Source organism: Eumetopias jubatus, unplaced genomic scaffold (assembly GCF_037043125.1).
Source record: "Eumetopias jubatus isolate StellerSeaLion01/CBP00866 unplaced genomic scaffold, mEumJub1_p1.0 scaffold_3, whole genome shotgun sequence".
Classification (NCBI taxonomy): Eukaryota; Metazoa; Chordata; class Mammalia; order Carnivora; family Otariidae; genus Eumetopias; species Eumetopias jubatus.
In genome coordinates this window covers 100140481-100284659 of record NW_028274809.1, presented here as the reverse complement: position 1 = coordinate 100284659, position 144179 = coordinate 100140481, and the positions used below count along the sequence as shown (strand labels likewise).

The window sequence follows — 144179 nt, the reverse complement described above, 5'->3', positions numbered from 1 at the left end:
CTGTTTACTTTAGGCCCAGCTTACGTTCAGAGTGGTGTCATTACAGACTGGCAAATACATTTAGAAAGTCAGGCTAACTATTTCATCTTCACTGACACCGATTCCTTTGCTGAGAGCTTGCAAATCATCTCTTTAATGCTTTGTTCTAGAAAATTCCCCAGATGTCAAGCCCATCTCCCAGAACTCACAAGATTCACCTCTGCTTTGAGAATAAGACACTTGTCCATTTTCAGTTTTCCCTAATTCTTAAGGTTCTTCAAAAATTATTGACAGGAGTTCCTCGGTTTTGTCCCCAAATTCTTGTAGTCTCTAGGAAATGTGCCTCATCCAAGCCGTGAGACTTATATGCATTTATTTATTTATTTATTTTAAAGATTTTATTTATTTATTTGACAGAGAGAGACACAGCGAGAGAGGGAACACAAGCGGGGGAGCGGGAGAGGGAGAAGCAGGGTTCCCGCAGAGCAGGGAGCCTGATGCGGGGCTTGATCCCAGGACTCTGGGATCATGACCAGAGCAGAAGGCAGATGCTTAACGACTGAGCCACCCAGGCGACCTGAGACTTATATGCATTTTGAACAACCAGTGCTTTCTTACAGCTTTCTTCCCTACCTTACTTTTACAAACTAGTATTAGGGTTGCTTTTCCTTCTCTGGCAATCTTTCAGCTGGAGAAAACGTAGGAATTAAAGCAGTGAGGTGGTTCTACCCTCCTCCTCTACTCTTTTAACACTGCAAGTAGCAGGCTCCTTAAACTTTGGGCACACTTCTGTGCCATCTATGAAAACATGCCTTGAGTGACTTATCACATCCGGCCTGAACCATTTACATTTGGATTGTTCACAACTCCAGTCCTAAATGCTGGCACTCCAGTCTGATCTGTTTCCAGTCTGACCCTCGGACTTATTTTCATCTTTCACTTCTGCTTCTCTCCTGAGACCTACTACTTCCCCACACTCTGATTTTCTCTTTGCCCTTAACTCTCCGGCTCCTGCTTTGGTCCCCCAAGGGTAAATGCCCCTCCTCGGCAAATGGGTTCTTGCCTTTGGCCGATCTTCTTGGGTCTGACATTCCCACCAGGTGTTCCAGCCATCCACTGCTGTGGATCAAACCAGGGAGCAGCTTCCTTGCCTTTAAGTCACATGGCATCACTTCTGCCATCCTCTGTGGGTCAACCGATTGCTAAGGTTGGTCCAGATTCTAAGATGGGAGACATGGACTCCAGCTCTCAATGAGAGGAATATCAGAAAATTTGCACACAGGCATTTAAAATGCTACCAGGTTAACAGAGCCCAGCAAACAGAGCCCTGGCACCACACGGCAAAGCCATCTGTTACTTGTTCTTCCTTCTCTCTACATAAGCGTACACATCCTTGGACGCTTAGCATGTTTCATACACCTCCCTCTATCCTGGCCATTAGGGTCTAATATTCTTACAGGCTTACATTGCTGTCTTACCTTTGAACACGATTGCTTGTCTGTTTTCTGTTTGAATTCATCAGAGAGGACCCTGTGGAGTTGTATCAGTTTATTAGGGGCTTTTCCATTGCTTCCATTCCACTGTATCACAAAAAATTAACCTTGGAAATATTTCATTCCTTTTCTTAGAGTCCCTATAAATGGAATGCTAGCAATCCCTTTCCTCTGCATAACCCCGCTTACCATTTACACGCTAGATACTGACCTCTTGTTAATGCTTCTCATCCCCTTCTTAGGGTGGGGAAGGTATAACCACATGATGAAGAGTCAGACAGACCTGAGAGTTCATTCCTGCTCTCCCTCACTAGCTACCTGGCTAATCTGGGGAACATGATTTTACCTCTTTAGAAGAGTAAATTTTATGTGATAATGGGGATGACAGTAAGATTAACTGACAGTGGGATTAATTTTTTTTTAAGATTGTTTATTTATTTGAGAGAGAGAGAGAGCACAGCAGTGGGAGGGGCAGAGGGAGAGGGAGAAGCAGGCTCCCCACTGAGCAGCGAGCCTGATGCGGGGCTCGATTCCAGGACCCTGAGATCATGACCTGAGTCAAAGTCAGACGCTTAACTGACTGAGCCACCCAGGTGCCCCTGACAGTGAGATTAAATGAAAGAATATAGACAGAGGATTTAGCACATTAGTAGGCACTCACTAAACAGTAGCTGTTAATCTTATTCATCTCTTACCCATATTTTTTTAAGATTTTATTTATTTCTTTGAGCAGAGGGAGGTGCAAAGGGAGAGGGAGAAGCAGACTCCTCGCTGAGCAAGGAGCCCGAAATGAGGCTCAATCCCAGGACCCCGAGATCATGACCTGAGCCGAAGCAGACGCTGAACTGACTGAACCACCCAGGCACCCCCATCTCTTACCCTTATTATCTTTTAACTGAAAATGGCAACAATCTCTCCATTCTGAACTCCAGGTGTGCAAAAAACAGAAGTTGTATTATCTGTGCCGGCCAGGGTGTTTGGTACAGAAGAACACCCTGTGTTCTTCACAAGTAGTTGCTTATGTTTTTGCCTGGTTTTGTCAGCAACTTCAGCAAGATCTGCTAGGGTCATGGTGACCCATTCCTTCCCTTCTTTTGTAACCCTTGCAGCACCTACCTCGGGCCTGAGCTACCAGGTCCAGATGTGCATCCCAGATCACATAAGCTGTCCCTACGTTGAACAACTGAATGTCAGAGCCAAGACTGTTGCCCCAACTTTCTCTCGGCAAATAACTCTAGGACACCTTCCTACAGAGAACTTAATGTAGGGGAATGCTGCTTGTCCAGAGTAAATACTGGTGGGTGTATAATTAGTCATGAGTCAGCGTGTAAATAAATTGCTTTATTTGTTAATGTGAAAAGCTCTGCAGAAATACAAGGTATTATAGGAACCAGGGCTGAACACAGGAGATAAGGTACTGTGGGGAGAGAACCAGTGAGTGAAGCATCAGCGTGTGTCACGTATCCCTCCGAGGGGACAAAGCCCCTAGGTTCTCTTCCCTCACTTTCTAAGAACACTGACTCCCCTGGGTGAATAATTTAAAGGACAAATTACCACTCTTCTGGGTACCAAAGCCAGCCATAAGCTGAAATTAAATTAAATCATAAAGCCCTACAAGAAACTGAAGGAAGAGTCAGAAGTATAAAACCAAGGGAATTCAGAGCTAAGCATGAAATATTAGAGGTAGTGCAATGTCCTTGCCTTCCTGTGCTGATGAAGGGAAAAAGTGAAAACCACCCCAGCACAGACTGAAAGGACCACCATCAAATATCCATTGTTAAGTACTTGGTAGTCACTATTGCAATGATTTCAATTCCTGTGGGGTATTGGAGGGAGGTAAGAGAGACACCACTAGATCAACTTCGAGTCCTTGCACCTCGGCTAACTAGCTGGGTGACCTTGAGCTACTCACTATCTAACCTGGCCTCTGGTTCCTTTACCTCTGAGTTGAAAACGATGAAATCAGAGTTTGTGTTTCTAAAGTGTTTTGTTTGTTTGTTTGTTTGTTTTCCGTATCAGCTCAACGATCATAGTGAGCTAATAAAAGCATGTACAAAATTTGCCTATGGAAATACAAAAAGCTAATTTTTTCACAGCACCAGACCTAGCACCACCATCAAAATTTCCTTCTACTCCTTGGTATACTCCTTAATATGAGGTCAGGAGATGGGGGGGCGGGGGTGGGAAGGTGCAACTTTGGAAACAGAAAACTATGAAGTGTTGTAATAAAGCACTGTGTCCCCACACTTGTTTCCTCCAGATGGAAATGAGTTGTTTACATGTGGCGTAGAGGGAAGGTCCCACCCTGAATGCAAGAGCGAAGGAGCATGTTAAATACCCCAGGTTGGCTTCTTCGAGAGGAACTCAGCATGCCTGGACTAAAGTAAAAATCCAACCATCTAGCAATCTACAACCATGGAATAAGGAAGAATCGTGAACAAGTTCCTTTATTTAATCAATACAAAGCAGGGACATTGGTAAGCAGCCTGGCAGATCTCCTGCTGCCAATGTGGCATGAAGCTTTAAAAGAAATTAAAGGCTACAAAGCAGATGGTGTTTTCCAGGGTGCTACATAGTGAAAGACCTGGGACATGTCCTACGTTCAGCATATTAAGCTTAACTCTAGCAACATCATGGTTAAGCCTGATCAGCGTCTACTGCCATGACATACCACAGGAACAGGTAAATAAAATCCTAAAACACACTGGTCCTTTTCCTTGCTAGAAAGCTGTACTCGACCTCTTAGCCTCCATGAGTGAGAGCGGCAGTAAAGGCCACATATCAGGAATGCTCACTTAACTGGTGGTGCCCAGATCTCTGGATTTCAGTAGCCAGTAAAATTTCAAAGGGAAAGAGAGAGACCATCATATGGAGGCCCAATTCGAAGCCATTATTTCCCCAAGTAAAAACATCTACTATCCAAATGACATTGTTTCATAAAAGGAGGTTTTAACACTAAAACAAAGGAAGGACACTGTCTCAAATAAAGGATGGTCCTTTAAATAGCTTATATTTAGTTTTTGGACACATTTAACTGTATTGCTCTTTACTTTTCTGAGCAGCCATGGATCAGTGAAAATTTCATTCTGAGCCAGAATGATTCTTAAACTGGCATTTGGGAAGTCCTGCTCTTGTTAAGATACTCTGAGAACTAGAAAGCCGCTTTCTCCAACAATTCCAGTCTCACCTTTCCTCAAGGCCGAACTTTAAGCCCCATTTCTACTTTGAAGCTTTTTCTGAATACCTATGACCATTTATGATCTTGCTAGTTCCTGAATTCTTACAGCAATTAGAATTTTAATTTAATCTCTATTTTAATAGAGATTTAATAAATAATTTAATTTATTTAATCTATATTTTAATATAATCTAGTACTCTTTTTTAAAAAAGTTTTTATTTATTTATTTGAGAGAGAGAGCACACAAGCGGGAGCATGAGCAGGGGGAGGGGCAGAGGGAGAAGCAGACTCCCTGCTGAGCAGAGAGCCCCATGCTGGGGATCATCCAGGTATCCTGGGATCATGACCTGAGTCGAAGGCAGACGCTTAACCAACTGAGCCACCCAGGCACCCCATAATCTAGCACTCCTGTTTTGTGGGAAAAGGCTTTGAAATTTAGAATGTTTTGTAGATAACAGTTCCGTTTTTAATGAAACACTAAAAGTTTTCTTACCAACTCAAGAGAACCACAAGTTAGACATCTCTGAACAAGAGCTTAGGAAAGAAAAAAATGCAGAGTAATCTACCATAGAGATGAAACGTCCATTATTCAAAATGCATCTGAACTTGGCTGAGGTCTTTTTTTTAAATTTTTTTAAATGTTTTATTTATTTATTCATGAGAGTCAGAGAGAGAGAGAGAGAGAGAGAGAGAGAGAGGCAGAGGCAGCGGGAGAAGCAGGCTCCCCGCAGAGCAGGGAGCCCGATGCGGGACTCAACCCCAGGGCTCTGGGATCATGACCTGAGCCGAAGGCAGACGCTTAACCCATCTGAGCCACCCAGGCACCCACTGGCTGAGGTCTTTTAAGGTTGAAAGTATAGAATTCAATACAGTTTGATCAGTAGGCTGTTGTATTGAAAATGCTCTGGTAGTACATCAAGAAAGGGTTACAAGACCTTAGATTTTAATATTGTCCCTACTTTTTACCAAGTTAAGTAAGCATCAGGACAATCACTGCCCTACTTGTTCCAAATGGCCCATATTCCCATTTAAATAGAATAGAAAATTGTCTTAGAGATCATCTAGTCTACCCTGTTGTTTAACAGATAAGATATCTAAGGTAAGTGAAGTGACTCACCCCACATCCCAAGAGATCAGTATTAGCATTGGAATTTCTACCATGATGTATGATCTTGTAGGTATTTTAAATATAATAGTCTTATATCCCCAAATCTCCAGGTATATAATGTACTACACATCAGTGCAGTCCCTACAGGGCTTATAAAGAAGACAAGCTTTTCCTAACCCTGTAGGTTCTCCTTTTTGCTTTCTTTTTACCCTGGACTATTACTTCTTCCGTTCTCTCATCCCCTATTACTTCTTCCCTTCTTTCATCCACTATCCCTACCCTCTCCCCTCTCCATCCTACCCCCTGTCCAAACTCCTTAAAACCTAAGTTCTCAAGAAAGGCTCAGATAAATTATCCAGCCAATGTAACATCCTCATAATCCTTATGGACTGAAGGTCCATATGCCCAAACATCATATTGGGCATCGCTAAATGTGTTCCTTGTACCAGGGGTCCTTACGATTTTACAAGGTAGAGAGATAAACCACCAAATTAAATCTTTATTCAAGAGGTAAGTGCAGTTTTCTCTTTCTTTGAAACCACCACATGTAGGCAATAGTTTACTTTCCAAGTCAGCCACACTCTTCTTTGGTGCCCTCATCACAATTACCACAGTCCTAGGTACTTTAGCAATCCGTATAAATCTATATTAACAAATAAAGGACGCTTCTTCATGTTTCTTCTTTAGGAACTAAAGCTTAACTAAAGGTTAACTAAAAGCTTTCCACTTAAATACAACTTCGAAATATTGAAACATTTTAAGATGTTGGTATCAAAATCAATCACTCATACCCAAACACAGAAACAAACCTAGACTCCCATTTCTGGAACAAATATAGCACAGGACCCGTGCCAATTCTCTAAACTTCTCTGGCCACAAGTTTTCACTTTTGTGAAACAGAATGATCGTTCTTAAAAAAAGACTGAGGTATTGGAGGGTAGGGACCACACCTTTTAATCTTCCATATGTTACCATATAGAGCCTCGTCTGGGGCTCTGCCCATGCAGATGCTCAGGGAATGCTTGCTAACTGAAGATTTTTATGATCACTGATAGAAAGACAGCATAAATGCAAAACACGATTTTTCCCTTGCCCCGAGTTACCCAGGAGCATCATTCTCATTCAGAGACGACCACATTTCAGAAAGTGGGTCTCATAAAACATACAATTTAATGAAGCCATCTGGGAAGATGATCGTCATATAAATGCAAGATATTGATATTATCTGGCTACTTGGGGAAATACCATGTAAATGAAGGTACAACCCAGCTCCATAATTCAAATCAAGTATTGATGTACAAGGTCTTTGGATAATGGACTTTGAAGATTGATATTTCTCGCAAATCTGAGACTACTTTTCTCTCCTCCTTTGCAATTTTGCTATTTTTGCAATAAGATTTTATTTTCCTTTTTGGAAAACATCTTTTTTTTTTTTTTTCAGCAGGAATCTATCAGTGTCAGCTGGGAGTCCTGAAACAGAAAATTTACATCTGTCTTTATCGGGGTTTTTAACTTCTCTTTTTTGAAGCAAGAAATGATGCAAACAACACAGGCATTTCTTTCTTGCTCCAGTAATTATGCAGAATGTTGTTCAGTTATTCAGCCTCCCAACTGACTCAGCTGCTTTCTTTTCTGTTTTATTCTTCTAGAGGGAAGATGTGTTCTATTCCTGATACTATCCTAAAGACTGTTCTGGATGAAGCCACCCAATGATCTGTACTCTCTTTTCACCATGTTACCTCCTTTCTCGGAGAGACAATTGCTAAAACAATACCAAGTTCAGTCATGCCAGTAATCACAAAATGAACATTCAGCTAGCTCTGTCACTCTCCATCTTTTACTTGGTCAGGGAAAGGGATGGAGCATTGCCTCCACACTTAGGATTCTGCCTTACTACCTCTGCTGAGGGAATTACCTCTTGCATGGAGGCAGCACCTGCCCCCACAGTGTAAACCGAAGCTCCTCTGGGCTCTTACTGTCTCTGCTGGAAAAATGCCATCCAGTGTTTGTGCCCACTTTCTAAAAACCCTGAGTCCGTGTGGCCCTGGCTATCTCCAGACTCCTCTGCCATCACACACTCACCAAAAAATATATAAATACAGTCAATATCAACACTCTTCCTCAAAGTTGTGGGGGGGGAGGTGTTCATGGACATTGTCTGTGGTGGGTTTGCTGGTCCTAGGCACCACACAGAGTGTTCATGTAGAGAATGTGCATGACACGGGTTGGGGATACGGAAGCAGAGAGGCTGTTCCAAATGTTTTGCCTGGCTGACAGCTGGGGTAGAATACAGGGGGGTAGCTGACAACATATCCTTGATCCTTAATCCTTTTCATTAAGAAATGTTCACTGGAGAAACTCCTCCTCCCATTGCTCACCGTCTTGCATCCCTAAATCACAGCTTCGAAGCAAGTGTGCCCAGAGCTGAGGATCAAGACACTCATATGCCCTGTATCCTAGAGACAAGTTTGTACACTGAGAAGCAAGGTCAGAAGAATCTGCTGGCCCTCTTTCTCCTCGGGCTGCCAGGCCCTGTCACTACCCATCCATGATGGGAAAATAATAGTCTGAGTTTCAGCTGAATAAGCTGATGGGAGGTCTAGTGTCTTGAAACCCATATAAGCAAGCCCATTTAGTGAATGCTAGGCCAGATAGGGTAGTGGACATGGGGGTACAGAAGGGAGAAACCCAGTTTGTGCTCCCAGAGAGTTCTCAGCCTGACAGGAACATCATAGTATATTTGACTATATGGATCTGTTAATGTTCAGCCTGACAGGAATATCATAGTATATTTGACTATATGTATCTGTCAATGTTCTCAACATTATTTTCCACGTTTAGAACCCCCAAATGTATTTTTCATGAAAATAAACTGCAAACGTGATGACAAAAATAGCGTGAACATCCCAAGGGACTGGAACTCGGACTGCAGAGATAGCAAGTACAGAAATTCCACCCAAAGAACTGACGGTAACAGATCAACAGTGAGCACACCAAGAGAAACAGCAGATTTGCCTCAAAGAAAAAACATCGGTACCGGGGAAAGCCTTTCAGCTTCTCATAAAACTTCAGACCATTATGGGAACTCAACACTTATTTTAATAAAAAGGTATCTTTGTGTAGAAAAACTAGTCTCTCAGATAACCACGTTTTCTCATCATTCTGAGATAGGTTATCACAATAGGTGAAAACAAGTGGGATGCGCTCTTCATCTTGAGTCACAATATTGGTGGGAAGGTGAGGTTTTGCACACGGAAAAATTAAAGCAATATTGAGTCACACTGTAAAATACTTTTAAAACCCTTTGTCTAATATCTGAAGAGTCTATGGAGAAAAAAAAAAAGATGTATGACCATAACCAAGAGGTAAAAAATTGAGTTTAGAGGGTTTTTCTAGTTAATGGGGGTGTTGGGGGGAGATGGGCAGTGACAAAGGGCTTGAGGTTTGGAACCTGGGAAGAGCTGATAAAATGTTTTTCTGTGCAAACAAAAAGCCAAATGCTTTCTAACCGTTCCCTGAAGTGATTTTCTGTAAGCATCAAAAGTCTAAGACCAATAGGATTTTGTACTCTGTCATTAACGTGTTTGGAAAATTTTGAGTCAAATATAGATTTGTTTAAAAAAAAAACCCAGAAATTGTTTTTCTGATGATTTCTTTTCGTAGCAAAAAGACTCTATGGGAAATGATGAAGAGAAAAGCAAAAATTACCCATAATACTGTGGCAGAGAGATAATCAGTATTAACATTCTGGTGTGTACTCTTCTCAACATTTTTCTATGCATGTGCACACACATGTTAGCATATACTTTTTTACAAAAATGAAATCATACCAGGCATATTGCTTTTTTGTGGATTTTTTCCTTAATAACATTTCATTTTGCATCTCAATAAATACAGGTCTAAGTGAGTATAGTGAGTTATGTTCCCCCAAATTTCATGTCCATCCAGAACCTGAGAGTGTGACCTAATCGGGAAATAGTGTCTTTGAAATTTTAATTATTTAAGGGTCTTGAGATGAAATCATTCTTTTTTTTTTAAGATTTTATTTATTCATTTGACAGAGGGAGAGATAGCGAGAGCAGGAACACAAGTGAGGGACTGGGAGAGAGAGAAGCAGGCTTCCCACGGAGCAGGGAGCCCGATGCGGGGCCCGATCCCAGGACCCTGGGATCATGACCTGAGCCGAAGGCAGATACTTAATGACTGAGCCACCCAGGCGCCCAAGAGATGAAATCATTCTGTACATAGGGTCCTTAAATCCATTGACTGGTGTCCTTATAAGGAAAAAGTGGGGGATTTGGACATAGAGAGGCCCATGTGAAGACAAGACAGAGCTTGGAGGATGCTGCCACAAGCCAAGGAACAGCTGAAGGCACCAGAAGCTGAACGAAGCAAAAACTTTCCCCCTCTACACTGCCCCACTGCCAGAGCCTTCAGAGGCAGTGTGGCCCTGCTAATACTTTGATTTGGGACCTCTGGCTTCCAGAACAGTGATAGAAGAAATTCCTCTGGTCTTAAGCCACCCAGTTTGTGGAAACTCCTTAGGGCTATCCTAAGAAACCCATACAATTAGCATTTTTCTTGGCTGCATAGCATTTATTGTGTTCCATTCCTTGTGGAGGTACCACAAGGAATGTAATATAGTGATGGATGTTGTTGATGGGCATTTAGGTGGCTTCCAAGTTTTCATTATTGCAAATAACACCGCAATGAACATTTTTGTTCAGGCAACTCTGCCCTTTTATGAGGAGGGAACATAACTTAATGGTTAACAGCATAGCATGGGTCCCAAAGCCAGAGTCACACTGCCTGGATTAGAATTTGGGCTGCATTACTTATTAGCTCTTACCTGAGGAGTAACTTAGCTGGAGATATGCTGTTATATGAAAAGATTTTTTTTACAATGTCTGACATATAGTAAGTACTAAAGATATGTTTCCTATTTATATTATCGGAGATGGATAATTCTTTCTAGTTCAAAGGAGAAGTACATTTTCAAAAGTCAAATGCAATCAGAAAAGGCTCAGGAATAAATCTAGTAAGCACCAGAGTTCACTTTTGTTCACCGGCATACACAATTTCATAGAAAAATTAGAGCAGAAAGACTATGAATACTTAATTTCTAACACCTTCAACAAAACAAAGAAAGCACATTAGGAATTTATTGCCATTGACTTTGAAAAGGTAATTGTTAATTGTTCAACACATTGTCACTTAAATCAAACTACCTAATTTCAACCCTGGTTCTGCCACCTTTTAATCTGGAGGACATTACTAAACTTCCAAGCTCCTGAATTTTTCAATCACATACTGGGATAGTTATTTCAATCTCATTAGGACTATTGGAAAAGTAAACTGAGGTACTTTATGAAAGTGCCTAGTATAAAACCTGCAACATAATAGAGGCACAAAATAGTATACTACTATCACTAAAAAAAATTAATGTCTAAGGAAACTCTGAGGAATAGTCTATTGAGTAAAGAAGACAAATCTAAGATTCTTGCAATCACATCACAGATGAATAATGAATAACGGTAGTCTACAAAGTTTTTTGACCATATGCCCAGTAAGTGAAAAAAAGTTTGCACCATGCTCCTCCAACATATGGATATTTAATTATAAATTTTAAATATGTATGATGGTTTCCATATGCACATCATAAAACTCAAAACTAGAAATGTAAAGGGACAAGATGAAATTTTTAAAGTTCCGGCATTTTCTTTCCATACTCCAGTGGATCATCCTGAACACCCACCACCTTGGGTTCATGCATTTCAATTTAAAGATTCCCGATCAGGGGCGCCTGGTGGCTCAGTCTTTAAGCATCTGCCTTCGGCTCAGGTCATGATCCCAGGATCCTGGGATCGAGCCCCGCATTGGGCTCCCTGCTCAGCGGGAAGCCTGTTTCTCCCTCTCCCATTCCCCCTGCTTGTGTTCCCTCTCTCGTTGTCTCTATATCTGTCAAATAAATAAGTAAAATCTTTAAAGAAAAATACAGATTCCCGACGATAAAATATTCTCAACTACAAGATGGTATAGAGATGGAATGGGCACAAGGATTTTCAGATCACCAAATGCACATGGAACTAACCAGCAAAACATTTTTGGATCATGTGAATACCTATCTGTCTGGTAGATGGCCTGTTGCTCATTTTTCAAGATTTGGTTCTAAGTCCAGCCCCTGCATGAGATTTCTGGCACTTCCAGGTAGAACTGATAACTGCTTCCCTTGAACTGCCCCCTACCTATACAGAGATCTAGCATGCATCCAGAACACCTGATTGCATTTACTAGCTTCTGTGTCTCTCTCCCCATCTTGAACATCTGCTTCGCAAAGGCAGGGATCCTGTCATATACTTCACTGATGTTCAAGTATTTGATATACAGTATGACCTGAATAAATACTTACTAAATGAATGAGCTAACAAAACTAGATAGCTGTACGGTTCATAAAAAGTAGTATGTCCTGGAAACACATAGAAGGAAAAAAAGAAAATGCTATGAAATGTTAAGTACAGCCTCTTCAACATAAGAGCATGTTTAATTAGATTGTAATGTCTGACTTTGTTAGCAGCAAATTTCACAGAATTTCCCAGTGAATTCCCCAGATACTGCAATGGAATTCTTGGTTGCTTCGCTCCTCTGCACAGCTCTCCTCTGCTCTATAGAGGAGGGGAGTTAGGCCTGGATGGGGATGTTTATGTACTTGCTAATCATACGTTTGTTTTCCCTCCAAGCTCAGTTCTGCCTGCCAAGAATAGCTCAGGATGACAATCATTTTCATGCTTTCAGTCAAACAAAGGCTCCAGAAGGACATGAAAGAAGGGGAAAAAACCCAGAAGTTGAACATCAACAACAATGAGGAAAAAGAAGAAAATAAGTTTAAATATTCTGCTCCCATATTTTGCTATCCCATCTTGGCGTTTTAGTACTCCTGTTCACCTGAAATTGGAACATTGTGGGGCTGTTGGGACCAGTAGATTTTGAATAGCTACAAGAATTAAGAAGACTCCATTCCACCCTACACTTACACCCTTCAAGAGTCAACTTGAGTTTTTAAATCTCTCTCACCAACTCCCTTTGTCTTTCACATGAACTTGAAGCCATGACTAGCAAATGTTCACAGTATTTATTCTTATGTCTGTTTCTTTAAAGCATTGTTTTCCAAAATGGGTCCCATGGCATATTCATAGATGCTTCATGGAAAAAGATTCTGTGGTGAAATGTTTGGGATATTCATGGTTATGCAAGTTAAACAGATTTCTTTGCAACAGGCCTTCTCGTGCCCTTTAATTTTCTGACTTACCTGGTCAATCTCTAGGAGGAAGCATAGTTCACACCAAAGAACCCTCTTTTTCCGGAATCATCTGGCCAAACTCGTGTTCTGATTAATGCACTTTTAGAAATATCACCCTTTTGGGAACCTCTTACACTGTTGGTGGGAATGCAAGCTGGTGCAACCATTCTGGAAACCAGTATGGAGTTTCCTCAAGAAGTTAAAAATAGAGCTACTGTATGACCCAGCAATTGCACTACTAGGTATTTATCCAAAAGATACCAACACAGTGATTCGAAGGGGCACTTGCACCCCTGTGTTTATAGCAGCAATGCCCACAATAGCCAGACTATGGAAAGAGCCCAGAAGTCTATCGACAGATGAATCGATAAAGAAGATGTGGTATATATATTCAATGGGATATGATTCAGCCTTCAGAAAGAATGAAATCTTGCCATTTGTAACAACATGGATGGAACTAGAAGGTATTATGCTAAGCAAAATAAGTCAGTCAGAGAAAGACAAATACCATATGATTTCACTCAGGTGGAATTTAAGAAACAAAATGGATGAACAGGGGGAAGGGAAGGAAAAATAAAATAAGATGAAAATAGAGAGGGAAGCAAACCATAAGATACTCTTAACTATAGAGAACAGACTGAAGGTTGCTGGAGGAGAGGTGGCTGGGGGGTGGGGTAACTGGGTGATGGGCATTAAGGGGGGCACTTGAAGTAATGAGGACTGGGTGTTGTATGCAACTGATGAATCACTGAACTCTACCTCTGAAACTAATAATACAGTATATAGTAATTAAATTGAATTTAAATAAAAAATTAAATTAAAAAAAAGAAATGGCACCCTTTTGGTTTAGCATTTGGCTTGAATTGGGAGCTCCTGTCATCAGAGACACAGACATTTAGAACTACCTTAGTCATACGGATTGGTGTGCAGCTCTTGACAACAGAGAGAAAACACTGCAAATGAACTTTCCCAGATGGTCATACAATGAATTTCATTCTTCTGTGGGCTGACACCTCTGTACCCTGGAGCCTGAAATGCCAATCCTGCAAAAAGAGATAGGCTAGAAACTCAGGCTGGTAGAAGAGCCAAAGGACCTAAAATGGGGCACTGTGGTTTTAGGAATAAGCATCTCAGGACCTATTTGTGCATTTAATCTCTCACCAATCACTTATCAGAAGAGGAAATGCCCTTCCTTCTTGGGCTGCTGTCATGGAGAAGCTCATTTTTTTTCTATTTTTACTCCCACCCACCCCAACACAGAAACTTCCTACTATACATAGCCTTTGTTTCCTGTTCCCACCAAGAATATCACCTCTCTGCCTAATTCCTAGAGTCTTCAATCTCCTGCTACTGCATGAAGACTTTCCTTCCCACCCACGTTAACACTCCTTCCTCCTTTCTCTAAATACACTACTTAATGGCTACGCCAGAGGTGAGTAAAGCTTGGTCCTCCACGCAAATGCAGCCTGCCATCCATTTTTGCAAATAACAATTTCACTGGGACACAGCCACACCATTCATTGAAGTATTGTCTATAGCTCCTTTCTCTCTACAAGGGCAGAACTGAGTCGTTGAGCCAGAAACCACATAATGTGTAAACCTAATATAATTATTATCCGTCCTTTACAGAAAAATTTGCCAAACTCTATACTGTCTCTTTAGTACTTCTCAGATACAGCCTCACTTTGTGCTGGGACTCATACTTTTGATGTTTCTGAATGTCTTCTCAGTGAGTCTTAAGCCCACTAAGGGCAGGGTCTATGATGTGTACTTTTTTTAAGTCCTTTGTAACACCTAGCCCAGAATAGGTTATCAATAAACATTAGTTCATCAATGGATTTTTTATGGATTTTTTTGAATGAGTACAATTTTCCCAAATTCTCCCGTAAAATATTCCTGGAACTGAAAAAGAGAGAGTAAATAATATAATATTATTTTCATGCCATTTCAGTCTAGTGGTTTGCAGTGGTAAGTGGGCATGGGCTATTTACATCAGTTCACTTCAAGTTTTCTCTGAAAATAAAAATAAAACCTCAGGGGAACATTTCTTCCTAGTAGTCTGGAAAATATTATACTCTCTATACACAAATTGCACAACTTTACTACTTTCCCCCATTCTACTATATACTGATTCCAGCTACCTCCAAACAGCTACAACACACACACACACACACACACACACACACACACACACACACACACACACACACTACTGAAGGGTCTGTGAGCACTAGCAGATAGAATGTGGACAGGCAGAAATTGATCAATATAGTCTTCTGATGGCCACCATAGTGATCTTGCTAATGGCCACTTGGTGAAATGAGTGGCCGGGCTGAGACCTGGGTTCCCAGCAAGGACTGGTCTCCAATGGCCTCTCATTTGAATACTGCAGGTTGCCTATGTATATGAGCCTCAGATAGATCCAACTGGAGGAGACAAGAAGCTCTTTTGCACGGCCATATTTTCTAGTCTGAAGACTTCTCCAGCTGGCATTTGTCAAGGCAAATGAAAATCCCAAGTTAAAAGTCATAAAAGCCAACAAGGAAAACCTCCTCATGATTAGCAGCTTGTCTACTCTCAGATGGGGTTCAATCAGCCACTCAAAGTGCTTATTTAGTTTGTTCGGTGCCAAGAAGTGGGTCCTAAAGTTGTGTGCCTGGTTGACACACACACATCTGCATTCTTATGGCTCCAAGTGGTTGTATGTGCTGGGCTGAATTATGACTTTGTGTAAATCCACCTGCAATTTGTTCTCTACCCGTGAATACAATTGGCTGGGGGAGAAGGGAAGGCAACATTCTCAGAGCTCTCCTGCAGGAAGCCTCCAGCTCCACAACTTCCAGCCAGGCTGACCCATCTTGGTTTCTGAATAAGTGTGAGGACCGACTTGGAGTTAGGTGTGATGCGATCTTCCCCTAGTCTGGCCTGGGGCTGGTGGCCCAAGCAGAAAGAGTTCGATCTTTTGATTGTGAAATTGCAGCAGCTGATATGTTCGAATCTGCAGAAAGTAGCCTTTTTATAAAATTAACGGTTTTCCGTAGTTACAATTTTCATGGTGTCTACTGGTGGAGACATAATAGGACTTATTCATAGAATTTACATTCTAGTGTTTTGATAAATATATAAGATGTTGAAAAGGAGTTTTGTGAAAAAGTAAACGTTATTTATCAGGGCTTTGCTTTCTTTTACATTTTGCTTTCAGCCGAGCAATACTGTAAGTTGTGTGATGATTTTTATTTGTTTCTCATTTATTTGGCTTTCTTTCTAGATCCTATACCTAATTGAATCCAAATAAGAACAGCGCCGAAACAACCCTAAACATGGCATAGGGGGAAATGTGTATATCCTTTTCTTTATATTATCTTTTGTTCACATCCTGAGGGCTATGGGAGGCAGAATGTGGTGAGGTGCTATTTTATAGCATGGTTAATGCTTATCAGTAATTTTTTGCCCTGACCTTCTGCCTCAGACAATTAATTTTCTTGAACTGCTCACACACCAGAAGAACATTAGGGGGGAAAAATAATGTTAGTACTAGTGAATAGAATCTTGGAAGAAAAGCTGTGCAATTATTCAAAGACCTAATCTTATCTCTTGTTTCATTTTTATATCACAAGTCTACACTTAAAAGTATTAGATACACTGCCCTGCTGTCCCATACCTTCAAACCCCAGTAAATAAATGCTGCTAAGTGCCACCAGGAGTGAAAGAGCTTGTAATGAGAAGTGTGAGAAGATATGTGCTCCATTCATCATTCTGTTCAGTCCAATATTGAGGCTCTTGTTATCAGCAGGATTCGTGGCGGTGTCATTGTGGCCGGAATAAATCTTCTGTCAGTGTGGGTTGGACTGATGCCCTATTAAAACTCTGCTTTCACCTAATCACAGAATGACCTTTCGATGTCTTTAATTAACCTCTGACCTGAACCATGCCAATGTCTTGTTGGTAGGTAAATCTATGGCATGACATTTGCTTATGACACTACATTTGTCTTGGTTTAATCATCATACCTTTTGGATTATGGCTTGAATGAAATACAGTTGGGCTCCCTGCTAATAGTTGGATTAATTTTTAAAAGGTTAGAACATAATATTTTCCTCTGAGCTCCCAGTGATATCTTTGCCGACATTTCCCCCTCAGGAGTTGGGGTCCCCCATTAAAGTAAACTCAGGTGAGCCTTCAATTTCACCAACAATGTCATTTTTTCTACACAAAGTTATGCCTTTTGAATGGCCTGGGGAGCCAGAAGCATTCTAGATCCTACAGATGACTTTAAAGCTTTAAAATATGAGCTATCCTCACTTGTCCAAGACAATAGAATGCAGCAGTAGCATGGAGTTAAAAGAAAGAAAGAAGGAGCGGGGGAAGGAGGGAAGAAGCAGGGAAGGAAGCCTTTCATCTCACTCTGGGAATGTGTTTTTCAACTCCGTAATATATGTGTGCCTCAGATCTTGAGATTTCTTTGAAAAATAAAATCTCATTCATATCTCATTCCTCCACTCAGAGGAACCCTGTTGGTGACCTCCTATCTGAATTAGTCACTATTACAAATGTAAAATATTTATAAAGAAATACACTTTTCTTACACATAATCGTAGTTATAAACTGATTGAAGTTATAAATTGATTCATTTAAACTGAGTAAGTCTTTTAAAATGGCAAGTTGGGATTGGCTTATAAATCATGACATTACATGAATAAAATAAAAGTTTTGAGCTACCTAAGATTTATCTAATTTTATACTCAATCAGAAGCCCCATGAAGGGTTTAGACTCGATGATCTCTCAGGTCTGTTTCAGTTGTAAAAGTCTATGATTCAGTGTCTCAATATTATAAATTCTAGGTTTATTGAGTCTGAATTCAAAAGGTTTTCCTGCCTTTAAAATACAATTTAAAAGTTATATTGTAAAGACTTTTGGAGCTGGAAGTTTTCAAGTGTCCCACCTGCCTTTGCTCTCCTCCCTGCCCCTTCCTCCTATCTGAGCCTTGTAAGGTGTGGAGAGTAATTCCTACCAGTAGAATCTTTTGGAGATTAGAGAAAAGGTATATATGGCACCCAAAACAGTGACTGGCATGCAGTGATTCCCAATTCATTCTGGATGCTGGTGGATTTGTTAGCATCTGCAGAGTTTGCCAAGAGATATTACCTCCTCAGATTGCTGCACTAGCCCTCCCCTAATCTCTTTTCTTTAAAAATTATACGATTTAATGGTTAACAACTTTGGAGTCACCTCAGGGTTCAAATACCTGCTCTGTCAGCAACTTACTCGCTGTATGATCATGACTTATTAACCTTCCACAATTTCTCGTCCATAAAGTGGGAAAATAATCGTACCTAATTAATAGACCTACTGAATGAGATAATACATGGGAGTCACTGTGTCTGCTCCACATTTTATCTCCATTACCTAATATACCACCTGGCACCCAGTGAGTGAGCACTCAATAAATACTAAGATTTAACTATTAGGTAAAATTGTTCTATTAATTTAATTATATGTTAATATTATCTATGTATTATCCATCACCATCATCATCAATGAACTCGTTCTGATTCTAGTTCACATCTCTTTTAGTTTAGAAGTGGTAGTTACATATTTTAACAAAAGTGGGCTTTGGTTAGGTCCAAGGCTGAAGTCGAGAAATGGTAACTACTAATGATATAATCTCTTCTGCTTAAGTATTCATCATTTAAGAAGTATTTACTGAGCAGCTATTATGTGTCAGGCTCTGGGGATATAATAGGAGGGTAGAAGACACACAGTCCCTGCTGTGTTAGAGCAAAGAGTTTATAAGAGAGACATTGATGTTAATCATAGAAGTACACTAATAAAGGAACAATTGTATCACTTGGCCAAGGACCATGGCAGAGAGCTATACAACTCTATGAGTGGGCTTTGCCATAGTCAGGAAAGTGCATGAAGGAGGAGTAGCAGAGGATAAAGAAGCCTAAACAATGGGGATTTATATGCCATGTTATAAAATTTTTGTTTTATCCCAATATAATAGGAAGTAGGGGATAGTGCATTATGAGCTTTGGGTTTCCAAAAGCTTACCTTGATGACCATGTGGAGAGTAAGTCTGAAGGAGACAGGGGAATATATGTTAAATGTTACTGATTTACACTGCACAAAACCCCAAAGAAGTAGCCTCCATTGTGATTCTTTCTTTGAATCTCAGAAAAATTAGGTTAGGTTGATACCTTCTTATTAGACACAAAAAGGTAGAGGAAAAGAGACCCCCAAATATGTAAAGCTTTCCTTTTACAGTTAGTATCAATACTAAGGACCAAGAGGTACCACATAGGCCTCTGAAATCTTCCTCTCCTACTTTTGCTATAACTACAAGAGAACAAGGCTGTCCATGTTTAGTACCTCATATTATGGGCAGTCACCTGCTCTCTAACTGGAGGGTTACATGCCAAGCCAATGACCTGGCCTCATAAAGCCTCACTGGTTATTATGCTGATGGGGCTGGGCTATATAATGCAATTAGAGTTATGAAACTCGCCTCTAAACAAGGTCCAACAAGGGCAGAGGAAAAAAAACACCTCTAGATAGAAAGCTCTCAGGGCAAGCAACCTCTTAAAGAGGTAGAGTGGCTTTATTCATATTTCCTTCTGCAAATATTTATTCAATTCTTATTGTGTAGCAGGTACCTTGCAGGTATTACATGGTAAACTAAGCCCAGCCTTGAGGGGGACATCTGCTATGTGATTTAAAGGGAAAAGTTAGCATTTATGAATCCACTCTGTATTTGATATTGATTTGGTCATCAAGACAACTCCACAAAGTAGAAATAATGATCTCTGCTATGGGAGAGTTAGGATTTGAACCTGGATCCATTGACCACAAAGCCTTTGCCTTTCCATTACACCACACTATTTGCCAAGAAGGTGCCCCTTTTCAGAGATAGCTCCCCAAGGAGGGGAAGCTACCAAGATTCGCCCTCTCTCCAGTGCCCCCTTTTTAAAGCCACAAGACGGTTTCTGGATCTCAGCACCACTGACATTTAGGAACGGATAATTCTTTGTTGTGTGGGCCTGTCCTGTGCACTGTAGGATGGTTAGCAACTTGGTTAGCAACTTGGTTAGCAAGTTAGCAACATGGTTAGCAACTCTAGCTACTTGGTTCCAGTAGCGCTCCATTTGTGATGACCAAAAAGCTGTCTCTGGACATTGCCAAATGTCTCTGGGGAGCACAACTGTCCCTGGTAGAGAACCAGTGGTAGAGAATAAAGACAAGAGGACAAAAGACTGGACTCTGAGGTCAACCAGGATTTAAAAGGAAGGCCGAGGAAGAGAAACTAGTGTGAACGATCAAGAGAGGAGACTTTCAAGAAAGAAATTATTGGGAAAGTCAGCTGCTCTAGAAAAGTTACATAAGAGATGAACAGAAAAAAAATCTTTTAATTTGGTGATGAGGAGGTTTCTTGGTGAGTACACGAAGGTGAGTCTCAGAGGACTAGGGGAGGAGGAGGCTGGAGGCGGGCAACAAATGGAATACATGGGATGGAGTTAGTGAGAATGAACTCTCCTTTCAATGAGCTTAAGAACACTGTAGAAGTGATGTGCAAATGCTGAGCCCAGGGCTTAAGAGCCCAGAGGTATCTACTTTCTGTATCTTGGTATACTCTCTGGAAGCCCCAAGCAGCTATATAAGAAGTCCCAGCACCCTGAGGCCACCACACTGTGATCACAGTCTCAGCCGAACCCCACCTTCCACCTTCCCTGCCAAGTGGCAGACATGCAACTGAAGTCATTTGGAGCCTCTAGACCAGCCCGCCCACCAGCTGAAAGCTACTTGGGGCAGGATTGCCCAGCCGAGTGAGCCCTGCCTAAATTCCTGAGCTACAAAATCATGAGATACTATAAGATAGGAAGTTTTAGGATGATGGTTTTTTTACCCAGAAGTATGCACCTGGACCACACCGCCGTGCTCATCCCAGCTGTCTTCTCCCTTCCATGAGATTTAAGGAAGAAGAATGTTAGACTGAATGCCATCCTGTCCCCACTGCTCTGACAGTAACTGCTAAGCCTGAGTTTTATGCTATTAGCATGTGATGCTCAAGCACTCAGACTCTAGAGTCATACAGACCCAAGTTTAATTCTTGGCTTCTCTACTTTCTAGCTGTGCGAAATAGGGGTGATTAAAGGTCCTATTCATAGAAGCACCAAGCTTGAGTGTGTTGTGTTTCTATAAAGTGCTGACACAGTGCCTGACACAATAAATGTTTGCTAAATGTTAGCTCTTACTTAAGTAATGGATTTTTCCATCAAAGGATAGCAAAACATCACATACTTTATAAGATGATCTGACTTGGACTTCATAAAAGTTTTCACTAACTTCATCCCTCCCAACTAGCAGAACTAATGGGAACTTCTACCCATACCTTATGCTTCTTTATAACCACAACCACAGCCAAGTCTGATCCTATTGGTCTTCTTGTGGCTTCCAACCTCCAGTTTTCATTGTTTGACCTACAATGCCCCCCCCACCCCCCGCCAACACACACACACCAAGAAAATGCCTCTAAACCACAAGTTCTCCTGTGGGAAATGTTAAGTATTAAGGGATTGACTTCTGAATGTCTTTTTAGCAACCACAAAAATTCCAGTTCCAATTTGTGTGACATGTGAATCACTCCTTTGGAAATAACTAGAAAAAAAGGAGAAAACTAACTAGGTGTTGGGGATAGAAAAGAAAGAATAAAGTAGAAGTCACTGGATGAATAGAGATTTTTGTAATGAAACATTGGGAACTCTGAAAGGACATGGAAAAAAAAGGAGAAAATACCTATTTCTGCCAGGAGGCAAAGGACGGAGCTGTGTATGAACAGGGCCAAGGGCAGAGCTGAAGCTGTAATCCTGGCAATTGGACAGATATTCCAAATACACCAAATTAGCCATGAAGATAGCGCAAGGCTGTTTCCATCTTGGCCACCCAAACTACTCTGCACTTCTGAACCCGCAGGGGACCCAGGATCTTGGAAGTGAGAGTTAATGATTCTGAGTCATAACATTAACAAACACTGAACATTTAAGTAGAGAGGCACAGAGAGAAAATGCCTTGTAGCATGCATATTATCTGAAAAACCAATTTATAAACATCTCATTGATCTTCTCCAGGAGGGAACTCCTGCAAAGTTGCTAATAAGCAGTGGGGGTTAAGAAAACATTAATTATACAACAACCATCATAACTAATTTAAATGGGTGAATTGTCACCAGAAATTTATTTAGTGTGCTTTTTACCTTCCCAAACACAAAAACAGAAGGTAAATGACAACCTCGGACTTTTAACCCCAATTTTCACATTGTCAGAAGTTCCTTATCTTCCATGGGCTTTTCAAGAAGAGGACCCAGAATTGACATTAACACTAATGTATGGAGAGTGGGGGGGGCGGGGCCATACTAGGAATACGTGGATTTAACAGAGTGTTGGTAGCCCCTCACTAGGTATTCCATCAGATTCTTCCAATGGGAACAGGCCGACTTTGTAGAAACAAATTGATCTGATGCCTTTTGAGTCAAAGTACTTCAGATGTGTCTCTTTCGCTGGGAACTATTCCTTGTGACCACAGGGCAGAGAGCCATGGACCAACTACTTCATATTTGCAGAGGTTCTTCTGAGCATTACACTGACTCCACTCAGCCCCATCTAGACCTCCCTCCCTCCAACCAGGGCTCTACCTGGTGGGGTTCTCGTGTGAGCAAGGAACAGAAGGAGGAGCAGTCAGATCTCATATTCATAAAGAGCCTGAAATTTAGACTTTTGACATTTTCTCCAAGCAAATTTATATAAACACTATACTTTTTGGAGTGTTTAAACATTAATTTTTTTAATGTAAACATTCAAAATCTACTGCATATGTACCCCCCGTTTAGGCATCTCTTCATTTTTGGTATATCTGACCCTCAAAAATGGAGTGGTCTGGTTCTTTCCATCTGTGGGAACCCCCAACCAACCCAATAATCACCTACAGCTCTTTCCCCAAAATATTGAAACTTCTCAAATGAAGGGAGCTAGATAGATGTTAAGCTGAAAATGGGAGTGATAAATGAATATGCAGTGGGCATATGCAGGTCAAAAGGAAGATACTAAATTCTATTCCATTAAGTCCCACTGGAAGGTATATCCCTCAAGAGCTGGGGCTCAATCTTTCATCTCTATATCCTTAATTCATAGTACAGTGCCTAGAACACAGTAGGAGCTCAATGCATGTGTGTCAAACGGGTGAATGAATGAATGAATGAACAACACTAGCCCGGACAGACTATTCTTTATGCAATATATGATACTGTCAAATTCAACTGCCTGCAAGGGAATCATTTGTCTATGGAGTAGGCAAATTTTCAATCTGAGGCTGACTTCAAGCCATTGCTCAGACCACATGCCCAGCTAAAGGAACATAAATGATTCTTAATATCCTACCAAGGAAAGCATAAGTGGGAGAAGGAGAGCTTCGGCTGGAAAAATCAGAGCATATTCCCAAACCAAAGAGAAATTCCTTTTGGATTGTCAATTATTTGGGATTACCTGGGCCTGGGTCACAGACCATTGGTGTGGATAATCAAGAATTGACTTCTCATGTAGATGTTAAGCCTGCTTGGACTCGGGCATCCCCCAGTGGCCTGATCACAGCCTCCACTACTCCCCACCACACAGAGCTCAGGGTAGGAGGTGTAAATGCTGGCAAAGTTGGGGGGCAGGGACCTTTGACTAATGCCCCCAAAGATCAGAGTCTCCCCCAGAGCTGTAGGAATAAAGTGGGCTTTGTCATGCACTTGACAAGCAGAGCAAAGGGTGAGAGAAGTGAGGGCATCATAGAAGAGAAAATCGGGAATCGTCTATGCCAGTTGCATTTTCTTAGTTGCTACAATCTCAGAATAGACTATCCTAATCCAACACCTGTATTCAAAGCAGGGACAAATATGAGCAAAGCTGAAGAGTCGAGAATCCTGCTTTGGGCACTGCCACCCATTGTCCTCACTGCTTTTTCCCTGCCACTTGGCCTCCACTGGTGTGCATTAGTTGCTCACAGCCTTTCCCCAACAGCTTCCTCTAGGGATGATCTACAGTCCCAGCCTCTCCTACTGCCTGATAGCCAATTTCCTGCTCCACATTCTGTTCTGCCAGAGGCCTGCCCTCACCTCTCAAAGGTTAAAGCTAAGACAATTTGATAAATTAACCTGGGCTTTTAGATTCATGTGTTAATTGGCACTCTTTCTAATAAGAGTTTTCAGAAGACCTTTGCCCATTTGTATTGACCATCTAATGGCGTGGCCCCGAGGGAAGGCAGCATTGTGAGGGGGTGGGTGGTGTCAACCAGAAGGAGGATATTTTGGGAATCTGTGAACTGAGGCTTGCAAGACACTTCTGGCTTCCTCTAGATGGATCAGTCTATAGAAGCAGGTGACGATCAGGATTTCCAGGACTGAGGGACGGGTCTAGGATGTCACTTGCTATTTTTCTACCCTAGGGGGCTCTCCTGAAAGCATTTTAGATGGTTTTCACTTTATCCTTCTAGTTTCCTGAGAGTACTTAAGCAAACACAAAGAGGGACCATTTGAGAGATTATACGTAACATCAAAATCAATACTGAGGAAGGGGCCCACCATGAACTGAAAATTCAGTGGCCCATTCTATGAAAGGAAAGCACTGAGAACCCAGAAACAGAGGGTCTGCCCCCACAGTTGAGCTGTCTAAAGGAGTCCTTAGCCTCACCAGAAAGAGTGGGATAATTTATACGTTAACATTTTCTTTTAATGTGGATAGCATTTTCCTCATTTATAGTTAATTAGGTTAAGCATGCATGGGGAGCGAGGGAGAAAGGCTTTTAGTGATGCTCTAAATGATTAGTAATTTGAATAAAGTAAAGAACCTCTCTAAAAGATGGCGCACTGGCACATATTAAGTGGGTCCACTCTGATGTGGAAAATACTGTGGTAATTAAAGCACCAAGATGAAAAGATATAGAATGTGCTAAATATTTTAAACAGGTTTTAAGCCATATGTACATGTGATATAAATGGCATCAGAACAAATGGCTAAAGACTGAACATATTGGATATTTGGTATCCTGGGAGCCATCTTTGGCCCCGGAGTCACACCAACATGCCTGGGCCCAGGGACAAAGTGGCAGTGACAAGCTTCAGGTTTCTCATTTGTAAGACCAGAATAATAGTAGTGCCCTCCCTCACCTTGGTGGTGTCATTACGATGAGAGATAATGTATGTGTTTCACTTTAGCCAATAGTGGGCTCCCGTAAGTTAATAACAAATATTGTTATAAGATCAATACCATCCCTCCTTTGCTTGACTGAGTCAAATACTTTAGGCGTGCTTTTCCTGTCTTCTTCCTTTTAAAAAAAAATTGTTTGTTTATTTGAGAGAGAGCAAGCAGGGAGAGGAGCAGAGGAAGAGGGACAAGCAGACTCCAGGGCTCAGCACAGAGCCAGATGTGGGGCTTGATCCCGTGACCATGAGATCATGACCTGAGCAGAAATCAAGAGTTGAGACGCTTAACTGACTGAGCCACCTAGGTGCCCCTCCTGTCTTCTTCTTTTTAAAGAATCAAGACTCTTAAATTTATGGCAGCTAATCTCATGCAAACAAGGTGGAACTCCTTACATATATGGTTTTCCCCCTAACAATAACCTAGTTGGAAGAGTTGCAAGTACTGCTTCCTTACCAATAATTTTCAACAAATAGAAATATAAGCAACAGGGCACCTGGGTGGCTCAGTTGGTTAAGCATCTGCCTTTGGCTCAGGTCATGATCCCATGGTCCTGGGATCAAGTTCTCCATCGGGCTCCCTGCTCAGCGGGGAGCCTGCTTCTCCCTCTGCCTCTGCCTCTCTGCTTGTGTTCTCTTACTCACTCTCTCTTTCAAATAAATAAAATCTTAAAAAAACATATATAAGCAACAGAAAGTTTTTACCACAGTTTGCAGGACATCATTTATTCCTTTCACACCGCATTAGCTTTAGGCAGTCCTAGCATGTCCACCAATCTTTGTGTTCTACGCCCAGAGAGGCCAGTGAGTGTGGTATCAAATGTCCCAGGGAACTTGGCCTGGTCCTGGCTTCATCACCCCCTATCTGCGTGATCTGTGGCTGGTTTCCAGATTCTCTGGACCTCTGTTTCACTCTCCATAACATGGGGACTGCCTTCGTGAAGTAAATACAATTATTTAAGTGAAAGAATTCTAAGTCCCCATCCACAGGTCAAAGAATTATTTTTCTAGACACAAAATTTTAATGGCTTAAAAAGACCATGTGCTCCCCACATTTCTCTGGTTGGCTTCTCTCTCAAGCTCCTTCTCCTTTACAGCCTTCTTGTGAGGGGACCTGTAAGATTCTTCTAAGTGGAAAGAGTGTGGGCTGTGAGGCCCGGTAGGCCGAAATTTGAATCTCAGTGCTTCTATTACTGGCCATGGGAGCTTCGGCAAATGGCTTTGTGGTGGTCTGGGGGCCTCAGTTTGTTCCCTTGGCTGAAACAGCACAGGGCCCACTCACTCACGAGGTCAGCATGAGGATAAAATAAGGATAAAGAGGGCCTCGCGCAGAGTCGGTATGGACCAAGTTTTAGTTCCTTTCCTTCCAACAAGCGAACAGGAAAACTGGTGGATTTTCAACCCCCCATCCCCGTGGACTCTCAACAGAGGCCCCTGAACTCGTCAGTAAAAAGATTATTTTTAACGATCTCTCTCTCTCTCTCTCTCTCTCTCTCTCTCTCACACACACACACACACACACCCCACCACCACCACTACCACCACCACCCCTAGACTATACCTACCCTCTCCCGCCTTGCCCACTCTCCCCAGAAATGAAGCCTGCTTAAGACCATTTAAAAGCAGTGTTCAGACCTTGCTGGGGAGGGGGTCACTGCCTACCAGGTTCCTCGCCACACAACTGCCTTCAGGCAGCTGGCTGGATGAGGAAAAGGTGGTTTTTTTTTCCATTGTTTTAATTTAATTCTAATTGAATGTATGGTTGGAGATGCCTTAAATGGACTCTTTTTTTTTTCCTGGTTAAATTTCCTCGGGGAGTGTACCCCAAGACCTCTCTCTTTGTGATAACTTATTCTGGCCAGCAGAGCCAGGGTCTATTTATTACATCTCCCGGGCACCCCCCTCCAAAGCTCTGGCAGGAGGGGCCCCTCCGCAGTTGCTGATGACTAGGGAATTACTCAAGTGTGAACTGTTTCACTGTCTGTCACTTTGCTCATTAGGCAAGTGAGAAAATGTATCTATGGCTCTGTCTCACGGTCCTCATTAGCTTAGCGGCACATTTTTACTTCCCTTATTTGTTTTAAAGATGAATGCATAAGAAACAGTAGTCAGCCGGTGTGCCTCCGTATAATTTTAAGAAGCAAAAGCCTGGATAATCTTATTATCTTCCCAATAATTGTGTTGTTCAGACGATAGGGATAGGGTAATTGCCTCTATTGCTTTGCCAGCCAGGGTATAGGGGTGTAACTGTTTTCAGTTGTAGTAAAAACTGAAGAAGTCCTCAGCACTGGGGTAAGATTGTGGTGTTTTGGAAAGACAGTAAACAGAGAGTCCAATCAAGACAGGTAAATAAAATAATGAGCCCGTACTCTAAGAATGCTGGGTTTGTTTGTTTGTTTTCCCTCCCAATACTCTAGTTCCTGTAGGTAGGAAATGTATTATTACTCTCACTACGTTTGTGTTAAATGTAGTTCTATCCCCACCTGGAGATTTAGCAAAAGGTTCATTGGGAGAGGGGGCAACGAGATGGGAGGGATATAGGAGGGGGGTGTACGTTTAAGATTTGATTTTTATGGAGGATTCTTTACAGGTATTTATGGTTGTTTATCATCTCCAGATTTATTTAGTGAGATGATAAAACAGAGCTGAGATCGCCCAATATCACTCAAGAGTTTGACATTCTGTTTGCCTTCCTGATAGAAATGTGTCAGCCTATTTCTTGTTTGCTGCGCTTGACTTGGGGTGTTTAGGATCCATTTTTGTTCAGCCACATAAATGTTGTTCCAAATTCATTAGCATCCGAGTGGAGTCCCAGCCACAGCTACCCTGTGGCTGAAGATTTAAGCGGGGACTGTGTGCCCCACGGGGCTAAAGGGCAAGATTGTTACGCTCTTTTCTTTACCTAAACTTAAAACTCTAACACACATGTAGCATGTCGGAGCTGGAGTTAGCTGCTAGCATCAGTTCAAATCTAGGTCCGCATAACAGACGATATAGATGAGCTAGACTGGCAAATATGCCGAGTATGTTTCTGTTTATTTGCATTTACAGATCTATAGTCAAAATTTAAGAAGTGTGGAGAAAGAAGCATGCTCTCCTATTTTTTTTTTTTTAAAAACCTGGATTCTTTTAGTCACAATGCCAGCTAAAATGCCTGATTTTCATCTCCCTCAACGATTTTCTTCATTCAGAGAAATGAGAATGCACGTAACCCATTCAAGGGAAATATAATGCATTATTATAATAGGACTTGGCCTAAGTAGCTAATCACTTTTTATTAACACTTTTTGGCCCAGGGAGTTGGGATTTCTCCAAGCTGACTGTCAGGGCAGGGATTCTGGGAGTCTATATTAGTAATTAGCATTACAAGATCTCGACTCCTGGGGTGATTCAAATTAATACAAAATAAAAGTGCAAATTTCCAAATAGCTTTGAAGGTCTTATCTATTATTAAATTTCTGTTATTAAAGCTTTTTCCAGCCAGTGTGACAGAGGAGTCCAAAGCAGAAGGTTTCCTTAAATATCTGCCCAACTCGTCTTGGACTCTTTAAAATTAAATAAAAGAGCATACAGTGAAAGATCAAAAGAATTTTCTGTACAATTGAGTTACGCCTTGGCAGTAAAGTTTTCCACCAAACCAAATCCCTACAAAGCAATATGAGTTTCATGGTTGCAGTTGCTTTTGGACTTTCCTTGATACACTTGGCAGCTATCTTGAGAGCATCCAAAGAACTGCTGGCAACATCAATCACTCATTTCATAAGCAGGCGCTAAGAGGCGACAGGAGGGCGCTTGGCACATTACCATCTCTCCACCATGGAACCCCCCACCCCGCCCCCAGGCAGGAAAAAAAGAGGAACAGTGCAGCATAGAGACATTATGGAGTACTCGTCTTCGAATAAGGTTCTACTAATGTGTAAATAACCTGCTTTCTCTAACCATGTCTTTAGCAGACTAAGTGGTTAATTGTTATTGATCAGCTCTGCCCACTGTTCCAATATCAGTCATTATTGAAAATAATCTCAGTATCCTTCATTAAGCATGCATCTGTTTCCATGGGAATGAGTTTTCAACCCAGAGAGCTACTTGAGTGTTATTGGTTTCACTGGTTGTGCCTGCACCAAGGGCTGTGGTTGCCCAATCTGTCATAGTTAATCAACTCTCATCTCTTAACACTGGCTGCAGTTATCAATGAGGTAAGGATTAATATTCTGGGCGAAGCAGATGATAAATCATTTGTATATAATTAGTGTACAGCAAGGTTAGAGCTGACATGAATTTTTATCTTAATTATGAGAGAAATTTGTTCCATTAATTTAATTTAGTTTGCATGAGTGGCTAGACACCTAACAAAGTTAATCTTACACCTGTCATTACAACATTAAGGAGAGAGCCTCATGTTGAGGCGCTGGTCTCGGGTCCTCCCGCGATGAAGATAATATTGTTCATCCTGATGTGAAAACAGATAGTCGTAGACAGAAGATGTAAAGTCGACTCTCTTTAAAGATGTCCGGGGGATTTATGGGAAGATATCGAAGCAACTCGACTGGCGTTGCCACACTTTGGATCCCACGGTCCCCTTTCAAAATTACCTCTCCCCTGCCTTGTAAATCAGGTGGGAGACACGAGACACAAGAAGAGATTTTTGTTGTTCATGTATAGATGTGAGCTTCAGAACTGAGAGAGAGCTTTGCTTTGTGACAAGCTCTTGCATTTGTATCAAATGAAATGAATTAAGAAATGTGTGGTGTTCGGGCTGTCTATTCTAAGTGCTTCGTGTTTATGTTATAATTGAACAGAATAAATCACATAACTCAGTCTACTGTACAAGTGGTAATTATGCAGGCATCCCGAAGGCTTCAGAGTACTGCACAAACCTAAACCCGGTCCTAATTATCCACGTAATTACTAAGTCTGATCAATCATATTTGATTGATAGATGAGGTGGGGCTGTTTATGCAGCAGAATGTGATGTTCTTTATTTTCCTAATGGTTGGCTACCCACTTAAGATTTTAAAAAAGAACAACAACAACAAAAAAAACCTCACTAACCTGGATTATTTAAAATGGTTTCCTTACAGGCTTAGCTCTGTGCTAATTGTTTTGCCAGGGATGGCCGACCTGGTGCAGGGGCAATCTTTAAAGGAAAAGGGACAGAAAGTCACAGGGTCACAATACGACATCTTTGCATGCACTCTGACTGAGGAACGATCCCAGCGATGTCGAAACAGACCGGAACAGGGAATCGTGGAAGAGACCATTTCCGAAACTGCCAATTTGTGATATAAGTTCGAATGTCCAAAGGAAAGGGCCCTTACATTTTAGGAAACCCCGAATCAGCCTGCAACTGAAATGCGAATTGCACAGTAACTCAGATTAATGTATTGTAATATTAGTCCACAATTATCACTTGGAGATAGGGTCAAGAAGTGTATAGTTGGTTATTCACAAGAAATGACTGATTTAAAAACAAAGAGCTCTAATGGAATTCAATAGTGCTTTTCAGTCATTCTGCTTGGCATCTCTATTACCTGAGGTGATTCACAGTCCATTATGGGAGCTTCCGTGCTAATAGAATGTCTATCTTCTGTAATACAGACACATCAGAGCACTAACTGGGAATCTGTCACAATGAATTTCATCTAGATTTCACTTCATCTCTTCATGGACTGTAAAATTTGCTCTTGTACAATGCCTAAATTTACTGTGGGTAATTGAGAGAGATCTATAGATGCAGCAGCACTTGGTAAAAAGCAGTTTTCCAAAGATCTATTGTAAATTGTGCAGCTTTGCCTCAGCTGGGGAAAGATGATGGTGAACTGAATCTTGCCTTTACTAATGAGATGTTTTGGTGAGTTCAAAAGGGAGAGGGGGGCAGATGTTTTAGGGGATTCTGCCACGTGGAAAAAGGAAAACAAGGGAGGCACCTATCTTTCATTCTCAGCAAAGCTTTGCAAAAGGGACGAAAAGAAGTTTGGACACAGGCCTCATTACCTTCCATAGGAAGGATAAATCAGGGTTACAAGAGACATAATATTTTCCAAATCTGCCTGCATTTACTTGGCAGAAAAAGAATGTCTCCTGCACGACCCAGCTTTCCGGGAGCTTACATTTGCCTCCGCTTGCGGCTGCAGGTAGAACAAATTCCATCTCTCATTTGCTAAACCTTCTGTTTCACAGATTGTTAATCCTAACTAAAATATTTGGTATTAAGCTATCTGCATGAATTGTTGATAAAGAATTAAGATAACATTTGAGCTATTAAATATAATGTGTGCTCATATTTTTTCAATGGATACTTGGGTTACTGCTCATAAAGTATACACACTAACCTCTTTTTTTTTCTTCTTCTTCTTCAAACCATTTCCCTTTCTTTATTTTACTTATCCCCATCAAAAGCTAAACAGAATCACTGGGTGCCCTTAACAATCGTAGGGTTTAATATTTGTTAGCCAATTAGAATTGTGATATATTCTATAGCTTTTTTCCTAAGCCAGGAACTGAATAATAGCATCATGCTTCACTGGCAGTGAAGTGAGCTGAGGCTTTACATTAGGAGAAAATCAGAATGGTATGACTGCAGTTCATTACTGAAATAGGTAACTGATGAACTGAAAAGACAAAGGGCATTGTTAAATGAAATGTCATTATTAGAGGTGCTCATGTTTAACAAATGTACTGTAAGTTAATTCAGTAGTGTTTTCTATAAAGTTCCTCACTGAATGTTCGCTGCTCATTTTTACTGTCTCTGCACACCTAATATCTCCTTAAAAACGTATTAAAGGAAACAATGTCAACCCCCAATCATGGGGAGTAATTAAACCCACGTCAGAACCCTCTTCTGAGTTCAGGTACTTGGCGTCCCTTTGATCGAAGACCCTGACCAGACGCAATTGTGTTTTTGTTCCCAAATCTACATGCAATATGCCAGGATGTGCTAAAAAAACAAACAAACAAAAACAAACAAACAAAAAAAATCATTTTGCAGAAGACTTCAGAAAAATGTTTTCAGCTTAAAGAGAAAAAAAAAGCCATGAAACCCCTTTGGCGTCTGTGCAAAACTGTTTGCTTGGCTCTGGAGGTGATAAAAATAATTTATGAAGCTCTACATTTTTAGCGAGAGGAAATGACCTCAGCTTTTGGCAATCTGATGCAGTTAGTGAAGCCTCTCTGTACTACTTTTATGGATTTCCTTGAGCTGCATATTATGTGACCTGTATTTCAGATTTATTGGCAGATACATAAGGCACATTAAGTAATATAAAATGCAGTGAATGCATCAAACAACTCAGCAGGGACCGACAGACCGCAGGCAAGAGGCTGCCTCTTCGAAGAAGTTACTCACAATCGGATACCTGTTTATGCATTTGTCTAACCAGGTTCTGAATTTTTGTTTTAAATAAAGACATTGTTTCAAAGCAAGAGTATCTAGCTGAACACATTATATAGTGGGTGGCAGGAAGAGGGTGTATGGCCAACTCTAAAATCTAATCAAACCCTCAGGATTTTGCGTGTGAACACTCTTGCTTCCAGTTTGGGGGTGGAGCCTGACTTCTCAGTTGGAGAAAAGGGGGCCCTCGGCATATTGTGTTTGGTTCTAAGCAAGATCATAAAATGGCATTTTGATGAGGGGGATGCAGACTGACCAATAATGTCTTTGGGTAAATACCTACCATCCTGATTAAGAGAAGAAAAGTATCTTGGAGGATGTGTGTATTCAATAGGGCCATACACTCAGCACTTGAAACAGAGCCAGCAGAAGTTTTGTAAAACCTGCATCCCCACCCCTGTTGCCAAAAGTAGTCGGGGGCCCACCCACTTGTCAAAGTGGAAGGAGGACCAGTATGGTGGTGAGGAGGCCTGAGTTCTAGCTGGGCCAGCTGTATCATCTTGGGCAACTCAGACCCTCTCTCTGGAGTTCACAATGGGACTCTTGGCATCCCTTCCAGCACCAAAATCCCTTGATTTTTAAACAATGAAGTCCTAAAGATTGATGTAAGAGAAATGAGATCACAGGATGCAGGGGGACACCTCGACCAGGAGTGAATCACTTGGGAAGTTTCAGGCCCTGGCATAAACTCAAAGGGAAAAATAATGGACACGTGGTTTCATAGGGGTAACTTCCCATTCACCTTCTTGTGCCTGTTACATTTTACCGTTAACTATTACCTTTAAAAATTGCCCTGTGAGACTCAGATAAAGGTACCCCTTTCCAAAAAAATCTCCTGGGTGCCTTCCATCCCATGATGGTCTCTCCGTTCTCTGAAAGTAGACTGCTTTTTGTCTGTACCACTTAATATTGCCCATAGGAACAAGTAAGTAGAGAGGTTAAAGGCTCAGGTTCTGGAATCAGATGGCCTGAGTTTAAGTCCTGGTTCTACCACCCTTAGCTGTGTGACCTTGACCTTGGCCAAGTCTCCTAACCTCTCTGAGCCCATTTTCCTCTCCAGGAAAGCAGGGGTGACAATAAGAGTGTTCCCGTAATCGGTTACTGTGAAGATGAAATGAGATCCAATTTGTAAAGCATTTAGCACAAAGCATGATACAGAGTAAAATTCTCAATCTGTATTAGGTCTGATGATTATTGACACTATTATTATTACTCTGTTCATGCCTTTTCTTAACAAGAGAGCAAGTCATTAAAGGCAGAGCCACCCAAGCACGTGGTCATCTGTGTTCCCTACAGTGTTGGGCTCCCATTATGTTTCCAGAACGTAAGTACTGATGGATAAAGCCCTGGTAAGGTGGAGAGATAAGAATGAAGCATTAACAGTAATCGATAAAAATACCTGTGCTCCTGCGGCACAAAGAGCAACTCTAAGAATGGCTACCATTATTAAACATTCACCTTATGCCAGACACCTCAAAGAAGTTATTTCCAATCACTACTCTGCAAGATCTGTGTTCTTATCCTCGTTTCACAGAAACAAAAATTGAAGTTCAGGGGAAGTGAGATATACTCACAAACGATACAACAATGAAGTGAAGGAACGAGAGTCAAACACAGGTCCGTCAGCCGCCAGTGTCCATGTTTATCCTATAGCCCCTCCTCCCACAAAATTACTGACCAATCAGAAAGAAGCTCAACCTCTGCACATGCGCCGCAGCCATCTCCTACTGGTGAGAGGGGGGGAGAAATTGAGAGATGAGACAGCCGTAGGAGCCCACAGTGCTGAGTCACAGCGCAAACAAACGGGTGGCCCGCAGATGAGAATCAGTTTTCCAAAATGCACAATGTGAAAAGAAATGCAGAATCAGGATCATATGGGCCTCCATCCTGGGTCACCGTGGCATTAACCATCACCAGGATTCTCTTTGAACTCTGAGGATATTGGCTTAAAGACAAAAGGCGCCAAATAATTAAGACATTGAATATGGATATTAAGTAACAATAATATGATGCCATGTTACTTAGAAATACAGTCATGCCTTACACTTACCTCTTCCCTAGCACTTCCTAGAACACTCATCAGCATTGAGGTACGGGTAATGAGATGGGGGGATTCACATTGGCAAAGTTGGGACTCAGCCTGAGAAGACGGGATTAGGAGAGGCAGCCAAGACCAGCCATAAAATCCCAGTTGGAAGTGCCAGTACTGGTTGTGGCTTGGACTGGGGCCAAGGGAGAAACACGTGGTCCGTGCATGACATGTTGGGGGCCATATTGTCAGGAAGGACATGGTACTATGAATGTGTTTGTCTGATGGAAAATATCTGGTCTCTCTATGCAACCATTTGCAGACCTGAATGTTGCCCAACCTCCAGGAATATCTCATCCTAGACCTGAGCTGGTCCCTTTGTTTATCCAAGGGCCAGGTAGAAATGCTTGGGATGATAAAACAGTGAGTACTGGAATACATTTGCCCGGGGTACACGTTCTTAAAGTGCTTCCCAGCAAAGAAGGCCCAAGCTCTGCTAGCTAATTTAATCAGAGAGTTAAGGCAAGAACCACCTCTCATAATTCCAAACTAAAATTAGACATTCACCTGAAAAATTCAGGTAACCAAAACAATAACGAGAGGGACTTTGTTTATTTAAATTATGAGGATAATTGCCTCAATTCTCCAATTCCCCTCACTCGGGTAGACTTGGCTTGAGTATATCAGTATCCATGGTGACTCATCTAATAAGTAAACTGCATTAGCTCTGCTACTAGCAGAGAGGAAAGGAAAAGGTCTTGAAATCTATCTTTCGTGGCTTCCTTCCAGAGCAAGGGATTTCATTATATCCTGAAGACATGAGGCAGTTCAAAGAGATCTGAAATATGGAATGAGAAGGAGGAGGAGGAAAAGTTTGGGCTTATACACTTGCTTTTTAGTTTTGTTTTTATATATGAGAATCAGACACTAGAAACAGAGACTCTAGGGGGAGGCTTTATTCTTCTGGTCCAGGATTTTGTTTTGGTTTGTTCTATGGTTGATATCTTTCCAAAGAGTTCCCCCACACGAGGAAGCTTTCACATTTCCCCTCATGTACATAATTTTAAATAAGTATGACAGGGGATCCTTTAAAAAAATACACATACATGATTTTCTATTCCATGGCTGGAATGAGACTTGATGGAACGAATGCATAATGGTACCTGTTTAATAAATCCAGACAGTGTGGAATGATAATAGAAATCATCCCAGAAGAGGCGCCACAATTTTCCTGCAACAGCAGAACAATACTTGCTTTGCATCCATCTACTTTTGAAAACCGTTTTATGATTACAAGCATGTAAGCTATTCTAATTATTACTGTAAATAATTAATCATTTCCTTTACAATCACTTATTAATTAGCTGTCATAACAGTGTTGTGAGTTAGGTGGAAGACAAGGATTCAATATTCAGTTATTAACACCTAATTAAAATATTCATTGTTTCCCATATGTTGTTTATAGCTTTGCTTCCTTCCTCACACTTGATCACAGAATTTCTCTAACAAGGAACAATGTCCTCCATTTGCTTAGCGACATCGCCATCTGTTGTCGGGAAGTGGAAAACATCCGTTTTGGGTTCCGCCTAAACAATAGCTTAATCTTCACCTCAGCTTTTATTTGGAATCGAAAAAGTTTGGTGCACACTGTTCTCTTCCAAAATGTTTTCCTTGACTTTAAGGTATTCTGCTGACTAATCTCAATAGCATCATCTAAGTGGTAAATTAAGTGATCCCATTAACAAATTGTGGTCAAATATTCAAACTGCGGCGACATCAAGAAAGAGAGGAAATTAGCTAACTGACGTGGTTTACATAAAGTCATAAGGAGGGGGGAATTTAAAATTGATCACCAAATGACCTACTAATTCACTTTCCGCTAACTCATCTGTGTAATGGAAGTTCACGTTTGTCGAGGGATCGCTGAATGCCAAGCACTGTTCATCCTGTAACAGTCCAGGTGTGATGACATTGTTATTGTGCCCAGTTTACAAATAAGGAAACAGAGGCACTGAGAGTAAAATAATTTGCTGATGTAGATTCCGCTACATAATTTGTGAGGCCCAGTGCAAAATGAAAATGTGGGGTCTCTCATTTCAATACCGAGAGAAAAATGCCATTAAAAGTACTGGGATGCATACAAAGCTTTTGCCTGTCTTCCCAGTCTTCCCCCCCCCAACCGCTATGATTTCTTATTTGCTATTTTATAGCAGTCTAAGCAAAGAAAATTTTATTTTTAAGTTATAAGTATGGATTATATCATTTATTTTTATATTGTGCAATATCAGTTTTAAAGGCAAACATAAGAACATTTAACTCATATGCAAAATCAGTGAAATTACACAATGTGTTCTTTTGTAGTTTCTATATGTCTTGCTTTTTTTCTTCTCAGAACCATGGAAACGCTGCACAAAACTAACTCAGCTGTTTTTATTTCACTTGATAAGCGCACATTCTACCAACACGCTCTACCTTTGGCTTGTTGATGAGTAAGGAAGGACTGAAAGGAAAAGGAATTAGAATTCTTTTCCCTCCCGTGTCATCATGGGCAGCATAAACGGGTGGCTAATACAGAGAAATAATACATAGTGGGATGCAGCAGTGTTCCCTGCCATTCATGTATCTTAGAATGCCCCTGCCTCCTCTCTGCCTTCAGAGCAAGTCCAAGTGCAAACAGAAAGTCAATCAAGACATAACAGGTTTTACCTGGCATGCACTTTGGGTCTCACCGAGCTCCTGCATATTGTGGGCCCACCAGAACTCTGTGCTCCTGGGACCACTGCGGACTGTAGAAGGGCAGGAGCCGGCAATGAGCAGTTGGCACTCACACTGAACTCATCTTCTCTACTCACATGCATGCTCTGACAATGTCTGGGCAGACTTCACTTCTAAAACACAAGCTCAAAGATAAAACGATCAAGCATTTCAAAGAGGCACGTATTGAATGGAGCACTGGGTGTTATACTCAAACAATGAATCAGGGAACACTACATCCAAAACTAATGATGTAATGTATGGTGATTAACATAACATAATAAAATAAAATTAAAAAAAAAAGAATTTCAAGACAGAGACTGCAGAGCATGAAACCCAGTGGGAGGCTCTCTGCACATGAAGTCCCGCAAGACTGCGTAGACCACACACCCACAAAGCTGACCCCCGAGGTGATGGCTATATGCAGAACCCAGGCAGTCTGAATCCAGATCTCCTTCTCTTACCCACCAAGCCCTCCTGCCCTCAGACTGTGCCTAGAGGCACCTTTACAAGGTTCTACTTTACGTAACCATTATTCATAGAATTAAAATAAAGATTATACCAACTTGTCACCACGTAGAGAGGGACTGTGTGAGAACAAGGACCATGTGGAGGAAAGCAGAGTGGAGAGATGCAGAGAGAAACAGGTTCCTGAGCAAGCATCGCTTTGGAGCATCTTGGTTGAGCCCTCAATTACATACATGAGCTAATAGAGTCCCCTTTCAGCCCTAAGCAAATTTGAATCAGGTTTCTATTTCCTGCAACAAGGAGTCTTGCCCTAACACAAATGATGATAGAGAGTTGAGAATCACCCGTGTAAACATGGTCATTGAAACTCTAGTAAGGCTGTAGTGAAAAGAGGAGCAAAGATAAAATTCTAAAGAATCTCAAGGAGGGAGAGAGGAAAGAAAGAGAAGCCAGCAAAGAAGACTGAGGTGGCAATCCGGGAGTTTTCAGGAGGCAGAACAGAACAGAATGTCCATCAGGCAGCAGTAGGCAATGGCTATGGCCAGCGCTGGGTACTACAGAATATTTAAGCAAGATGAGTACTGAAAAGAGTCTCCTGACCTGGAGAATTAGGAGGTCAGTTGAGACTCATGCCAAGAGTTCCCTGGGTGGTGGGAAACAAGGCTGGGGCCTGCGTATGAAGAGTAAATGGAAAAATCTTGTGTTTAAAATGATAGGTTGAGTACACATATTGATCACTACTTCTTCCCGAGACTCAGCTCACATGATAAGAAAATAATAAAGTTTAACCAACAAGGATAATGAGAACGAGAGACCACAGTGCATGAAAATTGGCACCTGCAAACGTAAAAGGCCCACAAAACTTTGGAAGTGGGAAAACTAATGGAGGACTGGTATCTGGTTTTACAAAACGGAGAGAGAGAGAGACACCTCAGAGCCCCCTTGGGTAGCAGTGGGAGTGATTTACCACCGAGAACCCCAAAAACCCCAGGGCTGAGGGGCCAGTAGCTGGGAGAACAGGAGCAAGGGTCCAGGCTGACAATAGGAAAACTGTCTGGAGCCTCTGTTATTTTTTTTTTTATTAACATATAATGTGTTATTTGTTTCAGGGGTACAGGTCTGTGATTCATCAGTCTTACACAATTCACAGCACTCACAATAGCAAATACCCTCCCCATTGTCCATCACCGAGGCTCTGTTAGAGCAATTGAACACATCCCTAATCTCCCACCCCATCTGTTACAGTTGGGTCACTATCCCTCTGATTGCCACAAGAAACCAGAGACTCATTCTCTGGAAACCCTGAAAGGACCAGAATCTTGACTCTAGAACCCTAAGCCGAGTGGAGTCATGGATGAGGTTCTGTGCCCCAAGCTGAGAGATTAGGGAATGGCTCTCGGATCATGGCTATGGGCTACAGCCCCTCCTGTCTCTTGCATTTTACCAGAACACCAGTAGTCAGGTGTATATGCCCAAGCAAGACATTGAACTATCTTCTCTGCAGAAACAACACAGAGTACAAACAATGGTGGTTTGCATTGTGGCACTTTCGCTAAGTGGGAGATACATTTAGCAGAATCCCCTTCCCTGTGTGGTTCTGGGTTAGGGTGACAAGAGAAATCTGTGTGAAGTTTGGAAAGAAGAAAGGAGGGAAGCAGACTCCATTATATTCTGAACATCAACGTAGGGCGCTAGGTGCCACTGCAGCCCCACCCCCACCCACTTCCCCAGTTCACAGAGGAAATTAGGGAGATGACGGAAGACTTGCTCACATCAAAGTTGCCCAGAAGAGTCTGAAGTATCCCTCCAGTGCTCAGCCACTGCAGCGTGGACAGCGTGGCTGATACAAACACAACAATGGATCAGAGCACAGCATCTGAGCCACTGGTCAACTGCACTCATTGTAGGAAATCTGAAAGGCACATTCTCAAGGGTGCCACAAAGGTGTCATCAGCCAATAGGGTAATAGGGAGGCTTGTGTTTTTCCTTCTTCCTACTCTCTGTGTTAGTTTCCTGGGGCTGTCATAATGTACAACAAGTTAGGTGACTTAAAACAAGAAAAATTCGTTACCTCACAGTTCTGGAGGCTGGAAGTCCAAGATTAAGGTGTCAACAAGGACATGTTCCCTTTGAAACCTGCAGGGGAATCCCTCCTGCTTCTTCCTAGCTTCTGGTTTGCTGGCAATCTGTGGCATTTCCTGACAGGCATCTGCATAATTGTAGGTGGTTGAATTTGTGGGTTTTCTTTAACATTAGCTTCTCTTCCTTATGTTTCAGATCCTGATTCTTATCCGTAAAATGAGAGCCATTGTCTTAGCTTATAAAAAGGATTAACACCAATACCAATAACATTTTTTTAAAAAGTCCATTTTTTTTCCACAAAAATTCTGGGTTCCTTCTCTTTGCCAGGCATTGTGTAACGCCCATGGACATTCCAGTCAACAACACGGGCACATCCTCTGCAGTTTCATGAAGTTCACAGAGAAGAGGAGAGTTACATATATTGGGATTAAAGAAGTTGTGGTATGTTCATACAATGGAATACTACCGCAGTAAAAGTAAAATGCTGCTAAACACAACAAGCTGGGTCCACCTCACAGCGACAATGGTGAGCATCTGGAGGAAGTTCAAGAACAGAAAAACTAGCCTATGGTGATAAAGGTTAGAAAAGAGAATCATCTACAGGGAGGGAGGGAAGGCACAGCCTTCTGGGATGTTGGCAATGTTTTATAGCTCAATCTATGAGGCAGTTCCTTGGATTTACACACCTGTAAACATTCTTCAAGATTTGGCACTTTACTGGGTGTATGTTATACCCCAATACCATGTTAACAAATATCCCCACATAGAATTAATCTTTGCTAAAAAGGCTAGCTAGAAAAACTAGTGTTCCACAGAGGACCTGATCTGACCTGGGGGAAGTCTAGGATGGCTTCTTCAGGGAAGTCAGAGGAAGCTTCAAAGAGGGGTCAACAGAGATGAGCCTGTGGTAGGTGCTGAGAATAGCTGGGCCTCTGGGAGATCTACGACCAGAAGGCCTGGGGCACAGGGCGCAGGAAGAGGGAGTGGTGTGAGGCAAGTGTGCGGAGGTGGGCTTGGGCCTGAGCCAGCAGCCACTTGGAGCCTATGTTAAGGTCATGGCACTGAGACCTATGGAGAGGCTTTCAAGGAGGAAACATACCACAGATGACTTAGAAGACAGTGGATGTTCCATTCAGGTACTTTTCCTACTGACTGGGTTGACAACTGAGGGTCTCTGGGTAGTAATACTTAACTTTCCAATTTGCATTTAGGGGAACCACTTATTTAATAGGCCATAACTTGCCTCCTTACTTTTTCTGTCCATCCTGCACAATAGAGCAGTGCCAACTAAGTCGGTCTCTGACATACATACAGAATCAAGAATGGACACTCCTCTCCCAGATATAACCTCTGGAGGATGGACTACATCTAAATATACAGACCAAGACCTTTATGCATAACCAGCCAGCATGGTCAGCTAGTGTGCCATTGCTCAAACAGGCTTCCATGGGAACACCAGTGCTCCATGGAGCACCAACTGATACCTATAGTTAAACACGATTAAGAAACAAGACGTGTTGGTGTGGAGGAAAAAGATTCCTCATGCACTGTTGGCAGGAATACAAATGGGTGCAGCCACTGTGGAAAACAGTATGGTGATTCCTCAAAAAATTAAAAATAGAACTACCATATGAGCCAGTAGTTCTGCTACTGGGTATTTACCCAAAGAAAACAAAAACACAAATTCGAAAAGGTGTATGCACCCATCTGTTTATTGCAGCATTATTTACAATAGCCAGTTATAGAAGCAGCCCAATATAACACTGTATGTTAACTATATTAGAATTTAAAAAATCAAGAGATGTTGGGCACCTGGGTGGCTCAGTCGATTAAGTGTCTGCCTTCAGTTCAGGTCATGATCCCAGAGTCCTGGGATCGAGTTCCTCGCAGGGAGCCTGCTTCTCTGTCTCTCTCTCTGTCTCTCATGAATAAATAAAATCTTTTAAAAAAAGAAATTTATTAAAAAAAATCGAGGGATGTAATAAAGATGTTCATTTGTACATATGAAAAAAATAAATACATTCAACCGGATACATTTTAAAAAATACTTGGTCAAAGTTGTACAGTTTTTCTATGGCGGGACTTCTCAAGGGGTTTCTTATGTTAACGTTATGATCCTCTAACAGGGGAAAACAACGTGCAACATTTCCAAACTTGTTTGAGTCGTGCAGCCCTCTCGGGGTGAACTATATGAGCAATTCAAGTTATTATTCAGTGGAACACACTGTGGAAAGTGGTGATCTGAAGTCTGACAGCACAGTGTTCAGGTATTTTTTACTAGTTAGGGATTTATGGCATGATGGCAAGCAACAATCTCCTTCATCTTAATTAATTTTTAGAATAAATGACAGAAAGCTGAAGTTGTAAGTTTATTCTTGTCTTCCACCAAGTTTTATTTCTTCCATCACCGCTATCTGCTCATCTTCTTTATTTGTTCTTGGGAAGCTCATTCGTCTCCGTTGGCTGTGGATTATTCTCTTCTCTGGTAATCTTAAGTACCTAAAAGAATTCCCTAACTCCTTATATCATTTGCAAGAAGCCTTATTGCTTTTTAACCCCTTTCAGAAATTACCAGAAAGTGACCCGGGCTCAGATCCCCATCCTAACGATCACTATTGATACGTGAAATAATGCTTTTCATATCTCAAGTCCAAAATCATGTTACCTGTTGTAGACAATTTTAGCGGAACAGACTGCAAGAACCCTAGAAATGTTAATTCTGCTGCATCTGACATATTGAGAATTTTTGGTATTCAACCCAGGCTTTGCATTTTCTTTGCAATTTTCAAAATGCACAGCCTCACACTCTCTTTCAAAGGCTCTGGTATTATCCAGAAGCAATTACGAAGAAAAACGAAATTACCTTTCATCATTCTATCTATTCAGGGCCTTGGAAATGCAGACTGACAATGAGCTGACAATTATTTGCAATCCACTTTCAGTTAATTTCACCATAAATTGAGTCTGAGGACTGCTGACAAATAAAATATATTATTCATCTGAAAACATTCTCTTTGGGGCTCCAGATCTCCAATCTATTTCATTAGTGATCACGATCAAACTAAGTTGAGGATTGATTTATGCAATAGTTATCCCACTGCGATAATTAATTAGGAAAATAATAGTTTGCTGGAGCTTTGAAAAGGAGCAGTTTCTAAGGCTCTTTGATAAAATAGAAAAATTTTAAAATAATTATGAGGCAGTGTCCCTAAGGGAGTAGATACGTCTTGCCCTTCCCTATTTCCACAAGTCACTAGACTTAAATCACTGTCAGGGATAAGCTCCTTGAATCTCAATTCGGTTCATCTAACAATTTTTTAGTGTGTGCTACATGCCAGGCACTGTATGCTAAGTCTGTGAGTATTACAGAAATGGAGCATCCTCAATGAGTGCACATGGGCAGGTAACCATATACAGTATTAACGGTCCTAAAAAATGCTTATAATAGACATAATAGCAAAGGGCTTTTGCAGCCATACAGGCTCCAGGGATTAATTCTGCCTGAATCATTGGGGAATGCTTCATGGGAGAAAGTGGCATTGGAACTGGTCCTATGACAATGGGGAAACTTTCAACTGGGGCGTGGGTGAGGGGATGTGGGCTAGAGGGAATGCAAGAGGGATACCAGGCAGAGAGAAGAGTATGAACAATTGCAAAGCACTAGGACAGTTCCAGGTGGGTTTGAGAAGAGGTAAGAAATCCAGGATGGCTTTGAGAGGTTAAGAGGGGAAGACATGATGAGATCAAATCGTGAAAGGGGAGCCAAGTGCACAGACTATTTGTACTAAGTTGGTTTTTAAATTGGGGTCTGCTGGTCAAATGATACATCTGGTGGCAGTGTCATGAGATGAAGGAGTGCTGGAAGGTATGCTAATTGTTCTGATGAGAGCCAATAAAGAACTGTGGGAGAGGAAAATAAGGATGCAAGAAGGAAGTTGGGAATCATTCATTCATCTCCTTAGAAGTCAAGGCACGTTGACGTCAGAGTTTGGAAGGATCTCATAGGTGCTAAGGTCATGGAGGTTGTGAGCAAGAGATGGTGAGGAAAATAAATTATGAATTTAGTGTTAAAGTCTCAAGGAGGATGGGAGTGTCTTGGAAGGTGATAACAAGGAGGATGGGAGTGCCTTGGAAGGTGACAGAGGAGGAAGATGTTTCTTTTCTCTTTGATTCATGTATTCATTCGAAAACCTGTCTTTGAAAACCTACTCCTCTGGGCACTGGGAGTACAGACACCAATAAGACACATTAACTCACCAACTTCAATCAAAAGGGGACATACCATCTTTAGGCAGGAGAAGAACTCAAGGCTAGTTAACAGAACCATAAAGTGGAAAGCCACAGGATTCAGAACAATGTGTGTGTACAGATCAACAAGACCGTGTAAGGAAATGGGGGGAAATGCTGCAACTCTAACTTTGTGTCACTTTTCCAAGCAGAAGACAAGACTGGAAAAGGGTAAACAGTATGTATGCTATGACTTAATCCCTCTGAAGAACTTTTTCTAGGATATATCCATTTACATTTTATTTCTCAGAAGTAGGTCATGTGTCTACTAATCTCCACGAAAAGCTGGGAACTGTAGAAATTAACTGAGCACATTTTTACACCCAATAGATTCTAGAAAGGGTGCAAGTGAGAATGAACATTACATAGACAACTAGCAAGTCCATTTTGCATGTTTAAATATATTTTTATTCTGTCATCCCAGTTGATGAAATCTTACCAGAGTATAGAATTCTAAGTTAACAGTAATTTTTCTTCAGAATTTTGAATGCATTGCTCCACTGTGTTCTGACTTCCTGTGCTACTCTTGAGAAATTATGCCATTCTGATCCTCATTTCTTTGTTAAGTGACCTGGTCTTTCTCTCTGTAAGTTCTCAGCATCTTGTCCTTATCTCTAGTGTCCTGAAATGTCACTATAATGTGTGTGGGTATGAATCATTTGTCCACCCATTATACATGGCCCTTGGAGAACCTTTTCAATCTGGACACTCCTTTATTGTTGCTTTGGAAATTCCTTCTCCTGTTGTCTTCTGTTACAATGTCTGACCTCCTGGATATTTCCATGGCTTTGTCTTCCAGCTCTTCTATAGGATTTTTAATTTCAGCTATCATTTTTCTCAAATTTCTAAGAGCTCTTTTTAAATATTCTCATGATTACTAATTATAATCTGTAATTATCTATAATTTTAATTATGTAATTAAGGTATGCCAGGCTGTTAAATGAGATTTATAAAAATAAATTTGGAGTTTTGGCAAAGGCTCAAAGCCCAGAATGTAATGCACCCCCATATTCCAAAGGAAGATGCCAGATCATTCATATAGGACTTATTATGAGACAATAAAATCCTGTTCTTCTGCCCTTAGCCCACCTCCTATCTCTACCCCATATATGAAAATAATACATAAATACATACATAAGCAAACAAACAAATAAGGCTAGAGACTCTTTAGAGTGGGCATTTTTTTTGAAGAGTTACATGTAGGGGAGTGAACATTTAAAATAGGTATTTCTTTTCATCTCTTTGGCCAAGCAAGGGTCATGAACATACTCAAAACCCTGGGATGACCTGTCACGGATGGAGACCAATGTCTCAGCCACCAGCCAGCTTCTCCTGAGCTACTGAAGCCTGAAGGCCTGCTCTCTGTTGCAGCCTGGGAAAAGGGTGGGGGGAAAAGGGTGTCATTGGGAGAACTATACCCATGTCCTCTGAATTTAGGGGGATCAGATGGGTGGGGGACAGGAAGATTAGTGCCTTCTACTCACCTGAGGCTGCCTGGAGATGTCTGAGTAGAACAAAGGAGGGACCAGAATGGAATGGCCTAAACTTCCATAGTTAGAGACAGAGATTCATAAGTTTCCCCCAGAACTAAGGAGGAACCAGCAAAGGAAGAGTGAGCTTGCAAGGACCCCACCCAAGAGTTCTGCATCTACAGAGTGAGCTTGCAGCAGGAGTACGTGGAAGGAGAATTAAGGGAACATCATGAGATGTCAGGTGCATGGTGCTTCACCTAGTAAAGTGAGGAGAACAGGGTAAAGTCAAAAGACACAAGGCAGTGGGAAAAAAAATCCTACAACCCCCCCCCCCCCACCTCCGGAAAAGGGTCAGCTTTGGGGCACTTGCCACACAGAGGCATCAATGCCAAGTACAACAACCCATTCAAATACAATTTTCCTTTTCTCTCCTAATGCGAGGGGCAGAGGGATAAGTTAGTAAATGGGGCAAGAACAGGAGTGAGAGAGAGATAAAAGCATAGACCATGAACCCCTACCTCCATTTTGCGGAATTCAAGGTTAGATCCAAGCTAGGAAAGGGGAGAAGATATGAATTGGATGAAAGATTGAAGATTAGATTTGATGGGACTCTTTAATATCCGAAAAGGAGACTATTTTCATCTGCAAAAGTACCCAGAAGAGCCTTAGAATCTGCGCAAGATATCATCCAAGTGTGGGGGAAAGGACACCTAGCAGAAAAACTTTAAAGAAGATGGATGGGAAGAAAACCTGGTTGTTTCCTGATTATGCCTTATCAAGTGTAACCCGTTTAAATCAGCTGTTTATAATAGCATTTTCATTTCCCTTTCCAGTCTCTTGGTCTTTGTAGAATCATACTTTTGCCATCCTTTTATTTGGATTTCAAAAGAAAGAGAAGACTGAACATGTGTCCAGTCCCTTTTATAACCACAAGTCAATACAACTATACTTTTCTTTGCCCCAAGAGCTTCTTTTCTAGGAAAGACTAAGTTGGCCTACTGATACTCAAAATGAGAGGTCAACAGATAGCAGGCTGATTCCACATTTCCACTTAAATGTTGAGCATATTCCACTTACATAAGCTTATGTAAGAAAAGAATTATAACTTGTAGCTACTGTTTGAACTCCTCTCTCTGAAAGGATAATCCTTGCCTGTCACATCTGCCATCTGGTGGCCACTCTGATAAACACATTATGCTAATATCCCCACACTACATCTTTTCATCCATTCACCCATCAGGCCATCATCCAACCACCCATCCTTTATCCATCCATCCATCCATCCATCCAACCATCCATCCACTCATCCATTCCTGGTGCACTTGTTTGAGGCAGGCTCTAGGCATGCAGATAAATAGAGCATACATAGTCTTGTCTTTCTTTGAGGAGCTAACAATCTATGAAGAAAAAATTGTTTTTGAGAGATTTCTAAGAGCTCAGGCTCTAAGGTTCAAGTCTATATCTTCAACCTCTTTTTTTCAATTGGATTCTTCCTTGTAATTTAATAAAAGATACTTAAGTCTTTGCCAAAGAAAGCCAAAGAAACAAACCCTCCATCAATCATGCTACCCCAACCATCTTCCTATCATAGTCAAGCCTTTCCAGAGAGGAGTCAACACCCTCTCTGTCCCCTCTTTCTTGCCTCTAATTCACTTTAGTGTTTGTTTCTCTTTATTTTATTTTTAGTATATTTTGATTATAAAATAATTTATATATGCAGAAGATAAGAATAATGTACTAACTCCCATCTACTTATCATATGCTCTATCAAATATTGACATTATACCGCATTTGCCTCAGATCTTATTTCCCCTAAAAATAAAACATAGATAGAGTTGATGCCCTCCTTTCTGTTCCTCCTTCATCCTCTCCAGAGAAAACCATAATCATGAGTGTAATTCTCATGCACGTTTTCACACCTTTACCACACGTTTCTGTAACATAAGCATTGAATAATATTGAGCGTTTATAAGTTTAAAAATCATTATGAATGCTGTCTTCTTAAAAGTTCACCTTTATATTTTTCATAGTTATCATGTTATATTCAAACATGTAACTCTAGATCATTTTCACTAGTGTATATTAACCCACAGAGATATCACAAATCATACATCCATTCTTCTGATGACTATTTGGTCATGTTAAGTACTTTTCTATCTCAAACCATGCTTGCCATGGACAGTGTCATGCACATTTCTTTATTCGCATGTGCAGTTCTTGAGAAGAGGGCCCTCTATCCTTCCCCCCATTCTAAAAAGCGAGGAAGTAACTCCCTAGGAATTCTCTCCACTGAGGGTCTTCACTGGCCCATCACATCCTCTGGCAACAAGAAAGTTGCTATGCCAAGCACTGGACTCAGTCATCTGTCCACACAACCCGAAAACAGAAGTGAGTCACCTTCCAAGTTGATCCCACTTGTAATGAGTCCACTTCTGAAGATCAAGAACACCAACAGATTTTTTTCTCTATTAATGTAATTCAGATTTCTTTTCCTCTTACTTTTATTGCTATTAAGGGATGATACAACGGTTCAAATAAATGCTTGTTATGATTATAATTTTTAGAGTGATGTTTTACAATTTTAGATTACTTAAAAGCAATCTTATAAACTCATGATTTTTGTGTTATTCTATTTGTGGATAGAGTAATTTTGTTGTTAACAAGTCCAAAAAATAATCCAGAAACATGGCAGCAGTTTTTGTCTCTATTGAGATACGTGAAGGGTCTTAAGATAACATTTTAGAAATCTACAATACATGTGTGAATCTTAAGAGTAAATTATTTCCGTCTTATTTGATTTCAAGATAATGAAAGCATAATGTATCTTTATTGCTAGTTAAGAAGTCCATTGATCCAGAAAAAGTATTCTTTGTCATCTCTTCTAAAGTAATTTTGGGTTTTCTCTTATTTACTTTCCTATGGAAGCTTGATGGAACTATAATTCCTAGGACAATGTTAATTTCCTGAGTGCATTGTTTCCTTTTTTTCCATTTCCAGACAGTGTCAGGGTTGGATTTTTGGTTGCGGCTGTTTACCAAGTCCCCATAACTTGAAGAGTAGTAGGAATTTTACATGAGCAGTCTTGCCACTGCGGACATTTGAAACTCAAAGTCCATTTCTGTAGACCAAGGGCTGAATTGATTCCAGTGATAGGACTAAATGTTTACCAAACAATTTTTCTTAAGCCATCTGATTGGTGCTTCAGTGAGATCCAAATTCCTTCTTTTATTTTTAAGATTTTATTTATTTATTTGAGAGAGAGAGAGAACAAGCACGAGAGGGAGGAAAGGGCAGAAGAAGGGAGAAGCAGACTCCCCACCGAGCAGGGAGCCCCATGTGGGGCTCAATCGCAGCACCCTGGGATCATGACCTGAGTCAAAGGCAGACGCTTAACTGACTGAGCCAGCCAGGCATCCCTATCCAAACCCCTTCTGATGGTCCAACAGGTCCTGCCTGATCTGGGCCCCACAGCCTCATCAACCACCTTGAGCCCTCTGTGCTCCAGCCCCTCAGGCACCCAGAGCTCCTCTGCTTGGCCATGCAGGTCCCTCAGCCTGAAATGCTTTTCCCTACTCTGTGTCTAACTCTTACTCAACTCCAGGTCTCCAATGTCATGTCCTTGGAGAAACTTTCACTGACTTCTCACTCAAAATCATACCTCCTGTTTCTCTTTTTCATCCCACCTTTTAACTTGCCATTAAGAGCACTGACTTCACCATGCAAACATATAGTTGTTGATGTGATTATTTGTTGACTGCACGTTCATCCCACAACTCCACTGTTCATTTTCTGTATCCAGTGTTTGCCAGGCAGGGGATGGTATTTGGAGGGACAATTCTTCCTTGTACGTACGGTGTATCAGTCAGGTGATGCCATGATGACCATGCTTAGCAAACAACTCCAAATCTCAGTGCTCAGACCAAACATTGATATCCTGCTCACAGGGCTGGCTGGATTGAGCTGGGCTGGGGTTTCAGGTTCCCTCCCTTCTCTCATGTCTGTTTCTCAGTCAGAGGCTCAGGCCGGGGGAGCAACGGCTGCCTGGGTAGGTTCTCATGATGGATGGAATGACCATAAAAGAGTGATGGAAACACAGAAGAGTTCTTAGCACCGCAGCCCAAACTGGCACAATCCCATAGCTTCCCACATTCCTTTGGCCAAAGCAATTCTTATGACTCAAAATCAATGCAGGAGCCTTGACATCCATAACAGCTGGGTGCTAAACGTTGATAATACCTCCCAGTCACTGTGAAAACTCCAAATGCCCCCTGGATGCTGAATCACTGCTGCCACCCTCATTGAAATTGCTTCTCAGTGCCTGGCACACAGTAGGCACTGGATGCATACGTGGCGAAAAATTGACTTTGCCAAATCACCCCCTAGAACCTTCGTTAAAACTTACTTATTGACTAGGGAGTGCAATGGCGGTTTAACGTCCTTTAAACAGTAATTATTACTTTCATGCAAAGGTACCTCATTTTAATTTTTTAATTATTTAATGAGAATTTTTTTCATATGTTTAGTGACCATTTCTTTTAGAAATTCTCTCAAGTCTTTTGTCCAATTTTTTTTCTTTCGCTCACTTTTGTATTAAATTTTTCTTCCTCATTTGTAAGAACTCTTGTCACAGGTAATGAACATTTTTCCAGTTTGCCTTTCAAATGTTTTACTGATTTTCTGACAGGACAGGCAGACATTGTTCCTACTTACCTAGCTTCATCTCACCCTTTTCTTGCATGGCCTGCTGCAGTAAACATTTTTACTGGCACACAAAATGGACACATTAAAATGTATTTAACCACTCCTTTCATGGGCTATTGACATGGTTTCCAGGTTTTTCTCTCACAAATAGCATTGTGATGAAGATCTTTGTACATAAGCCCTAAAAGTGGCAGCATCACATCCAAGGATATTTTTTAAGTTCTTGGTACATTTTGCCAAATGACTCCCGAGACTCTACCCTCCAGGACCCACACCCCAGCTCCTCACACCACAGGTGCTGACGTGCCAGGCCCTGCTGATAAAGCCTTTACCAGCCAGCCTTGTCTGGTGGCAAGCAAGGTGAGAGAAGAAACAGTGGGTCTGGAGGGGGGATAGAGGCTGTCCAGAACATCCCAGATGCTCCTTCTGCCTGGAATGCTTTCCTCTGAGCTCTTTTCATGGCGCCTTCTTGAGACTTAGATCTCCCCTCGGAAAGTGCCTGAGTCCTACCCTCACTCCTCCATCTGGAAGAGCCTTGGGCTCCAGCTACTCCCCATCATATTTTACACTGGGATTTTTTTCTTTCCTGAAGAGCATTAATCTAGCCAATATTATCTTATTAAGTGGCATGTTTCATTTCTGGCAGTAACTATCTTGTCTGGCTTGCTGACTAGTTTCTCCAGCACCAGGAACAATTCCCTGGCACAGAGGAGAGTGGGGCTCAAATTGGCTGCTTATTGGAATCACCTGTGAAATTTTAAACATTTCAGATTTTAAAAATCTTGCCTACCCAAAATAAGAAATTTTTAATTATTAAATCACTTTACCAAGAAAATGTGAGATCTCATTTTCTTCAGGAGATACAGAATGCGTGTGTGTGTGTGTGTGTGTGTGTGTGTGTGTGTGTGCGTGCGTGCTGGGTTGTGTCCAGAAGCAGAGGAGGTTTAGGTTTGCTTGCACCACCCGGGCCTTCATTTTTTACTATAGAAATGTGATATGCTAAATATCGGATGGTGTGTTGTAAAACTTTACTGCTTGAGAATAGATTAGTATATGATTAAAAATTTTCAGGAAGAACTCATTTAACTTAAAGACTCTTAGCTCATTTATGGATCTTAAATTCTGTGTGCCACCGTGATCTATAAAGAAACTTATGAAGTCACTGTTCACTACTGTGCTGCATGTAAAACAATATACTCCAAGGGAAAAAAAATTCCCATATTTATGTCTTTCCCCAGACCAATTAAAGCAGAATCTCTGGGAGTAGAATCCAGACTTTGGTAGCTTTTAAAACTCCCCACATGATTCCAATGTGCAGCAAGTTTGAGAGCCATTGACATAGAAGTAATATTTGTTGGATGAATAAATGTTTGATAGATGAATAAAAGGACATCATGAATCAGAAATTTGGGGCTCTGGTCTCAGCACAGCCACTAACATGCTATTAGTCACTCTACTTCCCTAAACACACACAGGATGCCTTTAAGAGCCCTTCCTTCTTTAAGACTTCATAGTCTCCTTCTTGGTCACAGCAAGAACCAAGTTGGAAGGGCTGGGAGAAATGAGAACAAAATGACTGAGGCTTTCTAGAAAACTTCATTCAGGATAAAGGTAATCCTAACAGGAAGCTCTTTACTATGGCACCCCCCTTTTTTTTTACCTAAAAAGGGAAACTATTTGTGAGGTTCCTGAGAATCTTACACTTAGAAAAACATCACACAGCTCTACACTGAATGTGCAAAGGAGAGAGAGAATGATCCCTAATCCCCAAAGATCCCGCTAGGGTTGCAAAATGTGTGTATGGGTACCCTGAGTGGAGAGGGACAGAGAGGCATTTATTCCAAAGTCCTCACAAACCTCCTTCTCTGACATTGTCTGTTCAAGGTCTTCTCCAAAGCTGCACTGGGGCTCTGCTCTCAAACACAGGAAGCCCAAGCTTTCTTGACTGCTGCCATGGCCATTTTGCTGGGATCTTTCAGGGAAAAAAAAAAAAAAAAAAGGCATGCTCCCAACCCAAACTCTGCTACTGTCACCTCACACAGACAGTAAAACTGGGAAAGTTAGCTGCTCGTGTTTATTTAAACATTGCAAAGGTATTTACAACAGGGAACTTGTGTGTGGCCTACCTGAGTTCTATTATTCTCCAGACCCTATTCTCTGAACTACTTTATATACAGCTATTTAGGCTTGCCTGCTATGTGAGATTTTGCTATCTGTTCCCAGGTATCAATACTTTCTAGTCATTCAAGAGCGGCCACAAATTATCCTCCATTCCCTCTCATCCTATACCACCTCAGGGAAGGGCGATTTTAAAATTACAAAAATAAATACATTTGGGAAGTTGAGAATGGGTGCCTTAAAAATTGAGATTCATTGGCTTCCCAATGGGTGAGTGCAAGATGTCACATAACTCTGCTAAGAGAGTTCCCATTTCAACACCTTAATTTCCTTATTCAATTTTCTCAAATTTGGGCTGCCTGGCACACAGTTTTGTTAGCAGTATTAGCAAACTGCATTTAAGAAGGAAATGGTAGTTCTTAGGGCCTTTGAGACCACATGGGTATTGCGTCAGGACAAACTCCAGGAAGAGTACCAAAAAGCCCAAAGAATTCCTTCAAGGACAAACATTTACTGAGTATCTACTTATTAAGATGCTAGGTATGCAGAGAGGAAACACACACACACACACACACACACACCTCTTGACCTCTAGGAGCTCAGAACTTCACATCCCCCACTCCCCCCATCCCCCCCCAGGGGGAACGATTTCTTATACAGCAAATTTTCATGTCACCTCTTTCTTCATCGCTAAAACGAAATAAATAAATTCATAAAGCTGGAGAAGCCCCTTTGAAGCAAGTGAGTGTTTGGAGGGGGTCTTGTGGCCCGGGAGACAACCCTTTTAAAATATAACTGCCATCCATCTTCTGGGACAGACAAGGGGTGCATCTTGTAAGCGACGTGGCAGCTAAAATGACGTCAAAACCGAGTTGCACTCTCAGAGATGACCTTTTCCTAAGAAACACTCAGAGCTAGGGATGTTGGGAGAAGGGGGATATTATCCCAAACCGGGTTTCCTGGGAAACAAGACGCACTGGCTGGAACACTGTGGAAGCAGCGGGCGTGCCGCCTTTCTCGGGGGCTCCGTTCGCTGGGCCGGATTTACAGCGAGAAGTTTGCCCAAGTGCGCGTGAAGCAGGGGACACCCCGATTCAGCTAGAACCGGGCCGGGGTCTGGAATTCCCAAACGCATTCATGCCGGAATTCGAACACCAGAGCGAGGGGGCTTCCGAAGTCCGGCTCACGGAGCGGACAGCACCCCCACTTGGGGCATCCGATGCCTGTGAAACGCAGAGAGGGAGCCAAAATGCAAAATTTCCCCGAGATGAAGGAATCGCCTCTTTTGTAAAGCACCTCGGAGAAAACTGCGGAGCTCCGGAGCTAGGGTCCCGCGAACACCGGCCCGAGAGCCCAACGCGACAGTAGCTCGAGCTTTCCCCGCCGACCCGCCTTGCCCCGGGCTGCTCTCACGCAGGCGCAGTTGCGCCGCGCTCGCGTCCTAGCGCGCATGCTCCGCCGGGCCGCCGAGCTCCCGGCCGGCGGCGGCGGCAGCGGCTGCGGAGGAAGTTCCCGCTTTGCCTCCACCCCGGTAGCAGCTTCGCCGCTGGGGACAGCTTCCTCCGGACGCTCCGCGATCTTTGCCGCCGCCGCACGTCTGTCACAGGACCATGGGGTTGACCAAGGGGCCGGAGGGCCAGGGTCTCCCGGAGGTAAGGACCTCCCTCTCCCTGACACGTCCGGGTTCTTAGGAGAGGGCCGAGCCCGCGGGGCTGCTGGCAGAGCGGGTCCCGGGCAACGTTTGGGGCGCCCCGCCCCCTTCTCAGGTGTGTCCCCCGCGGGGAGAGCTGGCCCTGTGCGCCGGGGACCGAGCAGATCCCCCTGCCTGGGCGGGGGCGGAGACAAACTTCAGCCGCTCTCGGGTCCCCCGGGACGGAGGTGGTCTTTGAGCCCAATACCTAGCCCCACGCAGCCCCAGGCGCCGCGGGGCCCGGGGTCCCACTTCCCCCAGGCAGTGTTCCCCGACCCCTAGCGCCGCAGGGCTCCCCCGGAGCCCGGCGCTGCTGCGCCCTGGGAGTCACGAGACGCGTGCTGGGACGGTCCGGGCTCGGGTTGTGCAAAGGGTGGTGACCTTGTGGCGCCTGCTGCCGCCTCGAGGGGCCGCGGGGTCCCGACGGCCCGCCCCACTCGCCTCGGTGTGTGCAGGGAATGCACGCCAGACCCTTGTAGCAGCAGGAAGTTTGGGAACCGTGCGCGCCCTGGGTTGTGTGCTGGAGGCGACGCGCTGTGTGGCCCGGCAGAGCGCCTGGCGGAAGCGTGGCTGCTTCCCCAGAACGTAGCGGGTGCCTTTCCTTCAGGGGTGTTTATTATTAAATACTCACCGGATCCTGAGGGATAGGATAATCAGTGGTTTGCGGATTTCCACATTGGCTAGGAATAAAGGGAACGTGCATTTCCTTTTGGCTGCAAGTGTCATATAGCTAGGTGGTTTGCACGTGTCTTCCAGTCGCTTTACTCCAAAGCTAAGTCTAAAGTACTAGATTCTGGAAAGAAATGGAACCCACACTGCACCTCTACCCCCCCTCCTAAAGTTCTGAAGCAGGCATTTGGCAGGACTGATACCTTGACATGTTGAGTGGTTCCTTCGCTTTCAACTGCCTGTCATCCCACCCACCCCACCCCCTGCCAATCCTCAATTCTTTCATCCCACAAGTAGCCAGTAATTGAGGGATCACTGTTCTGTGCTTAAAGGCTGGGGATATAGTGATGGAAGGACAGACTTATCTGTCAGTGTATGTTCCCAGCATGTAAGTCTATTTTGTTGTAATCTTAGGAAAACCTAAGAAATGGCATGTTGTCAGAACCCTTGTATTAGGTAAAACCTTACATGCAAATTACATCGATGGAATGGGGGATTGTGAAGACTGAGAACTGTATCCTGGTATTTGATGTTTCTTTTTTTTTGGTCACTTGTTTATTTTATGTTCTCATCAAGTTTTTGCCTGGCCTTTTGCTACTGACTCCTGTCTGGCCTCTCGGGTTTCACCTTAAATCCCTCCAGTTGAGTATCCCACAGTACTATAAATGGGGGGTCTTTTTTTTTTAAGATTTTATTTATTTATTTGACAGAGAGACAGAGACAGCGAGAGAGGGAGCACAAGCAGGGGGAGGGGGAGAGGAAGAAGCAGGCTTCCCGCTGAGCAGGGAGCCCTGATGGATCCCAGGAGTCTGGGATCATGACCTGAGCGGAAGGCAGAGGCTTAATGACTGAGCCTCCCAGGCACCCCAATGGGGGGGGGGGGTCTTTCTAAAGTAAAAAGCAACATGATCCTCTGAGTCCTTCGTTTAACCCTTCTCTGACTGCCAGGAGGCTGGGTCTGATGTGTCACTTTTCTAGGAACCTAAGACAGTTCTTGGCAATTAGGAGGCGTACAGGATAGATATAGTTAAATTACTATCATTTAGTTCAAAGACCAGTACATATGACTATGGATAGTCTGTGTCATTAAGCTGTCACTCATCCAGTTAATTCCTTAAATGCAATTTTTTAAACCCTTTACTGTATGTCTGTGAAGGACAGGAAGATAGCTAGACTTGGCCCTGCCTTCCAGCTTCCGTGAACTACAGTACAGAGCAAATGAACATTTAGCGTGCCTGGTTTAAGAGCTCACAGTCTTTCATCTTTATCGGAGTTTTAGTTTTTTAACAATGGATGTATTAACCAATCTGCTGGCTTTTTATACCCTCAAGAGAGGGTATTCTTTCAGTCACTATGTGTTAGCCAGTGGCCCTTTCTCATTTTCAGTATTAATCTGTGAAGTGAATGTGGAGTCTTATTAACATTCTCCATTCAGTGTCTTGCACCAAGACGTTATTTCACAGGTTATATTGCAAAAGTGTACATATTTCTCCATTCTGGGTGTGAGTGGATAAAAAAACATGGGCCATGCATCTGCCTTGGGGTTGGCCAGTGGGTGTTCATTAGGTACAAGGCAAAGCAGGAATGATCCTCCTGGGATGAAATGTCCTCTTCTTGGAAGTGTTTTCATGATAAGTGATGATTGAACAAATGAAGGGTTCCTCTTTTACATCCTGGGAGTTTTAAGAAAATACTTATTATCACCCCATTTTTCTCTTCTACTCCATCTTTGTGAACCATATTGCTCTTTACCTTCTCATTTCTTTGAGTCTCCCCACTTAGAGATGTTGCTTAACTATCCCACATCTTTTGCAAAGGAAGAGAATGTGTGAATAATTAATATTACTTTGTTTTTCATGTCCCCTAAGAACCAGGGAATACTTTGATAGGCTGGACCAAGGTGATTTGAGAGAGGAATAAAACAAGCTGTCACCTGTACCACCTCCTATTGCAAGAGACTGTCAATCACTTTAATAATTCTTCGTTCAACTATTTGTTAATCTGTAAGCTCCCTCTCCTGGCATTTGTACTTCAAAATAAACTTGAATTTCCATTATCAGTGTCATGACTATGAAAACATTTTGTTAATCCATGACTGGCATAGGTCATGCACTTTATGTGATGATTGAACGTGTCATTCCATATTTAATTGTCCTTTGAGCCTAATGCTACTTCAGAAGAGGTGTTAAACATGACTGAATGATATATGGGTCCTTTCCTGATCCAGCTAATAGCCCATTTCAAAAGACAGGCATATATATTAACACCAGACATTTTACTGAGAAGAGGTTGAAACTTAGTTGTATGAATGGCAAGAACTATAAATAAAATAGAAATGCAGAGGAGTGACCATTTCAGGCTGCATTCATCAGGGTTGGCATCAAATAGGAGCTAGAATTTGAAGCTGGTTTCTGGGTGGTTAGAGAATATCAGAAGGGAAGGGGTGTGAACAGTGAAGAAAGGGGAATGAGCCATGCTTGAGACTCGCCATAACCATAACTGGGTTGTTTTAGAGGGAGGTAAAGGATGAAGCTGAAAAGATAGGTTGCAGCCAAAGATCTGAATGCCAAACCAAGAACTTTGGAGTTTATCTTACAGACAGTGTATGATGTGTTAATGATAAGGACTGGGGGATGAGCTAAAGAGGGAAGATGCAAAAGCTGTGATTTAGGAAGGAGTAAGGGAAACAGATTAACAGAAGAAAGATTGAGAGGCTATTGCAATAGTCCTGGCATGAAGTGTAACTAAAAGGGAAGAAGGTAAATGTGACATGTATAGTAAAGGAAGAGTTTACAGGCATTGTTGGGTGAGGGGTAGTCAGAGGTGGGTACAAGAATTTGAGCCAGCTATACATTGGCCGTGTTTTATATAGAGTACTGGTTTTTTATGTTCTGCAGTAATGGAAGAGAGGAAAGGTACCATTCATGAAAGCAGAGAGCCAGCTATACATTGGCCGTGTTTTATATAGAGTACTGGTTTTTTATGTTCTGCAGTAATGGAAGAGAGGAAAGGTACCATTCATGAAAGCAGATGGAGGCAAAAGTACTAGAATATTTCAGTTGTTTTTAAGTTGTAGATCAACACCTGGGAGTGAAGGTAAGATACAACTTAACTTTTTAAAATCAGATCCCTATTCATACATTAGATGAATTTATTATTTTTAAGGCAATCCCATTATGTGGCAGTAATCATCCTTCAGTGTATCTAGGTTGAAAGCCCTCCTTGTATTTGCTTTAGAGATCCAAAAGAGAAGTGCAGAGAAAGATACATATCTGAAATCCCTTCTTTGTTCTTGCCCTGTTTGTCAGTAGCTTCTGGGACCAAGATGTGCATGAAGTTTAAAAACAAAAAACAAAAAACCTTCTTTTTGTCTGTAAGGAGTTTATAATTTAGTCGGGAACCTGTCAAGTAAACAGTGTGTTAGAGAACAGGGAGGTAATGTGCTGTAATCTTCCCGTATCTGCTCCCACCACGTCGGACGATTAACACAGCTCATTGACGCCTGAGGACACTGTTCCTTATGGCAACCCTGTGTCCCCACGCTCCTGCATGAACAGTGGGACAGCCAATGTCACCTGCTCCTTAGCTATTAAATTGTGGCATCAGGGGATACACCCAGTGTTCCTTTATTTAAGTTAGCTTTTACCAGCCTAACTTTTAACTTTTGTTTTAGGTAGAAACAAGAGAAGATGAAGAACAAAATGTCAAGCTGACTGAAATTCTGGAGCTTTTGGTTGCAGCTGGGTATTTCAGGGCAAGAATTAAAGGCTTATCACCTTTTGACAAGGTAAGGGGAAACCTTTCTAATCATTAGGCTGTGTTTTGTTGGGACGGAATGGTTTACCAGGGCAGAGAAAAGAGGGAGAGATTGTGTTTTTACTTTCTCCAGTGTCCATGTTTCTCTCTGATTCAGGTTCGTTATTAGAAGTGTTCCAGTTTCCTATTACAAGAAAATAAAAATGTATCAGTAGATATGCCTTGAATTCCTTTTCTGTGTACAGAACTTTGGGAAGTGCAAAAAAACATTAGAAATGGTTCTTCCTTTTAAGGAACTTACAGTTTGAGTGGAGAGATAAAAGTTATGTAAGATAAAATCTGAGTTAATAAGGAGCTGTCCCAAGTCAGTGTGCTCACAATTGCCACATATTCTAATGATGGTAAATTCTGAATTTGGAGGAAAGAGAAGTCACTGTGGGGTAAAGTCTTAATTCAGCAGAACCTTCAAGAATCGTGCACGAGGCATAGTAATAAATGTTGAGGGCACAGAGATCAGACCAAGGCCCTGTACTCAAAGAGCCCAGCTTCTATAGAATAGGGAAGGAAGACAAGTAAAGCAACATACATAGAATCAGTGTCACGATGCAGTAAGTGCAGCAGAAATGAAGCTTCCAGATCAGACAGAGCAGGCCAGGAAATCTCCCCGGTGGAAGAAAGTGTTGAGTGCTCCAGTGGGCCATGGCCTGGCTTTGCATAACAATCACTGTGGACTCTTTTATAATACAGATGTTGAGGCCTCACCCTTTGATAGTTTGGTTAGATCTGGACTGGGGCCTGGAATCTGTATTTTATCGGCATCTCACATGTGTCTAAACACAGCCAGAGATCAGAGTCCCCATCAAGCTATATCTGAAAAGGATTTTGTTTCAGGGTGGTTTTTTAACCTCAGTCTCGTTTGCATCTCTGAGAAGTCCTCTGAGAAAAGTAGAGCAGGGATTCTCCTCTTCTTTAGATACAGGAAAAAAACAAGATGTATGGAAATTCAGTAATGAGCCACAACTTGAGCCTTGCAAGTGTCTGTCAGCCTGTCTGATCTGCAAAACACATAATTCCTCTGGAATCTGGCACTTACCTGAAACTGGATTAAGACTTCTCCTGGCTGAGAATTAATGTCCATCCCCCTCAGTATAAAGAGGATCTGTGAATGATATGTCCATTTCATTAATATAAGTCAGCTCCTCGGTCACACTAGCCACATTTCAAGCATTCAGTAGCTGTATGTGTATTGGACAGTATGGACACAGAACATTTCCATTGCTGCAGAAGTTTTATTCAGTGGTGCTATTTTAGATGAATTGTAGTTGATGGAGTCAGAAGGACACATATAGTCTCTCTCTAAAGATACATACTTTGTATGGTCATTGATTCTGTAAAAACTTGTATTTTTTTCTCCCTTCCATTTCTTTCCCTCTCCCCAAACTAGAATGAGAAAACAGATATTTTCTTTGTGTCTTGCAGGTAGTAGGAGGAATGACTTGGTGCATTACCACTTGCAGCTTTGACATAGACGTTGATTTGCTCTTTCAGGAAAACTCTACAATAGGACAAAAAATGTAAGTTATCAGAGTTTGCCACAGAAGAGCCTTAAGGGGAGAAGGGAGCTAACTTCTGAGAGTCTACTATGTGCCAAAAGTTGTGCTAGATGCTTTACATATTTCATTTTAATTTTCATTGCAATAGGTATTATCACAGTTTTATAGATTATGAAATGGAGGTTGATAGAAGCCACGGTCACATAGCTAGCCTATAAGTCCTTTAATGCTCAGACTATTTCTGACACTTTCTGTCTCTCTCTCTCTCTCTTTTTTCCTAGTTTCATTGAGAGATTATCGTCACATAACATTGTATTAATTTAAGGTGTACAACATAATGATTTGGTATATATATTGCAAAATGATCACCACAGTAAGTTTAGTTAGCATCCATCACCTCATATGGTTATAAATGTTTTTTCTTGTGATGTGAACTTTTTCTTATCACAACTTTATATGAACTTTCTTATCACAACTTTTTCTTGTGATATGAACATCTACTGTCTTGGCCACTTTGGAATATACAGCACGGTATTGTTAACTCGAGTCTCCTTGCTGTACATCACATCCCTAGGACGTATCTGTCTTATAACTCCAACTACCTTTTGTACCTTTTGTCTCCCCTCACCCGTTTCCCTCACCCCCCACCCTTCACCTCTGGCAACCACCAGTCTGTTCTCTGTTTCTATGAATTCAGTTATTTTAGACTCCATATACATGTGAAATCATACAGTATTTGTTTTTCTTTGACTTCTTTCACTTCATATGTTGCCCTCAAGGTCCATCCATGTTGCTGCATATGGCAGGATTTCCTTTTTTCTTTTCTGGCTGAATAATGTTCCGGTGTGTGTGTGTGTGTGTGTGTGTGTGTGTGTGTGTGTGTGTTTGTGTTTACACACACACCACATCTTCTTTATCCATTCGTCCATGGATGGACACTTAGGTTGTTTCCATGGTTGGCTATTGTAAATAATGCTGCAATCAATGTGGGGTGCAGATATCTTTTGAGATACTGATTTCATTTCCTCCTGTTAAATACTCAGAAGTGAAATTGCTGGTCATACGGTAGTTCTATGATTTTTAAAATTTTTAATTTTTTAATTTTTTAAAGATTTTATTTATTTATTTGAAAGACACAGTGAGAGAGGGAACACAAGCAGAAGGAGTGGGAGAGGGAGAAGCAGGCTTCCCACCGAGCAGGGAGCCCGATGCGGGGCTCGATCCCAGGACCCTGGGACCATGACCTGAGCCAAAGGCAGACACTTAATGACTGAGCCACCCAGGCACCCCTATTTTTTGATTTTTTTGAGGAACATCCATACTGTTTTCCATAGTGGCTGCAGCAATTTACAATCTCACCAGCTGGACAAAGGTTCCCTTTTTTCTGTAGCCTTGCCAGTGTTATCTTTTTAGTTAGTCTTTTTGAGTTTAGCCATTCTAACAGGTGTGAGGTAATATCTCATTGGTTTTGATTTGCATTTCCCCAATGATGAGTGATGTTCAGCAGCTCTCATACTTTTTCAAATGCTCTCTAAGAATTTCCAGTGACTGCTTAGTTTATCTCTTTCCAAAGGCAGCTGGAAGGAATGTATTGGATGGAAGTTGAATAGTGAGGAGAGAATCTTTCCTTCCCCATTGCCTCTGTGTAAGGCAGAGCCTCACTTTGCCTGCCGTCGAGAGAAGGCAGCATGGACTCCTTGCTAGAGGTTTCACCTGAGTGTAGCCTGCCCAGTCTTCCATAGCTCACCAGGGGCTTGGGGATTTCTTTAGACCACTAGGGGTCCCCAGTTCTGCCCAGCCCTGCCATTGGGCAGCTGTGTGACCTTGGACAAGCCTCAGTTCCCTTATCTGTCAGGAGAGGGATTTGTGATTTCAGATCTGTGTGCATCTGTGACTTATTTAATCATTTTTCTGAAGCTTTATTCTCCCCCAGGAAAAAAACTCTTCTAAATGGATTAAAGGTGGCTTACAAATATGTATATGAAGCAGTGATAGAGAAAAGGCGAAGCAAAGCAAAAGGAAAACAAATCAAGTTGGGGATAAGGCTACAGCATTTGTCATAGGCCACAACATGCCTTGTTTTCCTAAGGGTGGGCCACAGATTCGGCTCTAAGCTTTCTGGCAGCCAATAACAAGAGAAAAACATGATAAATTACCCAAGTCACAGTTTCCATGCAGAATCACCAAAATTCTTATAATAAGACCAAAGGACATCTCTGGGCTGCTCATTAAAGAGGACATATTGTTCTCTGTGACACTGTGCTTGTGAGTGCCCCGCCATGAATAGCAGAGCTCTACATCTGTAGCATCTGTCATTCTGGGACCAGGGCATCACAGCCAGTGACCTGTCGTGAAGAGTCCTTTACTGGGAATCTCCAGGATAGAGTCTAGGCATGTGGCTCTGCTCTCTGCCGGCTGGGCTAAATCCAGACATAGATTTTTATTCTTGTGTGTTTATTTTGTTTTTATTGTGTAGGTGCTACATCCATGAAGTAAAAAAAAAAAAAAAATTCAAATACTGCCAAAGGGAACAAAATACACAGCTAATGTCTCTCCCAGTACCCTGGTTTTATTCCCTGGAAGAATCATCTTTGCCTGTTTAGGTTTTATATTTTTCAGAGAGCTCACTTCCACATCTCTAACTTTGTATGTTTCATTCAGATCTGATAAGAGGAGGAATTTAGCTCACCTGTGCTACTCACTACATCCTCTTTGTCTCCCATCCTCCAGTCTTGTAATTATTATCTGTTTTTCTAGGATCACTTGAATAGCTTTAACCTATATAAGCTTCTGTTTCTTGACTCACTTTCATAAGATGGTTTTTCCTGGTTCCTAGCTATGTATGGTAAATGTTTTGCTATATGTTTTTCCTTCTTACTTTCAGCCTCCATTTACCATCATATCATTATTCTTACAATGTTCAGGGCATAATATTTAGAGTCTATTTTCTATAATAGCTATTAAATTGTCCATGCTTTATCTACAGATAGATTCTAAAAGTAAATCTATAAACAGTGTTTAATAAGAACTAAGAATTGTGGTGGTGCCAGAGAAAAAGAAATGTAATCTTCTGGACCATAATGGTGCTGTTTGATAGAGAATATTCAAAATATTGCAGTCAAACGGAATCCTTATTTATTCATTGACTCACCAAATATTTATTGAGTCCCTGCTGTGGGTCAGGCATTGTTCTGGGTACTTTGGATATGTTAATGAAAAATGTCCTGCCCTCACAGAGCTTAGAGTCTTTGCAGGGGGGAGACAGATCATAAACAACTAATTTAATAAATAATTGAATTATATATAGAAGTAATACGTGCTATGGAAAAAAATTACAGCTGGGAGGGTATATGAAAAGGGACATGGTTTGGAGGCAGTTGTATAACTTTAAGTCAGCATGGCCTTATTGAGAAGGTGATATGGGAGCTAAGACTTGAGAAAAGAGGGTTCCAAGCAAGGGAGACTGTGAGTGTGAAGGCTCCAAGCAGAAGCTTGCCTGGAGTATAGTGAGGTGGGGGGGGGGAGGGGAGGGCGGGCAATGGAAAAGGTGCAAACAGGTTGTGGGGGCCAGATCAGGTAGAGCTTTGTAGGTCAGAGTAAAGACTTTGAGTAGTCCAAGTGAGATGGTAAATTCTTGAAGGGTTTTGAGCAGAGGAAGAACATAATCTGTTCATAATCCGTTTTAGAAGGAACCATCTGATTACTGACTAAGGGGGTGAAGTTGGCAGCAGGGAGATTCTTTAGCATACTGTAGCCAGGCTCACGGGAGGAGATAGCGGCCAGGACAGTGGGCTGGCAGTGGAGGGATTCTGGATCTGCTTTGAAGGTAGAAACAACCGGATATCATGACAGATTGGATTTGGGTGTGAATAAGAGGGAGTCAAGAATGGTTCTGAGGTGTTTGGCCTGAGCAAGTGGAGGTGGTCTCTACGAAAAGCCACTGAAAATCAGGCACACTATAATTTGTCCCGTAATTATACAGCTTGTTTTCCTTGAGTTTCTGATTGCCTTTTTTTTTTTTCTTTTTGACAAGGAAGCACATAGCCTTACCTGTAGCTAAGATCAGCCAGATTCGTAGTCTGTTTATTAACATAAATTCAACACCTTCTCGAGGACACTCTTGATTGAAGCCTCTTTCTGTTTCAGCCTAAGGGATTGCTTTTGATACCTGCGGCACCCCCGATATGCTGGGGTTTCTTTCAGTTGCATTCTTTCTGCACCAGTCTTACCACTTCCTAGATTCTCTCTATCCCTTCTTCCTAAATTCCCTTGGTGTTTTACAGTGGTTCTTAGCCTCTTTTTCACCTTGGTGTCCTTGGGGATTATGATACTTTCCCATCAGTGTGACAGTACTCTTAATAGATACTAGAGTACAGTGTTTTTATACAGATTCTTAATCTGAAATCTAAAAAACAATGAAAACAGGTTTTTTCTTTCTCAGTGTGGATACAAAACTCATTTGGGAACAAAACATGACCTGAACTTTTTTAAGGCTATTTATAGTCTATATTGATCCCACTTAGGTGAACACTCATAAGTTTTGCTGCAGAAATAGTAATTTCTTCAAGTATAGATTTCACTTGGGCTCTACATAATATACAGTATATATGATTTACTCTAGCTTTCACTTGGGTTCTACATAATATATAGTATATGCCTCTTAGGTATAGGAATGTGCAAACATCTAAAAAGTTCTGAATTCTGAAACACATGTGGCCCCAAAGGGTTTGGATTAGGGGTTGAGGATATACAGTATTATGTTCTCTTGTAAGTACTTGATGTGCTTTTAAGTGCAGAGCCATGAGCTATAATTGTGGGCAGAGCTGGAGACAGCGGTTTGCAGGACTGAAGATCCACCAAGACTCCTAGCAATGTACTGAATTATTCAAAAATCTTTTCTGTTTGGTTTTGTAGTATGTTCTGGTTAGGTGCAATTTAGACTATTAGCCTTACGTTTGCAGTGCCTCAGTATGTCCCAGCTGATATGATGGGGGGGCAGGTAGCACTGTCTGAGGAGTGCACTTGCCTCTTGAGGGCTTCATTATCTTTCAGGTTGTTTTCTGTGTGCCCAATTGAGGCCTTTCTGTTCTTGTTGATCCTTTTTTCTTGAGGGTTTCATGAGCTTCTGCCTTCTGTCTATATCCTCCTTCTACCCTCCCAGCCTGTCCTAAAGCCCCATGACTGCAGAGTCCTATGCCCAGAGGTCATGAGATTTTAGGCTTCTAATTGAGTTCAGTAACACACAAGTAGGAGGCACCTCGGTGCAGAGCACTTGTGCATGCATTTTACTATTTCATCCTCACAGTAAATTTGAATAAAGTAGGACAGGCATCATTCCTTGTTATATGATGGGAGTATTGGACCAGTGGGATCAGGTGACTTGCCAGAAGTTCCAGAGCCAGCAGTGGAGCTGTAATTTAGACCGTGGTTTAATTCACTCTCTTTCAAACTGCAGTGGAGGAGGAAACAGTGTACTGAACACTCTTAAAAACTGAAGGAATCCGACCAATCACCTGTAGTAACAAGTGGGCATTGTTCATATCTTAGGCTAGGAAACCTGACTGGGGACCTCTGCATTTGTCACTTTCCCAGATTTTCAGAAAGTCAGAGGGTCTACCCTGAGCTCCAGGGAGAAACGGGCTGGTGGGCTTCTACAAGAAGTCCTCCTGACTTTTGCCTCCTATCCCCAGGCTGCCTGTGTCTCCCTCACGTCCCTCCCTCGGGCCAGCAATGTTTGTGCTTCCAGCTGCTTCCATATGCTGCCAAGTAAGACCTCAGTCTTGGCAGTGGTTTCTGGGAGGCAGGTTTAAGAGGCTTATAAACCCGGAGGTGACCCAGGGCATCCTTCCCTCAGGGCCCTTATGACCTGGGAAGTTAGTCAGTGTCTGATGAGTGGCCAGAGACAACCCGGTCTGAAGGTGGAGAGGGTTGGGCTAGATAGTGTTGGGGGTCCGAGCCTCTTATTTTTAAGCTACTTTAGTTGCCCATGCAACCAGTAACCCTGTGCAGACTCAGATCTGTAGCCACTAGGGGGACCTTTTCTCCCACTGAACCCAAATATAACTGAGCAAAAATGCCCCATGTCTATCAATAGTTAATACCTGCCCTGAGCAAGGATGCCAAGTCTGGGTCATCTTCATTTGCTAAGCTTGGAGTTTAGGGAACAGGGCCAACTAAGCACCAATCTCTTCCCCTCACAAGTTTCAGAGAAATTAAACAAGGCATGAGAGTCTGATGGAGATTAAAATAAAAAATAAAGTGTGTTATAGAGAGGACCTTAAATATGCTGCCAATTGGTTTCGTTAATACTTGCCCACCAAGCTATCCCATTTGAGCCCCAGCAACAGTGGGACAGCCATAGGCTTCCCTACTGGGCCAGCCACACATTTCATGACAAAAAAGATGCATGTGTCCTAAAGACAGGCTGCTCAGAAAGGAGAGACTGCAGTAGTGGCTGAGAGGTATATGACAATTTCCTTCCATGTCTCGGACCTTTTGGATAATTCACATATGCACTCCCTCTGCTGGGGCTGAAAATGTTCTCCCATAGGCTTCCCTCCTGGGAATGTATGCAGTGGGGTGTCCGTTTTCCCCTGTCCCTATTTTTTTCTCTTAACATATTGGACTTGACGTTGATATTATGATCCGTGGAGCTACAGGTGTGACTACTTCTCTCAGCAGTTTTAACCCTGGTGCCACCATGTAAAACTACTTTCCAGGAATAAACATAATTTTCTTGTGTATTCTCCAGGGACCATTCCTTGGGGAGCCGCTTAGCTTTTCTCCCTAAATTTTACTTAGTTCCCACCAAGACCAAGGGGATGGAACATACTAAGGGCAGCATAGGTAGGACAATAATTGCTGTCATCCAGGCCTTTGTTAGATGTTGGTCTTAAGGGTGTCTGTCTTTTGGGAAGGATTATGGAGCTGCAGAAAAATAAAAGTTTCTTTGAACAAGGAACACTTTGGGTAGACCCAGACTTGCTGAATTTGAAGCTTCTGGTAAGACCTGGGGAAATAGTCCTCACTTGCAGAGAAAGCCACAGTAGCTGCTGTAACCAGCTAAGATTTTTTTTTAAAGGGTTTTAGGTGGGACTCTAACCTAAACTATCCATGTAAGCTGAGCCAGAGGCCCCCATTTCTCCATATGGCCCCATAAGGACATGCCTTGCGACTGTTTCTCAAGGCAGACCCACTAAATAACCTCTGCTCTCTCCTCTTGAGTCTGATCCAATTAAGATGTAAGAAACAGGAACCCGACATCTAGAGATTAAACATCAGCTGAGTAGAGAAGGGAACTGAAGTCTGCCGTGGGGTGGACTTGCACACAGATCGCTCTATCACTCCAGCCGTGTAAGTGCCCCACCCAGGTACAGGCAGGAGCAGGGGGAGGATGCTGGCCTCCTGACTGAGCTAGAAGGATGCTCTGGGGTCTCAGGGAGCCCCATTCTTGCCCCCCCCAACTTCCCGATGTTTCCTAGGACTGAAGCAAGGTGTTGGAGAGACATCAAGAGTGCCCCTCATGAGAAGCAAAAAAGTTCTGCTCTCTGGAAAAAAAAGAACAAGCACGTGGTTTCCCCAAGTCTAGGATTAAGTTTAAAGTATTAAAAAAAATGAAAGGCCATTTTTTATTTTAAAAATACTTTTATACGACAGTGAAGAACTCACAATTTTTTTTTTTTTTTTTTTTAAGTATAAGGCCCCATGTTCTGTCTTAATATTCTGGGCACCTGGCACAGGGCCTGGTAATTATTTGTTGCCTGAATGATATTTAGAACAATTTTTTTAATGCGTAACCTAGTGGTTCCCAGATCTTTGGAAAAAGTAGGTCAGTAAAACAAAATGTAAAAGAACATGGGGCACCGAAAACGTTCTATTTTGCCATGTAAGGTTGTTCAATAATAAGTACTACCTCAAACATCAACACAATTTCATAACGAAACAGTGTGGTTTAACATAAAAAAGATAGGGAGAAAAAAATTCTGGAATAAAGCATGAAAGCAGTATTGTGGCCTCAGTCGCACGCATGCATACATACCACCTAAATTGGGCTTATTTTTCTCATTTTGCAGGCAGCCAGGGGAAGCTTGGTCATGGTCTGGCACTGAAAAGCCCCAGTCTTCTGGAATGCTGCCCAGACTTGAGAGATGTCTTAAGGGCCACTTAGTGGTGTTCTCACTCTTTGCTGCTTGTTTTTTCCAAACAGAGCACTATCAGAAAAAATCGTCTCAGTCCTGCCAAGGATGAAGTGTCCACACCAGCTGGAGCCCCACCAGATCCAGGGCATGGATTTTATTCACATATTTCCTGTTGTCCAGGTGAGAGCCTCTCTGTGGTTTCTTGTCCCCTGCACATCAGGATTCCTGCAGCGGGTCTGGCTAGCAGGCCATCTGGCCTAGATCCTGGGTCTGACGGGTGTGGCGTGGAGTTAGGGGAGCAGGGCAGGGTGATACTTCTGATGTCATTCTCAGAAGGTAGCCAGTATTCCATCCCTTGTACCCTGGTTCCACCGCCACCTGTTGTGATCTTTGAATATTCCCATTAATTGGTTTTCATTGCCCTTTTGGTAAAGATAGAACTCCATAGCCCCCCATACTCTGGTCCTGTCCCAGCCTGACTTTACTCCTCGCTCTTCTTTATTCTTTCTGTTCTGGCCCCCCTCTGACTTTCTTTCCAATTTTCTCATACACATTATGCTTCCTCCTGTCACAGGGCCTTTCCCTCAGGCTGGAAAGCTCTGCTCTTTCTCTCATTTCCTACTTAATCCATATTCATCTTTCAGATTTCAGTTCTACCAAATCTTCTCAGGAAAGCTTCTGTTGACCACCCCTCCCCCCCCCATCTAGAACAGGCTCCTTTGCTTTATCCATTCATACTGACCATGTTCCTTTCCTTTGTAGGAATCTTCCTTGCTATAGTTTGTCACCCTGTATATCTCTCTGGTCATTTCTGCCCCTCCTGTCAGACCATGAACTTCTTGGGGGCAGGCACCATAGCTGCCTTGCTCACTCTAGTGTCTCCAGTACCTCGTGGAAAGTCTGGTACCATGTAGGCAGTTAGTCTTTACTTGATGACTGGATGTCTGGTGGGAGGTTATTTCCACACTGGCTGTTTTCCAACACTTTGTGATTAAGTGGCTCATGCTGTTCAGCCCCGTACATCCTTGCAGTCTGGTGTCTCAGCCTCCTCTGGGCACTTTGAAAAGAGGAGGAGCAAAGGCCCTGCTGTGTGAACAGCGCTTTGCAAATGATCCTAATAGAGTTCTTTGAAGCATCTATTAGAATCCCAGTCCTTACATCTGAGGCAAGCGAGATGCAGAGAGTAACTGCTTTGCTCAGGGGCAGAGAACTCGTGTGCAAGACAAGCAAGATTGCAGTCTAAACCCCTTGTCACTGAACCTTATACTGTTCCCACTCTGCCATTCATGCAGCCCCTGCTTCAAGAGTCTCCCAGTCCTGCGTTAAGATTGTATAGCGCAGGGGTTGAGAGTGTGGACTCTGGAGACTTCCTGCGTTCAGATCTTGGCTCTGTCACTTAGCTGCGTGACCTTGGGCAAATGACTTAACTTTTCGTCTGTTAAATAGAAACAATAATAGTACCTACCTGACAGGATGAGACTTAAGTACGTTAATATGTAGAAAGCACTTAGCTGAAGGACCGGCACGTTTTAGTAAGTGCTTTATAAGTGTTATATAGTCGTTTCTGGTTTTGTTACTGTTATTGGGGATTTCCCCCTGCATTAGACTTTCAATCAAATCCTATGAAATTTTTAAATTGGAAGCCAAGACTTTAACTCAGAATTTTTTTTTTAAGATTTTATTTATTTCTTTGACAGAGAGAGACACAGCGAAAGGGGGAACACAAGCAGGGGGAGTGGGAGAGGGAGAAGCAGGCTTCCCACGGAGCAGGGAGCCCGATGCGGGGCTCGATCCCAGGACCCTGGGATCATGACCTGAGCCGAAGGCTGACGCCTAACGACTGAGCCACTCAGGCACCCCTTAACTCAGAGTTTGATTCATTAGGTTCATTGGATTTTCTCTCTCTGATGCAGCAAGGTTGGTACCTGATCCTTTTTGTGAAAACAGGTAATAGGGACCCTGTGTTGCTTATAACTGAAACTTCCACCACCACCATGCTGTGAAGTTGTTGGCTTTTCCCCCAAAGCCTGAATCTCTAGGGATTAGACCTTACTCAGCCCTAGGCTAGAACTTTGAGAGCAAAAAATCTGGTCTCAGTAGGAGGTGATGAAAGGGAAGTGATTGTCTGTCGCTAGTTTGGGTATTTCAAACGTCTGAATGTTCCGTGTTGTACATGGAATGCTGGGGGGGGGGGGGCTCCTGTCTGGATGTGAGAACCAAGGTTAGTAGTTCCCAGATTTCTTAATTACATGGATGTGTAAAATTTTAAAGCAAAAATGGAGGCTGAGCCATGGTTGCCACCTGTATTTTGCCAGGTAAGAATATCTTTGAAAGTAACAACTGTCAAAACAAACAGAATCTTAAATACAGAGAACAAATTGCTGGTTGCCAGAGGAGAGGTGGATGGGGGATGGGCAAAACAGGTGAAGGGAATAGTAAAGAGATACAAACTTACAGTTTTAAAACAGGTAACTCACAGACATGAAAAGTACAGCATAGGGAATATAGTCAATACTATTGTAGTAACATTGTGTGGTGACAGATGGTGACTGCATTTATGGTGATGAGTACTGAGTAATGTATAGAACTGTCAAATCACTATGTTGTACACCTGAAACTAATATAACATTGTATATCAATTCTACTTCAATAAAGAAATTGTTTTAAGTAACAACTATCTCTGTCGTTTCCCAAAAGAAAGGCCTTTTAACCCCCAATCTCAGAATAAAGGACAGTCCTTTCAATGGAATACTATGAAAGTATTATGAGAAACTCACCACATGCTTGTAGTTTTTGTCTGTTTTGCTGGAGACCAGTGAAAGAGCAGTCATTGAGCTAGCTGTCTTGTGTGCCTCTAGAGGCTCACCACCTGTGTTCACACTGTTTAGCACAGCTTAAGAACACTCTGGATGCCAGCCCAGAGAAGAATGGGTCTAACTTCCGGCCCCGGTAGTTCTAGATCACATCTTTTTCTCCCATGCCTGACAGGTGAACCCCGTGAGGGTAGGTACTTTCCTCGAATGCTAAGGACCCGCGGCAGAGCTCGGCTATCCAAGAGCTTCCCTCCATAGCCCTTCACTCTAGGAACTCCAAAACAGCGACCAGTTCTCTGAATCCTAAGACTCCTTACCTTCCTCATCTCATCACACTCACCAGGATCCAGCCAAGTAACAATTCAGTGTAGATCTAATTCATGGAGGAACATCTGAAAAAGAAACTTTGAAAGTCCAGAAACTGGATCTCCCCATCCAAAGGAAAGTAGAGAGAAATTGAGTTGAGCAAGGAGTCAGCCTCCTTAGTTGTCCTGGGCCATGGTGCTGGGTCGGGGTGCGAGAGAGGGGCTACAGAAGCTCTGAATACTGTCTGATCTTCTGTCCCGACTTCTGGGTCATTGTTTGGAGGTGGGGTGGAGTGGACTGATGGAAATGAATGGAAGATACTAACAACAAAAGAATATTCCTCATAGAGTTATTTGCACCCACCCCCATCTTGGGCAGCTATGCCCTAAACATGTCCTTTACTTGAGCTGGCTGCCCTCTGCGAGTAAGCATTCTGTCTGTCTCTGCAGGAGCACCATGCCGTGTGCCACGTGTCTGCTTTCCTAGGTAGCTAAGCCTTGCCAAGTGCGCGGTGCTCATGGGGAAATACAACTACTGTCCACAAACTGCTTTCGAGATGTAGTAGCTCTCTCTGGACAGAGCATGGTGACTCTGACAGACGGCATCCCCCTCCCTAATGCTCTTCAGTTATAAAGGAAATGCATGAAGAGCCAGGGAGGAGAAACAGAGGCTGTGTTTCTGTATTTTGCATTCTTTCTCTCAGAGCACCTGGATCTTCCACAGGTTATGGGGGTGTGCCTATGTGTTGCCATTAACTGGAATTATAAGTAGGGAGCAATGAAGAAGAGCTAGTTCTGCGTATCAGCCCAGTAAAGCTGGAAAACATTTAATAAAACTCCTATGTCCAGTCTTCCGGTGTGGAAGAGCCTTTGAGTTGCGACTTGCAGCCTTGTTGTGCTTGCTACCTACGGAGCAGTGAACAGATTATGTAGTCTCTCTGAGCTTCAGGTCTGTACAACGTGGCTGGCACCAGTCACCTTATAATGTTGTGTGGATTAAGAGAGCAAATGCTGTGAGTGCCTGGCTCCCTTGAAGCCTAGGGCTGTGTACTCAGCAAGCCTGTTCTCAAATCTGAATACTTGGGGGAGGTTGTTGCAATCAAGGAGACAAGGGATTGTACTAGATGTTCTCTGAGGCTCTCTTCCCTTCCCCCAGTCTGTGGTGCAAGCAGCACAAGAAAGAGAGTAACGTTCAGATCTGCCACTAGAACCAGGTGTCTGTGTAACTATATTTGTGTTTGCTTCAGGCATTTATAGAGCATTCTGGTCCTTGTGATTTCATTTGCTCCCATAGTAGCTCTGTGACGTGAAAGAAATGATATTCTCACCTCTACACAGAGGGAAACTGAGGCCTGAGCATCCAATGTGAGGCTTTAAGGCTCCTCCACAGCCACTCTGCTCTAGATCCCATTGGATCTCAGCGTCTCAGACGCCCAACTGGCTGCTTTTCGCATAGGACAGTAGGTGCAGATAGTTTCTCATCACCTGGCCAGTTCAGGTATGGCTATTTGGGTTCATGAGTTGTACCATCCCTGAGTTGGCCTTTACCACAGTGGTGGTTCATCCCTACCCTCACATTTCCTAACTCTCTTTCCCAGTGGCTGGTGAAGCGAGCTATAGAAACAAAGGAAGAGATGGGTGACTACATCCGCTCCTACTCCATATCCCAGTTCCAGAAAACCTACAGTCTCCCTGAGGTCAGTATTCTCCTTTTCTTTTCTCATCCAACTGCGACCATATGTATACACTCAGAGACTCCCCAGGAAGGAGCAGAGTAAGCTCAGCCTCAGGCTCCTCTGTGTGATGTCTCTGCCCCTACTTGGGCAGCATCCTTGTTCGTCAGAACTGCCTCTTTAAATGGGCCCTGGGTGTAAAGCCCTGCAATTTTCTCCTTTTCTCTCAGTTTTAGTACTTGATTCAGAACTTTTATTAAATTATAAGAACATGAGTATTTTTTTTTAATCGTCATATAAAGCTTTTCAAGAGACCACCTAGGTCATTGCCTAGGGCATTCCTATAATAACAGTTTAATAGTAACCACCCCCACCACAATAATAACAACAGATAGCCACTGAGTACTTACTACACTCAGTCCCAGCCCATCACATGCCTTCTCCTCTTTAATCTTCACAGCTGCTCTCTGACGTAGGTGGTGGTGTCCCCATTTACAGATGGTGAAACTGAGGCTTAGAGACTAGGTGGCTTGCCCAGGGTGTCAAGAGTTCATAAGGATTTGAACAAGAATGCTTGGCTTCACCAGTATACTTTGTGGTCCCTGCCTTTCTTACTGCTGTGGGATCTGTTTTGGAGCCATCTGCAGAGGCCCTAGTTTCTACCCCTGTAGAATATATTCCAGTTCGTTAGAAGATTGAGGCTTCTGCAGGCAAAGCTATGATGAGAAATCAATTTGTAAGACAGGTTTCTGAGAAGTCCGGTTGAGTTTCAGTCTGCACACAGGGTTTGTTTAATCCCTGTGTTTTGTCTTGCAGGATGATGACTTCATAAAGAGAAAAGAAAAGGCCATCAAGACAGTTGTCGACCTTTCAGTAAGTTCCCCTGCCCCTGTGTAAGGGAAGGACATAAGTTCATAGCCTCCAGATAGCCCCGTGATTCAAATCCCAAAACCCTTACCCAGTCCCTCCTGGGATTGCCCAGGTGCTGACCTCAGGTGGGTGTGTGAGGGAAGCCCCTCCTGCCTCAGTGCCCGTACCTGGATGCCAGCATTTATGGGTAGAAAGTGGCATAACCACTACCTTGTGTTTTTCTTAGTTCCAGTTTTCCAGGAGAAATTTTCCAAACCCATAGCCTTTCCTCATCTGTGCCAGTGGCAGGTGTAAACTTTGAATAGCTCATCTTGAACTGGAGGTGTGGTAAATTGAGGTTAGCACCCCATGATGGCTCTGGAGAGGCAGAACAGCTCCTGAGCTTTGTGTGGGACACACTGGGATGGCCTTGGTCACTGCTGCAGTGAATCTTAACCAGGGAGTCTGCATTCGTGTGCCCACTCCCCCTAGTGCAAGGGGCAGAGGAGAGCTTTTCAAACCTTTCTGGGCCAGAGCCCAGCAGAACCTTCTCAGTGCCACACACCCCATCCCAGCCCCAGCCTTCCTACCTGAGCTGCTGGGAGTGAAGCCACAGTGCCTGGGGGTAAGTTCGCTTTCTTCCAAAAATAATGCGTAGTGTTATTTTGCATTTTTCCCCCTACTTTAAGAATACATGTGTGGTCTTTCAAGGTGATCACTCTAAAAAGAGTAACAATCATTTGATGACATGCAGTGCTCATTTTAAACAAGAAAAATCTTTGTCACTTTAGAGTTGTGATTTGTATCTTCTTCATAATTCCATTTTGGAAATGGAAGGAGTGGAAAACCTTCAAGATAGTTACATTCTGAAGCCAGATACTGTTCTCAGATACGGTGGCGGTATCAAATAATAATAACAGGACATGATATGACATCAGAGTAATTTTTTTTCCTCTGGTTATGAAATAGTTGTTCAGTTTAGACATCCCTAAAGTTTTTTGTTTTTTTTTAAAGGTTGATAGATACAGAGGAAGAGAATCAACCTTAATCTCACAACAAAGAAGCAGTTTCTTTTGGTGCTTGGACATATTTCTTCCATTTTTTTTTTTTTTTTAAGATTTTATTTATTTGTCAGAGAGTGAGAGAGAGGGAGCACAAGCAGGGGAAGTGGCAGGCAGAGAGAGAAGCAGACTCCCTGCTGAGCAGGGACCAGGATCATGACCTGAGCCAAAAGCAGACAAGTAACTAACTGAGCCACCCAGGCGTCCCTCTTCTATGTTTTTAATGTGCATTTTTATACCGAATTGGAGTCATACTTTAAATAAAACTGCAGTTTTTTTTTTAACTTATCAATATAGTGTCTTTGTAAGCTATTAAGGATTCCTCCTAACAGCATTTGTCATGAAAAATATTAACCAGTTTGTTGGATATGTGGTTGCTTTCTCTTGTTTTAAATGATGCTTCATTTCTGGAAAGCTAGGAGAACCAAGTGATGGCATTACCTCTCATCCAGGGAATTGGGGAGCCCGGGGCAGGAGAGGAAGGGAAATTCTCTTTTCCCTGTAAAGGCTGTCCTATTTGAATGTTCTACCAAGTCTGTGTGTTACTTATTCAAAAACGGTAAACAAAAGTAAAATTTTCTAAATGCTTAATTGAATATCTTCTTGTGTAAATCTCACTCTGAGCCCTGGGTAGAGAGTGAGAAATAATGGTTTTCAGCCTTATCACCGGGAAGAAAAGGCCAGCGTAGCTATCAGTCATCCTACCAATGGAACTGGGCCTGGCATCTCCATACCCATTAAACATTTCAGGCCTCTAGAGACACATTCTTTCCTCTTATTTGTAATGGAGTTTTTAAAGAAAATCCTCCTCTTCTGCTTGGTAATGTGACTGCATACGATTAAGGAGGTAATGATAATGACAAATACCTGGTGCCCAGACATTGTTGTAAGCATTTATATATAACTTACCTAGTCCATACAACAATCTTCTGAAGTAGTAGTGTTTTCTTCCTTTTTTTACAGGTGAGGAAGCTCAAGCACAGATAGGTTATATAAGTTGCCCAAGGTCACGTTGGTGATGATGGAGTCAGGATGCAAACCCAGTCTTGTAACTACTATGCTGTGGGCCTCTAGATAAAATGCTGTTTACAGCTAATTCAGAAATGATATCAAGATAAAGGAAAATGGGAAAAATTTGCAAGTCTCTTGATAATAGCTCAGATTGCTCAGTCGATTTCCTTTTTTATGTATGAACTTACTCCTTAGTTGACTGTCAGTACATTTGTAGCAGGAATGATAAGAATTTTGATGGATGGCCAGAGCTGGCCTTTGGGTTTTATCTGTTTTCTTCTTACCCCTCACTCCCAGATGCTGTCTTCTTAGGATTCTTAGCTGAGCTCCATTACCATTCACTTCCCTCCCTCCCGCCCACCACTTCTGCAAGTGCTTTGTCACTTCCTTGCCTTGAAATGCGAGTTCCAGAAGCTTACTGAGCCTCCAGGGTTGCAGTGCATGTCCCTAGCTTACCCTCGTGAGTCCTGGAAGGAATGGAACAGCGTGCTGGTTTTCATTCGTCGCCACTCTCCCCAAGGGAAATCTGTCCCGTAGTGAAGGGAATGAAGTCTTTCCTCAGCGACCAGAAGCTGTGGCTCTTTGTAGGTCTCGGGTTCTGAAGGCGGTTTCCCTCTCCTTCTACCCTTTTGGAAAGACCAGAAGCTGTGGCTCTTTGTAGGTCTCGGGTTCTGAAGGCAGTTTCCCTCTCCTTCTACCCTTTTCCCAGCTCTGCCCTTCACATGCCTCATCAGTGTTTCTTACCTGCTCCTTATCGACGAATCTAGAATCCCAAACTTAAATTGTGAATGGTAACTTACAGACTCAAATAAGGTCACACAATAGGTGCCTAATTTCTGGACCCGGCCTTTTGTAATATGTGTCTGTAGCTGCCGCGTACTGATTGAGGGCCTTCTGTGTGTTTGGCACCTAATTAGGCATTTCACAAGCATCGTCTCATTAGCGCCTCTCCAACACTCAGCGAGAAATATTATTATTTCTGTTTTATAAATCAGAAAGTTGAAGCCAGAAAGGTTAACAAATTTACCTCCATATTTGCAGAATAGGAAGAGGCAGCCAGATTTTGGTTTTACATCAGACCCCTCAAACATGACAGGTGTGGTGCTCCTCCCATTTCCTCTCCTCGCCTGGACTCTGATTTCCCACATACTGCTGGCACCAGTTTTATAGCAATGATCCTGGCTTATTTCAGGACTCTTGAGATGTTACTCATCTAGGTCCCAGAGGCTCAGAGGCGTCCAGAGCGGCTAGGTGCTCTCCCACCACCTCGTCAGTCCTCTGCGGGGTTGTTTACTGTGACTTTTCCACTTGAAGATCCTTTGTCCAGCTAGAGAATGTCTGCCAAGTGGAGACAATCCTGTTGTCTTTCTTCATCTGTGAACATAATACCAGCAGGCTTTTACTTATTCTTGCTTAGATATAACCTCTTGTTAAAAAATAAATATTAAACATTTTAATATTTTTCAAAATATTTAACTCATTCTTATCCTTAGCCCTCCTTATAGGACTGTTCCAGTCTTTTGTACTTGTCCTTGGTTATGTAGCCCAGCCATTTTTTGGTGCATCATTTTTTTTTTTTTAAAAAGCTTATATTTATTTTGTACTAGTACCTTAGTAATAGTAACAAAAAATGAAGAAATGGGGAAAAATTACAAAGACTAAGTCACTGTGATACCATCAGCCAGGGATAATTACTGATATATATTCCAAGTAGGAAATACAAAGTTAGGGATATCAATACAGAGAATTAGAGATCCCTAAATATGGCATTATACTGTATATTGTTTTATTTTTTGTTCAACAATATAATTGACACTGTCTTTCCATGTCAATAATACCTCTATAGCCTTTTTACAGGCTGTAGATTATTCATTGTGTGGTATTAATTTAACTAGGTCACTTTGTTGTTTTTTTTTTCTTTTTTCCATTATGTAGGACATTCTTATAGCTAAGTTTTTCCTTTGATCTTTATTTACTTAGGAAACATTGGATGAAATGGAATTGGGTCAGAGGTTATGCCTAAGACTGTTAGTACCTTTTGGCAGATTGCCAGGCAGAAAGGCTGCTGTGAACTTGAATTTCTGCACTCATCACTTTGGGGTTTTCTCTCTTTGTCTTGGCCTCATTTTTCTTCCTCTTGGGGATTATTCCCAGTACTTTGCTTTCTTCTTGAAATGTGTTACTTCTTGGCTTCTCCATACCTCCTTTTTACAGAATAGCCAGCTGCTTTGTAGAAGGGTGATGGGAGGTGTATTTTCAAAGCACTTAAGAAATAAAACTCTTGCCATGCAGGACAGGTCACCCCTTACCACCTTTTCCTTTTCGTGTCATAACAGTCGCTCATTCGTCACTTAGCGTGCTGTTTTACAGCTTACTTCCTCCTCGTCTGAGCCGTCAGCCCTCGTATCCCTCAAGTATCCATTCTGTGCAGTGAGGTCTGTTACTCCCTGTTAACCTGGACTAAGAGTACCTGTCAAATTTTACCCAAAGCTCCAAAAAGTAATTGTTTATTCATTGAACATTTTTTGGTAATGTTTAGAATTTTGTATAAGAATAGAGGGGGGGGAAGGACTCTTAGAACTTCCAGTTTAGTTGAAAGAAATGTTTTGCAGAACTTAATAGGATCACCTAGGAGACCATGTCATTTGAAGTTATTACTCCAGTGTGTTCTTCCACAGGAAATGCTATGAGGAATGCCTTTTCGTTCAGCACATAAAATATAAATGTGGCTACATACATAAAACACTGTTAGTACATTTTGTCAATAATAATATATATACATATGTATATTAAAAATATATATCTTACAAGCAAAGGGTATATATACATATATATATATATCTTTACAAGCAAAAGGCTCAGTCGGTTAAGCGTCTGACTCTTGATTTAGGCTCAGAGATTCTTCTCTCCCTCTCCTCTGCCCCTCCCCCCAAAAAAGTATAGCTATCTATCTATCCTAGATATATATATATCTCTTAGCTTAGATATATATTATCTAACTTAGCTCTTACTATGTGTCAGATACTATGAAATAATTAATCCTCACAATAACTCTACTTGTATCTTTCTTAGAGATGGAAAATCACAGAGGTTAAAGTAACTTGCCCCACATCAGACAGGTAGCAGGTTATGGGGTTAGGACTAAAAGTTTGTTTGTCCACGTATTCATTCAGTAATATTAGTTGCACACTCACTGTGTATCAGATTGCGCTGTAGGAGGTGAGGTAAAAGCAGTAAAGGAATCAAGGGAGTTTGGGGTCTCATCAAGGAAAAAGATACGACCATGAGGGGGCAAGCAGCACGCATAAGCTTTATTGGAGTGATGCTTTGACAGGTTTGCTTGTAAGATGGGGCAGTCAGTCCCTCACAGCAAGCCAGAGTTCAAGGCACCAGGGCTGCATCCAGAAGGGGAGGGGAGCAAGGGGACCCCCCAGGAGGTCCTGGAGATTGTCCATGAGACTGCCACGTCACGCAGCAACAGCACAGAGGAACTCTAGTCAGAGGTCTCTGAAAGAGATCTGCAGCAGCAGTTTTGGGTCTTTACAGTCCCAGGGCTTATCCTATCTGTGGTTAGCAAACACAGTTTTGTAGAGTATGCAACATAGACAGGCTGTAAGAGGCTAAAAATCTGCCTCTTTGGGCCATGTTCGAAACAATTGGATGTGTAAAAATTTGAGTTTGGCCCTGGCGTGCTTTTGAGCCATTAGGTCTCAGCCTGCTGTGAGGAAATAAACCTAAGAGCCAACGTGCAGAAGCCATCTTTGGCTCCTTTACTTAATACAGTGACCTTAGTCTTACCAGCAAATTATACTGTTCGAATCAAGGAACCCTGCGGTGGGATGTGTGCCGGTCCTGAAGGAGCAGAGCAGGGCTCATGTGAAAGAAAATAGAAAAGTAACAAAGTCTGGAGAAAACTCTGCCTCCCCAACTCACCCTCCTCCCTGCAGACCTGTTCCTCTCTCCAGAAATAGTTGCCATCCATTGGTCTTCCATTTCCCTCACTTAGTAGCCAGGGGCTTTGTTTCGTTTGTTGTTTTATTAGCGTGAGAATGGGGGAAAAAAAAAAAAGAACAAGCAAATATATTTGTCCCAATTATAATAACTTTTTTGTACAGGATCTTTCAGGACATTGGTCTTGATGGTGGAGACATCTGTGGAGCCCCGTTAGGTGAGACAGAGTTAGTTCGTGGGGCTCCTGGACTGAGGCATGTCTGTGAGGGTTGAGCCCTGAGAGAATGTGTTGAGGTCAGTGGAGGCAAGTCAGGGGAATGTCACTCCCTGCCGACCTGGGTGTGGCCTGGCCCACTGGAGCTCTTAACCAGAGAATGCCAAGTTGATGGTGGCTGTCTCACTGCCTGCTCATTATTTCAGAAAGGAGATACCCGCCGTAATTGTGATTAATCTTTGCTGCAGACGCTGCCCTGATGTTGTGCTCTCCCACTTCCCTCCCCTGCCATTTGAAATGTGACTCAGGAATTCTCCTAACTGGTGTCCTGTAGCCAGACCTGTAAGGTAGAAATCTGTGACTCTCACACCCTGCTCATGTGTCCTTTAGCACAGAGAACAAGAGCCTGTTCAAGGGCTATTAGTCTAGCCCTGGTTTTACAGAGACGGAAACAGGCCCGTTGAAGGGAATTCCCGAGGTCACAGAGCTAGTAAATGACAGAGACCAGACTAGACATCAGTGGTTCTGACACTGTTGCTTTAAAGCGTGACTTAGCAGTAGTTCTTTAAGTTGGCCTGAAAGCCTCTGACATTTAGGTCCTTGTTATTTAAGCAAACCGCTGTAATGATCCATGTGGCAGCCTCAGGTATGTGGCGGTCTCGTGAGAGGACTCACTTGAGATGGCTGGAGGGTGGCGGGAATGCCCACCAGAAGCAAGTGAGGGTATTGGAAAAACCCTGGGACTAGCAGCCAGGGGACCCAGGGCCAGGCCTAATACTATTTTAGAGATCCTGGACAAATTAATTTAATCTCTGCTTCTTCAGCAGTGGAGTGGGGGTAACAGCATCTGCCCTGTCTCTACCTCTGGGAACAGTTATAAAATGCAAAGGTGAGGTGTATATGAGGTGCTTTCAAGTGTAAGGAATAACTACACAAAGGCCAACATTGTCAGTGTTTCCCAGAATAAAAGGTCCTTGTAGCTGTTGGTTTCAGTATGCTATTGTTTTGGAGTCAGTCCTTTTTTTAGAAGAATCCAATTTCCTGTCTTGGGTCATTGACTCTATCAGTGGTAACTAAGGAAGATAGCAGTTAAGCTCAATTATATAGTGCTGCTATAATAGTAGAGCTCAGTGAGAATTAAATCATATGCAGTAACTGATGTCATGTGGATTCATTATATGTTGCATTTCCCCATGAATCTGTTTTACATTATTTATAGCTTCCTATTCATGTAGACACCAGCAGCAAACTAGGAATTCTTTCTGGCAGCAGGTCATAAGAACAACACTCCAGCATCATCCCAGACCCTAGTCCATTCCTTTTCTTTTACAGAATTGTTAAAATTACATAGTATGTGTTACAAAAGGATGTTTTTCTCTATGTTTGAAACTTTTTGTAATAAAAAGTAAAATAATAAAGTTAACAAGAATTATCAAGGGAGGTACAATTCTACTTGGAATAAAAATACTACTATCTGAAGAAACCTGATAGTAGTGCTTGTCCTAGTGATGTCCAGGTAGAGGTTAGTTGTGATGAACTCTGGTCGTGGAGAAGAAAAGATCCAGGGATGAACAACTGGAATACCTCCCTTGAATAAATATTTGCCTACTTGCACCCAGAGCCCTGAACACATTTTACTAAGATATTATTTGACTGCCGGCTCGACACTCAAGAAGGACATTCATTTGGAGCAGGATGCTAAATCAGGTCATCTAGGGGTAAAGAACTACATTAATTGAGCACCTACTACATGCCACGTACTTTGTTCAAGAAATACTATGTTTCAGAATGTGTCCTATACAAAATAGATCTGTGTTTGCTTCTACATTTATAATTAAATCACACTCCAGTAATTTTAAAAGTCCTTGATAGAGCATTTTGTGTTTTTATATACTTTTTTTTTTTTTTTTTTAATAAACCTCAGCCTGGTACTTTTGTAAAAAAGATACTATTGCTGAAGGGTTTGTATCTACTCTTCTTTTCTGCTATTAGAGTCTAGGAATTGAAATCTCCTTTACCATTTAAGGAATTTTTTTTAAGGATCCTGGGTTAACCTATACACCTGTGATTGTTTAACTGGTTTGTGGCCCTGGGTGGTGGAAAGGTCTGGATATGCAGTGACAAGAAAATTTGTATTTTTTTCTGGAAAATTTTATTAAGGAATAAAAAAATCTGAATAGAGAGATAGTCTTTGCTTCACAAGGCAAGATTCAATATTATAAATATGCCAGTTCTTTCCAAAATAATCTATAAATTTGGTGTGATTCTAATCAGAACTCAACAGTTATTTATTATGAACCTGACAAGTTGATGCTACAATTCATTTGAACGAGAGAATGTTTAACAATAGCCAGGAAATTTGAAAAAGAACAGTGGAGACAGGATAAAGGTCCATAAAGCAAGAGAAATTGAAGAGGACATTGGTACATGTTACACATGTATGCCATTTCAGATCTGGGGAAGGCTGGACTATTAAACTGATGATGTTGGGATTCTTAATTTTCCATTTCAGGAAAAAAAGCTTCTGAATAGGTTAGAAAGCTAAGTACAACCTATACAAGTAACATACAAGAACTTTTTTTTTTTTTTACAATCCCTGGTAATAAGAAGTAAGATATAAAATGGTAAGTTTGACCACGTAAAATATTAAAATGCCATAGGACAAAAGAAACACCAAGGGGGCGCCTGGGTGGCTCAGTCAGTTGAGGGTCCGACTCTTGGTTTCTGCTCAGGTCGTGATGTCAGGGTCATGGGATTGAGCCCCGCGTTGGTCTCCATGCTCAGCGGGGAGTCTGCTTGGGGATTCTCTCTCTCCCTTTCCCTCTGCCCCTCCCCCCACGCTCGCTCGCTCTCTCCCTCTCTCTAAAAATAAGTGAATAAATCTTAAAAAAAAAAAAAGAAACACCAAGTTAAAGTTGACAAGCAATATCTTGAGTGGAAATATTTGCTACCTATATGAATGTCAAAGGAGCAAACTCCTTGAAGGTGGCCGCCCTGAGTGCCCACTGTTCTCCTGCGGGAGGTGGGCACACTCACCATGATGGGGAAAGACTTGCTCCCCTGACTGGCTGGATGCACCCAGCAGGCAGTTCAGAAGGAGAGTGTTCTCACACTCAGTAAGTCATCTGTCTCATCCACTTCTTAGGATGTTTACAAGCCCCGTCGGAAATACAAACGCCAACAGGGAGCAGAAGAGCTGCTCGATGAAGAATCTCGAGTCCATGCCACGCTTTTGGAATATGGCAGGTAATGAAGGGGACCCAGCCTGAGGTGTCTATTTTATAAAACCCTTGAGAAGAAAAGCTGATTTGGATTGCTTCATTGAGATTAATTTGGATTGTTTGTTTGTTTGTTTTTTTGACCTGACTGAGTTTACTGTTTTTGGCCCAAGATTTCCATCACCAGGGACTTTTCTCTCTGGGTAGCTTCCCTCATGATGGTGGAGGCCTGATCTTTGCAGTTGCCCTCCGGAAATGTGTGTTTAACTGTGCACCCTGGCTCTGCCCTCCTGGGGAGTTGGGGTGTTTGGGGGTATTTGCAGAGGCCAGGAGTGGTCTGCCCTTCATGCCCCTGCCATTCGTTAAAATCTTCAGGGAAAACTACAGAATCGAAAACAATTACTGTAGTTCTAAGTGTTAGAGTAATAGTTTTGGTTTCCCATGAGGGATTGTCCTGAGCAGGAAGATGAAGAATTTAGAAATATTTTGTCACTTCTTAATAACTTCCTAATTTTTTAAAAAGCCATTTTATCTTTTATCCTCATTTTTTACTTAAAAAGCACACAAAGAAGTGCTGCCCTCATTGAATTTCTTGGTTGACCTTGGGTATTAACCTTCATTTATGTCCTGCATTTTCTACATAGGATAACTGATTCCTGGATGTGAGTATGGCTCCTTGTGCTTCCTTTCTTTATCCTGGGAGTGGTTGCTGTATGCTGCTCTGCCTCATATCCCAGCCCTCTTTGGGCGGCTGGGACTAACAGCTCGCCTCCCCGAGTGAGCATCTGAAGGCTTACCCCCTCTGAGGCACCAGACACAACCGGAAGGAAGTTAGGCTTTATTGGCTTCAATACCTTATCTTTCAAATGGAAAAAATTTCCCCAAAAAGTTGACACTTTTTTTTTTTTCTTTTTCTTGTTGAGGGGCTTGTGTGGTGTCAGGTCCGTCCTTCCTAAGAATGAAAGCGAGTCTGTTTCATTCAGAGGAAGGTGTTAGTGCTGGCTCTCAGCCGGGTCTGATGGCTGCTCCACAGCTCCCCAGTCACGGCTGTGAATTGAACTCCTCTTCGGAGTCAGGCACCACCAGACCATCTACATAATTTATGGGGCCCGGGATAAAATAAGAATTACTAGGAATGACTAATTATTAAGAATTTCAAGGGGCACCTGGGTGGCTCAGTCATTAAGCGTCTGCCTTCGGCTCAGGTCATGATCCCAGGGTCCTGGGATCGAGCCCCGCATCGGGCTCCTGCTTGGCGGGGAGCCTGCTTCTCCCTCTCCCACTCCCCCTGCTTGTGTTCCCTGTTTCACTGTGTCTCTCTCTGACAAATAAATAAAAATCTTAAAAAAAAAAAGAATTTCAAGATAGCAACAAAAGCCAGGTGTGGGGCCCTTCTGAGTTGTATTCCCTGGGCACTGCAACAGGGTTTTCCAGCCAAGCCCCAGCTGTAGGTGGGCCGGTGAGGCCACACTGCTCCGGGTGAGCCACAGCTGGAGAGACAACCTCCCTGGGTGTCCCATGTTCCAGGGCCAAAGAATCCTCAGGGGAATGTTGTGGTTTTCTTAGTTGGTATTGTTCATACCTCCATTTTTTGTCCATTGTCATGGATACTCAGACACTCCTGGGGGTGAAAAGGAGTCAGAGATTCGGTGAATTGTCCACCTCACCGAGACCAGGCTGATAATATTTCCCTATTTTGTTTTGAAATTCTCAGTTTTAAACTGCGTGTGTCATAGAGGATAGTCATTATTGTCATGTGATGACCGGGTCACTTCAGGACACCCCTGCCCATCCTCAGGAGTGGTTGGTGCGGTTGGAGTCCAGAGCCTGGCGGGGCTTTCTTTAGGGAAGGGAGCAATGCACAGGTTTTCTTTGTGACTCCTCTCAGATTTGGAGTGTACGAAAGAGCAGAGTGTGTCGACCTCAATCTTGGTTCCTGTTGGTGGGGTCAGGCTGATTTCTGCTGAGTTCCAAGCTTAGGGTAGGTGTTCGATGAAGCATTTTGTTTTTTTTTAGGAGAGAGGTTATTTTACTCTCTTTATAGCTTTCCTGATGGGGAGAGGCTGAGTTTGTGGGAAGTGGGGAAGTGGATACTTAGGACATTCTGATGGTTTAATTAGCTCAACTCTCTTCTTTGAGAATGGTAGAGACAGCATGAGAAATTTTAAAAAGTAACTTGCCCAAAGTCAACTATTAACTACTCTTAAGAATTATTAGGAGCCTCACACTGGGACTTGAACTCAGGTTTGTTGGACCCTCGTAGGTGCTTTTATCATTAGCTCCAGGTATTGTTTGAGTCTCCAGGGGAAGTTTGGCTCCTGGTTTTAGAAACACAGGCCCAGTCTCTGTTGTTTGGTCTGACACAGAACAAGAAGAGAGTGGTCATTAAAACTGACGGAGCAAATTGGACAAAACTTGCAGCCCCAGCAAGTGTTCGTTTCATTTCCCCTCCTTTGTGGCCATCAGACTTTCTCCTCAGCGTTCAGTCAGTACTGTCCCCTGGACAAATGGTCTTGCCCTTAAATTAGGATCACGTAGCAATACACACATGAAGAGCTCTGAGTAGTTTGTCCTGTGCAGAAAACAGTAAACGTTGACTGCTAGGCGCTGTCAGCAGCAGCAGCAGCAGCAACAGTTTTCAGTTCTCAAATGCCCTTCAATCGGACCTGTAGATTCAAATGCACCTCTTCTTTTACTTCTTGTCCCTCTGGTCTACACCCCTAGCACTAGCCCTGCCTGCCCTGCGAGAAGCGTCACCCGCTCTTCCCCATTCCCTTCCCCAGCCAAGCCAGGCTGGACCTCCACTGGCCCTGGGACTCACCCTCCTCCATCCTGTCTCTCCCATCACTGTGAACATCATGGCGCCCCTTAATTGCTCATCCCCACCTAGGAATCCACATCCCCCATCTCTTGTCAGTGCCTCCGGTTTCCTGTCTATCTCACCTCTTGATAAGAGGGCAAGTATTTTGACTCCTGGAGTAAGAAGGTCTGAAACTCTTTGGGGTTGAAGGTTACTCATTAGCCTAGGCCCATCGTGCATCTGGCTTTGAGGTCAGCATTCCTGCATCTTCCACCTTTTTTTACTTACTTGCTGAAAGGAAGTTGGACTTTGAGCCCTGTCAGCCGTGCTGAAGGCCTTAAGGTCTGTGTGTGCCTGTTCATGTATGGATAGATTGGTTTAAGTGTTATGGTATTGGAAAAACAAGACTCATGGTTTTGATTTTAGACTTAAACAAAGTTGCACGTCTATCATATTTCAGTTTTGGTACGGGTCCAGTCAGCTTTTAGGAGCTAAATTAAAACACCTAACCATGCTATAAAATTGCCGCTGTGGAGAAATGCATTTTATATGTGGTATATTTGACTTTGTTAAAAACCGTAATTCAACCGAGTACATTTGACAATCTAATTGACTTTATTAAGTGATTCATGAATTCAGCAGCCTTCCATGTAGCAAGTAAAGATGAGCTCCCAGGAGCTGTACAAAATGGAAGTTTTTTATAGGAAGGAGGGTAGGGTAAAAAGTTATTAACAAAAGAAAACAAAGGATTGTTTCAGGCAAGGTCACCTTCCTTTAGGGGGAAGAGATGGGGTCTTATGAGGTGATTACCTCATCTTCCTTTGGAGGATGGAGAGGGCCCTTGTGACAGATTACCTCTTTGGTGCTGACCAGAAAATTCCAGATTGATTAGCTTGAAATTCCACTCCTGGAGAGGTCGACACTGCAATTGAGTCTTGGTTTGCTATCACAGGGGCAAGTGACTGTACCTTGGGCCTGTGGCTTTCTCTAACAACTTGGAGGTGGAATTTTGAAGCATAACCACTAGACTACTGGCATTAGCCTATTCCACACTATTTGAGGCCTAATTTTAGTTGCTTTGAAGTCATTCTGTACTTAGTAAATGAAATATGACATGACTCTCCCAACCTGTTTGTATCCTCTGCGATGGCAAGGCCTGTGTCATGCTTATAGAAGGTATTTAGTAAATTAGGAAATGCTTGTGGAATGAACGAAGAACAGAGTCCACAGTCCTTAGTATTTAGGGCTTTTTTATGCCCCTGTTGTGTTCACATTCCAGATAATTTGATATCTGACTTAATTTGCCCTGTGGCAGTTGTTTTTGAAGGTTAGTTTATTTTCTAGAATTACCAATACGGTAGTATTAGCCATATGTGGCTGTTGAGCACTTGAAGTATGACCAGTGTGACTCAAGAACAGAATTTTAATTTTAATTAAGTTACATTTAAAAAATTTATTAAGTTACATTAAAAAAATTAAAGACTCATGCTTGATTTAGTTATTGGAGAAAAGTTTAAGTTTGAAATAACTTGAATATGTAAACCTACTAATTTAAAGTTATCTATTTGGCTCTTAACATTTTTTTTTTCAGACTGTGCTGTTCTAGAAGATGTACATCCTTGATGTTAAAGATCAAGTGTGAGGTGTAGGATATGAGGAAATAAAGGGGGGGTAAGAAGCCAGAGTTCGGTCGGTGCTGACAGCGTAGGACATCAGCAGGGCTGGTAGGTCAGAGCTAACACAGGGAAAGGCGGAAACAGATTAAAGCTCCTGGCAACTCCTGGCAGCACCGATCAGGCTGGCACTTGTGAGGAAAGGGCAGGGCAGACAGGGCAACAGGAGAGGGAGGCGGGAGGGTAGAGCAGCATACCTGTGAAAGATAAAGGAGAAGTAAATGCTTTGTAGTAGAAATAAGTTGAAGCATCCCCTTGTTCTTTGTGAGGGATGATAGGCCAAACAACATGGAGGTCTCCCAGAGACATCTTGACCAGTGAACATAATGAGGCAGGCATTAATAGGCGACCGAGGACAGCTCTTTGTCATGGAAGCCTTCTCATCATGTCACATAGCGAAGGAGGCCTTCAGAAAAATCAGATGGACTCTACTCATTCAGCATACATTTATTGAGTACCTACTGTGTGCCAAGCGCTGTCCTAGGTGCTGGGGTACAAAAGCAAATGGAGCTGTCTGAAACATGCTAAGTGAAGAAGTCAATTATAGACGGCCATCTAAGATTCTGTAAATATGTTATGTCCAGAATAGGCGAATCCATCAAATGACAGAAAACCAATGAGTGGTAGCCAGGGACTGGAGAGGGGGAATTGGGACTCACCGCTGATAGGTATGGCGTTTCTCTCTGGAGTGATGGAACTGTTCTGGAATTAGATAGTGGTGATGGTTGAACAAATAGCGAATCCACTAAGAACCATTGGAGTATATCGTTTCAAATGGTAAATTTTATGTGATACGAGTCATATCTCAGTTTAAAAAACGATAAAAAAAAAAAATGAGTGAAGCACTCCCTCCAGGAGCACAACAGACAGATTTATAGGATTCGAGGTAATTATTGTAGCCTGTGGGATGAGCGCACTGATTTCCTTACTTAGACCTTTGGGTGGTCAGAGGGGTCTTCCCACAACCTGTGTCTTTACAAAGGAGTAGAAGGGGCAGTAACTGGGTCACTCACATTTAGTTGTTTACTGCTTTATTTGGAAAATCCAGAAAGTTTTGGGTCCTTAGATGAGGGCTCTCTGCCTGAGGGTATGTCATCTGCCCTGAGGGTCTCCACAGACTAAACACCTGGAAAACGAAGGAACACCCAAGGCGCAAGGTTACTTCTAGGAGTGGGGAACTGTGGTGAGACCCTCTGTTGGTCAGGGTTCTGACCAACCAGGGTTCCTCCAGCTAGTTTCAGCAACAGCGGTTGACTCCATGGATCCTTGGGAAGGTTTGAGAGGTGGGATCCAGGCTGAACCGGGGTCACTTCCCAGGCAGCACATCGGAACCGAGCCTCCCAAGGATGCTGCTTCTGCCTCCACCGTGGGGCGGCCAGCTGGTGGCCTGTGGGGTGGGGACGCCGGCCTCACGGCTGCTGACAAACAAACCACGCCACCTTGGCCCAGATCAGGATGCTGCCACCACAGCTGCTGGCCCCAGAACCAGGTCACCTCTGTGATCCACAGCAGCACCACACACCTCTGTGCTCAGCTGGCTACTGTACATTCACATCGCCAGGAAGTGCACCTGATTGGTGGGGCCTACGTTGCATCCCAAGCCGTGGGTGCAAGGGAGTAGAGAAAATAGAGTCTTTGGGGTGCCTGGGTGGCTCAGTCAGTTAAGCGTCCGACTCTTGATTTCGGCTCAGGTCATGATCTCAGGGTCCTGAGATGGAGCCCTGCGTCGGCCTCCGCATTCAGAGTGGAGCCTGCTAGAGATTCTCTCTCCCTCTCCCTCTGCCCTCCCCTCCCCCCGCTAAAAAAAAAAAAGAAAAAGAAAATAGGGTCTTTTGTTTCCCAGCCTCTGTAGTATAGGAAGATGCAGTAGACATTGTGAAACTAATGCACAGAATCTGTCCTAAGGTCCTTTAGAAACTGTGTGTGGACACTCCGAATTTACCTTCAGTCGGCTGCACTTCATACCTGGACATTTATGCTGAATGAATGGGCACACTGCCCGGGCGGGACTCTGTGGTCTCTCCAGTTATATGACAGCATACCGCAAGGCTAGGTGATGCTTTGGCTTCTTGATTCCTGCATGTTCTTCCACTTCTGTTGAGCTTATTTGTTCAACATACGTTAGAAATACAAAATATAAAAAAAGTAGCTCTCGTGCCCTCTGGGAAGAGGGTGCAGACAGGCACACAGACTGTTGGACGTGACCGCCATCTGGGAGGTGGGGGGAACACGTGCAGAAGAGGTGGCTTGAGAGCTGAGGTGTGGGCGCGAATGGGAAGTAGGAGAACAGCACGGCGTGGGCACAGCTCTCTGTCGGGCAGCGGATGCACAGGAGCTTGTCAGGTGAGGAGGTGAGGCTAGGAGGTTGCTAGGCAGAGCCATAGAAGGGAAGCCCTGATGAAGGTGCCCCAGAGGGAGGAGGCCCTCCACTGATGCGTGCAGACGAGGCCACTGGGAAGCTGGAGAGGGAGTGAGGAGGAGTGGGAGTGCAGTAAGGCTGGGGACCAGCACACCGGCCCAGTGGGTGAGGCATGGCGTGAGCGAGGGTAGAGTCCTTCATTTGCTTTTCTTAAATGGCCGGCATGTACCTTTGTCTCTTTAGAAACTACTTGAAGGTAAGTGAGGTGTGGTGTTTGGCATCATGCTTTTTGTTTTAGGTCGAATGGGTTCTGCATTGTTACACTTGCTTTAAAAAAAAAAAAGAACCTAAAAAATAAACTAATTTAAACTAAAGTGCATTTGTGAGTTTCTTTGAATTTAAGGTTGCCTGAAGTGAACACATAACATTGTTGGCATCATGGTTGGGCTGCATCTGAGAATGGAAAACGGGCCGGACTCCAGGTTCTGAACATAACCATTAGAGAGCATCCTTAGCCCGAACAAATACACTCACATTTGTTTATACAGAAAGTTTTAAGCCTTTTAGCTTAAACTTTGGGCCTGAAATACAGCTCCTGATTCAAAGAGTAATGGTTGCACTTAAAGAGAATATTGCACTCTGTGCCCTCTGAGAGTTCCCATTTATAGTATTCATGTGGCAAATAGAATGGCTGACCCTTTATTCAAAAACAGTGGAATATGTCTGTGGTTCAGGCACTTAAAACATTTTCTCCAGTTACCATATGGTCTAAATTTTCTTTGGTGCTTTTCATATAAAAATCCAACCAAAATGCATTGACCCCAAATTTGTGTGACTTTTGAATAGTAACTGATCTCCCCTTTTTTTGTGGCCTGCAGGAGATACGGATTTAGCCGCCAGAGCAAAACAGAGAAGGTAAGAAAAGCAAGGATAACGGGAGAGAACATTGGAGAGATGGAAGCGCCCCTCCCCTTTGCCTCTGTCTGACCCTGACGGGCCACCTGCCTAGCAAGAGTGGGGGGGATGGCACTGCGGCGCACCGGGCTCCGGTCCCTGAGCAACCCGGGGCAGCGGGGATGTGGCAGCTACCTTGGGCCCCTGGATCTCCCTCGTAGCTGCGGCATGCTACCTTTGCAGGCCAGAGAGCTGAAGCAGCAGCCTCATGGAAGGGCTAGAAGTGAAAGGTGATGGGAATCATGGCCCCAGGGCCAACCAGGTGGGCTCTCCTAACTCCAGAGGTGTGAAGATGAAGTCCGCTTCAGAGCCCTGAGCGCTGCCCCCTTGATGAGGGAGACCCTAGACAGGTGTGAGCAGGGTGCTGCCAGTGACATAGAACACAGCCATATATTGCAGGCCTGCCCTAAGACAACCTAGGGTGGAAAACTCAGGTAAGTCAAGATGGGGTTTCTCACTTCACAGAGCAGTCTCAGAAATTTCTCTTAATTTATATATTTATTGATGACCCTTAATTTTGTCAGCTGCAGGGCAGTCATGTAAATATTACAGTGCCAAACCCTTACTGTGTCTCAGTCCCTTTGTTCAGGGCTCTGCATGTTTTTTTTTTTTTTCCACTTCTCTGAAAAACTATGAAGAAGACAGTACCTTTTTTCAGAAAAGCCGAGGTCAGAAAGTTGCAAGGCTCAGGGAGGCTCCGGGATTTGTCCAAGATCACGTAAGCCCTTAAAGTGCCATAATAAGAATCTGAACCCAGGTCTGTGTGACATCAAAGCCTGTGCTCTTGACCACTGCCTTTTAAATAATAAAGTGCTAACTAAAGTTGTCAGTGGCCTCTTAAAAAGCAGAGTCCTAGAGTCTGAGATCTATGGGTACCCTTTTTTTTCCTCACTCCCCAGCAGACGCCCAGAGTTTCTTGCATCGGACGCTTCCTCCCTCTGCTCTGTTCTTCGGCGTCCCCCCGACCCCCTCTGTCCAGAACCGCTATCCTTCAGTCTCTCCACGAAGCCTGCCCCGGCTCCCAGCCTCCCTCTGTGTTAGGTGGTGGTTGCTGTCGCAGTCAGCGGAGGGCACGGATGGTGACTGGGAACGTGTGTGCTGAAGTCAGGCTGGCTGGTTTCAGATCGCTCCCCTGCATGACTTCGGACAGTGTACCGACTCGCCGTGCCTTAGCTTGCAGCATCGGTGGGAAGGCTGACTCATCACACAGGAGATATTTAATAAGCACTAGCTATTTTATCAGTGGCATTTATTTATTTATCATAGATTAGGATAGCTTCTTTCTTGGTCTTCTCGTCATTTATTTTTTCCACAGTGGTGTGTTTATTCTGAACTAAACAGTCATTTCCTCCAAAGCAAGGTGTTTTCTGGATTTGAGTATATGTCAGGTGGCATCTGATACATGATAAGAATTTGACGTGTACATTCAATTTGGTATGTAATTTAGTCTGAAAAGAATGTGTGTGTGGGTATTGGGTGTATTAATTATGATTGGAAAAATCATGTGATGCCCATTAAATAGTATTCACCTTGGGCTTGTCTACAAATACAGATACGGGTTTCCTCCACTATTGCAAAATAGAGTATACCTATAAAGCCTTTTATAAGCCAAAATGGTGTGAAGCAAAGAAGCAATTGCCATTAATTTCTATGAAAAAATTTTTGAGCATTCCTAGACCCAAAAAATAACCTCTCTTAGGCTTTTCTGACACACGCCGTACTAAGAGACACACAAAATAAATTGAGATAAAGCACAGATGCTCAGATACAGTTCTAAGCTCTGGCGGCTTGATGCTGAGATGCTGAGTGTCGTTCCCAGGGGAGGAGCTTGGCAGCCCACCCTCACCGCCAAGGTTACACACTCCCTCTTAATGGCTCACGGCTAAACAAACACTGAAAACTGTTTGCACTTTCACTTTTTATTGTAAAAGCAAAAATCTTTTTCAGATGTCTTCTGGTCAGCAACAGTAGGTACCAATGTAGGTCTTTTGTGAAAGCAGAGTGGCCTAACACAAGCTTCCGAAAGCAGGGGATACCTGTATGCTTGGCAATTAGGAGCTCACAGTGTTCTCTGGGGTCCGTTATAGGCAGGTTATAGAAAAGCTTTCTAGCATTGGGATGGTCTAAGGAGGGTGTCTGAGACCGCCACTTCTCTTTTTCAACCCAAGAAGACCCTGATATCCAGAGAAGGCAAGCCCACGGTCACCCAGCTGGTGGGTGCAGAGATGGAGTTAACACCAAGCACTCTAGACGCAGTGCAGGTTTGAGAAACAGTGTTTAATCCAGGTGTCTTGAGTGTGGTGTTGGGTACATTTAGAGCTTGAGGCTGGGTCCAGAGCAAAAAACTTGATCACCAGGTGAAGCAGTTTGATGTTTATCCTTCAGGCCAGTGGTTTTTAAACTGTTGACCACTCTAGGCAGTAAGAATTCTATTTTTCATCATGATTCGGTACACACACACACACACACACACACACACACACACACACACACACACACCCTCCAAAATAAAAGTTTCAGACAGTAGTACTTACCCCTTTACTACATGCAAAGCACTCTGGTGTGTCCTGTTCTCTTATTTTTGCTTAATTTATGTAGATGCTGGCCATACCTGCTAAGGGACTTTCATGTCCCACTGATGGGTCTCAACTGGCTGAGTAAAACACTCCTTTAGGCAGTGATTTGCTTTTGAAGGCGTTAAAGCAAAGGGGAGCCCCAGTCAAAGGATAAGTCTGGCAAATGTGCGCGACCTGATAGGAATTGAATCAGCAAGCAGAGCAGCTCGACCTGCTCGGTCTGTGGTTGGACTGGAAGCTCAGGTCTCTAGATTCCCCACTGCTTGGCAGGGACCCGTTCACCTTTCCAGATCTGCGGGTTGTCTTTCACAGATCTGTGTCCCTTTGCATTGTTGTCCTTTCTCTACTGAGTCTTTGTCTCCAGGGCCCAGCTATTTTTGCATCTTCCTTTCCAGGCCGAGGACAAGAAAACGGCACTTCCCTCAGGGCTCTCGGCTGCGGAAAAAGCTGATGCCCATGAGGAAGATGAGCTTCAAGCTGCTGAAGAGGTGTGTGGCCCACGTAGGTCCCTGGGGTTTCTGCTTCAGTCATCTGGGGAAAAATTGCCCCTTCATCCCCAGCTTTGCAAAACGGCTAGCTGCCTCCCACACTGCTGTTAGCTGGCCTCTCACACTCTTTCCAGTTTCCTTTTCTCACCCCTTCTCCCATGAGCCTCACTATGAGAGAGCAAGTAAACAACCCTTGGGTTGCACCACAAAGGTCTGTGTAGAGGAAGGCTTAGGCGCTGGGGTCCACTCACTGCTACTTCTCCCCATTTCTCTTCCAGCAGCGTATTCAGTCGTTGATGACCAAGATGACTGCCATGGCGAATGAGGAGGTGAGGGGAGGCTGCGCGGGGGGCGCGGTGTGGAGGTGGGGACGTGGAACCACCCCGCGCTGCCCCGGGGGGCCTCCTTCCAGAGGGACCCCCTTCATCAGAGCCCTGTCTTTTCAGTCCTCAGTGCTTCCTCTTTCCTTAGGGTCTTTCTTTCGGGAAGCTTTTTTACCAGTGCATAGCATTGCCGTCCTTGGGAACCTCTGGGGGTCTGGAAGGACCCCTGGGAGGGTCCCTCTACCCTCTGTAGAGGAGCCGTGGTTCAGCCCTGCCTCTCCATAACCACTCATGCCAGAAGAGCCCTCGTCTTCTGTTTCCTTCCCACGCCATCGGGGTAGAAAATAGAACACCTCATTTATCGTTGGTCTTCCAGAGCTCAAGTCCTGTCCAAAAGGTTTCACCAAGGGCTTTGAAAGGATCCCTCCTTCTTAGGGCAGGAAAGGCCTGTGGTAGTTAAAAGATATTTGGAGAGTTCTAAGATTCCTGTTCCTCTCCCATTTGTCCTTCTTTTTCCCCTGAGTCGTCAGCCCTCCATGTTTCCTACGGGCTCTGTCAGTGATGCTGAGGAAGAGACCCTGAGATGGGGTATTTGGGGTAAAGAATGATTTCCCAGGGGCACCCAGGGACCAGGGAGAATCTGGCACAATCAACCGAATGACTCAGAAGGTAGAGAGATGGCTTAACATTTGGCCCAAGGCTTGTTTTCCCCATTCCTTTTTGATGGATATCTAAACAAAAGCCAGGGTATTCTTCCCCCTGGGAATATTACCTGTTTTTGCTCTATGACTCAGAGCGTTCAGATTTTCCAGTTCTGTGAAAGACAGGCATGACCTAGAAACCTCTCTCCCTGTGATTGCAGAGCCGCCTCACCGCCAGCTCAGTAGGCCAAATTGTGGGACTCTGCTCCGCCGAGATCAAGCAGATTGTGTCCGAGTATGCAGAGAAGGTACGTGGGGGCCCGGCTGGAGTCTTTGCCTCAGGTCATGCCCCCAGGATTTGTTCTGTGTCCCTACACCCTTTTGCATCATCGATGGAGTCAAGTTGTAATTCACCAGCAACATTTGTCAAAAACATGCATGCCATGCAAAGCTGTCAGCATTTGCCCGTTAGCTCAGTTAATTTTCTTCTGCAGTGCCTATTTTTCTATACATATAAAGAGAAAACCTGTCTCTCAAGAGCAATGATCGCGTCTGATAAATAGATTCCTGAGGTATAGCACAGACATTTTTCCTTCTCTACCAGGTTTCTTATAACTCGGGCTCAGTTTGGTGATTGGGTCTAAGAATAAGCTTTGCCACTTAGGAGACAAACTCCATAACTCAGCCAAGCCCAAGGCAAAATTTTTTGTTCCACTTTATTAAAAGGGTGTAGAATGAACTAAAGCCTGAAAGTCATAATTTCAGTGTTAGATTTTTTTCTATCCTAAGAATGGGCAGCAGGACCTTGACTATTTCAGGGAAACAGTGATTAATCATTTTGCACGTAACTGATTCTGGTCGGGCTAAGATGTAGTATCGGTAAAATCAGATTTACAGGGCATTGTTCCACATCCTTCCTTTCCCGGCCATACTCAATCCATCCCCCTAAAATGTTGATGTCTGTTGAAACATCCAGCTTTGCTTTCCCTGTCTCAGAACCTTGACCACAAATTAGTTCTGCTCCGACCCTCCGTGCAATATTCTCCTGAAGTGATTTTGCACAGATGATGTACTTGGGAAAGGGATGTCTCCTGAAACTGAGAGTTATGACCTACTGTAAACACAGCAGGTGGTCACCTCCCACCAAGTGAGGGGTCTTTGAGCAATACAGTGAGTAAAATGGCTTAGAATGTCTGGGGGTGCGATTCTCATGTTTCCCCTATGCACCCCCCGCCAAGTCAGTGCTTCTTACTATGGGTTTTCTAATCCAACTTTCATAGAGTCCAAAGTGTCCTCTGTTTCAATTTGCCACCCAGGAAAGGTGACTGTGGTCAAAGTGTCCTCAGAGATTTGACCGGAAAATGACTTAGATAATCCTAAAAGTACAAACCAGCTTAAAAGCCTTCAAAATGTAGTTGAGGAGAATGATTCATTCATTGCCCCAAGAAGAAAGTTTCTTGATTTGTGGTCAGCACACACATGGATGGCAAGAGTGTGAATCTACATTTGCCCTTATGTTGCCCCATATCATTGCTAAATCCAGTTTTTTAAAAAAGACAGCTAGAAGATGGGGCACTCACTGCAGGGGCCCTGACTTTTGTCTTCATACTTGCCCACTGCAGGCAGATAGGAGCTCAGATTATTTTAAGAGGGAAAGCAAGCAGGCTGACCCTCCTTTGTTGGTAATATGCCTCTCCTTGCCTGGGAGTCCTGAAGCTTACCTCTTTCTGCAGTCAGCTCTGCATGTCCATGTCTCCTGGATCTCTTATCCCCTGAACTTTCCCCTCCTCACCCTTGTAGAGTGATCTATACCCAACACGAGTGGCTGTACTCTCTACCTCCATTCCATTCTTCCAGAAGAGAGTGACATTAGAAGTAGTTTTGGACAGGTCTCTTTCTAAGGACATATATAGTTAAACTTCTCATGAAGAATTAGAGGTCCAGAGTTCACTGCTTGATTGTCTGTGTTGTTTGCATTATGTATGTAGATCGTACAGCATCAAAGGTAATGATTTTTAAAATTAAATCCTATTAATCCTATTCCCATATCACAGTCATCTCACATTTACATATTACCCCCCAGGGTTTGTCCCACATATCCATGGTTGTTCCTAGTTGCAGCTATCATGTATATCTAAAAGAGGTAGGGTGATAGAGTTAAAAAGACAGCATTTGAAGTCATATCTTGGTTCATACCTGTCCCCTCTACTTCCCAGCTGTATGACCTTGGCCAACCTATTTAACCCCTCTTTGCCCTCGTATCTCCCCCTATAAAATGGGATAATATTACTTTGCTGTCAGGGTGTTGTGAAGATTAAGTAAAATGTGACTAAATGCCTCAAACGGTGTCTGGCACGTGATAGCTAATGGTCGCTTTCATTTGCTTTTTTATAGTCTGCATTTTTTTTATGTCATTTCAAATCCTAAACATTTTCTGTGTTTCTAGCCTTTGCAGTTATTTGAATATTGGATAATCCATGTGTTAGTACAGCCCAATTCCTCAAACATTTCCCTATTGTTCGACTTTTGTTTGTGTTTGCCATTGTGGATAACGCTGTCGTAAACTCTGAGCAGGTAGTTTCTACTAAAAGGTTTCCTAGGAGTTGGATGTTGGGTTATGACTTCTCTTTGTTGCTTTACAAATAAGCTGTAACAACATAAAATACTGTCAGTGATGAGGGGCTTCACCATGGCCCCACATTTCCAACTTTGTTCATTTGTCTAACTTGCTACTTTAGTACCATAAAATGGCACCTCTTTCAACCCAAGAGGTTGGACCATGGTTCCATGTTTTGTTTACTCTCTTTTCTACTATGTAAATTGTCTTTTATTCCCTGTACTCATTTATCTTTTGGATATGTGATGTTTTTCTTGTAAATTTGTATATAGTCTGTATTCTATATTTATGTATTTCATCACGGAAGTATTTCTTGGCTGTTCTTTTATTTTTGAATTGCTTTTCATTATAAACAAGGAATTTGTACCCCTAAATCAGTAGATCTTTTTGTTATTGTTTCCAGGTGACAGGGTCATCATTTTTCCATGGATCCAGTAAAGTAATCCATTACATTTCAGTTCGTCTTTTACTGATTATGTTTAATTCTTTAACTTATGTAGAGTTCACTTTTATTTAGTCTAATGGGATCTGTGCTAATTTTCCTCCTCCTGTCCACTCTCCTAATACCATTTATTCATAATTTATTTATACTTACTTGGAGATAGCTTACTGTATTTTTGTGGTTTTGATCTAATTTAAACTGTATATGGACTCTTTCTTTATTGGTTTACACTCCTCTAATTTTATGCAAGTTCCATGGTGAAGTTATGTTTGGCTTTGTTGTAGTTGTTTGCATTATTGTCTGCTCTTGTTTTATCAGTGGCCTCCCACCAGAGATCACGAGGAGCACACTGTAGTTGAACAGTAGGATTTATTGCTGGTACTGGTTGGGGAGACTGTGCACGAGCGAGAAGCCATACAGCATCTCAGTAAGGAGGCATTAGAAAAGACGTACTATGGGATTTGGGCTTGTTTTAGGGGTTTTGAGGGAAGGACCAAGAAGGTAGGGGCTTTGCTTTGTGTTGGATGTTTTAAGGAAGGGCAATTCTATAGAAGAGTGTCTAAATAAATTTTATAAGATGGAGGAATGAAAAACAATTAAAAAGATGGGGTAATGAGTCAGGGTTAAAGCGGTGTACTCATATTAGCCAGTATAGGGGGATGTTTGGTCCATTTTTGTGATTTGAGCAACGATTAGGTTTTGTCCGTGTTCAGACATGATTACAGAGTGGTCATGTTTTTGCCTTCATCTTCAAGACCTTGTGTGATGTTGACATTCTTTGGAATTACCTATGTTTAACACCAAGACCTAGTATGTGCAGGGCAACTCCCAGCAACATCAAGGCCTTGCTGAGAATGCCAGGTCGGCTTTCAGATGCCAGAGGCTACTTTACTTTTTCTCTGTTCATATAATTAGTTATCTATTGCTGCATAGCAATATTACTACAAAGATAGTAGCTTAAAACAACACACATTTATTATCTCACAGTCTCTGGGTCAGCAGTTGAGCATAGATTAGCAGGATTCTTTGTTTAGGACTCTCACAAGATTGCAGTGAAGGTGCTGCCCGGGGCTGCTTTCTCATCTGAGGCTCAACTGGGGCAGGATCCACTTCTAAGCTCATGTGGTTGTTAGCAGCATTCAGCCTGTTGGCTGAAGTCCTCAGCTCTTGCTGGCTGCCAGCTGGAGGCTGCCCTCAGTTCCTTGCCATGTGGCCTTCCCCAACATTGCCACTTGTTTCATCAAAGCCAGCAAGGGAGAGCACCTCCTCATAGGCTAGACATTATACTTCTCTGTAATAGCTATGTACATGCACTCACATCTGTCCCATCACTTTGCTGTTTTCTGTTGGTTAGAAAGAAGTCACAGGTCTCACCCCCATTCAGGGGAGGGGCTTACACAAAGGCCTGAACACCAGGAGGCAGAAGGATAGGGCTTTTGTGGGTTGTCCACCACAGTGTGTTTGTATTTCACTTTAATCTTACTGCCATGAGGGGCGCCTGGGTGGCTCAGTCGTTAAGCATCTGCCTTCAGCTCAGGTCATGATCTCAGGGTCCTGGGATTGAGCCCTGCATCGGGCTCCGTGCTCAGTGGGAAGCCTTCTTCTCCTTCTCCCACTCCCCCTGCTTGTGTTCCCTCTCTCACTGTTTCTCTCTATCAAATAAATAAATAAATAATATATATATATATCTAATCTTACTGCCATGAATTGGGCTGATACCAGGCACTGGCAATTTATCTAAAATCCATGCCCTTACCTTCAGGGTTTCAGTAATGAATCCCTTGAAAGTGGGGGTGGGATTGAGGGATGCCCCAAAGGGAAGCCATCAGAGGCACTTGAAAGAAACCCAAATTAGGCTGTGAACAGGATGGATTTTTGCTTAGTGAAGAAAAGGAAAGGGACAAGATAGTTTTGGGAGGATGAAAGAGTGAAAATGATTTTGTGACCAAGGAATGAATCGAACAGCTGGCCTGGTGCAAGTTGGAAACTTGACAGGCATTGGGATATAAAAATGTGGTAAAACACATGTGCAGGCTTCTCTTTGATTTGTAACGTTCACAAGTTCTTATAGTAGTGTAACATGATAAGTAGCCCATGTGTTTCAAAGCAAACCTCTGAGATATGTAACTCAATTTAATATGGTTCCTGTAAAGCAGCAGGGAAGAGGAATGTGAAGAAGCTTCCAGATATATAATTCATGAGCTCATGTAGGCTCTTGGCCAAGGAGCAGCATCTCCCCTTTTTTTTCGAAGGGTAATGCCCTTCTCAGAATGTGCTAGATGAGACACTGCTGTGCTTTTTGGTGTTGATGTCTAATATGCTCACTGCATCTTAGCATTCATTTTTACTGGGAAGGAGAGTCTGTGACTGTGATTTGCAAAGCGCTAAAAAGCCTGACTGTCCAAAACCCACTTCTGCTCTGCAATCCCCCACTAGCTTGAGCCAGAAGAAAGGGAAGGAAGCTGACCCAGGGAAGGTGCCAGGTCCCTAGAAGGGCAAGTGGGGACTCTCCCTAATGCCACATGTTAACCAACCATGTACCATTTCAACCACTTTCATACTTGACAGCCAGCTAAATCATTCCTTGGTCAGCATCTCCCTGAGACAGAATCTTAGAACATTTTATAAATCTAGAAGCACAGATCTGCCTTGGGGAATCAGAAGAATCTATCCTGTGTGCCTTCTCTGTGCTCGGTGCCTTGTATACCACTATCCCATTAATTCTCAGAGCAGTGGGTTGCCTCCTTGCATATTATCTTCTGCCTTCCTTCATCATTATACTTACTCATGTGCAGCTGAAACTCTGTTTATGTGTATGTGGACCATGCTTTACTCCTCTCTGTAACCTCGGAGCCTTGCCGAGGACCTGGTAATGTTGGTGCTCAGTATGTAAGTATGTGATTTTATATCCATTTTGCAGATGAGGATACTAAAGGGTTCAGTAACTTGTCCAGTATCATGTAGCTAAGAAGTTCCAGGTTCAAATACAGGACTGTCTGACTTTGAAACCTGTCTCCTTGGCAAGGTAGAGTGTCTGCAGGGGAAAGCAGGGAAGGCCTCCTTTGCCGTCATCCTTCACATCTGCCTTCCAGGCTTGCAGTGACAAAGCCTCTTTAGATTCTTTCACCATCCAGCTGCCTACCTTGGGCTAAGTAGAGAGAAGAGGCCAGGTCATGTTGGGAACTAGCCACAGAAATAAGTAAAATGAAAATGGTGTGGCCCAGGCACTCACACACAATCACATCTATGCTGCTAAAAGCTGTGGAAGTTTCTGTTTGGGGTGTGTGCATATGTGGCTTTTCATATCACTGGAAAAGAATCTCCTACAACCCTCTAGGTTGTAACATCCTGGCCAGAACACTGTCAACTTCTTGATGAATTTTCGGCCATCAAAGGACTTATTTGTGGAAGGAATTCTTTTTCTTAATAGGTTTCGGAAATGTTCCTTTCCGGCAATTAAGAAATTCTGGCACCATTGCTTCTGAACTTTTGATTCTGAGGACCATTCTCTGGCAGTTAATCGGAAGCCCAGACTGTCTTGAAATTATATCTTTCAGGAGCACCTGGGGGAGCTCAGGTAATTAGAGCTGGGTGTAGCCGAAAAGAGGTCATAGCCAGGGTATGGTCAGGGCTGTGGATATAAAAGCACAAAGGAAAGAAAGTCTCCTCTAGAGAATGCAGACAACCACATTTGGTTAGACTTTGTCCCTCTCTTCTGTGATAATTTATATTCCACTATGATGCAAAACCAGCAAAGAAATCTGCCTCTTAAGTTCTGCACTCGCTCACCTGGACAGTATGCTGTGTAGGAGCCTTTTGTTTGCAAGTGATAGAAGCTGCCCGGAATGGAATAAGCAAAAAGGGAACGTTTATCAGCTGTCATAACTGGGAGGTCTGTGAATGCCGGGGTCCTAGGGACTCCAGCAGGCTTGTGTCTGTCATCTCTCTGCCCTGGCTTCACTTTGTTTCTCTCCTCTGTTGCCACCTGGCAGCTTCACCACGGACTGTCAGTCTTCTAGCACCCTCCCCGCTTCTGTGTGTGAAGTCCTAAGGACAATCTCTGTTTGCCATGGCTTAGGTCACATATTCCTCTGGGGGCCAATTGTCTGGGCCAGGCGGCGGCCAGCCGCTTGATGGGCAGCCGGTCTGGAGTGAGAATGAATAGGTGATAGTGGACCCCTGTAGGAACTGTTAGAAACCAAGTGATGCTAGGCACACGCTGCAGCTGGCACCTCCTCAGGGAATTTGTCTAAATCGGATGGGATTAACCCAGAAGAGTCAGTTGTTAATATGTCATCCACCCTCTTGAGGTAACTGCCTTTGTGTTGTTGTTTCTCTACCCTGGTTTTGTATTTCCAGGTAGGGCTATTCCAGTTAGCTTTTTCAAACATTTACAAAGAAAATTGGTATCATTTTGGAGATATTTTCAGTCTTTGACTTGGCTTCTTTTCTGCCAGAGGACTGACAGAACTGAGCCCCGAGATGGGATGATTTCCTCCTGCAGCACACACCTGTTGTGCGCACACAGTGTCCCAGATAGCGTCAGGTATCGGGGGCAGGGCAGAGGTATGAGGAAGACGAGGGTGCTGCCTCCAGGAGCTCCTAGTTAGTGGCCAGTCAGCCTGTAAAAAGAGAAATTACAGAATAATATAACCTGTGTGATCTCAAAGGGATGCCAGTTGCTATTTGGTTTGTGTTGCCATTTGAAATGTCAGTATGTGCCCAAAGCCAACTGGTTGGTAAAGTGGATATTGAACTTTTTGTCCTAGGAATAAATAGGCAGAATGGATGACTTTTTTTTTTTTTAAGATTTTATTTATTTATTTGACAGAGAGAGACACAGCGAGAGAGGGAACACAAGCAGGGGGAGTGGGAGAGGGCTTCCTGCGGAGCAGGGAGCAGGGAGCCCGATATGGGGCTCCATCCCAGGACCCTGGGACCATGACCTGAGGTGAAGGCAGACACTTAACGACTGAGCCACCCAGGCGCCCCAATGAATGACTTTTTAAAACTATACCCAGTTGAGGTGAAATGGAAAGGGATAGTTTAAGGGGGGCTGGGGACTGAGGAAAGTTACCGATCCCCAGGGACCTTGCTGAGATTAGCAGATCTTGGGAACCTTTGGAGCTGGGAGACCCTGACTACTTTGTTATAAGAATCAGGCCTGAGTCAGAACCACTGTGGCTTCTAGTCAGCTTAGATACGAAATGTTTCTAATCCCATCAGCCAGCCCCACCACAGAAAAGCATTTTTACCATTTTTTCCAGCAGCATTAGCATGTGGAGCTAGGGAAGAAATATGGGACAAGGGAGAAGTTGTCTTCTTGGGAACCTCCTGCTGTGACCACAGATAGAAAAAAGGGTTGGTGTGTTTTTTTTTTCCCCAGGGGTTGGTTTTGTTTTTTATTTTTTATTTATTTATTTATTTTTAAGATTTGATTTATTTATTTATTTATTTATTTATTTGTCAGAGAGAAAGGGACAGAACACAAGCAGGGGGAGAGGCAGGCAGAGGGAGAAGCAGGCTCCCCGCCGAGCAAGGAGCCCGATGTGGGACTCAATCCCAGGACCCTGGGATCATGACCCGAGCCGAAGGCAGCTGCTTAACCAACTGAGCCACCCAGGCGTCCCCCAGGGGTTGGTTTTTATACTCCTTCCTTCTGGACTGCGTTTCTTCACACAAGGTCACGAGTGTTAGACAAGTCACACCCTAAATCTGTAAACTTCCAGAGGGCCAAGATTTCATCTTTCATCTCTGTATCTCTGTTGCCTAACGCATAAGAAATGCTCAGTAGAGGCTGACAAGTGTCTGCAAGTTTGTGCGGAGACTCACCCAGTGGCCATGAAGGGTGACTTTCCTTCCTAAGATGGGCTTTTCTGTGATGTCCTGTGGCTCCACTCCTGGTAGCCTCCGTCCAAGCACTGCTAACTACGCGCTATTTTCATTTGTCTCTACCTGTCTCCCAGGACTAGGCTGTTTGCTGTAAATGAGGGCTGGGATCATTGTATACACCCAGTGCCCAATATAATAGGGTTTTCATGAACATTTGTTGAAGGGAGGAAAAACAGGAGGGAGGTAGAAGACAGGACAAGAAGAGCTTTCAAAACTCTCTCTTCCTCTGTGGCACAATTTAGGCTTGGAGAAAATGTGGAGGATAACAGCTTTATTTGTGAGTGAGGCGGTTTTCCCTGACTAGACTGTGGAGGTCCAGGGTTAAGGTCTGTGTCTCTTTCTATGTCCCCACTACCTACCATTGTGCCTCACACATAATAGGGTCTGAGTAAAGGTTAATTGAGCAAAGCAAAGGAAGGTGGGATAGCAAGATTTTAAACTGTAATCCGAATTTAGAGATTCAGGAACCCTATAAATCTGGAGAGAATGATGCTAAATGTGGGGTTTCTAAAATATTCCAAGATTTCCTAAAATCTGAGGGACTGATGCAATACACAGTAACAATAAAAAAAAGAGAAAACAATGGTATCAGCTAATGAATTGTCGACCTGGTAGGATTGTCTCAAGGTGCATAGCACAACCTATACCTTTCAGAGTCTTTATCAATTGGGATAAAGGCATAGAATTAATTTTGTCAGTTTTGGACATCACTTAAAGCTAAAAAAGAAGAGGTGGCTAGCATACTGGAGAAAAGAATCAACATTCAAAAATATCTTAGATTGAAATGTTGAGCCCAAACAAATTCATTTGTTAAAGAAGGTATATGTGAACTGTTTCATTTCATTTCAGAAAAATCAGTGATACCAATTCAGGATTTGGTGAGCCTACCATCTGACCTGACAGTAGTTCATGGAGATAAAAGTGGGAAGTTCTCAATTTTGTTCATGCCTCCTAAATGTTAAGTGCTTTCTGGGCAGATATACCATATTGCCGACCTTGGAACCCAGAGCTGTGCCTTAGATTCAGCAGTTACATGAATATGGGTCTTTGAGATTCATGGGATTTCATTAGTGGGAGTCAGGAATATTGAAGAATGTTTATCCAGTTTCGTCAATGGAAGCAAAGAGGGTGAGTGATAGTCCCATCCCATCTGCAGGGCTCAGACTCCAGTGAAGAGTACTTGAAAAGGTCACTTGTCAGCTGGAGTATTTCTAGAGGGTAGTAGCCAAGATGGGGAAGGGCACTGACATGTTTTATAGCAAGGGGAGAGGAAAGAGCTGTGGATACTTTTAGATAAATCTGTTACGTGAAAGAGCAATTATACTTAATCTCCGTTGCTTCAGGGAAGAATGGCCATGTACGTGTTTGAGTCTTTGCAGGTCTGATTCTGTCGGTTTCTGCTGGCTTTTTGCTCATACTTTGTACATGCTTTCAAATTTTGATTGTGAGTTCATATGCCCTGGAAATTTACCAATAGAAATTCTTTGAAGCCTAGAGCTGAATCTCTGTTCTTCCAGAGGGGATTTGCTTTTACTTCTGGCAAGCATCTGGAGACACCCCAGCCCAAGTCCATCACATACATGGCTTGACTTGTGGGTTTTTTGGACCATCCACGTAGTGTGTGCATTTAAATTACAGAACTGGACCAATCTGTTACAAATTCTCACTGCAGATTTTTTTTCTTCTTTCACTTGTTTATGCAAAGTGGTTATTGAATGATAAAAATCAACACTTGAGATCACCTGGTGTTGGCAAGTACTTTCAAGAGAAAAGCCAACCTCAGTGGTTATATATACTTTCCTGGAGCTCCGCTTTCACTAACTCTTGGGCCTTGCAGGTTTTCTTACATTCTTGCTAGCGCATAGGTTTTTTTTTTTAATATTTAAAAAATAAATATTCTGGGGTGTTTGGGTGGCTCACTTGGTTAAGCATCTGACTCATGATTTCAGCTCAGGTCATGAACTCAAGTTCCTAAGCTCAAGCCCCATGTTGGGCTCCACACTCAGCAGGGAGTCTGCTTGGGATCCTCTCTCTCTCCCTCCCACCCCCCACCTCCTGTGTGTATGCACACGCTAAATAAATAAATAAATAAAAATATTTTATATCATCTGTTTATTTGCTTTCAATAGAAGGATTCATCAAGGTGCCAGAAACTGAAGTCCGTCTGTTCGGGACATAGAACTGTATCATGTGATAGGGATCTTTCTTACTGACAGCTTAGGGATGGTATTTTAGTACGGGGAGGGAGGTAATATAGGAGAGATTCCTATTTTAAGAAGAAAGTTGATATGTAGATAACCTTTGGGGTCTCTTTCATTATAAAAGTATATAGTTCTAGCTAAAGTAATCATTTTTTGTTTCTCTTAGGAATTTACTATTTTGAACAAAACTAATATTATCGAATGACATTTAAATCTGGTTCCCCTAACAGTGGAAGTTGTGAATATCTGTCAATTGTTAGGAAACATTGAATCTGCACTAGAAGTCGTCTTAATCCACACTGCAGTTTTGAAAGCACGTTCTTAATCTGAAATTGTTGAACAAAATTAGATTGGTTCTTTAGCCCTCCCTCCAGTGTAAACACAAATGGAATTATTTGTGGATGATTGGCATTCGTGGAGAGATATTGCACTTTTCATGTAGAAATCCGTTAAGATGCCCCAAGAATTTACATTTTTTCTGTCAAGGATTTACTTTAAAGTTTCCTCTCCTGTTCTCCATCTGTCTAGCTTTGTCTCATCCTTCCAGATCAACTTCATCATCTTCAATTTCCTTCTCACTGTGACTGTCAGTGACCAGGATGCCAGATGCTCTAAAAACCTGTTTTTGCCTTTATCAGTCTGCTCTAAAGACCTGTTTCTGCCCTTATCAGTCTCTAGATTGCTTAACAAAAAGTATGTTTGAAAAATAGAGCCATCAGCTTTCCATTGCCTAGGTTAAGACTCTTCAATTCAGCTCTAGAATAAATTGTTATATCTGCACAAAAATAACTTCCCATTAAACAAGGCACTTTGCATAGCACCATCTCTAGACTCAAAGGCAAACAGAGGAACCTACAAATTCATTGAACTATGGGCCTGTTTATGTGCATATTATTCATTTTAATTGGGCTAGAGAAATGTCAGATATGGAAATGGCATTTAGTATTCTGATATTATCATACATTAATGCTTTGCAGATTCAAATTTAAGGGACTGCACTTAGCAATGAGAATTGCTACCTATCAATAAAAGAAAGGATTTTGAAAGCCCATGTCTGCTTAGAGCATATCATAACAGATATAGTCAGTTTGTAGAGTGACTTCAAGGTTCTTTCTGTGCACTGTAAGTATTTTCTCTCTATGTGTATGGTTCTCTGAATCACCTGTCTAGTGAAAGAACTTTCCTCTCTCAATGTTATATAAGTGATGGATGGGCCCACTCCACTGATTAGAGTTCCTTCCTAATAAGGCTGCCTAATCAATGGTTGGGACCAATACATGATTCTCTAGTGAGCCAGGCCGCTTAGATTAAAGTAGTGGTTCTCAAAATTTTCAGTTTCAGGACCCTTTAAGAACTCTTAAAGACTACTGAGGTCTCAGTAGCTTACATATTAATTCATTTACAAAGAACAATAATAAATGCTTTATATATTAACATTAAAGCAATGATATTATCACATGACATGTAACATCTGGAAAACCTCACTGTATAATCATGAGAGAATAAGAATGAAAAAAATGGGGGCGCCTGGGTGGCTCAGTTGTTAAGTGTCTGCCTTCGGCTCAGGTCATGATCCCAGGGTCCTGGGATCGAGCCCCACATTGGGCTCTCTGTTCAGCAGGAAGCCTGCTTCTCCCCCTCTCACTCCCCCTGCTTGTGTTCCTTCTCTCACTTTGTCTCTCTCCATCAAATAAATAAACAAAATCTTTAAAAAAAAAAAAAAGAAAAAGATTTTGACCCCAAAGACCCCTATGAGGGTCTTGAGGGACCATGTGGCTAAACATTAAATCTAGATAGATAGTAAAAGAGGGAGAAAAAGAGAAAGAGATAGCCAACTAGCCTGGAAACCTTCTTTCCAGATATCAAGATAACTACTGGTTTTCCTGTAAGAAGCGTTCTTAGAAGCGAAGTCAGAGGCCTTGATTTTAAAACAAAGTTGTATGTATGCCAGGTAGGTAAAGAAGCTGGGTGGGAAATACACTTTTCATGGTCTTAGGACCTTGGCCACAAAAGCAGTTCATCAGCAAACCTTCTAAAACTTGGAGACACCATCCAAGCCAGACCAGAGGTGCAGAACAGCACTGAATGAGTATGTGCTTGCCCCCAAAGACTGAGGGAAGTCTGGGGGGTAAGCGAGACACTGATCCCCTGGAGCCTGCCAGCCCACAGCTCTATCTGGTCTAGAGCCACACAGGCAAGTTGGAGGAGGTCAGGATATTCAAGATAATCCTGACATCAAACATAGGGACATAACCTGTGGGGTAGTTCCAATGAACAGGGAATTAATTCTATTTCAAATGTCAATAAATCATGAGCTAGAAGGCTTATGTAATTCTCCGAGATAAGTTAAATGCTCTGAAGATATGCCAGAGACATGTAGGAAATCAATGTCCAGGAATCTGAGTTGGATGTTAAAACCCAAATCTGAAAGTGAATTATAAGAAAAAGCTATTAAATATATAGCAGACAAAAGTGGCCAAATTAATGGCATAGTTCAGGGTGACACCATCAAAGTAAAGGAGATATAATTAGCTCATTATAATTCTGTTTCCGACAAGTGATTTGGAAATTGAGAGGGAGTGGTCCTTCCTCCACCCTCTTTTTTTATACTCAAGTCATTTTCAGAAACAATTCTCCCTCCCTAGACTACAGGTTGTGAATATCTTGATACGACCAAATGTATTTTTAAAAGTTAATTCCAATTCCCAGAGATTCAGATAAGCTGGAGTGACAGTTTCCACAGTCCCAGGTTTCAAGGCTAGATATGTTGTAATACCAAATGCTTAGTTTTTCTATTTCCTTGATGGCCCACCAGTCCAGGAGATGGAAAGCCATATTCCTTACTGTTTTATGCAGCCATATCCTGCTGGTTGTTCCCCACCTCCGGAGCCATTAAGCAGCAAAAACTCATCATCTGTTAGTAGTGCAGCTGAATTATTCAGGGAAATCCTTAACCAAAATAAATGGTGACTATTCCATCCAATTTCTCCTCCTCCTCACTTTCCCATCTCTTTTCCCCATGGGCAGATCTTCTAGACTTTCAAGCTTATGATTACTGCTAAAACATGCAGGAAAAATTAAGTACCTAAATAGTTGTGTTGCACTTGGGCTTAAAGTCAGTACTTAGTTTGGTACTGGGATACTTCCAGTCAAAAAGGAAATGTGGTGGAAATAGGCATTTGTTTAATAAAGCTCATCTAAGCTCTTTTATGATCATCTAAGAAGTATTAGAAGGACTCCTATTAACAGTAGGGGCGCCTGGGTGGCTCAGATGGTTAAGTGTCTGCCTTCGGCTCAGGTCATGATCCCAGGGTCCTGGGATTGAGCCCCACATCAGGCTCCCTGCTGAGCAGGGAGCCTGCTTCTCCCTCTCCCTCTGCCTGCTCCCTCTGCTTGTGCTCTCTCTCTGTCAAATAAATAAAATCTTAAAAAACAAAACAAAACAAAAAAAACGTAAAATTGACCTTTTGTTTGTCCTGAGGCTGATGTTTGTGTTCCGTGTCCATAACAAGCTACCTCCTCCTCTGTGTGGTTTCTCAGTGCTTTTGCTGCATTCACCCAGAAATCTCTCCCTGACTCACTTCAAGGCCTGACAGGTCTCTGCTGCCTGCTCAACCCTTTTTCTCCCTTCCCTCCTCACATTCAGTTTAAGGAATCTCCTGCTGCCCCATCAGCCACTTCCATCCCTCTCAGATCTATCCTCTGTGAACACCAAAAGAGTAGAAACAAGAAATGGTTAAAAGGGAATTGACCCATGAATGGGGGGCGGGGGGAATAAACTAATAGGCTGTTTGTTGCTTTTCATGATAAATGCTTCCAAACAGTTAAACTTTTTGACCATGTATTTACAATACTTCAGTGAAAGTGAATCATTTCATCATTCTTGATAACTCCAGAGCAGTCTTACAAAGATATTGATATGACCATGTTCTTCCTTTGACGGTGCCTGTTGCCTATATGATACCAGCATAACGACAGTTACATATTCCTGTGCACATGCTGATCCCTCTGCCAGGAATGCAGATTCCCTTGATAAGGATCTTGATCATTGTGTTAGAATCTTCTTCTCTGGACCTGGGTTTTGCATAAGACCCCATGGCTGCCCTGGCTTGGTTTTGACAGGCTGCCGAGTTGTGCTCTGCCCCAGGGTAAGCAGGGATGGGTCTGTCTTTTGTAAACTGAGGTGGGCTTACTAAATCCTTTGGGCTTGCCCTCCCTGTTTCCCACAGCAGTCTGAGCTGTCAGCTGAAGAAAGTCCAGAAAAATTAGGAACCTCCCAACTTCATCGTCGAAAAGTCATCTCCTTGAACAAGCAGATTCTGCAGAAGACCAAACATCTGGAAGAGGTTGGTGTTTTCTTTTTATAATTTCATTCAAGTAATATGAAACTTTTCTTCAAGAAGGGAGAGACTGGGGAAGGAGTGAAGATGTTTATTTTAGAATGGAGGTTCTAGAACAGGGATTAGCACACTATAGCCCTTGGGCCAATCCAGCTGCCACCTGTTTTTGTAAGTAAGGTTTTATTGGAATACATGTACATCTATTTGTTTACATACTTTCTGTGGCTGCTTTCAAGCTCCAGGGGCAGAACTAAGTAGTTGCAGCAGAGACCACATGGCCCAGAAAGCCTAAAATATTGAATACTTGGCCCTTCCCAAATGTGGCTCACAAAGCCTAAAATATTTACCATCTGGCCCAAAATGAGAAAATTTGCCAACCTCGTTCTAGAAAATCACAAGACTTAAGAATAGCGTTTATTGATTGACAGATGTTCACTGAGCGCTACGCTGTGCTAGGCATAAAACTAGGCTGTGGAGATGAATGAAGAACTAACTCATTCTTTTCACACAACATCCTTGTGGAGGAGTAGTGTACTACTCTTATCCTCATTTTATGAATAAGGAAACTTAGAAACAGAGAAGTGAAGTAGTTTTGCCTGTGATCACACAGCTTACTAATGGTAAAACCAAAATTTTGAATATAAAGATCTACCTCATTGTTTTGAATTGACTTCATAGTGCAACATATTGTATACATACTGTAATTTACTGTACCCGTCCCCTGTTCATGGGTATGTAGATTGTTTCAGGGTTCCCCCCCCAACTGCAAATTTATGTTACCATGAACATCTTTGTACAGTCATCTCTGTGCAAATATGTAAGTATTTGTGTAAGATTGATTTTAGAAAGTGGAATTGCCGGGTCAAAAATACAGGCGTTTTCTATTTTGCTCGAAACCATCAAATTATTCACCATTTTACCAGTTTTTATGTCTACCAACAGTATATGAGAGAATCCAAACTCTTTAAATCCAAGAACTCCTGTTCCAAGATCATGCAGGTGGAAAGCGAGCAGGATGCCCTCGTGGCCTTGGTGACAACCGTGGGGAGAGTCCTAGCCCAACAGAGACATGGAAGGAGGGGCAAAGCAAGAGAAGGAGTAAAGAGCATCTCATGGTCCGCAGCTAGTAGGCAGCTGAGCAGAAACCTGAGATTGAGGAAGGAAAGCGGAATCCAGAAAGGGGGTGGTAACCCGCTGCTGAATTTGGGGGTGAGTCTAGGGGTTAATGATGAAGAAGAAAATGAGGGTAGGGCAATCATGAAGGATTCCAGCAGGATAAAAAGTAGGCTAAGCTACTGGGGCATCCCCTGTTTGAGAAAAGATGGTCAGATGAGCAGATGAAGAGAGCTCTTATTAGTTAAATTAATCAAAGGGAAGAGATGAGTCTTCCCTTCTTAGCAAGCTACGTCCCTGCCAAGATCCAGCTCGCGTGAGTCTTTGTTGTGAAGCCTTCCTTAGATGCCCTGTTGAGCCAGACTCTCCTTGGTCCTCCTCTGGGCCTGGCTCTGCCCCAGCTATTCTCATACTCTGATCCCCAGCTCACTGGTCAAGATCCTTGCGGGCAAGGACTGTGTCATGTTTGTCACCTCCTCCCACACACCTCATGTGAGCAGAGCACTGGGCAAATGTCAGAGCGGTGGCTGGGTAGGTGCGCGGGTGAGAGGTGGACAGGAAGGTGCGGAATGCTAGGACCCCTTTCTGGAGCCACAAAAGGGCTTCAAGAAAGAGTTCAGTCACTAGTATTTCAAGAGAAAAACAAACTCTCCAGAAATGCTCTCTGCCGGTTACACAACATGTCAATGAAAGTTGTCATTGCACAGATGGCTTCCTTTAAAAAGGGAAAAGCCAGGGCCACCTGCTTCTCTCCTTTATCACTCTTGCTCTGTGCTTGAGTCGGCTACTTGATAGGCCTTGTTGGAAAGGTAACCATTCATCAGACTAGAAGCGTGATTTAGGAGTAGTGATTTCTGAAGGCGACATAATTCTTAATGGGTTGCTTACATGTTCAAGGATGGGGCAAATTATTTTGAAGCAGTCATTGAGATACAGGATAAAATTTCTCATTGCTAATTTGTATGCGGGTAACCACCAGAGTCTGATGTCATTTTCTGCCACTTTCCCTTTTCAAAAGTGGAATTGTACAAACCCTCTGAGCTTTCGATGAATGTTTTCAGATTTCTAAAAGTTCACAGACAGCATGAGGATATATCTGTTAGGAAGGAAAAGAGAAATGACATTTTCCTGATGTAAGTTTACAGTCATGTAACTTTGAACAGGAAAGGTATTTCATTTTCTGTCTCTTCGTGTTGAAGTCCTGAATTTGTTCTTCTATCTCAGATTGTTTGCCAGTCAGTCATTCTGTGCTAGAATCCTGAGTTGTGAAATGCAGTTTGTATTCTGGGAATGGGCACAGTGGTTAAGTGAACTGATTGTAGCCATACAGAAAAGTCAGACCTGGATTTGAATCCTGGCTTTATCAGTTAGCAGCCGTGAAACTTTTGTCCAGTAACTTAACCCCTCTGAGTCTTTATTTCCTCATCTGTAGAATAAGAAAAATGTCTTCTTCCATTGATTGTGTAGATTCAATGATAGGATTTATGTAGAATATCTAGTTTGTCACCTGATGTGTGGTTGGTGCTAATTATATGAATTTTTTCTTCATTTGTTGTTGGCAACCATTCTGAAATTCCCACATTCACTCAGTTTAAACTGTTGAATTTCCATTTTCCCATCTGTGAGACGGGGATCCCACCCACAGCTGTGCTGTTGTGAGGACTGAATGAGAGCAGATATCTTTTCTCTTTCTTTCACAGCTGCAGGCAAGTCATACCAGCCTACAAGCCAGATACGATGAAACAAAGCAAACTCTGACAGAGGTGAGGAGATTTTCAGAACCGCTTTTGACCTGCACCACTAATGGAATGCCCTCTGTCGTCAGTCTGTGTGGGGTCTCAGGGCTCGGGGCCATCTGGGGACAGAGGACAAGCACATGGTAGTGCATGACCCCTGCCCTCAGGTTACCCGTGCTCCCACGTTCTAAAGCCTCAGCCATCTTGGCAGGAGACATTGCCATGGGCCCTGAGGATCGGGAAGGGCTTCCTGTGGAAGGCCAGGCTGATGGGCAGGGCACGGGCCTCACAGAACTTGAAGGGCCCCTCACGGTGAGTGGGCCCCACTCCGCTACAACCTCCACAAGCCGCAGGCCTTAGAATAGCTTCGAAATCCTGAATTCTTAAAGACTGAGAGGGTTTCTTTTGATACGATGAGAGAACTGCAGAGGGCTGTGATTTGTTGTTCAGAATTGCCGGCTTACTTCTAGGCGGGATGGGGGACAGGGTCTCAGGAGGAGGAGGGCGATGGGTATATTTCAAACCACGTGATCTGGGTTTTGAGTGTGCCACCTCCCATCAGCCGGAGTGTTATTTACCTCCCACTTCTCATTGCCTAGGCAACCAGGCCAGGAAAACAAACGCTTCTGATGCCGGCTCTGTCATGAGGGGTTTCGATATCTGTGTCCCTCACGTTTCCATAGAAAGCTGCCCTCATCTGGATGTGATGGTCCCTCCTCGTGATTTTGACCGTGCTCAAGCTCTAGCTGTATTCTGCAAGGGCCGCACGCAGGGCCCGCCCAGTACTTCCCTAACTGTGTGGAAGCCAGACTGATCCTCAGAGACCTCTCTGAGACTAAGGCAACCACCCCCCTTCTTTAAATTTCACATGAAATTTGCCCACTTCAAATTCTTGTTTCTGTAGCCATATGTGGCACCGCCTTGCTGTCATGCTGACAAAACTTTGTAATTCTGACCTGGGCTCGTCTCTTCAGTGATTGTCGGAATGTTTGAAAAGGGCAGGCAAAAGAATGAGAGTTAGAGTGAATTTTTTTTCATTATTTCCAAAGATGCCTGTGTTGCATTTGGACAGATGAGCTCTCTTTACACTGCTCGGTGACTGCATTCCTATGGGTTGGATGGCCGACTCCTGGGGTGGAACCCTGCCGCTATCTAAACGTTAATGCCACAGAGTCCCTGGCGTGAAGTTTGCCAAGTCATGGATCAGTTTTTGTATAACCATCTGGGCGAGATTAAAGGCAAAGCGTCTTGATACCAATTTCCTAAGACACTTACGTGCTTTAGGATATAAATCCTAAGTGGCTCTCAAGTCATTTTCTTTGTCCTAAGTCGGGTATTTGTTGAGCTCCTTTCGTGTGCTAGAAGGGTAGGGAGTGTGATTTAAGTCAATAATAGGAGATGGTGTTCTTATCCTCAGATAATCATAGCAGCCAGCATCAGTGTGTGCTGGGTGTGCCCTGGGCACCTCCCTTCTACCAGTCCCCGACTCTCCGTGACCACACTAGCAACGCTGTTACCATCCCTGTTCTGCAGATGGGTTACTGAAGCCGTGCACAGGCTTCCAGAACCCCAGCACTGTCTGTGTGGCCCCAAAGACCTCTCCGAGGGCTCACTCTGTATAGTAGGGCAGTCACACTAAGTCCCATCTATAGGAAAATGGGATCTGTACCAAACCTGGCACTCAGCAGTTTCCGAAGAAGCCTGACTGGTCAGAATACTGAAGACCAGACCCCTGAATAAGTAATGAACTTCACCTTTGGGTCTCAGCCTCCTTATCCGTTCCATTCAAGGATTGGCCGACACAAGCACTCTGACCCCTTTCCCCCCCATGGGCCCTGGTTTCACCTTCTCAGTGACTCCTGCCCTCCCACGGTAACCTGGCGGCCTCAAAAAACAGGGAAGACCTGTCTTTCTGGCAGATTGGGTAAAGTCGAGCAGGGCAGGGAAGGTCAAGGACAGATGGCAGCACGTGACGCCCGCAGAGAGGCTGCGCGCCCCTGCAGAGGTGGGCCGCCCGCAGCGAGCCTGTCCACTTTTTGGTTTCGGCAATCCCGACTTTAATTTCCTGTGTGTGAGGTTGGTTCTTTGTAGTATATGCAGTATTCTCTCCCATTTCTCTCAGGGCATTAATGGTGTATAAGGTTTTTCTTGATCTATAAACTGTCTTCTGATCAAAATTCATTTGTTCTGTTTTACCTTTCTCATTTTGTGGTCTTACCTTCCTTCACGTGTCTGATAGTCCTTGGTGGTGTGCTTATCCTTGATTCTGAAACTCCCCGTTACCAGCTGCGTGTGTTCTGTCCCCATGGCCTCCAGCCTGCTTCGGGTGATTATTCTGGAAGGGTGGCTTCTACTGTTGGGTGAGATCAGCCAGTAGTAAGTGGTATTTGGGGCCTGGGCACTCCGCCTTTCACCCAGGTCTGGCCGATTCTGGGAGCCTGCCTGCCTCTGGGGCTTGAGCTCCAGCTCGAGGGTAGGGGAGCCAGGCTTCACTGCTTAGCCCAGCTGGCTCTCCCACTGTGACGCCAGCCCCGCAGACCGTCCTTCCTGTGTCTGCTGATCCCGCACCGCAGGCCTCCTCAGCCCTGCCTCTCTGTTGGCCATCTTCTTGGCCCCGAGGTACCCGCTCCTGTAGTTGACCCTAATTGTCTGGGTTTTTTAGGACTTGAGGCAAGAAGGGCTGATTGCAACTTGTGCTCTTCTGTTTTCAGCTAGCACCCTTGGAACCTTTTTTAACTTGTTTCTTGTTTTTTGGGGTTTTGTTTGAGTAGGTAACACAATTCACATAGTTCAAAATTCAGAAAGTACAAAGGTTGTACCGCTGTAGCCCAACCATATAGTTACCTGAGGGTAACTGGTCTCTTGCGAATCTTTTCAGAAATGTTTCATGCATATACAGGTAACATGTATATCCTTTTATACATGTATACATTCAGGGTATACATTCCCTTATACACACTGGAAAGACATGGCATTGATGTTTTGTACATTGTTTTCTTCCAGCTAACAGTAGATCCTAGAGATAAATCACCATAAAAGAGCTGCTTTATTCTTACTTTTTTTTTTTTAGCGGCTTAACATTCTGTGATATAACTGTACACCTTATAAATGGAAACCCGAGTTTCTTTAAAATTTCTCTTTTTAAATCCTCACTGTCTGACTCAGAAGAAGAAAGTGAAGCTATTCAAGAAGATGGATTTAACCTAGCCCTGCTCAGAGCCATGACCGTGGTAGTGTGGCATTTCAACCAGGTCTGTCTCTCGTAGCCTCTTCTTACTTCCCCCTTCCCACTGACCTGCCGAGAGGCACCTGCTGTCGGCACTACTTTTGGCTTTCCAACCATCTGCTGCTGTGACTTAGAGCTATTGCCAAGGTTTCTTGTACCAAAAGGACCTTTCCGTGCTGTCCTCCCCCACCCCATCCTGTTTCTCTCGTCCACCTGTTTTCTCCAGCGTGCAGCCAGGTCCGGTGGGCTGGGCCAGCGGCCAGACGCGGGGTGCAGATGTGAGCCTGGGGAGGGAGGATGCACTCACTCTGCTGTCCTCCCCAGTCCCGAGCGGCAGCACCTTCTTTCTCTCTCGCAGCTGAAGCATCACAGTGAGAAGCTGGACAAAGAGCAAGCGGCCCTGGAGAAGATAGAATCCAAAGCGGATCCCAGGTGAGAGGCTTCAGCCTATGTGTATTTTCTCCTTGAAGAAAGTTAAGTCTGCCAGTGCCTGGTGGTTTATTTTGTTTGAGCACAGGACCAAGGAGCCCAGGGTCATTGCCTCCAGCCCCACACAGGTCATTTCCTTGCACATGCCCTATCCAGAATGTGGCGACTCCCCGTTGCTCGGGCACGTGCTGACCTATGGTGCCGCCGCACAGAGCCGGCCCCCTCGTTCTCCTGATTCCCCTTGGGAGGAGAAGCAGCACATTTTTACTTTTGCTTTTCTTGGTTTTTCTGTTTTTGAGAACCAAATAATACATTCGCAGAACAAAAAGGCATGTGGTGAATGTCTTCCTCCCTGCCCCCCCCCCCCACGTGCCCCAGCCACCCAGTCCTCCTTGGCGTCAACCCTGGCTACCAGATTTTTTACTGTTAACATTTCAGCCCCGCCTCTTTGGGATTAAAGGTGCTTAAATTAAAGATTAAAGGTGCAGTATTTTACTTTATTTTTTTTTATTAACTAAGAAACAGCTGCTGGGATTTTTTTTTCTTCATTTTAAATTGTCTTTAACAATGCAAGTTACATGTGAGATTCACTTACATTTGACCTTTTTAGCACCAAATCGGTGAGGTGGTCAAAGCTCCCTGGATGTCACTCATTTGAATGATAAAAAGCCTCAGGCACGGATTGAGCAGCCCCAGATTTGAAGTACATTTTTTTTTTTAAGATTTTATTTATTTATTTGACAGAGAGACACAGCAAGAGAGAGAACACAAGCAGGGGGAGTGGGAGAGGGAGAAGCAGGCTTCCTGCCGAGCAGGGAGCCCGACGTGGGGCTCAATCCCAGGACCCTGGGATCATGACCTGAGCCAAAGGCAGACACTTAATGACTGAGCCACCCAGGCGCCCCTGAAGGACGTTTTTAGCAAAGAAGTACCCACAGATTACTTGGCTTGATAATTAGAAACCCTTCTTTCATGATATGGAGCAAAGTCCTGTCAGATACTTGACGTTTTTATTTTCCAGTTAATTCTTTTAATGACCCTAAGCAATTTGTTTCCTTTTCATGGAAATTAGAAACGGTTTATGATGCTGTCTATGCTCTGAGGACTGTTGAGTAATTGGTACCAAGGATCCAGGACTCTTGAAACTCATTGATGTTTCTGCAGTTGACATTTTAATTCTGGGTTCTGTGATGTTTGTTTGGACGGGGCCTGATGGGCTTGGGTATATAAATGAGTAATAATGTCAGTTAAATGTTAGTCATTATCACTTGTGGAGAACCCATTAGACAGTCTTGGGAGAGACAAAGGAAAATAAAAAGGGAGTCCCTCTTTAGCTGGGGGCTTGGTTTTAGTTGTGATTCAGAAAATCCTAACAGCTTTCCATATGTCATTGTTTGGTCTTCTCTCTTCAGTATCCTGCAGAACTTGAGAGCACTTGTAGCCATGAATGAAAATCTGAAAAGTCAGGAACAAGAGTTTAAAGCACATTGTCGAGTAAGTGTTGCTTGATGTCAGCAGACCTTGAACCAGGACTCTTGTGAAATCTCTCACCTTACTTCCCCTTATCCCGTTGTGGCGTCCTACTCGGGTGCCATCGGAAAAGTAGAATCCTGGAGCAGTTCTGTCAGTTGTGTAAGATGAGTAGGGTGCTACAGTGGGTGCCCCCCAGGGGTGCCGGAAGGGAGTGAGATTAGTAACTGGGTGTGCCAAACCCCAGATTGAGAGCACAGTCTAACAAACACTAATTTACAAACATATATGTATGTATATATTTAAAAGTCTTAGAAAGTGTGAAAGAATAACATCATGTGAACCCAGGGCTGTCCTGTAAAAGTAGGTTGTCTGTGTGTCGTGTGATAAGCCCTCGTTCCGGGCAGTCCAGCAGAGGGGCGGTGCGTGCACAAGTCCATTTCCTAGCTTGTCTGAGTTTTGTAAATGTTTGTTTCACTTTTAAAGGAGGAGATGACACGGCTGCAGCAGGAAATTGAAAACCTGAAAGCCGAGAGAGCACCAGGTGGAGAGGAGAAGGTAAATACAGGCTCCAAAGGACCTGTTAGGTGCTGTTGTGACTTCTCAGTGGAAGGATTTCTGGGGGACTGCAGCAGAGAGTCTGACGCTAAGAAGGACCGGCCAGTTCCCATAACCTGGTCCTCTGAACACACACTTCCCAACTCTTTTCAGCACAGGATTTTCTTAGATTTCCATGCCTCCCCTTTTTCTTCCGCTGGTGGGTAAAAGGCAGCAGTGGGTGTGCACCAAGCAGCCACCCCAGACGGCAATAACCAAATGACAAGTCTGGCCTCTCTCTCCATTTAGGGAAGGGGCATTTCTAGGAATTCTGAGCTCTGTTTCCCAGGGAACCTGTTCTCTAAGTGTTGTACGGCTTTATTGGTCCCATCCTCCACTCCTGCCTAGGGACAGGCCCCACCCCTAAAAGGCAGGGGGAAGCAGAAAACAAGAGGTAGCGTCAGAGCCCCAGCGCACCGAACATTGCTGGATGTACGGAACACGTCCGACCAGCTGCTCTCAGGACAGAGGACTTGCTCCTCCGAGGAGCTAGTGTGAGCTTCCATTAAAAGTTAAGTTAAAACACAGGCCAGAAAGAAAAGTGTTTCTCTCACCAAATGAGATTGTAGGGATTGCTGTTTGTGTTTCCCCTTCTCACACTTCGTTCCAAGCTCATTCCCTGAGGCCCCCTGTGCTTAGATTGCGCGAGCTGGACATGGTCTCAGAGTCCGTTGACTGTACTCCCTCCCTTGAGAACTGGCTGGGGCAGCTCAGGGCTCAGGGAGGGGAAGAGGCGGTTCCAAGCCAACCAGCACCTGTCCACGTGCCCTCCGCTCAGGGACCGGGCCCCTGGCTGTGTAGCACGTCGGTCTTGGAGGTGCCTCCGTGCTGGTGGCACGGGACTGGCACGGAGGAGCAGCAGAGTCTGGCCTCCCAGTGCAGTGGTATCCTGGGACCGTCATCACACAGCTGGTCTTTCCGGTTGTTTCTAGAACCGAACCTTTCGGGCTCAGTTCGTCAGCCCAGTCAGCCTCTGAGTTTCTACAAATTAGACTTTCAGGATCCTGTTTCTCTTCTTAGCAATCACATCTTGTTAGAGGGATTATTACGTTCAAAGACAGTTGCCGTTTAGCTTGTTTGGGTGTGACACCCATTTAAGAATTTAAAATCTGGGGCCCAAGGACACGGTCCCCCTTCCCCACCCCCACCCCTTCCTACAATGCAGACCCACAGCTTCTGTCCCATTCCCCTTACTCAGGAATGTGTGCATTCCTTTTCATCGTTTCAGAGCCTATCTGCTGGAGAGCCACATGGTGCCCTAACCCCTGGGATGACTCATAATGTAAGTACCCACCCATTCTCAGCACTGTCATTGTCCTCCACGGGAGTGGTGGCCAGCCTTGTACCCTCCCCTGACAGTTTCTCAGGCCTACTGAAGTTTTCTCTATGACCACCACTTCCCGTGCGGGCTCTCTGGGGCATTGCCCCATTGTACACACACAGCCCCTCAGATGGAAGCAGAGTCTCCGCAGGGATGGTCCTGAAGACCGCCATTCTGGTGGGTTTTCTCCTTGCACTTTGCAGGCATTCTGTGTCTGCTCGGGCATCTCAGCTGAGAAGGGGAGAAGCATGCCTTCGCCACACAGGCTGGTCACAGCGCGTAGGCTCTGAGGGGTGGGGTGCTGCAGGGGGGAAAACTCTACTGTACTAATTCCAAGGTCAGCAAACTGTAAAGGGCCAGATAGGAAATAGGTTCAGCGTGGTGTGCCAGCCCTGCTATAGCAGCCATAGTCAGTCTGGAAATGAAAGAACATGGCTGTGCTCCTATAAAGCTATTCACAAAAAGAAGCAGTGACGTGAATTTGGCCCAAGGGTTGTATGGTTTAACTCATGGGCAGTAGTTTGCTGACCCCTGTTCTGAGTTAAACCAGTGCTCCCCACCGTCCAAAACAAACATCCAGGAGAAAGAAAAAAAGAAAAAAGAGGAAGAAGAGCAAAGCAGGAAAACTCTAAACACTTGCCTCCTTTAATGTTTGCCTCTTCCTTTGTGCCCTCAGACTAGAGAATGAGCGTCAGGAGTCCTGTAGTACAGTCGTGTGAGGTTTGCGTGCAGCTGAGCCCTGTGGAGGAGCCTGAGTGTGGGGGTGTGTGCGCACGTGTACACACATGTGCTGGGGGAGAGGACACCTCTGACCCCTTTCATAGCTTTCTTTGATGTAGCAAACCATCTAACCATGTCTTACCTCACTGGGCTCAGTGAGAGCTAGCTCCTCTCTTGTACTTCAGTGCTGTCCAAAAGAACTTTCTGCAGTGATGGCAGTGTTCTGTGGCTACACTGTTCAGTATGATAGCCACTAGCTCCTTGTGGCTACTGAGCACTTGGTGTGTGGCTATTGCAATTGAGAAACTGAACATTCTTAAATTTCAGTAAATGTAAATTTAAATAGCTACACACAGCTAGTGGCTATCATGTTGGACAGTGTAGCTCTAAGTAGAAACATAGAAAGCAAACCAGTGTCACTATAAACACAGGGACTTAGAACAACAGATTCTTTAAGTAGTAATTATCTCCTTATCATCATAGTTTAGGGGTGGCACATAAATTTGGGGGATACTTCACATAAGACCCAGGCCCTAAACTCAGCCATTTGAGAAAAGAAAATTGGAGCCTCAGAATGGAAAGATATGATAAAAATATTCAGTTCCAAAAGACTTTATCGAAGAATGAAAGTTTCCTGCTCTTAGATAATTGTGTCCTTTTCCAATTTTTAGGAAGACCTAGACAGACGGTATAACATGGAGAAAGAGAAACTTTACAAGATCCGTTTACTACAGGTAAGTGAAAGCAAGAACAAAAAAACACATAAATACACTTATCTGGGTATCCTGTAGAGAACTAGGAAGTCTCGGTATCTAAGAACGACAGGTACGGAGGCTGCCGTTTTCCATTGTTCTGTCTGGAGTTGAACTGTGGGGTTTAAGATGTTGACAGTAGCACCTCACATCGGTACGTTACTTTCACGGTCATCTCGATGGATTTGATAGAGATCTCTGGGGTGGAGAGTCGGTATTAGCTTCATTTTCTGTATGAAGTAATTGACTCAAATCAGTTAAGTACTTGTCCAAAGTCAAGCAGCTAGTAAGTGCCAAAGCCAGCCTTCAAGTTCCAGAGCTCTTGTCTAGTACTTTTCCTCTAAAATCACGTGCCCATTTTAGTGGTCTTATTTGATAACCTTGGAGGTTTGTAAGAAAGCCATCAAATATGGTTGGTTCCAAAGCTGAAGTCACACAGAGTCAAAATTTCTTTGCAAAATCCCTGGCATTGCCAGAATCTGGCTAATGGAAGCTCGGAAGCCTAGAGTTAGCTCATGTTGTCCTTTGGCTTGGGCCTTCTCCCTGTTCTCCGGGAAGAGAAAGCCAGGCTCCCAACGGGAATGGCCAAAGGGCTGCAGGGGCTAGTGAGTCCCTGTCTCTCCTATCTTTAGCTCTTGCTTACTTTGCTGAGCTGTTTGGTTAAATTCGGGTGCATCAGATTTGTCCTTGATACAGGGACACTGCTAATCTTTAAAGAAACAGAATTAAATGAAACCAGGAAAATATACAGCTGCATACTTGAAGACTTTGTGACTGTGTGCTTACTCTATGTATATTCAGTGTTGTGTTAGGCACCAGGAATAGTAAATGGGATGGCCCATCTTCTGGGAGCTGGCTGGCTATTTGAGAACCAAGATATGTCCCTATACATCAAAGTACAAGGGAGTTGATATGCAAATTGCCAATCGTGGGCAGCTTCAGACTCCCTAGAGGGAAGCTACAGTAAAACCATAAGCCTGCTGGGGTCCGGAGCCCGAGCGGGGGCCGTGGGGCTGGGCGGACATGAACTGGCATGGGAGAGATTGAGAAGCCATATCTGATGGAACTTAGCATCAGTTGAGTCAAAGAAACAGAGGAGTCAAGGATGGTGCTTGAATTTCTGACTCGGGTGGGTACCTGTATTCATTGAGAAAAAGCATTAAAAAAAGAATAGGGTTCAAGGGGGTGTGTGTGAATAGGAGTGTTACTGAGATCTGTTTGCGGCTCTTGAAAGTTGGGACACTCAACCAAGTAGACGTGTCCAAGAAGTGATTGGGTGTCAGGTCTGATGCTCAGGGTAGTCTGGGCTGGCCATTAGGTGGCGGCACTATGTTGGTGGTAACCAGAGCTGTGACAGTGGGGTGAAACCTGTGTAAGGACAGGCAGTGGCAAAGGATGACCCCCCCCCCAGTGAGGTAGCTGGAGGGATGGGGAAGCCAGGGTCTTGTGGAGGCTGAGCAGAGGGCTCAGCAGAGAGAATGGTAAATTTTACTAGAAATCAAGGAAGCTGGAAGCTGACAATTATCCATGAACTGTCTCCCAGAGAAGTTCTGTGGTGACTTAGTGAGAGCAGTGCGGCCGGTGTTGGGAGAAGCCAGCTGCCAGTGGGGAGACGGATGACTGCGGGCGTGGGGGCGGCTACAGGCCCTGGGGGTGCTGGCCCTCAGGAAGTTGGGCTGCTGCTGCCGAAGAAAGAGCCTGCTGGCTGAAAGGTGATCGGGGCTTAGGGAAGGGCTTTAGAGGGGTGAGGGACCTTAGCCTATCTAAATGCTGGTGAGAAGGGGGAGCCAGTAGAAAGGGAGAGGTTAAAGATGCAGTAAAAACAGTAAGATTCTTGGGGAAAAAAAAAAAAAAGACAAAATTCTGGAGTCAGAGCCTCAGCACCCAGGAACAGGATAGCCTTGGCCTAAAGGACATGCGCATTTCTCCCTCCGACCAGAGCCACAGAGCCCCTACTCTGGGCCTGGTGGGTTTCTCTCTGAGAGGCTTGTCTTTCCTCAGTACTTAGAGACCTCCCACGTGCTGTTGTGAGCGGGGCAGACTGAAGAGCAAGACGGGGTGGCACAGAAGAAAGGGAACAGTGTGGGAGCCCGTCCACACTGCACTGCTCTGCCTCCCCAGTGCCGTCAGTGGCCAGTTTGGCTCCTGTACCCCCAGTCCATGGTAGGGCGAAAGTGCGAGAAAGATACTGTAGGAGTAAATTGTAGGAGCTTTTCAATAGGCTAAGGAATTTGGAATTTATATGGAGGCAGCAGGGGGGCATCCTTTCTTCGTCATCTGGGAGGCCTTCCTTTTCATTCCCACTCCCCACCTGGTGATGGTGGAATCAGCTACTCTTGAGTGCTTTGGGGCCTAGAGGGATGGCCGAGGGCTGTCCACAAAAGCCCTTCCCGTGTAGGATCTTCCATCCCTAGCCATTCATTTGCTGCCTTCTCTGGTTCTAGTTCATAGCCACACACACACCTTCTCCATGTGTCATGAAGTGGGAGGAGGGTCCATCAGAATCTGAGATGGGGACCTCAAGCCAATAGCGGATTTTTGGATGGGGTGTGTGGTTAACGCTCAGAAGGAGGTGGGGGCAGTATTTTGGCTCCCCAGAGAACATGTAAGACCTTTTACCAGATAGTGTTGTCTCCCCCTTCCTTTTGCATTTAGGCTCGAAGAAATCGAGAAATAGCAATTTTGCATCGCAAGATTGATGAAGTACCCAGCCGAGCTGAGCTAATACAGTATCAGAAGAGATTTATTGAACTCTACCGCCAGAGTATGTGCATCAACCACAAACACTCTCAGGACTGGTCCTGGGAGGCACGGGAGGCGAGGGTTCTGTCCCACATGAGCGTGGTAGGGTGTGCATCATAGCATAGTTGGTGAAAGCCACCACCAGAAGGGGCTCCCTGTCATCATCAGGCCCCCCCTGCCCTCATTCCCATAACCCACTGTTAAGTGACCCTTAACCCCAGGAGCAGCATTAGGGTGCTCTACCACCCTCTCTGTGGACAGACTGAGCTAACTGAGCTCTTAGCATGACGTTTTGAACCCGCCTTCTTCCTGGTCAGCCAGTGGGCTCCAGTGAGCTCCCCATCCGCTTTCCAGCCTCCCACGGGACATGAGCACTCCATGATAGAGCCTCTCTGGATCAGTCCTCATTCATTGTTTTTCTGGATGAACTTTCTTGCCCTTGTGATCCTTGACTTTGACAGCACTATATTCACCCAGTAATCCAGGACTGGTCTCTCTCAGCTGGAATCAGTGAGCTGGCCTTGTCATGTTCAGAGTGACCCTCAGAGTGTCACTGCCTATCTGTTCCCACTGCCACCCTGATAGCTGTTCTTAACTTGTGTCAGAGCTCAGCTGCACGCATGCTAGCTGGTCTGTATACCCACACCTATCATGTCCCCCCTCTCTCTGCTGTCCAGTGAGCTCCCTGGGCCTCCTGAAGAAAATGTCTCTCCTTATTATCTCCAGAACCTCCCCAGTCTAAGCGGCCTGCCTGGAGGCCCCCTTTCCTTCTCTGAGCCCACATTCTGGCTTCCCCGGTCCACACACCGCCCCTCAATACACCATGCACTTTGACACGCAGCTTAGGCTTCGACTCCTCTCGTTACCTATGCCTAGCACCCCTTCTCAACTCTGTCAGACCCAACAGATACAAAACTGAATTCAGCCTCCCTACCCTATTTCTCCTCCTGGTCACGGGGATCACTGTCTAGCACCCCCAGCCTCTCGAACATCCTTCCTGGTTCAGGCCAGAGCACTGTCCTTACTAGGGTCAGAGTCATGCTTCCTTTCACTCCTGCCCCCATCCTGATGTTGAACACGGCCCTCGAGCTTGATTCCAATGGTCAGAGGCAAGAATCGACAGTGACAGCTTCTCAGCAGAAAATAGTTTCTGCCTTTTTTTTTTAAGATTTTATTTATTCATTTGAGACAGAGATACAGAGAGAAAGCACGAGCAGGGAGAGAGGCAGAGGGAGAAGCAGGCTCCTCACCGAGCCAGGAGCCCGATGTGGGGCTCGATCCCAGGACCCTGGGATCACGACCTGAGCCGAAGGCAGACGCTTAACCATCTGAGCCACCCAGGCGCCCCTAGTTTCTGCCTTAAGTTTAATCTTTAAACCTTTTCTCGTAATTCTGTATCCCTGCCTACTTTCCAGCTTTTAACAGTAATAATAACAATACCTTGCATCTGGATATTTCAGAGTAAAACCTGACACATGTTTAAGTCCTTTTGATAGGATATTTTTACACCAAATAAATTTTCAAGCAGTTACACCGGAATATCTGTATCATTTTCATTATTATTATTATTATTGTCAGATCTCTACAGCCCCCACCCTGTCCTTAATCTGGATAGAGGAGGGGTGACAGGCACATTCCTGAACAACAAAGCTAAAGGTTGATTGGTTTATTTATGGCAGTGATTTTCAGCCTTGGCTACACATTGTAATCACCTGATCCTGCCTCCATAAAATCTCATTTAATTGGTCATGAGATTTTAAAAGCTCCCCAGGCTGTTCTGTGTTTCAGCCAGGCTTGAAATCCACTGTTCTAAAGCTCTGAACAAGAATAGTATTTTAGGCACCTGGGTGGCTCAGTCTTTAAGCGTCTGCCTTCAGCTCAGGTCATGATCTCAGGGTCCTGGGATCGAGCCCCGCATCAGGCTCCCTGCTCAGCAGGAAGCCTGCTTCTCCCTCTCCCTCTCCCTCTCCCACTCCCCCTGCTTGTGTTCCCTCTGTCGCTGTGTCTCTGTCAAATAAATAAATAAAATCTTTAAAAAGAAAAAGAATAATATTTTATACTGAGTAGTTCATGTGGTGATTTTCATACAAATTAGTTTGATACTGGGAACATTTTTAACTGTTGCCTCAAAATACCTGTATCGGGTTATTAACCTCTGTTACCAAATATGTACAGCAGTATCTCCAGCCCCCACTCATCTTTGAGCTGCACCGCTGTGGGGAGGCACAGCTATCACTGGGTAATAAGATTAAAAGTTGGCTGATTGGCTTAAAGATTTGGGTTTAAATGTTAGTGGCAGTTGCCCAAGGAAACCACCAGTGCCCACGGCCCACTCTGCCTATCTCTCTTCCCCAACTCATGCTGCTCCAGAGGGACCTGCGTTCAACGAGCAAGAGCCACTGGGAAAGCAGACCCCACTGCCGTCGGCCAGTGCTTGATAACTGTTAGACATCAGGATCTTTGGTTACAGCTACATTGGAGGGCTCAGCTTAGGCCCAAAGCCTGACTGTGAATCCAGGTCTTGGGATTTTATCCCCTGCTATATGCTGAGAGAACTCAGAGTCATGAGGAAGGCACATAGGCTCAGAGCCACGTGGGGGCCACCCAAGCACCCAGCCACAAAGCAGGAAGACGAGTGGGGCAGGAACCCTTCCCCCCTTGACTTCGTCCTCTGGTGAATACGGCCCAGTCCCAGTCCTAGATTTTGGTGCTTTCCTCCTATGTCATTCTCTAGGGAAGAGTGAAAAACAAGAGGTGGACAGAGATGCAGAGTAATTTTATAGGAAACGATGTTGGGAGCCTGGTAAATAAGATCTCCCACCTTAGTCATATGCACAGAAATGGGAAGAAAATTCATACTCCTTAGGCACATATTCTGCCCTAGGTTAGGCACGACATTCATCTAGTAGATATTTTGGAGGGCCTGCTATATAGGCCTGTGCTAAGCATAGGGATTCCAAAAGGGAGCAGACTGTGGCTCCTGCTCAGGAGCAGTGTGGGAAGGGAGGACACCACCTAAGGAGGAGGAGGTGGCATGGTGGCTTCCTCATCCTTGCCACCTTCCCCCGAGGGTGCCTCACCTGAGAAACCCACCCGTCCCACATGCTGCCAGGTTCCTCGTCCCGGCTGGGCCAGTCACAGCAGGCCGGCTCCTGCCAGCCCGCAGCAACTCTGCACAGGCTTGTGTGCACGGTGGGGCTTCCACACAGACGCCTTGACATGCCGGGCTCCTGTAGGTGGGCCTCCTGGGGCAGGGGGTGCTTAGGATTGTTCTGATGCATTTTCTTCTTCATGTGTTGATTTCTTTACTTTTACAGTTTCTGCAGTGCACAAAGAAACCAAGCAGTTCTTCACTTTATATAATACCCTGGATGATAAAAAGGTTTATTTGGAAAAAGAGGTAAGAACTTGTATGAAAAGAAAATAACATAATCAGAAGAGCAGAGACCAGGGCTGTTAACCCCAGGAAGCTCTGTTGACCCCAGGAAGCTCAGACGAACTGAGTGTCGGTGTAAGTGGAAGGAGCGCCTGCTGTGTGCCCCATGCTGGGTCACAAAGTTAGAGAGTAAGAGACGCTTCAGAGCTAATGTTGCACAGGTGCATGGGCTGACGTGGGACTGGTGGACCGTGGTTTCGTAGTGCCTTGTGAGAAATGATGTCTAGAGAGACTCAGAAGGCACACGTGGAGGGGGCCTGGGTTGGCAAAACTTTAGTTTGAGTTTTAAAGGAATAGCTAAATAAAATGGGGATGGTGGGCTCGTTTGAGTTGACATGGGGAAACTAGCTAATCATCAGTGGCCGCCAGGAGTGGAAAGGGGTGCCCCGGGCACTGACACCCCCTCCGCATTACTCTTGACACTCAGCTTAAATCCACTCATGATTCAGGGCTCCCTCACATCAGATGACAGATGATTGGAGCATGGTGGCAGGGTGTGCGGCTGTGTTTTAAGGAAGAAGAAAAGGAACAGTGTGGTCTTCATAGGAGCAACACAGTGGGATGGAGAGAGCATGCACTTTTGAGTTGGACAGATTGGGGTTTTGTTCTGTAAAGAGGGCATTACACCCGCTTTGCTTGACTGTGATGGAGACAGAATAAGAAATGATGGTGCAGGTCCTTGTATCTGGTGGCTCCGGACACATACTAGTTCTGCCTATGCCCTCACCTCGAGGTCAACAGAATTTGTGTCCATTTCGTCATCACCTTGCCACCTGTACTGATTGCCCACTTAATAAGAATGATATCGCAGGTGCGTCTTTCACGTGACCCTCCCCCCCAAATGGAGGCATGTGTAATTAGTGTCAGCTTTCTTGGCTACTGTCAATCAAACCAGATCAGTCTCTCTCCCTAGAGGACACTTCTTGAGAAGGGGCATTGAGTTCTGTTTTTCTCTATATCCGGGGTCTTCCACAGTGACAGGCACATGAGAGGCATTTGATAAATAGTTGAGTATGAGTTGAGTGCATTTGGTAGGATTTACGTCAGACCTGGGGGCTAGCTCTGCCACACACTGTGGCCTTGGGGTCTTTCTGCCTAGTGAGGGGAAGACTTACCAACCCTAACTTAGGGATAGGCCAGCCCTTCTGAGAAAGCCCATCACCTTCCTTCATCAGTAGTGTTTAAAGTTATTGCATTCTTTTAAAAACTAGGAGTATGCAGGGGCGGGGTGGGAGCCTTTTAATTCCAAGCCATATTAACATAGAACTTTGTATTTGGATAAACTTACGCCTGTGCTGTTTTAGCTTTCGAGCATCCCTGTGGAGTCCTAAGGACAAGAGTACCATTTCCATGTTACAGACTCAGGTCCAAGTAGGGTCAGTGACAAGCTGAGTTAGTGACACAGCCAGAAAGAAGATTGAGGTTTCTGGCCCTCAGACTCAGAGCCCTGCCCCGGACTGTATCGCTGGGGCAGAGAGAGGGTCCTCCTGTGCAGCCCAAGGTGTTCTCCGTGGGAAGGGGGCTCTCAGAGCCGCCCAGCAGCTGGCCACATTGGGAAACTGCAGGATGGACACAGTGTCCCCGCTCTTCACCCCTAAGCTGATAGCCCTGAAAATAAAGAACACTGTTTGGTGAGGAAGCAGGGACTGGTGACAACTGCCCAAAGGGCCCTAATGGTAGCTGAGTGTCTTCTCTATTGGAATTTAGGCCCTTCTGGGAACCCTCTTCCTCCGTTCCTGGGCTCATGGGCTGTCAGAAGGTAGATGCTCTGGGAAAAACTGTGGGACTAAGCACACGCTGCTCTTTTTCTCATGTTCTTTCATCTCCATAAACAAGGTGTGCTGCTTTCAGAAGCAGTGGCAGAGACAAGACAGCCTTGCACTGGTTGGGGCCATGCAGGGCTCTTTCTACCTTTGGCTCATCATGGTTTTTCCTTTTTCTCTTCCTTTCCTCCTCAGATCAGCCTGCTGAACTCAATTCATGAGAACTTCTCACAGTAAGTACTGGTAGTCCTCCTTCCTGGCAGCACCTCCTTGTACCCTTCACTGTGCATTTGGCTCGCCTCCCCGTGAGAGGAAGTGTGAGGGGCGAGACGGGGCGAGACGGGTGGTTTTACACTCTCACCCCCAATGCACAGTGTGCCTGTGTCTTGCTTTACACGTTCTTGCAAAAATTTCTCAGCGTTCTTGCAAAAATACAGTGATGTTAGAGTGAATTTGAGAAACACCAAGGAATATCTTGGGGGAAAAAAGTAACTTTCAAGTAATTTGTGTCTCACTACTGTATTCTCTTTGTATATTACTTTTGTCTTGTTAAGATTAGATCAATACCATTAGTTCTTGAGCACATAAGGATGCGTCACAATTTAGATAATGAAATAATCTAATTTTTAAAAAGATTTTTAAAATCTGCTGATAGATCTTGTTTCTAGGTGAGTGTGCATCTTCCAAACTACTTTATGCAGATAAGAATTCTTTTTCCCCAAAAATTGTATGGCAAGGCCCACCTGTACCCAAGTCGTACCAGCCCTCAAGCATGCCCAGTGGCCTGCTCACCGTCCAGCAGCCCAGGGCTTGCTGTCTATACAGCAGGCTCCCTTTGCTTCCAGCACAAACCTCTCAGCCCCTGGCAGGTGACTGGTGACTAAGATCTGAATGGATTACAAACTCCAGATCGGGAGCTTCATTTCTAACTAAAAACAAACCAAAAAGAAACCACAGCTCCCTGATAAGATTCAGATTCAATTAGTGACTTAGAACCTTGACATTTCTAAAAATGGTGCCTTCATCTTTATTTCCTGATAATTGAGAGAGGCTGCAGTGTGTGATGTTGCTGTGATGAGTTCTGCTCTGTCAGCCCGTCCTGTGGGAGAATTCTCAATCCCTGTATCCACGTGCTCGGATCCTTGTGGCGCCATTCCCAGCACAGAGCAGGAAGTGAAGCGGATGGTTTCAGGACACCAGGAAATCCACTCGTTTAGCTGCTGCCCTCAGAAATGAAACAAGATTTCCTGACCGTGGTTTTAGGAAAATCTCAGAGTATGTCTGCCAGTCTTGAGCAGTACCTCCGAATCCTCAGGTTTCTAAAAACTAAATGGAATTCATTTCTTAGGCAGTCCATGTCATCATCAAAGTAAGAAATATTTTTGTTGGTTTTAATAACATTGTGTTTTGCTTTAAGAAAATACATACTTAAGCAAATTGTAGAGAAAGTGAGGAAAAAAGATTAATATTAATATTCAGTTATGAGATGAGGGTAATTGTCATTGCCTTCCTCGGAGTTTAGAATCCGTAACTGCCTGGGACCCAGGGGCCCCCAGGAGTCCACCATGCCTCACAAAGGCATCCTCTGGGCACTGGGCAGACTCCTTGATGCCTCCCCCTTCCTCAGCGTCCTGCATGCTGGTCTTCACTCTGCTGATTGTTTCTTTCAGAGCCATGGCCTCCCCTACTGCCCGGGACCAGTTTTTACGTCAGATGGAACAGATCGTAGAAGGAATTAAGCAGAGCAGAATGAAGGTGAGAGGACTTGTTTTCTATAGTGCAGCCCGGATCTCACACTGGTTACGGAGAAGGCCTTAGGAAGAGCAGGCCTCTTCTGCTTGTCCTGAGAATGTGCTCCCAATCCTGAAGACACACCTTCAGTGTCTGCAGCGTGGATTCCCAGCATACCTCCGACCCTGCAATGGGCAGCACCAGCTCCACAGGCTGGCGGTTTAATGGAAGCTCTTAACAGTAGCCCCATGGATTGAACATCTACTATGGGCCAAGCATGGTGCTAGTCCTCCTAGAAGCCTTCCTAAATGAGTAGTGTTACCCCCATTGTATAGAAGAGGAAGCCAACTTTCACCAGTGGACTTCTTCTCTTGTCCACAGTCTCTTCTTCACTGGATCTTTGGTTCCTGAAATTCTACCATTAGAGATTCATTCCTTAGGATGCTTGAGAGCATTTTAGTTTTCAGGAATCCTCCGTAAAAAATGCAAATAATTATCGAACTGAATTCTAAAGTGAGAGGATATTATGCCTCAGAAGAGAAAAGAGGAATCGATAAGCATTGAGAGTTCCAGAGATAGCCTTACAGAGAATCATTCATCCTGGGGCCAGCATGGAATTTTCATCACTCTGTGGCTCTGCACTTGGGCCGTTTTGACTATAGTAAAGATTTCATGACTGTCTAGAAACCAGACATAGCTGCAGTTTTCTGCTGTTATAACCAGATGAGTCTTTGCTAATACTTCCAAATCTCTTACTTTTGATCCCTTTAAAAACGTGGATCACACCAGAGTGGTCCTCAGGCACGGCAGTCAAACTCTGGGGACTCTCCTCTCTCGAGCTTGGGGCAGAGTGGTGCAGGGGGTGATGTCAGAATGCGAACACACGAAGGAAAGAGTGCCTGTAGTACTTGGCATCATAAAAACCCACTCACAGAAGGCCAGCCTTCATGGTTCCTATAATCTCATCTCACAAGAGATGAACTAAGGGCAAAAGCTCTTTATGTCCCTTTCCCTGTCGAAAATATTAATCTCTCCATTAACGACTTCCATAAAATGATGTCAGTGGAGGAAAAAAAAGAAATTACCACTAGTGACAAGACTGTTCAGCCCCAAAAATGAAAGCAGTCGTGAGGCAGCACGTCACCTGCCTTGTGCACGTACACACACCCAAGCCAGGACGGTCCCTTCTTGATGAGCTAAGTCCTAAGGGTATAAGGGAGGAGGAGGAAGATGGAGAGCCTAGCTAAGCACAAGCCTTTAACAACCCAGATCACAGCGGGGTGGACCTTTCCGCCCTCCTGTCATGCCATCATGCTCCTCCTTAGAGAGCTGCTTTTTCTTTTTTTTTTTTTTTTTTTTTTTTTGAGAATGAAAGCTGGAAAGTGGGGGTCAAGGGGAGGGAGAGAGAATCTTAAGCAGGCTCCACCCCCAGCGCAGAGCCTGATGCTGGGCTCCATCTAACAACCCCCAGACCATGACCTGAGCTGAAATCAAGAGTCAGAGGCTCAACCCACTGAGCCACCCGGCACCCCGCAGAGCTGCTCTTGTCCATAGTAAAGAACACTGGGAATTGATTATTTTGTTTTGTTTTGTTTTTCCTTTGGCTTCCCCTTCCTGTTTACCAAGAGACGCGTTCCTAGGAAAGGAAGTAGATGTGATCCGTTCATTCTCTCCATTCTCCCCCAGGCTTCATGCTATTGGTACCTCAGTGCCGACCAGTGAAAGAGGCTGCTCTGTGTCTGTCTCCCCAACTAGATGGTGGGGTACGAGATGCCCACGGGCAGAGAGGGTTCTCTTCCTCATGTGAGCATCGCCAGTGGCGAGCCCAGCACCTGACCCACGGTGGGCTTTCGGGAACTGTTTGCTGAGTGAATGAATTCATTCAATTGACTGCAAAGGCAGTTCTCAAAGAGGGTTCCTGGTCAGGTTTGATTATTGGCCGGCATTTCAAATGCAAGAAGGCTGTCTTTGCAGAACAACATTCGTTTGGATGCATGTCTTTTGAAGTGTTTGTTTAAAAAACCATAGCCCTCCCTATATGGATGCCATGGTGGTTCCTGCTCAGAGTATATGCGGCAGGGGAGTCTGTGTCCTCACACAGCACACAGCCCTGGAATTGGTGGGTGTGGGATGTACACGGAGTAGACCATAGACCAGCAGTGTGTACACATAACAGGAAGGGTGTGTATGGTGCACGGAAGGGCTCCTGAGTGAAGAGAGAGTCACATACTGGAAGGCATTTTATTTTATTTTTTTAAAGATTTCATTTATCTGACAGAGAGAGAGAGCACGGGCAGGGGGAGCGGGAGGCAGAGGGAGAGGGAGAAGCAGGCTCCCCGCCGAGCAGAGTGCCAGATGTGGCGCTTGAACCCAGTTCCCTGGGATCATGACCCGAGCCGAAGGAAGTCGCTTAACCGACTGAGCCACCCAGACGCCCCACTGGAAGGCATTTTAACCTCATCCTGAGGAGGTGAAGTCTCTGGCTCTCTGGAATACTGGGAGCAAGTGCTCCGCAAAAGAATCTAGGGTTCCTGACCTAGAGTGTGAGGGGGGGTGAGCAAGGAGTGGGAACAGTGGACCTGGGGAAGGGGTCGCTAGGACAGTGTGAAAATAAAACCCAGACCTAGGAGTCAGCTTCTGATTCTGTGGGCTCTCACCGCCTGTTACCAACCGCATTCTAGGTGTCCAGCGTGAAGACAAAACACAGACCCTGAACCAAGTGATGTGTCGTTCACTTAACTAATATCATATATACCTTGTAATCTGTGATCTAGGTGATATTATCCTTATTTTGCGACTAGGGCACCTGTCATTCCAAAAGATGAAATAACCTGTCCAGGGGTACACAGTGAGTGACAGAAGTAGGTTTGGAACCCAGGCCTCTCTGGTCTCGAGGTCAGTCCGTTTCAGGGTTGCTACACTACCTTTCATGGCTGGACCTGGGGACATTCAAATTAAATTTATTAAAGTGCCCTGTGTATGTTGCTAAGACATAGTCATTCATGGCCAGATTTTCTGCTGGAGGGCAGAGCAGGCAGGAAAGGTCTGGGATCGATCTGCCAGACTATGCGACTTAAAGAGTAGGGACCCAGCAGTGAGGTCCCACCCAGCTCAGCAGAAAAGGTTCCTAGCAGTTGTGGGAAGTGGTGACAGGAACCATAGTCATCTGGACAGCATCAGGAAGCCTGCCAGAAGCGAGCAGGGTGGACTGCTGAGCCAGGGATGAGTGTTAAGGTGGCCCTGACCAAAGTCCCCAGGGGGACTGCCCGCCTCTGGGAGACCTCAGGGGCAGGCAGGTTACCAGACTCCAGGCCTGGGCTCAGGCATGTGACCGGTGTCCATGTGTAGACCTATGGACAGAAGAGGGCAGGGGGCTCAGGATTAGGTCACCAGGTGACTTAGGAGCTGGATACATGGTCAGGAGTGGACCAGGCAGACCAGTGCCCATGTGGGTGGGATAGGCTGTGGGGACAGCAGGTTGCAGTTCACCAGGTGATGGGCCCGTGGCCTGGAGAGGGGTATGACTGGGATACAGTGCAGCCAGTTCAACTTTAACCTGGATTTACTGGGCCATCCCTTCCAACGTGTAACTCGGAAGCCCTGCTCAGGCATCAGAAGACCAGTGATTCCGTCCAGCGTGCTCTTGAGCACCTGCTGCGAGCCAGGCACCAGCTGGCCCCCACAGCTTTCTGCCCTCACCACCCGGGTGATGCTCCCACTTGCTGGCGGAAATAGTGCACATACCACTGCCGACTCTGCCCAGTGTCCCCTCCTCAGAGAGCCCTCCATGGCCATCCAGCTGAAGAGGCTGTGCGCCCACCCGCCTCTCTGTCCCCCAACACAGGCACTCTCTTCACAGTAGTGATCATGAATAGGGATTTGCACATGGATTGTGCCAGGTGCTTGGTTAGCATCAGCCCCTCTAGCACCCTCTTTGGGAGCAGTGATACCGCCTCGTCACCACCGTGTTTAGTCTTCAGGGTGACCGTGCAATATCTGTTGGAAGACTAAGCTGTCAGGTACCTTAGGAAAGTCTCTTTAACCCACATCCAGCCTTTTGTTTATGAGGTCACCGTCCTGGAAACACCCTAAATTTTCCACCAGTAGAAAAATGGGTAAGGTAGCAGTGTGATTGGGAATATTGTAGAGTTTTTAAAGTTTTGATTGTTGAAAGCATACAATAGCATGGCAATACTTACGTTGAATGAAAGAGGACTCAGTTATTTACATAGGAGTTTCTCAACCTCAACACAATTAACATGTTGGGCCAGATGACGCCTTGTTGTGTGGGGGCTGTCCTGCACATTGTAGAAAGTTTAGCAGCATCCCTGGCTCCTAGCAGAAGGTGCTTGGAGCACCCTCTCCTCACAGCTGTGGCCATCTAATCCATCCCCAGATACCACGTCGTGCCCTTCAGGGAGCAAGATCACCCCTGGTGGAGAACCACTAGGCTGTTGATTGTGGAGTTGTAATCACACACACACACACACACACACACACACACACACACACACACACGGGACAGTTAATGCCCAATGATAGAATTGCTGAGTAAATTCGAGAAACCTCTATGCAATATCACGCAAATAGGTCCATCTCAGAAATGATATAAAGAAGTCCCTGGAAATGTTGGTAATAGTCACCTTTTGGGTGTCGCCTGCAGGCCTTGGTCACCACATGCCCTTCCTCACCATTTCCCAAAATGTTTCAACAGATGGAAAAGAAGAAGCAAGAGAACAAGATGAGAAGAGACCAGTTGAATGACCAGTACTTGGAACTGTTAGAAAAGCAGAGGCTCTACTTTAAGACTGTGAAGGAGTTCAAGGAGGTAAGAGGGAGATGGGGCCAGGCACGGAAGGCTGTGGGGGATTTGTGTTCGTCTCAAGAGGAGCCCTTAAAAACCAGAGTGGCTGCCTGGTTTCCCACTGGTCTGGGGATGGGTAACAGCAGGTCGGCAATGTGATCCAACAGTAAAGTCCTGCATCCAGGTAGTTCAGGACTGCATGGTGCGCTGGCCCATCTCCAGTCTTGAACTGAACGTTCTGAGAGACATCACAACTTTATTTTTATTCCCCTCATGTTTAGTAAGCATATTAAACTCACAAGTAAAATAACATCAAAGGCCACCTGGAAGCAGCATTTGTTACACATTCAGAGCTGGAGTTTTCCTTCCCCCCCATCCGAGGTGGGGGAGGGACCTTGAGAAGCCTGTGGGAAGGGTGAACTTTGAGCGTGGCAGGCTCGGGTTCGAACCCTGCCTTTACCACTTACCAGCTGTGCACTTGGGCAGTGACTGAATCCCCCCAAACCTGTTGCCTCCTTGGTGGGTTCTGCTGGGTCAGGCGAGGGATGAAAGCATCTAGCACTCCGTCTGCCTCCTATAACACCCAGCGCTCAACTGAATTTTGTATGTCCCTGTCTTTTCTCCCTGCATTTGGGCAGGGTTACTCTCCGTGGGTCCAGAAAGAAAAGTGTTTGCCCTTTTCTTATGAGATTTTCTGGAAAGGAGATTTTGTTGTGTCACTTACTAGGATATCAGCAGCTTCATTTTCAGGAATTCCTAACCCAAATCCATGTGATTTCAGTGAGTATAGAGATTGCTAAATATAGAGGGGCTAGAGGTGTAGGTTGTATCCTGGTGTTAGGTCCACAGAATAAAAATTATGATCTTTTCATACCAATAATTTTATTCCTGTATATTTTTAAAAACTTGTTTCCCTCCCTCCCTCCCTCCCTTCCTCCCTTCCTCCCTTCCTCCCTTCCTTCCTTCCTTCCTTCTTGATTTTTCCTTTTCTACTTCTCCTTCCCTCTTTTTTTTAAATTTAACTTGTGGAGGCCACAACCCATAGACATTTCAAAATCTCTCACACTTTCCATAAATGATCTTCCCGCTCCTACCATGCCCCTGGGGATATATCAGGTTGTTAAACAGACCCGCTCCCTGTGTCAAGGAGCTTATGTTGTGGTTGGGGAGACAGATAACAAGTTAGGAAGCACAAACCCTAGTAAACAAGTAATAACAAATGAGAACTAATTTCAGTTTTTGCCAGGGGTGGGAGCACTAACGGAGATGGTGTAGTCAGGGCGGGTCTCGGGTGCCGTGCGGACTTGGCCAGAGCTCTTTTCCCCCTTTAATGCAAATAACTCAGAGAAAAGGCCCAACGGGGAGGAATTAAATGTTGCTGGGACACGCCAGCACTGCCCTTTTGACAGCAGAAACAAAAAGATAAGTTGAGGAGGATAAGTATAAGCTGTCAAAATCAAAGCAAATAAAAGGAAATGGAAAAGCACTACGCGCTCTCAGGGCTGAAGGCTAAAGATGACCTCCCAAGGCAACGGTTGCTTCAGAGATGGTAAGCATCAGGCTTTCTGTGATCCTGCCTCCCTAGGCACAGAGACCCTCACGTCAGCACGCGTGGGTCCCTCCGGGCCGCTGAGACCCCTAGACCATGTGCCTGCCCGTGCCGTTTCCCTTCGTCCAAAGCTCATCGGGGAAAAAGGGAAGGGGAATATATGTTCTTCAGACAACTGAATAGACTCACCTTTAAAAAAAAAAAAAAAACATATTTTCTTGTTTTTTGACATGAAAATGATAGTATTCTTTATTTTTTAACATTTTACTTGGCAAAAATTTAAAATTAGCAACTGCGTGTCAGTGTTCCGAATTCTTAAACTCTTTCCACCTGCTCCTCTGAGGTGACTCGGCCCCTCCTTGCAGCCACCACAGCTTGAGGAAGAAGTGCTGGCGGAGGCTTGCGGCTCCCCAGTTTCCACCCCATTCCTTCAGCTGGAGTAATTGTGCTATTTTACAGACGGCAGTTACGGGATAAGATCTCACGTGTGGTGGAAGATCGGTCTGAAGGAGCAGACTTTCATCCCAGGGCGGGGTCTTCTTCCAGAACCCTGGAAGATGAGAAGAGACCAGTTGAATGACCAGTACTTGGAATGACCAGAGTACTCTCTGCCTGCTTTCTTTCCTTGCCCCCCACCCCCCACCTGCCTGGTCTCCTCCTGGGTTCTAAATTCCCGCCGCATCCTGGTCTGTGGCGCTTGTGGTGGCTGCAGGTACTCTTCATGCAGAGCGCAGCAGCATCGCAGAGCACGGCCCTGGCCACCTTCGTCGTTCCCTTCATCGGGTCTGGCGTACTGCACATTCACTGAGCTCCAGTGGTGCCCCCTCATCCTGACTCCCAGCCTCCTTGGCTGTCGAGGCACTGGTTAGAGACATCCAGTGACCTCTAAGTTTCCACTGGCTTGCTCATCGCAGCAGGTGTGTTAATAGCAAGTCGGCCAAGGAACGACACATGCTCTGAAGTCTCTTTAATTGCGTATTACGTTAATTAATTACGTCTCTAAACCACGGTCTCTCATAAGGTCACCAAAGAGAGCTTTAATTTCTAGCCTAGCACTGACGAATGCAGGCCGTGCATTTTCATGAAACTGACTTTGAGTACATAGTTTCGAGGGGGCTGAAGTGCTGCGTCTGGCACATGGTGGGCCCCATGCGCTCTTCAGTAGGACAGAAACAGGCAAGGAAGTTTTTTCCCTTCTCTTCTGGAAAGAAATGCCTAAAGGACCCTTTCTCCATTTGCTTTGAACAGATAGACAGTATCGTTCTGTAGTTTCCCCAAAGGCCTCCGGTAGATTGCATGAAACTTCATGAGCACTCGCACAGAGCAGGTGACGGATGGCCCAGGATACCTGTCCTGGGAAGTTCCAGCACCATCTCAGCTTTGTGTGCATAGACTGGCCCCTGCCGGGGACGCTACCACAGGACCATGTTGATGCTGCTGAGCTGTTTTGCCTCATTTAAAAGTTCAAGTGGGTGACAACTGAATGTATTTATTCATTGTTTTGTTGTTTTATCTTTTATTATGGAAATTTTCAAAAAATACACAGAAGTAGAGAAGGTAATTTAATAATAGAGTAGTATGACTGTCTCCCTGTTCTTTTTGCATCTTTACCCCCACACCCACGCTTTGTTTTTGGCTGGAGGCTTTCTCCCCAAGTAAATCGCAGTAACTCATTTTATTTTATTTCATTGTATTTTATTTTCTCTTCAATAACTCGTTTTAAAAAGGACAACTTTCTTCTCTAATGTTACTCAACCTCTTTCTCTTCCCACGGCCCAGGAACAATTAACTCCCTCCCCCTCCAGAAACATGTGCTCAAAAAGTGTCAGAGTGCCTTGCTTCTGACAGTCAGCCTTCCCCACCGGCCCAGAGCCCAGCTATTCCCCCGGCTCTGAGGAGAAGGCTAAGTACCTGCAGGTGAACTGGCACTTAGTAAAAAAAGGGTCACTGCAGCCATGAGCCATGGCACTTCCAGAAAGAACCAAGGGCCTCCAGGAGCACCTAGCCAGGCCCAGGGAGATGGAAACACTGACTTCGGGGGTCAGATGGAAACACTGACTTCGGGGGTCTTGGATGCAGAGGGTTAAGGTGGAAGGATTTCTTCCACACTAAGGGCATCTCCAGGGAAGCAGGGCTTCTGGAGGCCTGGCCTCACTCTTGGACCAGGGCCCTCCAGCTTGCCTCTCCAGGCCCTTCCCACTACCATGTTCATCTCTCAGCTTAAACCGGGTTCCTGGTGACATGGCCCAAGGAAGGAGGGGACATTGTTTGCTAGCAGGTGGAGGTATCCTGAGCTGTCAAGGCCGGTGGGAACAAGAGGGAAGGAGCAGGCGTAGTGAGAAGCTCTGGAACATGTTTGAAGAGGTGGATACAGAGTGATGCAGAGGTGACCTCGCCCCACTGGGTGCCAGATGCCACACACACGGGCTGGGACCAGTGACCTCCCTTGGCGCCTGCAGTAATGGATTTCATACAGCTCATTTTTAAAAGGGGAAGTGTCTCTCAGTGCATGTCTCTCAGCCAGTCTTCTGTGAGTTTCTTTCTTAAAGCTAAGGATATACCCAATCTCCACTGTTGTCAGAGTAAGAACTTCGCCATGGGCTCTGCTTGCTGAGGTGTGCCTTTCGTCACCCCTTTGGCCACAGGCTCCAAGGACCTTCCCCTTCCTTATCATAGTGGGTCCAGGATGGGTTCCTGAGTATCTGCTGGCCGCTTCTGGCCCCTGAGGGTTGCAGTGGCTTCGTGAAGTCTTGTGGAATGACAGTGCGTAATCATCATCCAGTTCTCAGCCTTACAGTCCAGAAGCCCGTTGTCGTTACAGTTATTTTGGTACCGAAGGTCAGGTGAACCCGTCCCGACCATTCCATCATGCCGGTGGCAGCATGCAAAGGGGCCGGTTTAGTCGGTCAGTCACTGTGTCTCCTGGGACTGGGAAAGCTCATGCACACGTTCTCTGCTTCCTTTCCAGGAGGGCCGCAAGAATGAGGTGCTGCTGTCCAGGGTCAAAGCCAAGGCCTCCTGAAAGTTCCCGGACATCATCGTATGTCACTGATTTTTTTTTTTCTTTTAACGCCATGTATCAACTGCAAGATGGTGAAATGGTTCTGAACACTACAGTAAAGAGATGCAGGGGTCATAATCTCAGCACCCGGATATTTTCTTTCTCCCATTTGCTTCCATTTCATCTCTCTGTTGTTGATGGAATCAGACGGTGTAAACATGATGGCTTGGATAACACCTGTCATCCTCTGAGGAAATGCGGGCAGTATTCGTTCTGTGTCGGGTCAACTTGAATTTCTCCAGTAACATTGCACATATGAAGGTACCTGTATTTGTATGGACTCTCTGAATAAAAAGGAATTCATTTGTTCAGCAAATGTTAATTGAGCAACCAGTGAGAAGTAAGCACTGGGGGAGACGGAAGTATAAAACACAGGCCCTGCACCTCAGGCAGCCAGCAAGTGGCCCGGGGGGGGGGGGGGGGGGGCAGAAATAGCCCATTAGACCCCAGAGCTTGGTCACCTGAGATTTTTTTTTTTTTTTTAGTAAACAAAGGTTTTTAGCTGAATGACCAGCCCATGTGAGTGTTGGTCACGTGGGCCCTTCACTTACCCTTGGTGCCTTTTGCTCCTGGCTCCTTGAGATGCCAGCCAGCAGTCTTAATGGTGTAACTGCAAGAATGAAAGCTCAGTGGCTGCCATCAGTTTAATTCTTACACACAACTCGAGTTTATTTCACCAAAAATTGAAAACAGGGGCCTCATATTGAGGACCCCTACACAAGCATGACACCTTAATATGCCCAGTTCTCACGTGAGTACCAGCCAGGCGTGGTTGGTCTTGTGCATCCCTCCCCATTATGCACACACACCATGAGCTCCACGTTCTGGACGGGTCCTGGGCCATGCACAGAGATGAGACTCATGCACCAGTCCCTGAGCCCCAGGGCAGCGTGTGGTAAATGCCAGAGCGACCGGCCACGAGCAGAAAGCACTGGAGGAGGAAGAGCAGTGGGGCGTGCAAAGATCCAGGAGATGTCGTGGGCGAGGTAGGACTGGGGCTAGATCGCAACGGGGAGTTGCATTTTAATAGGCGGACACAGGTGGGAAGGCCATTTCGGATAAAGTACGACTGTAATTAGAAACTTGAAAGGGTGCAGGGAGAGTCTAAGCATGCTTGTTGGGCAAGGAGTGGACGGGCCTGTCTCTGCAGGACAGGCAGGCTGGGACCAGCCTTTGGGGGGGCCTTGAAGGCAGGCAGAGTGGTAGACTGTGTCCTCTGGAAATGAGCAGAGCAGACCAGATGCAGAGCCCCTCCTGCCCTGGCTGTCAGGGATCTGGCAGCTCAGCCGTGTTCAGTGAACCCCAGCGTGAGGTTTGCGCTTCATTCTGCATGAACCTTGCACACATAACTGGTCAGTAGGTATGGACGTGACACATGGAAGCTTATACATGGAGGCAGCTGGGGCATTCGGTGCGGTCACAAGAGCATCACGTTCATTCTTAGTTCTCTGATGAGTGCAGTAAACAAATCTGATGTGGACAGAACTTTAGAAATCTGATGCCGGATTAGCAGCAGCCATGGGTTTCTGTGGCCAGGCAGCGAGGCCTGTCTGATGAGGCTGGCTGCTTCCAGAGTGACACTCCCCTGTGCCAAGTGTGCCCTTCCTGGGCTGCATACGTCGCCCCTTGGCTGCTCCGGCGGCCACAGTCATCTGCAGATTGATTTTTGAAAGGGCCCCATGAAGCTGAAGCAAGTGACAGCAGGTGGCACTCTGAGCGCGGGGGGTGGTGCTGGACAGCAGTTTGCAGATTATTTCAGATTCAGGGAAACATCTGTGTTTTCTTGTTGAGAAGCTCATGGACCCACCCCCCCAACAACGTTTTGAGCAGTTATGAAATTGTCTATTTGTCCAAAAGTGGTAGGAAGGTTATATCCTGGGGTTCCATAGCACATCTCCATGCTATTGGGGAAAGTGTGGCATGACTACTCTAAAGCAACTAATTAATAACCGTTTTTAAAAGTGAGAGGCATTTATTGGGTATGTTTCCAAAGAATTTCGTTTTGATTTGGTTTTAGTATGGGGAGGTATCAGAAGATCTCTTTTCCCCTTTTAATCCACAAGGTCTAGTACAGATAACAAGTTCATTCCTATTCCTTGGACACATCTTGGATTGGACTGCATGAGCCAGTTTTGAGAACTGCGTGTTTGCTACAGATGCCCCACAGAGTGGATGGTGCCTTTGTGAGGAATTAGGACCATAAGCGTGCCTTACAGTCAGGCCTTAGAGGCTGACGTGATGCCCCAAGGCCCTCTTCATTTCAGAAGCCACTCAGGAGCGTTCCTCCCAGGACATCTTGTGTGCCCAGAGTATGGCTGGGTACTGGGCTAAGCCCACAGACTTTTCTGTTTAAAAAAAAAAAAAAAAGCAGGAAACATGCTTAAGTTACTTTTATGAAATGTGTGCTTCTGGAGGAATGAGGCTTCCCCAGGAAGCATTCAGTTTCCCCTCTTCGGTCAGAGCCATGAGCTTGCTAACATGGCAGCCTTCCTGGGGCTGGCCACCCGGTACCCTGGCATTCTCCACCAGCCTCGGGGTGGGGTGCCACCCTCCCCAACATGCATCTCGCCAAGTACATGGGGGCTGCCTTGGTCTAAACCAAAATCAGAGCTGCTGAGCAGTACAGACTAGAGGACCATGAGGCATGCGGGGAGATATTTGGACATATTTTTTGTTGTCCTTGGCCTGGGTTCCGTCCCATGGGTCCCTGGGGTCAGCTCATTGCAGTAGAGGGAGGTTCCGAATGTTAGAGAATGCTGTCAAAGTGACACGTTGGGGTCTGTTTCCTTTTTGAACAGAGAGAGCAAATTCCAGGTTTGTCAGGCCTAAGGTCTTGTTAGAGTCTCAAGTGTATGGTTTTCACTGGGTTCTGGTCCATTGCCCGTATTCCGTGGGTAGCGGAATGTCCTGCCAGTGTCTACTGAAGCAGGACC

At 44.1% G+C, this 144179-nt stretch overlaps 1 protein-coding gene across 2 annotated transcripts; it reads left to right on the top strand.

Moving 5' to 3' along the window:
• The first annotated feature begins 54072 nt into the window (after positions 1-54072).
• On the top strand, positions 54073-141264 carry CCDC93 (CCC complex scaffolding subunit CCDC93). 2 transcript variants are annotated; one of them, XM_028101293.2, is made up of 24 exons: positions 54073-54241; positions 58622-58735; positions 60184-60278; positions 68464-68575; positions 73112-73210; positions 74003-74059; positions 83418-83518; positions 91201-91237; positions 94248-94340; positions 94622-94669; positions 95526-95612; positions 110686-110802; positions 113610-113672; positions 117230-117303; positions 118713-118794; positions 119257-119328; positions 120596-120649; positions 122080-122142; positions 124816-124924; positions 128220-128302; positions 130297-130334; positions 131772-131856; positions 136547-136660; positions 141154-141264. In XM_028101293.2, exons 1-24 carry the CDS (start codon positions 54200-54202, stop codon positions 141205-141207), a joined length of 1893 nt encoding a protein of 630 aa, XP_027957094.1. In that variant the 5' UTR covers positions 54073-54199; the 3' UTR covers positions 141208-141264. The 2 variants fall into 2 exon arrangements, with proteins under 2 accessions (XP_027957094.1, XP_027957093.1); XM_028101292.2 differs by having other exon boundaries at positions 94619-94669.
• Positions 141265-144179: the final 2915 nt, after the last annotated feature.

Coding starts and splice junctions, on each gene's coding strand:
- CCDC93 (XM_028101292.2), top strand. CDS start 54,200: ATGGGGTTGACCAAGGGGCCGGAGGGCCAGGGTCTCCCGGAG. Junction 130,335..131,771: donor ATTCATGAGAACTTCTCACA/GTAAGTACTGGT, acceptor TGTTTCTTTCAG/AGCCATGGCCTCCCCTACTG. Junction 131,857..136,546: donor TTAAGCAGAGCAGAATGAAG/GTGAGAGGACTT, acceptor ATGTTTCAACAG/ATGGAAAAGAAGAAGCAAGA.